Source organism: Erpetoichthys calabaricus, chromosome 10 (assembly GCF_900747795.2).
Source record: "Erpetoichthys calabaricus chromosome 10, fErpCal1.3, whole genome shotgun sequence".
Classification (NCBI taxonomy): Eukaryota; Metazoa; Chordata; class Cladistia; order Polypteriformes; family Polypteridae; genus Erpetoichthys; species Erpetoichthys calabaricus.
Genome location: NC_041403.2, coordinates 165,441,045 through 165,560,685, shown reverse-complemented (window position 1 = coordinate 165,560,685; position 119,641 = coordinate 165,441,045). Strand labels below are relative to the sequence as shown.

Sequence of the window (119,641 nt, the reverse complement as noted above, 5' to 3'; positions counted from 1 at the left end):
CACCACTGTCTCACGCCAGGACAAACCATCGCTCCATTGTGACCTGAGCAAACAAAGAGTCTGAGGGATTTCGAGTGATGAGTTGTCAGTTCAAAAGCCATGTCCAGTCACCCATGTGGGGCTGACACGATCTCCCTGTGGCAGTAACGGGACACACCTAAACTCTCACTGCTGCAGCCACTGGTTTCAGAAGTCACCTCATTAGTACAATGCAGACCACCTGGTTTCAATGGATTAAGTATAAATGCACAACGTGTGCCGAGTCAGTATGGTGGACTAACAAAGACAAAGAACACTGCAAGCAACCTTGTGAAAAGCACAAGTTAAGGAATGGAGACAAGAAAATCCCCAAGTCACTGAATATTCAGTGTATTCAATTATGAAGAAACTGAAAGAGAGCGGCTATCAACAAAAACTGAAGATGAGCGAGTGAGGCCCCCAAGAGTCCTGTGAGAACTCAGAAAGAGTTACAAGCTACAATGACCCAAGACAACTGCTGCTCAGGTGCATCACCAGTCAGAGCTTCATGGGTGGGCAGTAAAGAGAAAAAAAAATTCACATGACATCAGGTACACAGGAGACTGAATTCACCTGACAGAAGCGTTCTGGGGTCTGATTGGAGCTTTTTGACCATCAGACTAAACGATAAGGAACACACCACATTATCTAAAAACGCACCATCCCACCATGAAGCATGGTGGTGGCAGCGTCAGGATGTGGGGATGCTTGTAACACTGGAAAGATTGTGTGTGTGGAAAATCAACTTGGCACAATACAGGGAAAATCCTGGAGGATAAGCTGATGGGAGTCTGCAAGAAACCCGCAACTTGGGAGAAGACCAACAAGACGATGACGCCGAGCATTAAACCAAAGCTACAAAGGAAAGGCTTCCAAACAAGAATCTTAATGTCCCGGAGTGGCTGAATTGAGAATTTGTTTAAAAGCGGCTGTTCACTCCTGATCGGCGCGGCACCGGACACAGCTTGAGCAGTTTGGTAAAGAAGAACGGAGAAAAACCGAGGTGTCCAGATGTGCAAAGTTGATAAAAGAGAGACCTGTGCACACAAACCCAAGGCTGTCTCGACTGCCAAAGGTGCATCTACCAGCTACGGACTTGAATATTTGTCATTAATTTAGTCCACTTTGCAGAGATCTGTTTTCACTTGGACGTTAGAGTCTTTTTCTGTTGATCTGTCAAAAAAAAGCCAAATTAAATCCTCAATGATTTAATGTTGTATGACAATAAAATGTGAAAAACTGCAAGGGGGTGAATACTTTTGTGTTTTTTTATATACCAAATGTGAAAATGATAAAGCAGACCAAACAACTGCCAACTTTTTTTTTTGCTGTCGTTCCTCAAATCTCATTAGCTGCATGTGTCAAAAACAACGGCGTCCATAAGAACAGCTCAGTGACATTCTTTAATAGAGAATGTGTGAATTCAGTCAAATCACGTGACAGACGGCACTCAGCTCTTCTCGCCATCCCTCCACATCACCACACTGTACATAATTGGCAAACAATGCGAGCAATGAATAAAAACAAGGGCATTTGACCAGGCCATCAAGACCACGACCTTGACATTCATTGTGAAATTCTACTTCAGTGATTCCAGTTTAAATTAAAAAAAACATCTACAGTAAAAACACTCGTGTCCACTGCTGAAGACAAAAAGAAATGCCGTCAAGAGAACAAAAAAAAAAAAAGGAACAAAGAATGGGCAAAGCAAAGGCTTTGCGTGTTAAAATGGGGCTGTACTTCAGCACTCACAGGTTCAATGAAATGGTCATTACAAAAAGGTGAAATCCAGGATGAATCCCAGAGGGGATTCTGGAACTCCTTGTCTCCTTCTAATCATTAATGTTAAAGCTGGAGGTCCAGACCTCCCCTCACTTGGTAATGTCCAATCAGAAGTTCTCCAGCAAGTCCAGAATCCTTTTCTGTTCGGTTTCCTTAAATTCTTCACTTTTGCCATCGCCAATGTTCTCAGCATATTCTAAAAAACACAAGTGAGTGGGGAAAGGTTTTGAAAGGAACAGTTTCACAAGTTAAAGATCTGTACCACCGCCCACCTGACTGATACCGCAGATGTTAACTTAATAAAAACTTGACTCTACTCATGTGGACTGAGTGGGGAGGTCAATACCCCACTGAAGGATGATCAGCATTGCATCCTCGAGGCTTGAAAGCCTGGGTCTCTAACAGAGAAACACAAAGCCCCATTTTAGGTTTTTGCTGTGGGCATGTCAGACAATAAAAGATTTACTTGTGCGATTGATGGATTGGCCTAAGTGAGCTGAAGTACATCATAAGGCAGACCCCCAGTGTGGCAGAACTGTGGAAGGTCAACTGAAGCAGCAGGAATCAAGAACCAAGACCCCCCAACCCCCACTCCTAAGAGTTCCCCGATGGAGGGGAGATTACTCGTGCCTCTTACAAATTCATGGGCCTGACCCCACTGATGAATTGCTCATCGGTGATACTTTTCCTTCTGAGCACCAATAAGCAGACATCTCCAATAAGCTCTGTGAACTCGAGAAAATAGTAGCGAAATCTGAAAACTCCCATTCAGGGTTGTGGGGGCTAAGCCCACCCTGGTAGCACTGGCTACAAAGAGTAACAAAGCTCTGCCAGTCCTGGATGATATGGAAGTGCCGTTTCACCCAATCTGCACATCTGAGGATGTAGGAAGAAAACAGGGCATTAAGGGAAAAGCTACACCGACATATAGACCATTCAAATTCCACAACTGGGCACAACAGAGGATGAAGGATCTGTAAAGTGTGTCACCCTGTATTTCCACTCATCTCATCCTCACGCCATTCATTACAGCAACCAAGCAGCACTATGTGCAAGGCAGAAAACAAGCCTGGAAAGGGCACAAGTGCATTGCATGCATAGACCACACACATTTAACCAACGGTGGGTCAAGTTTTAGTTTTTAATCCACTTAACCTGGAAACGTCTTGGGAGGAGAGCAGCCATCAGCCAGGTGAGAAGCAGTTAAGGATGATGGCTGATGGTATCTGAAGAGTTTCTTTTCTACTTGCTGGTAATTAAGCCCAATGCTCACTCAGACAGTTTATCACACTGGGGGTGCCGTGTTTGAACACAACCGAGCCAGTGGTCTCAGTGTAAACGGCTTTGCTATATGTTGTCTACAGCTCTCTTGGGCCATTCTAAACGTTTGCAAGTGAATAATGCTGGAAACCAGTCAAAACCTACTCTGTAAAAGAAACCCTCGATTCTTGCATAATTAACATTGGTGGAAATTACCAGGAAGGCACAAAGAGTAGGCCATCTAGCCTATCTGGCGCATGAGCATTTTCCTTCATTGTATAAAGGATAGATGGACACTAGCAATAGGCACACTCGGAAAACTGGTTTCAGATGACTTGGTTCATCAAAGGCATTCAATGAGATGCTCCCACCCTTGTGCAAGCACAGTGGTCCCCTCATTTTTGGAAGCGGAGGCTCTCATCACTGGCTAGCACCACATCACTCTGACATAGCCAACAAGAAATCTAGACAGGCCCAAGGGCCTGACCAGGCAAGTATAGGGCAATTCAGTGATCTGTCACAATGAAATCAGGTGAGTGTCCAGAAGCACGGGCGGCAATTTAAATTGCTTTGAGGAGACCAGAGGACCAGACTTTCAAACACTGAATGCCAAGCAGCAGAGCAAGCTTCATGCAGCTTTTGTATAAAAAAAAAAAAAAAATAATAAATGCTTCATACCGATTAGCAGCAGTGCCAAGTACAAGGCTGACATACAAAGCTACGGAAAACAAATATCTAAGGCACGAAAAGCTTAGAAACACAAAAGATATGACGGCATACTGATTTTGACTCCATTTATCATAAGTGGGCTTCAAGAGATCTACGAGTCCTGGCAACAAGAGGGACGGAGAGGTGCCTGCAAAACATATGCTAACTCTAATTTACGTATTTCAATGTCTAAATGCCCACTGAATCACTCCCTCATAATTCCGAAAACAAAAAAATGAAACAATCCCCGTGCCCCACTCTCAATATAAAAAAAAAAACAAAACAGCTTCTCTCATCCCCATGGGCTCCTAAGCAACGAGGCAGCTGCTGCAGAGTCACCTTCATCTTCACAGTTCTGCAGTGCAAGGACGACCCTCCAATGTTGTGTTATTTATTTACAGAAGGAGCCGTTCTGCCCGTATGAGAGGGGTTACTTCTGTACATGCCAGCGTCCCATTAGAGACTCAACGCATCAGCACAGCAGAGCCGAGACTTACCTCTCATAATGTGTCGCACTATTTTGACTGAGCCTCCCCTGAGATTTAGGATCTGGTGGACTCTCTGCTGCAGCTAAAAAAAAGACAACAAAGAGTATAACATTTAATAAATAGTCAAGGCCTCAGGGCACATCAGTGCTAAAATTTCTACAGCGTCATTTTTTTTTATTGCCCAAAATCTTCATTCTGCTTCCAACATTTAAATATTTAAAAAGACAGTATGACAGACAGACATATACAGTGCCTTCCCCTTGGAAGTTTTCACATTTTATTGCCTTGCAACATTGAATCGTGGAGAATTCAACTTGATTTTTTTTGACATACAGCACAAAGTCTCTTTAATGTTAATGTGAAAAGAGATCTCTTCAAAGTAGTCTAAATTAATTACATATATAAAACAGAAAATGACTGAGTTTATATTTATAGTTAAATATTCACTCCCTTTAATAAGGCACACCTAAATCTTAATTGGTCAGCTGATTGGTTTTAAAAGTCACACAATCAGTATGATCAATGGAGATCACCTGAGCTTTTCAGTTCACTGTAGTATAATGCCCCTGAATCTGAAAGGTTCAGCTTGTGGTGAGAGTCAGTATGGCGACCTAACCTACACAATGAAGACACAAGAAAACTCCCAGTGACTCCATGAAACTGTGAATGAGAAGCACAAGTCAGGGAATGGAGACAAGGAAATACCCAAATTACTGAATATCCCTTCAAGTCCAATTATTAAAAAATGGAAAAGAGTAGGGCATGACTGTAAATCTGCCCAGGGAAGGCCATTCAGAAAAAATGAAGACGAGTTAGAGGCCACAAACAGACCTCAGAGGACTCTGAATGATGCGTAAGCTACAATAAGTGAGACTGGAGAGACTGTGCAGGCAACTGTGCCTCGGATGCTTCACCAGTTATAACTTTGTGAGGGAAGTGGCAAAGAGAAAGACTCCTCTCCTCCTTCTTTTGGCTGCTCCCATAAGGGGTTGCCACAGCGGATCATCTTCTTCCATATCTTTCTGTCCTCTGCATCTTGTTCTGTTACACCCGTCACCTGTATGTCCTCACTCACCACATCCATAAACCTTCTCTGGGGCCTTCCTTTTTTCCCTCTTCCCTGGAAGCTCTATCCTTAGCATCCTTCTCCCAAAATACTCAGCATCCCTCCTCTGCACATGTCCAAACCAACGTAATCTCCCCTCTCTGACTTTGTCTCCCAACCATCCAACATGAGCGGACCCTCTAATGTCCTCATTTATAATCCTATCCATCCTCATCACACCAAGTGCAGATCTTAGCATCTGTAACTCTGCTACCTCCAGCTCTGTCTCCTGCTTTCCGGTCAGTGCCACCGTCTGCAACCAATATAAAATAGCTGGTCTCACTACCGTCCTGTAGACCTTCCCTTTCACTCTTGCTGATATCTGTGTCACAAATCACTCCTGACACTCCACTTCACCCACTCCACTCTGCCTGCACTCTCTTCTTCACTTCTCTTCCACAATCCCTATTACTCTGTACTGTTGATCCCAAGTACTTAAACTCATCCACCTTCACCAACTCTACTCCTTGCATCCTCACCAGTCCACTGACCTCCCTCTCATTTACACACATGGATTCTTTCTTGTTCCTACTGCCCTTCATTCCTCTCCTCTCTGGAGCATATCGCCATCTCTCCAGGGTCTCCTCAACTAGCTCCCTACTATCGCTACAGATCACAATGTCATCAGCAAACATCACAGTCCAGAGGGACTCCTGTCTAATCTCATCTGTCAACCTGTCCATCACCAATGCAAATAAAGGGCTCAGAGCCGATCCCTGATGTAATCCCACCTCCACCTTGAATGCATCCATCACTCCTAGCGCAGACCTCACCACTGTCGCACTTCCCTCGTACATATCCTGTACAACTCTTACATACTTCTCTGCCACTCCCAACTTCCTCATACAATACCACAACTTCTCTCAAGGCACCCTGTCATATGCTCTCTCCAGGTCCACAAAAAAAAAACAAACAAAAAAAACCCCCGCTACACATGACATCTCAGTTTCCAGAAGATAAACAGGGGACACTGAAGTTATGATTTGACGAGACCAAAATTGAGCTTTTGGCGATTACACTAAATGCCACGTTTGGTATAACCCCAAACACTACACATTACCCAATAACACACCATTCCCACCGGGAAGCAATGTTGCTGGCAGCATCATGCTATGGGGATGCAGCACTTTAGCAGACCATAGAAGGCTTGTGAAGGAGGTGGACAAAATGGATGTAGTGAAGTACAGGAAAACCTGATGAAGTCTTTCTCCCACAAGACAACATAGGAATGTCTTCAAAATGACAATGGTAATGTCATGGACAGGCTGAGTCAATGTCCAGATCCTAATCCATTTGAGAATGTGTGGATGGATTTGAAAAAGGCCCTTCCCTTGTCATCGCCATGCAACCTGAAAAGGGAACGTTTTTTTTCCTATTCAAGGAGATGGAGAGAAAGAGACCTACGCACACAGACTCAAGGCTGACATGGCTAACAAAGGTTCATCTACTAAATATTGACTTGAAGGGAGCAAATATTCATCTGCTCAATTATTTTGTGTTTTATATTTGTAACAAATGTAAATACCTTGGCAGAGAACTGATGTCACTTGGACATTAAATAACCTTTTCTGTTGATCAGTGTCAAAACCGCCAAATTAAATCTACGGGAGATTCAATGTTGTAAAATAATGTGAACATTTCTAAAAGGGATAATACTACGTATATTCACAGACACACACACACGTACATATACAGATATACATAAACACACATATATAGTATACACCTGTATGACAGAAGCAAAGATGGCTTATAAAGGAAACAGTTTACAGACCATAAGTACAATAGGCCTAAGGTCTTTACATTGTTGACCATCTGTAGTACTAGGGTGTTGTACTAGGGTGTAGTTGGCTAGAAACAGTTGCTGTCCTGCACCAGGGCCATGGCATTTTAATCTGAGAGGAGAAACCAAGTTCTACTTTGCCCTCATAATTCTGTAGGTAGTGGAGATGTGCTGTTGCTTGTAGGCCCAGTAGGGTTGAATCCCACACCAAGGTGCTGTCTATTTGCAGTCTGCACTTTCTACCCATGTCTCCCTGGGTTTTAATACATATTCTCCACGTTTCCAACAGCCCAAAGAGGAGATTCTGAAATGGGCCCCAGCAGCCATACCACATGCACGGCAGAAGAAGTCATCCACCTGAAGCCAAGCATGTTCCAGCATTGCTAGACTGTGGATGGGAGACCATCGAAGAAAAGCTTGGGTTGCTGCTGAAAGAGGAGTTAGAGAGAGCAGCATGGGTCGCTAACCCTATGATCTGAATATGGATGCCGATTCCCCATTGTAGTGATGGGAACACTGTGCTGTAAAAATGGCACCGTCCTCCGGATCAGACATAAAATCAAGGTCCTGGTTGTCTGTGGTCATAAAAGATCCATGGGTATCCTTTGTAAAGAGTATTAAATGTCCAGGCTAAACTGCCCACCATAGCCTAGTCATTCAGGCCCCCTACTTATCACCTGTCTGTAATTGTCTCTCTCACCACTTTACCACCTAACAGGTAATGGTGGTGAACGTACTGGTGCAAAAATGACTGCCCTTGCATCATCCAGGGGGTGCTACAAACTACTGGCAGTTTGCTGTGGTTCCCCACTCGCTACTTTGACTAGTGAGAAAAGTGCTATATAAATGTAAAGAATTATTATGATGATGATGGGCTGGCAAATTTTCAACAGTTGGTTCATGATTTTATCCCAATAATGTCAGGAGAGGCTCAGACTGCCCAAGAACCCTGATCTGGGGTGGATTTGAGAATGCTAGTTACTGCTCTGCCATTAAAACCTGATTTATGGAGTGAACTTCCTCACTTTAGTTTGTGTAGTGGATTGTATGTATTAAGAACAAAAGATTCATTAACATAAATGCTGTGGCGCTATGATGCTGATGATGATAGACATGAAGCTCACTCCATCATGTTCATGTTTCCCATCACCACAGGCTCCACAAAGATCAAGCTGCTCGCTGGAATCAAGCAAGTGTTATGGAAATGTTCATCAGCTCAAGTGTCACTTTTTTTACATTACCTGGGGAATATTTGCATTGCTAATTTCCACCATAATGTAACAGATTAGCTGAAGCACAAAGAGTCCAGCATCCAAGCGACGCAGGTAGAACTCGTCCTCCATGACATCACTGATTATTTCTCCCCTACGTACCATGTCCTGGGAAGAAGAAAAAAAAAAATAAAAATAAACTCATTTTGGTCGCACTCTTCTTTTCACCACCTCTGGAAATGTCCACACCCCAAACCAAATCAAATCTCATGGTAAAATTCATATTACTTCTCGTTTTACAAAAAAAATAACAAAACCTAGAAAAAGAGTGGCATGCTAACACCCCCCACCATGTCTCTTATTCAGCCCAACGTCAATTTCATTAGGCACTTTCTGATCTATAAATGTTACTTTTCTCACCAGGGATACCAGTTAATGACAGCATGCAGGTCCACTGGCTGCTGATTGAGTCTCAGGCATTTCTATTTCTGTATTAAATGTCTGTGGAGCTGCAGCAGGCGGTGTGCTGGCTCTTGACAGCATCAGCTCGGTGTACAAACAGGGCTGCCTCCATTATTAGAGGCTACAAGTCTCCAGTTCTGTCAAGAGGCGATGACATGTGCTTTAAATTCAAACCTCAAGGAGGCAGGTCTGCCGTCACCCTGTTAGACTCTCCTCTGGGTGCACTAAGCAGGAATCAAGGAGCAGCTCTGGTTTAATCGAGAAATGCAAGGGAGCAGAACACAAAGATGACCAGCTGGTTTACTGGACCTTTATCAGTGGTTAAAATAGGATGTGCCAGCAGGTGAATATTTTGATGTGTGTCAAAACCGTTTTATGCCCTTTAACCAGGTAGGTTCTTTAGACCCTGCAGGGGCTGGGGAGCAGCGCAGCATATACTTAATATAAATGCCGACCTCGTTTGCAGTCCACAAGTGGGATGGAATTTTTAGGTTCATGCAGGCTGTTTGCCAACTAATTTTAAAGGTGCCATTTATCAGTCACACATTTACAACAGTTGAGGCTAGAGACAAAGAACAAAAGGTCATTTGTTCCACTAAAAAAAGCATTCATGATTTTATTACAAAGTAAATTATTTCTTGGCACCCACAGCAGGCTGAAATGTTGCTCTCTGGTACGACAATGGAATGTTGCCCAGATTAGAAAAACAGTTCAATACAAAATTTTAGGCCTGCCAACCAACAAGCAATCAAATGTCTATTTTATACAGTGCATGTGAAAGGACATTACAAGTAACGCAGAAGGCGCAACAGACTTCAGTTTGACTGGTCCATATCCAGGCTGTAATTCATAAGGTGTCAAGGCACAGAAGACTCTTGGAGAAAGAACTCATGATGTATTTGAATCTAGATTTCTTCATATATAGAGTTTGTTGCAATGCGATTTAATGTTTCTTTTTCAGAAATGCTAGTTTATCTAAAACTATTCAAAGGCCAGATGGGAACATCTGCACTTTTGTTCACCAAAGAATAACAGGCTTAGGTTGTGAGCTGACTAATGTGTGCCATGTTGCGTTGTATGAAAAAAAATCAGCCAGCATCCAAGGAACTGACTGTTTGAAAACCTCTCTGTTTACACACAAAAACTGACAAACTGCAGGCTGAATAGACGGATGAATAAATGGTGCAGCTGTGCGACATATTTGGGTTTGTCTATTCTGCAATTTCTCAGATTATGTGCGGTTTTAAAGAATGTATCAGGCTGGCCAACAAGTACAGTAGCTCATTGCAGTGTGCTGCACCTTTGAATGAAGAGTCAAATAAGAGTAGTGAATACAATAATAAATTCAATATCACGATATAAGAAAACTATATACAGTCAACTGGAAAAAGTACAAGACATGAAATATCTTATTTTTAAGCTATGTGCACATACCAAGATTTGATCTTCATTTACACATTATCTATAGGTAAAGGTGATAAAACAAACATCATGCCACATTTACATTTTATTGTCCATTGTATAACTCAAACTGCAAAATTTCACGTGGGGAAAAAATAAGTGCATCCCTCCATTTAACCCTACCTCAAGGTAGAAACAGGTGCAAATAATCAGATCATCACTAGAGGTGATCTTGTCTAAATATATCTTAGTTAAACCTCAGACGTTTAAGTTTGGTTTGCTCTTTGTTATCGGCATGCCGAGACAGAATGAATACACCCCCTCCACCGAGTCCATTAAAAGGAAGGTTACAGATGCCCATGCGCTTGAAAATTGAAAATCAACCACTCCACTGGCCAGAAAATCATTTACAATGGGATATAAAAAGATTTCAAACAACTGCCAACTTGTTCAGGTCAGGACGCCAACTGCAGAACGCAAGATGCTGAAAGAAGTGTTGAAGAAACCCAGAATTTCATCACGGGGCCTCCAGTTAGTTCTTGCTACTGTTGATGCCAAAGTGTACAAATCTACCATTAGAAAGAATCTGTACATATTATGAGGTGTGCCAAGAGGAAATCTTTGTTGTCCAGAAAGAACATAGGGGCAAGACTAAAGTTTGCTCATGAACACCTAGGCCAGCGGTTCTCAAACTGCGGGGCGCACCCCTGAAGTTAAAAAAATGGGGGAGCGAATGTTGCCATATGTGCCGTAATTTCGCTATTCGTTGGGAAATTTTAAGCTTGTAGCAGTATATCGGCAGCAAAAAATATAGGAATAAATTTTATTAGGGTTTCAAAAAAACGTTAGGGGGGGGGCGCGATTAAAACTTATGAAAACTCGGGTCGCAAATACTTAAAGGTTGAGAAACGCTGACCTAAGCAAAGGCCAGGACTTCTGGAACAACATGCTCTGGACAGAACGAGTGACAATACTATCCGGCCACACCATGAAAACTAAAGACAACATTTGACCAGAAGAGCCTGAAAGCAACTGTAAACCAAGGCGGGAAAAACGCTTTGATGCATATGGACCTGGGTAGCTCACCATCAAAGAATCTACTAGGAATTCTTCACTGGTGATTCAATTATTTGTAGTAAAATGTTTGTGTTGCACCATCTATTGGAATGACAAATGCAATGCATTTTATTCCTACAAGTGTTTGTGAGGCACCATCTGTTGGAATGATAGAGACATTGCAACCAGATGGACATACAGATACACAGACACTTATTCGTTTAATAAGGTGGATATTAAACCATCTGGGATTTTTAAAGATTTATCAGACACAGATTCACATCTCTGATATGCTTAGGAAGAAGACCCAGAAATTCCAGGAACTGGATAACACCACATTAGTAGGTAGGGTGTAGTCCTCCAATAAGCCACTAGGTATCGTATGCCTACTGTCTGGGTAATCAGTCCCTCGAGTGACATGGTGCAGAGCTGACCGAGTACATAGTCTTGCAGTTTATTCTACAATTGTGTATAAGACTGATTTTATTTTTAGTATTTAACAATAGTGTTTATCAATCTTTGAAGGACTTGTTCATAAAGAGTTATTTCCTGTGGACAGAATGTTAACCAGAAACATCATATTGACCTGCTGAGGCTTCTACAGGAAAGCATCAGTGAAAAACATTCAGAGAAATCCATCCATCCATTCATTATCCAACCTGCTACATCCTAACTACAGAGTCACAGGGGTCTGCTGGAGCCAATCCCAGCCAACACAGGGCGCAAGGCAGGAAACAAACCCTGGGCGGGGCGCCTGCCCACCGCAGATTCAGAGAAATGGTGCACCCAAAACTGTTTTGTCCACCATGACAATGTACCAGCACACACTGTCGTCAGTCAAAGAGTTTTTGACCAGAAGCACATTGACAGTTAGGTGAAGAAGGCATGATGCCATCTTCAGACGCCTCAGAGATTTCGGGCTGTCCTGCCAGCTAGTAAAGAACTTCTGCACATCCACCATTAAAAGCATTCTGACTAGTCTGGAAACAGCAGACAGCAGGACCACAAGACTCCAAAGAGAGTCACCTGAACACATCACTGGGTGTGCACTCACTAACCTCTAGGACATCTACACCAAGCAAAGTCGTACCAGGGCAAATAACACAGGAAGCAATACCAGCCTTCCCAACAATGACCTCTTCTCTGTGCTGCAGTCAAGTAAACGCTAATGCTGCCTGAATGAAGTCTAGTTCAGAGTGACTCAGGAGGAGCTTCTGTCCACAGTCCATCTGTAATATGAATAAGGAAAGCGTCTACAACTATGTGCCACCCTAGACAGGAGAGGATCTTGAAGGTTACTAAAAGGGAACTGCTCTAAGTTTGGAGTTTTTGTTTTCAATAATGATGGGAATTTCTGTCCCACCACCTCCTGAACATAAATACTCACAACACAGGTTAACCAGCAATTACTGATGCTACTGAACAATACTTTGCTTAATAATTTTGAATCACACTGCATAACTTAAACAATGTAAGGGTATAAGGCATTATAATAAAAATACTATTTCAAACTTAAGTAAAATATAAACCAACTGATTGGGCAGGCCTCTGCTTACTTAGGCCCACCTGTGCCTACAGTGTGGCCAAAGGATTACGGTTACTGGGTGTGATAACCTCATAAAGCCTGGATGACTATTTAAAGGAGGATGGAGTTAGGCCAGTAACCACAACCTCTGGTGTCTTGACTATATAAATCCCACCACATCTGTAATTACATCATGGACCTACCCGATTCTGCTGAGCCTCAGTAGGGCAAACCATCCTCCTCATTTTGAGACCACCTTCTGCAACAGTAAAGTCAGCTTCTTGGAGTGAATGGATTCTAGCCAAACAAACTACAATTATGTTAGTATTAGACAGAAGTTCAGGAGCATTGTTTGTTATGGGGATGGCAGTGCTTTGCCTTTTGCATACAACACCTTTGTTACTGTTTAACTTATGCATGACTTGTTTGTTTCCACCTGGTGATTTAAAGACATTGAGGAATTTTGGGATTGATAGGTCTTAGTGTTGGCCTTGTTCCCAGTTTTCATTTACTCAGATTTTGCGCATTCTACTAATTGCTGTGTTAAGTGGATGTACGCATAATCAGTAGCGTTTCAGCAGGTGTTTTTTAGATTTCCGCATTTCTTACAATGCTTTGGCTGAAAACTTGAATTTCAGCCAACTGAGGATTTATGAATCAAGCCTTCAAACACTTAGAGAAGGCAAGACTTTGTTCTTTAAAAAAAAAAAAAAAAAAAAAAAAAAAACACACTGTGCGCACAATTAGGTAAATGTTATTCCCCTGGACTAATTTTATTATTGAACAAAAGTGATCCTTTAAGTCAGTTCAGATTGGATTACTTCAAACCAGAACGTAAACAAAGGAAGAGAGACTCGTCTTTCTCAGGGCAAAATAAATATGTACAATTATTAGGCAACTAAATTAAAAATCTACCTCTCCCCCAATGACTTGTTTATTTTCAAGCTTCACAGTAAGTGTAACAAATAAAATGACATAACAAATAACATTTTTGGCCTTTTAAAAAATATTCAATGTACAATACAACCGCCCTTCTTTTTAATAACTGTCATGAGCCTCCCAGCCATCAAGTCTGCCAGTTTCTTTATCTGTTCATGATGAACTTTCCCAGAAGGACAAACCATCACACCCAAAAGATTTTTAAAAAGGTATAATGCCTTCCCTCTCATTTGAGAAGGTCCACCAAGTTCTCAATGGGATTAAAGTCAATTAAGCAAGGGGGCCAGGTCAGTATTCTGTAATCTTTGAGGTCTTTGCTGGTCAGCAAAGCAATGGAGTATTTGGATGCATGTGATGGGGCATTGCAGTGCATTAAGCTCATGGCCTTCTTGAATACTGCAGATTTCTTCCTGTACCACTGCTTGAAGAAAGTATCTTCTAGAAAATGGCAGGAGGTTTTGGAAAAGATTTCTAGTCCATCTTCAACCTGAAAAGGTCCAATTAGATCATCCACAATGACAGCAGCCCATATCGCCTGACCAGAATGGGTGCCCTGTGTCCATCAGTGATCAAGCCATGGGCACATCAAGGGTCACTCTCACTTCATTTATCCATAAAAACATTGAGAGGGGGGAGAAAAAAAAAAAATCTTCAGGTATTTCTTGGCCTGGTCATGATGCTTCAAACTTGGGAATCTTATACAGAGGTGGCCACATTAAAGCCGGTTACCTTAGCCATGTCTGTGAATACTTGATATCTTGTACACTGACTCTCACGGTGGACTGCAGTTCTGGAAAATTGTGATCCTGGAGGTTAATGGGTTGCTGGTCACTTTGCAGTTAATTTGTCCCTTTTCTTTTCTATAAGGTTTTTTGTGACACTGCTCATAATTTGCCACAAAATATTTGTTAGTTTGGTGGTCACGGTCACACTCCTAGTTTCACCATTTCCAGAATGTTGCATCCGTCTGAAAGTCACTTTTCCAATTTTTGACTTTTCAATGTCAGTTAAAATTTCTTTTTCGGCCCATTTTGCCTCAGGTAATGATAGTGCCTAATAATTATGCACACCGTAACATAAGGTGTTAATCACTTTAAGCCACAGTCTCCTGAATTAAAGAATTACAAACCGCCTGAAAATGATTACAGTGAATATGCATTCAAGTTTATATGGTTTAGAGTTGGATAACGTACATTGAAATAATAAGGCGAGGAAACGGACTTGTCTAATAATTGTGCACGCAGAGTAAGACTACCAGTCAGCAGTGATGAGATTCTGATAAAGGAAGAGATGGAAACTTGTCTTGTTGGCATACAAGTATTTGTTATATATTAGTAGGCAAAATCTAAACAAAAAGCTACAATTTTTAAAAATGCATGAACGTGCCTCTTTAAATATACAGCATGCTGCAGAATGAACAACATGTATCGACTAACCCATTATTGAAAAGGCAACATATTTAACCAAAAATGTTTGTGGGAAAACACAAAGCTGGGGGATTTGATTTTTTTTTTTTTTTTTTAAATAGAAAACTAGGGGGCTCCGACCCCTGCTTGCTTCGCTTGCTCACCCACCCCTGGGTTTGGTTTACCGGATATACAATTTAAAGAGATTGTTATTTTCATAGGAATTGTTACATATGCATTATTTTCACTTTTACTATAAAACTTTTGCAAAAACAATACTGCGTGGTTACATCTCTTTCTCACAGGATATATAACGCTGCTCGCGTTGTGAAAGGGGTGCGGCTGAACGCACGCTAAGGAGATGCCATCGGATCATCTGCTGGCGAGCTGCCTGTTCTGCTCGTCTCACTGCCCGACCATTTCAAAGCCTGTACAGCAGCTGTCCTTTTGCCACTTTGTGTCTCCGCCACTCACATTGTGAATGGGGGGGTAGGGGGGGCTGATCACACGCTAAGGAGAAGCGGTTGGATCATCTGCTGGCTTTCTGTTGCTGGCGAGCTGCGTGTTTTGCTTGTTGCTTGTCGTTGTTTTAAGAGCTGGGAGTAAGTTAAAGTGTCTCTCGTGGGACTTCAAATTGTCTTCCGAGAAGATCACGTCTCGTCTCCCTAGTCTCCTTCCAAAGACTTTCTTTTATAATACAGAAAAGTTGTCATTGTTCAAGAGAAGTTTACATATTCTTGAATTTGTCCGAGTACTTCTACTTAAAATCACAGATGTTAAAGTAGTCAATTGGCAACTTCATCTGACCAATTGTGGTAGTGTGTGCTGCAGAGTTGCCAGGCTTTTACAAAATTTTTGGCCAAAGCAAAAGACACTAGTTCAATTCCTGACATAGACAAAGTGACACACCAGAAAGCGGGGGGGGGGGGGGGGGGGCTGGTGGGGGTATGCACCCCTCTCAGAGATTCAAGAGCAATGGATTAGGTGCACACCACTGAGATTTAAGAGTGATAGAATGGGTATATACCATCAAACCGCAGGGGGGTGTGGTGGATCCCCATCCCCCATGGGGATTTCAGAACGATAAAGTACATATAAAGGATGAAAAAACAAATTTGTGTGGATTATGAGGTTTAAAAAAAAATAGCCCAAAATGCACATTTCATTTTCTGTCGCAACCACCAATTTTTAGTTTTTCATGGGCTCAGTCACCTTTTCTTTTTATCGTTGCTATGGTGTTGATAGCAAAGTGACTGACTGCAATGCAACATTGCCACGTTTTGTCTTGATGCTATAAAAGATGGCGACACATAAATAGGTATGTCCAGGTTTTTGAACAATAATCAAAAGCAGCTCATGAATCAAAGTTCTTAGTTACAGAAATTAATTGTACTAATGGCCTTCTTTCCATCAAGTTTTAGTTTGGGCTATTTGTGTTCTCCAGCTTCTATTTAAGGAACAATGGCCCATTTTTGACTATTCCATGCCTAGCTCTGTGTCACCTGCATGTGCATAGGGGCCAGCTGAAGGGCTCCTGTGACTGAAATTCTAGCGCCGGTCCAGGGGTTGGCACTGTGTTCTAGTGCGTTTTTACTTCCTCCCTGTTTAGACCAATGAACGACAACTATAAAACCTCTTATGTCACCTCCGGGGTCACTCCAGCAGGAACCGCCACTTCCTGCAAGGAGGACTGACAACCAGAAGCTCTGCCATCTGTCAGTTCTATCTTGAATTTTCGATTACTGCAGGTTTTTTTCTTTTTGCTTTGCCATTCAATTACACAGGGTTACCCGGCTGGTACCCTAGCTCTTTATTGTTGGCATCTTGTTTCTTACACCTGTTGATACATTCTTATTAAAAAAAAGACTGAGACTCTTTCCCTTTTTCCTTTTCACAGGACGTACCACATTCCAACAGGTCTCGACATGAGAGGTGACTAAGGACTGGATGGTCTCTTTGACCGAGTTCCAGAGAACCTGTATGGAAAGGGGAGAAATTTCCAAAGGAACTACCATGACTGAAACACTCCACTAACCTGGGCTTTATGGCAGAGTGGCCAGATGACACACCTGCTTGGAGTTTGCAAAATAACACCTACATGACTCACAAGACTTTGACAAATAAGATTCTCTGGTCTGATGAAACCATGACTGAACTGTCTGGACTAAATTCTAAGTAAGCCACACACCACTACATCAGCATAATGCCATTCCAACAGTGAAGCATGGTGCTGACAGCAACAGGAACTAGAAGACTAAAAAGGGTTGAGGGTGAGATGAATGGAGCAAAATTGAGAGATAACTTTAATGAAAACCTGCTCAGAGCACTCTGGACCTCAAACTGGGTCAAAGATTCATCTTCTAACTGGACAATGACTGTAAACACAAAGGAAAGATACCAAAGGACAACTCTGGGGAATGTTCGAGTGGCTCTGCCAGAGCTCAGACTTGAGCTTAACCAAACTTCTCTGGAGAGACCCGAGAAAAGCTGTCCACCAACGATCTCCATCCAGCCTGAAAGAGCTCGAAAGGATCTGAAGAAACCATTAGCAGAAGATCCCCAAATCAAGTTGTGCGAGGCTTGTCACATTAGACCCAAGATGATTCCAGGCTGGAATGGTTGCCAAAGGTGGTTCAACAAAGTACTAAGTAAAGGGCCTGAATACTCTGGTCAATGGGATATTTCAGCTATTATTTTTGTTAATTGCAACAGTTCTGTTTTCACTTTGTCATTCTTGGACATTGGGTGTTGCCTGAAGAGGGAAAAAATTAATTCAAATGATTATCACAAAGCTGAAACATAGCAAAATGTGAAAAAAAGCAAAAGAGTCTGAATATTTTAAGGCACTGTATGTGTGTGTGTTCAACTCGCCACAGAACTGAATAGCTATCTGTTAAATACATTTAATTCTACAGGAAGTCAGGCAATAATTTGATGTAAATCTTTATTGATGTACTAAAGTCTTATGTTCACATTCATGCTGGATGCTGAAGTGTACCTTGTACCATCACATTCCCTCCGATAGGATTTTTAAAATGTGTGAAAATGCATTTAAAATGTCTACGCTGTGATAACGGGATTATATCTTCCTTGTGAAAGAGGGGGGAGTCGGTGTGCTACAGCCTGCAGGCCCCAGTCAGTGAATGGATCTCAGGACAGCAAGGGCTGAAACACTAATGGACCTGCTGCATCCACAGCATTGGACGTTTGGTTAAACAAACTCAACAGGACAAACCCGAGTGGAGATTCTGAAAATAAGACTGGGATTAGCCATCTGATAAATGTATTATATATAAAAACTGGACAAGAATATAATCAATAAGATGGTTAAGTTTGCAGAGGATACCAAGCTAGGTGGACTGGCAGATAATCTACAATCCTCTGAATCATTGGAGAGGGACTCGGATAGCACACGGGCTTAGACAGATTACATTTACTGTACTTCCATTAAATTCAAAATATTACAAGCAGAAAGTAGATGTGTTTGATTTGAATACACTATGGGAGGTCTAAAACTTTTGAGAAGGATCTCTTGGTGTTTAGTGGACTCATCACTATCTACTTTTAAAAGCAGTGTGACATGATCATGGCAGCTAATAGGATGTTAGGCTATAAATCACAATGTATGGAGTACAAGTTTATGCTTAAGTTATAGGACACACTAGTGAGGCTCACCTGGAGTACTGTGGATAGTTTTGGTCTCCATATTACTAAAAAAAAAATATATATATATATATATATATATATATATATATATTATATATATATATATATATATGTCACACACGTGTGATTGGGAAACTGCTGAAAGGCCTAAATGATAGTAATTCTACGCCAGACCTAGGGGCAGCGGACTGTGTCTCAGTCTCTTGCAGACCATCCATGGGACATTCCATGTGGTTACGGTGCCACTGATAACATCTCGTCCGGTTCTGCCCTTTAAAACCACCATCTTGCCTAAATACAAACCAGTTCTGTTTTGGACTCTGCTCTATGAACATCTCTGTTCAAATTTAAATCAACTTTTGCAGCCAGGAAACAATATACGGGTGGCTGCCCCAAACCTTTACGACGTTTGTAACTTGTTATTGTGACTATATATAGAAGCACTAGAGAAAGTCCAGAGGAGAGGGACTGAGACATCTAAGCTATGAGGAGAGTGAAGGAGTTATTTAAGCAAATGGACATTACGAGGGGACCTGACAGCAGTGATTAAAATTATGAAAGGAATTAGTACAGTAAATCTAGAGCATTACTTTAGAATAAACTCTGAAACAAGAACACAGGGACAGAGATTTTGAACAAACGTTACAAAGATTTCTTCTCTGTGTTTTATAAAAAAGAACCAAAGACAAATGGAATAAATTGCCAAGGAGTGTCGTGGGGAGTAGGACTTCAGGGACCTTCAAATTGCGACTTGATGTTATTTTGGATAATCAAGGTGAATAAGATGGACTAGTGTGTTGGGCTGAATGGCATATTCTTGTCACAACCTTTCTAATGTTCACCAGCCACTCTCTTAATGCAGTGTATAATAACCTGAATCTCTGAATCTGAGTGATCCAGGCTTTAGTACTACACTAAACCTGGCCTGGCAGCGTACCTGTATCTGCCAGTTTAATTGCATAGGACATTTGTCTTTTTATCATGCTAGTTCTAAAAATAGTATGCCAGCAGATTTACTGCGACGGCTGTATAATTTTTACAGGATTCACACTTGGGTCTCCCACAAGTATTGATTAAATACTGATTTTTTAGATTTGACTAAAAACGGCATCAGGCAAGTTGGTGAGGCTTTTGGTGGTTTTAGTCTACCTACAATGCACAATTATAAAAAAAAATAAATAACTCAACAACAACTAACAACACTGACAACAAATCTGTGGAATTTTCTACACTGATGTGCTCAAGAGAGCCCCACCAAATCAACAAGCTAATTAAAAGGGCAGGCTCAGTTATGGGGGAGAATTAAAACTGAGTGCCATTGTGAACAATGCTGCTCATCTTCACTGTGATACACTAACACTGAGGACTTTCAGCCAACAAATTAAACCAGTAGACGTGCATCAAGCAATACAACTGGGACTCCTTCACACTAAAGGCAATATGCCTGTGTAACGCCTTACTGGAACTGGGACAGCCAAGAAGTTTATTTTTCAGTCATTGTGGTGTATGTTCAGACTATAGCCCATGTGTATTTGTGTGTGCGTGTGTGTGTGTGTATATATATATTTTCTATATATATTATCTACATATTTAAAGAGCTTCTGTAAAAAGCTAAAATTTTCCCCGTAGGACAAATAAAATTCTTTCTCTCCATCTTTCTAAAAATACAGGTTAAGGACTTAGGCTGTATAAGACTATTTTTACTGCAACAGAGAAAACTGCTTTCCTTATAGGTCCGAACAGAATATTTGTGTTGAAGCCTCACTATTTCCTCAACATTAAATAATTAAATTTCCAATGGAGGTTTGCTTGGGAATAAGAAAAAGACCGTGAAGACAGCAAGAAGGATATTAACAGCATGAAGACCAGATTCACATAAGTGCAGATGAGATACATCATCTTATAAATGCCATAAAATCTTGCCTTGGGCTTCCACGATGCCCATGTCAGTCATTTAGTTTGTGAGCATGGCTAAAAAAACTTTCTGCATTTTTACAGCAAATTGCAGAAAGTTTACAAAACAATACGTTAATCTCCGAGAATGACATGCTTACTATCTGCTACCCAAATATTTTAATTAAGAATTTTATTAACAGTGACACTGCCTGCACTGCTCATCATATCTAAACTCCCTTTCAAAAGGCCACAGAACGATCTGTACTCCGAGTCTGGAGCTAAACACACAGATTTGCCCAGCTTGCTCCCTTGTCTATTAACTCAGAACAATGCCATTTTCAGACTAAGCTTCAATTGACCACTCCTTTTAATTTAGAAGGACAATATTTCTGCTTGGACAAAAAGAGGTAACAGTATTATAAGACAGTGTTCTTGGCTCGACATTTTTATGATAATAAAATTAACGAATTCAACCTTTGTGAATCAGTTTGGTATGTATAAGCATGATGTGACACAGCTCATTAAAATAATAAACAAAACACACAAGGGACAAGGAGCCACGACCTTGGAGATGAAGGATTTTTCTTTCTATAATTATTTCCATTAAAGCTCACCTCCAAGTCTGTAGAATATCCAAATATTCACTGGTATTAATAAGTGGTCATGGTTAGCCAGATGCAGTGTTAACAGGGAGGTACTTTAAACACAGCAAGCATCGTCCAAAGGGAGGACATTTTTCTAGTACGTTCCATTACTATGACATCAAGAAATGATGTGCATATTTCCCCAAGACAAGCTTTTATGTTAAATGTGAAATCTATCCTCCAACGCCCCACAGCAATCCAAAAGACTGGAGGCATCCTATCTTACACAGGCATCCTATGGACTCATTCGCTATTTTTATTAGTGTCGTAAATAAGTCAGTCCAAGGACGATTTACATCAGGCATTAAAACCCTGCCACCAGTTCTTGGGGGAATGCAGCATTTCTTTGTGGGATTTTTGTGACATATTGGTAAACCGATGTAACACATGGAAGCTAAGCAACACCTTATTATTACTACTTAACAAAGGCAGTCCTTGAAAGAAAGAAAAAAAAAAAAAAAAACAGCTTTTAAATGTGCCATCTGTTATCCAAAGCAAGTACTCTTGTGAGTGAACAACATCTCCATACACGGAGGCCCTTAAAGCATGCAATTCTACTTGTTGTCAGAGCCGGTTTTTTTTTTTTTTTTTTTTTTTTTTAAATGATTATCAAGGTGATTATGGAAAGCAGAACTGCAAATGCTTTTTTCTCATGACGAAATGGCAAAGTTAAAAACAGAATGACTACAACAACAGTCTAACATCTGGGAAGAATGCCCGCCTCTTACGTGCTTCTCGCCTTCAATCTTCTTGTCAGCCAGCTGCACAGCTTCCAGGTATTTAAAATGCAACTCCATCAGTCTGTCGACCTGCAGGTGAGAGGAAGGCAGAAACAGAGATCAGTGATATGGAAAACAGCCAGGATCAACACCTTACTAAAGAGGGAGCTTCCTAAGAGCATGCAAGCTTGTTAAAATGCTGCTGAAGGAACAAAGAAGGAAAACAAGCCAAACCCCTGGACTTGTGTGGCTAGTAGAGGAAGAAAAGCAGATGGAGGCAGTCAGACACGCACGCACACATGACATGCAATTTCTAGGTTTTAGGTCCCCAGTTATGGACTGGATGTTTGAACCTTGCTAAGTGATGCTAATGTTTTGGGATTCCATGCATACAGAAAAGTTGACTGTTTTTCAAGAACGGTGGCTGTGCAGTGTTGGCTCCAGGATCATCACTGCCACCTCTACCTCTAAAAACTGGAAATGGTCCCTTCAGTGAATTTCCAGGAGTGGTATATAGAAACACCAATCTCAGCTGCTCAAGGTGTATACTTACCTTAGGCTGTCAAGTGCACCTTTGCAACATGACTTGCATCCTGATATGAAATGACATTTACAGAAAAATCACAGTAAAAGTCAAATCCTTAGTCTTAAAATGGAGTGGTTAGTTTTTCCCAACATTTAATAACATTTTCGAGGAGGGTTACTCATTCAAAAAGAATTGTGATGGATCTAGAGCTGCATTTAGTTCAAGGTGGACTCTCCCCCCTGAAAATTCTCTCTCTTATATATAAACATCTACACGTGGAAGTGTGTCTGTCTGCCTTGGACCCCGTGATCATCAGAGGTGACTGTGTGCAGAGGGTGCAGACCTATAAATACCTGGGAGTGCAGCTGGACGATAAATTGGACTGGACTGCCAATACTGATTCTCTGTGCAAGAAAGGACAGAGCCGCCTGTACTTCCTTAGAAGACTGGCATCCTTCAACATCTGCAGTAAGATGCTGCAGATGTTCTATCAGATGGTTGTGGCGAGTGCCCTCTTCTACGCAGTGGTGTGCTGGGGAGGCAGCATTAAGAAGAAGGATGCCTCACGCCTGGACAAACTGGTGAGGAAGGCAGGCTCTATTGTTGGCATAGAGCTGGACGGTTCGACATCCGTAGCAGAGCAACGGGCACTCAGCAGGCTCCTATCAATTATGGAGAATCCACTACATCCATTAAACAGTGTCATCTCCAGACAGAGGAGCAGTTTCAGCGACAGACTGCTGTCACTGTCCTGCTCCACTGACAGACTGAGAAGATCATTCCTCCCCCAAACTATGCGACTCTTCAATTCCACCAGAGGGGGTAAACGTTGAACATTATTCAAGTTATTCTGTTTTTTTACCTGCATTTTTTTTTTTATTACTCTTTAATTTAATATTTTTTTGCTGCTGGAGTATGTGAATTTCCCCCTGGGATTAATAAAGTATCTATCTATCTAAAGTGCGAGCACAGCTCTGTCGCCAAAGTGAAACCGCTGACAAAAGAGAAACTTGCTTAACTGCTAATACACAAGTGAGGCAAGAACATTGGCAAAAAGAAACCGCAGAGAAGAGAGAAACTCGCTTAGCCGTTGATAGACAACGGAGGTGAGCACATTGGCAAAACAAAACCGTAGAGGAAAAAGAAGCTTGCTTAGCCGCTAGTGCACAACCGATGCAGTTGACTGAATGATTGAAGTGCCACAATCCATGGTTTCTAGGAGCACGGGCTTACACAGCTACTGTATATATTTTTTACATTACAAACCCCATGTTATTTTTAGGGATGACCACGATAAATATTTAATACAATGTTTTCATGGATAGGATTAAAAAAAGTTTGTTATCATACAAGCCAATGAAAGGCACTATCTAAATATATACAGGCAGTATGAATTGAAGATCTGCCTCCCCAACTCCTTCATTGGTCAAGACTCCACTCCTCAGTTTAAAAAGTCAGTCCTATGTGACCAGCATTTCCAGTTTGGGATGTGCACTGATCATTTAACAAAATTTTTTTTCAAACAATTGTTGTGAGCAAATGACTGGATAACTAACATGTGGATTTCGCAACATGAGTAACGGGAGTAATAAATGGAGGTTTTTCATATCACCTGACATTATGCAGCACTGGTCACAACTGGCTTGTTTCATATAATAAACTTTATCTTCAGTTTCTATGAAAGCACAAGATTAAACGTTTTTCTTAGCCATCACTATGAAACACATATGGTATAAGTAAGATACTACAAAAATGATCACTTTTTAGGAAGAGTATTCCTTTAAGAAAATGAACCAAAGGCCTCCTAAAGAGAAGTTGTGCATTTTAAGATGGATAAACTCCGAAATAAATGAAAATTTCTGGGTGACAGAGAAGTGACAAACAGTGGTGTGCTTACTATTGCACTATTGTGTGGAGGAGCATTTTTCATCTTCACCAATACAAGATCACGTGAATGCAAAGTATTGCTTTCAGTATGCACATATCATTAGATAAATGTGATGCTTTATGCTGACCATAAGCATAAAGCACCTCACGCATAACCCTCTCCTCTTCCTGGCATAATGCTGCCATTTAAATACAACTCACGGGCCTGCATTATACAAGATCATAAATTGACTTCAAATGCATGTGAAACAAAGTGGACCTTTGGGTGTTGAAATACATCTGAATATTCATACAGCTGAAGCTACTGAACTCAACCATCTTATGGGGCATATTTTTAAGAAATTGTAAAAACAAAAGGCAGAAGACCCAAGTTGGGGTGGGAGTGTTGGCGATGCAGCAGATGATGTATTGTCCCAAAACTAGACTCAAGCTTGCAGCAGGCCCAATATGTCCTCATGAGGATTTATATATTTAGACACCCATCTACAGCCATTCAGCTCTTGTCACAACATTCCCATTAGCACTTCGGGTGGCAAATATTTAACTCAAGCCGCTTGTTCCATCTGGTCGATCTCCTGCTCAGGCTGCACAGTTCAGAAACATGATAAATGACCAGTGCACTGCATGAACGCTTTGCACCAAACAAATATTTAACTGCAAACGTAATGAAAATCATGTAAGAGTAACAGGGGGTCTTGCTGCTACTCACCAGCTTCTATCTGAGGAGCAGACTTTTTAAATGTAGTTGTAAACAGCCATAGGCCATTTGGAGGCTTTTGTCATATGGTACTCAGATCTGTATTCTTGTAGTGGGACTGAACCTGAACATTTTTGGCAGCTGGTAGTTGCAGTCACAAGAGAGACTGCAGTTGTCCGGGAGGACATTGATGAGACGGAGACTGAATCCATACATGAAGTGCTGAATCACCGTTTTCTGTTTACCACAAAATTGATTTCCAATCTCCACCTTGCCTCATCTCATCAGCTCTAAGGGCCATACAACCTTGTTCAGCAACTAAGGGGGCTGACTGACAGCATGACTTTTTCATTAAATACATCGTGTAATAGTGTTTATTTAATACATTGCACTTTAACACTGTGCAATTTGCCTAAGAGGGATGAATAATGTCTTATATACTGTACATGCAAACGTTATCTTTAATAATACACTTAACATGACTTTTATATTGCTTAACATGGTTTTCGTATTTAACTTCAATCAGATAATGTTCAATAAATTTGTGGGATGATCAAAAAGTTTTGAGACACACGCCAAAAACGTTTCAGCACAATCCCTCTGAACAGGATACACTTGTCACAATGTCAGTGAAGCTTTTCTACGCTACTTACATAAAAAGTTCTGTTACATCGATCTTGATGTTTTCACTGACATAGCGTATCCCATGGGGCCATGTCTTCATACTAGGGAGGGTATGCCTTGCCATTGTTTTGCAGGGCAGCCTTTACAAGCTACGCCTTGCAAGTGGGGTATTGTTATGTGGCATAAGATGGATGATTGGCGCTGACGGGTAAACTCTTTTTCAGTAATCTGGTAACACTTTAGTTTAGGTACTGCATAAATGCATCTATTACTTAACTCTTACGTAAGACCTTATCAAAGGCTTCTTTTGGTCTTTATAACAAACATCAGTAGATCGGCTATTCATTTCTGTGCAGTACTGACAGGATGGTAAAATGATTTGTTAATATGAAGGATTCACGGGTTTTATACTAAATATGTAATATCAAGGGAAGTGTGTATTAGTTAAGCCACCTCGGATCATTCCAAAGTGGAGTTTTGTTAATAGGCCACATTGCCGAGATGAAAAAACACTTTACTGATGGTTTGTAAGTGTTATGAAGACCCAAAGAAGGGTAAGTTAAGCTCTTATTACATAAGAGCAAATGAGTAACAGATGCATTTTTGCAGTCCCTAAACTAAAGTGTTACCAGTTATCCAAAACAATGGTAGAACCATGAAACACAAGTTTCTATGAGGTCCCTCCGTGTTCAAATTCAAAACAAAAACCACCATGCCTGGATTTTCACAGCATTCTGACTGAGGAAGCATAAAGCCGAGAGTAGGATGAAGTCATCAAGAGTTAAGAGACCAGATTTTGTTATATGCTTGTGGCACTTCGCACGTTTGTTGCTGGCACTTCAAACCTAAATAGTACAAAATGTTGAAGCACTGCCTTAAGATTGATGCTGTGCCGAGACATTTTAGTTGGAGAAATTTTGGTCTCCTTCTGACATGGGAAACGGCTTTTGAAAGGACAAATGCTCAGCTCACACTTCGTGTGCAAGAGACTGGGATGATGGAGGAAACAGTGCACATCAGGGGCCCACTCAGAACAATCAAACATGGCTGTGCAAAATGGCACCTGCTTCTAGGCAGTATAAAGAACTTATCAAAACTGAAATGACATTAAATTCATATTTCCAAACTTATAATATCAACCCAAGGTTTAACAACACCTGCTGTATAACGCTGTATGTTTGTACGCTCACGACAGGAACTTAAGATATAACAAGCATGACAAACTTTTGAAACAATACGAAGACAAATGGATATAAACAGATCAAATATGATTTTAGAGTACAACTGATTTACCTCATTTATCCAATATTCTAACATACGGATGTCAGTAGAAAACATAAGAAAGTTAATAAATTTAACTTTGCTAATTATAAAGGAACTGGCATAACGAAAAAGCCAGGTTATGAAAAGGGGTTAATGATACAATGGTAAGTCCACCTGTTTCAATTGTGTCCTGCATTTATGAACTTCAGTTCACCAGAGATGCCAACCCTTACATATTCATGCTTCTTACTTACTTTCTTCGTCAGACATTCTAGCCCTGCTGTGGACGGCATGAAGCCTGGACTCTCAAACATATGCCTCAAAGTTAACTATTTTACACTGGCAGCTTGCCTTTCTTCATCGGATATCGTACTGCCCTCTTGTAAATGGTGGACGACATTATTCAGGGCAATAACATGGATGTCTTACAGCTTTATACTGTATGTTGTCACACATGTGCATCTGGGAGACAACCTATGGACTCATTTAATAACTGTTATACTCAGAGCCACAAAGTGGAATTGTTGTCTAATGCTTGCTTTCTTCTCCTCTCTCCAGAAAGGATGATTGACTGCCCACACCCCACCCCATCTTTGATGTCACTTCCAGTTTCTGCCCTCCTGAACCCGCTCCTTCTGGTTTGCCAGCTCCAGTGCCATCTTGGGGCAGTATGAAGATGGCTCACATTCGAACAAGACAGACTCAATTCTATTCAAACGTTTTTTTCTTTGGCCATACGATATACAGGAATCACCACAGTGCCCCAACTCTTTATACCATTTCCCGATTCTTATTTTTTTTTTTTTTTTTTTTATATAAAGACTTCAGCCTTTACACTAAACATCAAAAAAAAAAAAAAAAATAGAAACTTCTATTTCACAAATTTCAGTAAACAAGAGCCAATATGTTTGTTCACACTTTTTAATTACTCCTTGTTCATTATTAATATACATTATTTTAAAACTTAAAAATTATTTTTGGAGTAAACATGTTCAAGTTTGAAAATTCCCTGGACATAGTGGGGTGGGGTGGGGTGGTTAGACATGACCATGCAATGGTGACTGCTACTGCTCCTTCACAGGTAAACAATCCTGGGTTTGAAACTTAGTAAGGGCACTGTCTGTATGAAGTTGGCACATTCTTCCTGTAACTGAATGTCAGTGTGGCACCCTACTACCCTGAAGCAGAAAATCAGTGAATGGATGGTTAGATGGCCTTGTGGTTTCAGGTATCAGATTTTAAAAACACAAGACTGACAATTCATCTTCTATTTCCAACACACTCTGACCTTGTAAAATTCATTACACTTGAGCTTAATGGAACTTTACAAAATCACTTATACTGCAGTACACTTCTGCATTCTGCAAAGAGGGTTGGGTTCAAATACACTATAGAAAGGCATCTTAACCTGCTGAAGCCAGTGGGCACCCGTTCATCACAGGGGCTTGGACTTAATATGTGAATATGGCAATTGGTAAAGCCTGCCGTTAAAGTCTAATTGTACTAACTAGTCAATTCATTATGTCAACTTTGAAAATTTGCCATGAAGTAAGAAATCACAAGTGACAAGACAAGGAAAAATTTAAGGTAAGTCGGTAATGACAAGCTAAGTGGAGCGAGTTATCTTTTGGTGGAGGTATTCCGTGCATCAACAGTTTTCATTTTCTGCTAGTAAATCAAGCAACAACTTCTTGATGTAAGGCAACACGCACATTTTTTTTAACCAGTTTAAACAACGTTAACACCAGAATTTGAGAATGTTAACACTATTTATGTCAAGATCCTGCAAACACCAGTAACACAATCCTTACCCAATGCCCCTTAGTAAGCAACATTCACCAGACATTTTTCTAAAACTCATTCAATAGGGTCACAAATAAATAACTAAATGTAATTTTTGCTTTAAATCAGAGGTGCACTGGACATGATTGATCCCACTCTTGGGCCCAGTGCTTGCCAGCAGTGACTCAACCCTGCTGCAAGTCTAAAATGGATTATGTGGGCACATTAAAGGAATGCTAAACCCAAAATAGTTTGACATTTTTATTACCTGTCACATATCCAGGGTTGTTAGTAGTGATAGCAATGTCAGTCAGTCATTTTCTAACCCAGTTATTCCAGAAAAGGGTCTTTTGGGTGGTGCTGGAGCCTATTCCAGCTAGCATAGAGCAGAATGCAGGGACATACCCTGGACAGGGCGCCAGTACATTGCTGGGTGAACACACACACGGGACAATTTAGTATCACCAATGCACCTCACCTGCACGTCCTTGGACTGTAGGGATCTCATGTTTTTATAGGAAAACAGATAACGTTCCTGACACAACCAGTATTGAATAAACAGCAAACAATATCAAAATATCCATGGGGGGGGGGGGGGGGAAGCCTTTTATTCATCACACATAATCTACATGTCAAGTCGTCCAGTCATATGCTTACATTATCTTAAGCACAAGTATTTTGCCAAAAATATGATTAAAGAAACCACTTCTGGAAAATTCTCACTAACAGTTGGGGAGCAGGCTAAAATGAGAGAGATCTTTTGAAGGGAAGACCCGCCTCCCTCTCACTTATTGGTCAGGAGTCCTGGCAAATCTCAGCTCATTCATTGGCTACCATAGGCACTTCAGATCAAGTTAACATTGCAGAGTGTGCTCGTAGCTGAAAAGAATGCCTTGTATTTGTGTAAAGTCAATTAGAGAAAAAACACAGCAATATGGCATTCTGGCTTAATGACCAATGAAGGATAGGAGGCGGATCTTCAATTAAAAAAACTCGAGCCCATTTAAACACACTACTCAGCCAATCACAAAAGGATTTTCCAGAAGTGCTCATTTAATACTATATTAGGCAAAAGGCAAGTGTTTGGGATGTTGCGAACATACAAGTAGACGTCTGACATGTGGATTACGTGACAAAACGGAGATTGTTTCCAAGGACATTTTGATATCATTTGCCGTTTATTCAATTTTGGTCCTCATTGAGGCCTATTGAGTCAGGAACATTATCAGCTTTACTCTCCATAAAAACACAAGATTAAAACTTTTTCTTAGCCATTAATACAAATGACAAAGGGTAAATAACAGACAACAAAATGAATACTTTTGGATGGAGCGTTCCCTTAAAGGATGCATAAATACAAAAATACAAAGAAGTCAAGTAGGTGCTGATGAGCTAAGGAATTATGCCACAAAGCAAAGTTCAGCACGTTGTCAGCATTAATTATAAATTGCTATTTAATTGCAGGGAGCTCTTCCCATGCACTTTCCATGTCATCCTCATGGATTGCTTACCTTCTCACAGTCATTCTCGGTGAATTTGCTCAGAAGGCGCGTTCTTTGTTGGCCCTTTAGATTGCGCAGCATGGATGCAATAATGGAACATACGTGCTCTGCAAACAAACAAAAGGACATCTGTCTAATCAAAGCAGTTCAGTTTTTTTTTGTTGCTAATAACTAGGAAATTAAAACGAGGCAGCTATTTGAAACCATAAAGCTTTACTTAGGTGGAAAAAAGGGTAAAGATCTCAAGTCAAAATACGTGCTAACAAGTTTCACAGAGGGCTGTAAACAAAGCACAAAAATAGATTTATTTGTGAGCCACGTCCAGCTGGCAGTGTGAAAATTTAAAAGCATGTGATGGCTGTGACTGTAGAGTCAAGAGAGTAGTCAAAACCCACCTTAAAAAAGGCATGAGAAAAAAAAACAAAAAAAAAAACCACACACACACACCCCCACACCACAATGTCAACTGTATATCTGACAAATAACATTCAGAAAAACATGGCCTGGTTGAAGCAGAATCAAGTTCAGAACACAAAAATAATAGGATGGGATATAGTGGGGTCAGGAAAAAAGTAATTGAACCCGTCTCCTCACTGAAATCAACAAGCTGGGATGTTACAAGAGTTGTCAGTGTTCTTCTGTAGTGTTGGGTTGATTTAAATGATCACTCAGACTATCTCCAACATAGATCAGCAGATAATACCACAATTTAGAATTAGTATGTCTCTGTCTTAAGGCCTGCGCTAACCAATTTTGTGGTATCCTCCATTGCCTGTTCCACTGCAGTAGAAAACGTCCTGCACTGTTCAAATTCCATATTAGACAGGCCACTCTTCACCTAATGGATACAGACCTGTGGCCTTTACATCCCACCCACATCATGAAGAGCTTTGAAAGACTGGCCCTAAGCTGTACGAAGGAGTTAGCCTTTTGAAGAATGTCTGGAGTACAAGACACAATTATCAATCTGCTCCATTGTGATGATGATGCTTTTTAATTCCTCCAGTGCCTTCAGTATCATCCCGTCATCTCTCTTAAAGGGGTGAGCTCAGGGATATGCAAGTGAATGAGCCTGCGGTGTCCTGGATAATGAACAACCAATGGGGTAGGACCGTGAGTCTCCGATATAGATATAAACACCACTGTACTACCACAAGAACTATCCTGTCTCCTTTTCTCTTCACTCTGTACACATCAGAGTAGAACACCAGATCGTCACTTGCAGAAATTCCCTGGTAAATTTTTCCACCAATGGGGTGTACTGACAAGACGGAGGAGACAGAAGAATCAAGTGGAGAACTTTGTTTCTTGGTGTAGAAAGAAATGTCTGCAATTTTACATCAGCAAACTGGTTATTGACATTCACCACACCAAAAAGCCTCTACAACCAGTCATCATTCGGGGGTGGATGTGGAGGTGGTGCACTGCTACAAGGTCTTGGGGATCCCCAACAATGACAAGCTTTTTATGGTCTTGTAACAAAGAGATATTACATAAGAAAGGGCAGAGCAGATTTAATGTGGGTGGCAACATCCTTTACATGCTTTGTAACAAGTTAATTAAAAAGTCAGGCTTGATTACTAAACGCACTAGAGGTAGTAGTAGAGGAGAGAATGGAGACAAAACTGATGGCCATTATGAACAATGCTGCACAATCCTCTATCTGACAAACTAACACAGAGTACTTTCATCCAACGAATTATTTAGCAGAAGTACGTCAAGAAACGTTACTGGGGCTCCTTCATACCAATGGTAATACGCCTCGATAATGCCTCACAGTGACTGCGATTGCTCATTTTATCTTTAGCCAAGTTAGGAGTTTTCTTTCTTTTACTTTAAGCTTTTAGTCATTCAGGGGCCTCATGCATAATGCCGTGTGTAGAATTCGCACTATAACATGACGTAAGCACAAAAGCCGAAATGTGCTTACACACAGAAAAATCCAGATGCAGGAATCTGTGCATTCACCAACTTCCGCGTTCTTCTGCTACATAAATCTCACTCGGCATGGAAATAAACGCACATGCACGTACTTGCTGTCCCGCCCCAACGCCTCCCACAATTACGCCTCTTTGAATATGCAAATCAATATGAATAGCCCTTAAGCCCAGTGTTCTGTGAAAAGGCAATTGTAAAAGTATGAGGAAAAAAATAGAAGAATTTCAGCGAATACTAAATGGAGACAAAGAAAAACGTACTATTTGTTGGTTTAAACAGTTACATAAGCAACAAAAGGAAGCTGATCGAGTGACATAGCGTGTCGGAGAAACTCGAAAGCTCAAGTTCACAAAGTCGCACAGTGCACGAAATAAAAAAGTTGTCACATATCAAATCGGCGTGAAAAGGCGACTCGTAGCCCACTGTCCGAGAGTCATATGAAAGCTTATTAGGGTACAGTGGAAAAAAAGGCACACAGTGTGAAAAAAGCATGAAATTTCCACTGTAATCACGTAGTTTATTTTGTCATTAAAGTAGATCAAACTTCACTTTAAAATGGTTTAATTTACTAGTTTCTCAAAACCCATCGTAACTAAAGTAGCACATTAAATGCTTTGTTGTGTATTTGATCTTCTATGTGCCTGAATCACTACGTGCTCTTCCTCCGACAGGACACAGAATCCATTACGTTCGTAATATTACAGCTCTCTGAATATTTAAAATACTGAGAAGTATACGTGATATCATTTTCATGATGATATAAGTTAAAGCATGTTATTAAACATGGGAACACGGTGGTGCAGTGATTGTTCATGTCTTACAGCAAGATGCTTGCTGCGCCATGCGTGACCTTCAGTGAAATGCTTTAGTACAGAAGTACCGTCTTTTTCAAACGTACTAACCCCACAATTCCTGTCCTTACTTTTCTTTCTCCAAATACCCAATCGCCACACAATCAGCTCTGTAATAGACGTTAAGCCATCTGTAAACTTAGAACGCAGATTCTTCAAAACGTTTAAGGAACATCAAAATATCTTTGTAATGTTTAATTATTCTATCCATCTATCCTTCCAGTGTCGTGTCAGCCACAGCATGAAAACAGCGCGAGGCAGGAACAAACCGTGAACGAAGCTCAAGCTCGCTAGCGCTGTGGCACCGTGTAGTTAAAGTTTCATCTGTATAATATAATCAACATATTTTGCTGCATTTCATCTTAAAAATTATATCGTCATCCTATGTAAATAAGCGCTTTATAAAGTGGCTCAAGTTGTGCAATATTATAACTATCATAAGTACAATTACCTCACGGTAACTTGCAAGTACAAACAGTTCTACAAGGAGCACTTGATGGACTGATTGAGTGCGTTTAGAGTTCTTGGGATGAAACTGTTTGTGAACCGCGAGGTCCAAACAGGAAAGGCTGTGAAGCGTTGGTCGGATGAGAGCAGTTCAAATAGCGAATGGCTGAGGCAGCGAGTGCTTGATGCTGTATACCGATAATTCTCTTTCCAGTCGCTGTAGATTTGTGATTCACACTCAGATACAGTGATATAAATACTCCGAGTGGTGCAGTGAGAGTAATACGAAAAAAGATGATCCGCTGTGTCAATCCCTAATGGGAGTAGCTGAAAGAAGAAGAAGAAGAAGAAGGTGCAGTGAGAGTAACAATGCTAAAGCAGTTATGGTATTTAGAATAGTTTGACCATTCTGTGGACCATTATATTGTTACAGGTTAATTATAATCAGATGAATTAAATTTATGAACGATATGCGGTTAATTTCAGTGTATTTGATAAAGCCCCCGTTGTGGATATGGATCTAAGAAAGGGTAACCACACAGTAACAGTAGCACTGCTTTGACGCTGGGTGCCGCCAGTCTGCAAAACCGAGTGGAGAACTTGCGTACGACAGGGTATGAGGTACCGTGGAAAAGTGCGTGGCTTTACGCCAAGTGTAGGTTTTATACATCGCGATTTAAACGTGGAAACGTTCTTACGCAACATTTCTGTGCGTACGCACGGTTTACACCTGAGGCCCCAGGTGTGTATCTGACAGAGTGGGTGATTTTTGACTAAATATTTATTTATTGAGTTTCTATAAAAAAACAAACTTTCCCCCTGGGAACAAATAAAGTACTGTATGTCTATCTATCTCACATCCTACCTAAGGAGCCATTCTGTGTTAGTAGCTGAATTGTCCCATGGAAGAGAAGAGTGAAATTCTTAGTTGCATGTTCAACCAACATGGAATGTGTGACTACTCTGCTTGGTTAATCTCACTCTGTTTTGTGAACACCTACTTTATCCGGTGCACAGACACGTCACTGCCCATCTAGCTCCACGTAGAAGATCCTTGTATTCTGTTTGGTGTGTTGTATTTATGTTATTTTTTGACAGCCATTGTTTGGCAAACCTGCCTGGAAGGGGGTCTCTCTGAATTGCTTTTCCCAAGATTTCTTCCACTTTATTTCCCCTATAAAGTGTTTTTTTTTTGGTCTTCTTAGTTAATTAAGGCTGAAGGGCTGTCAAAAAATCAGGACCTGTTAAAGCCCACTGCTGCACGCCTTGTGTGACTTTGTGTGACTTTGAGCTACACCAGACAGCTATACACTGCACCGGCCAGAGAAGAACAATGAGAAACACCCCAAACGCTCAGTTTCTAAAGTAGTCGCCAAAAAGGTGCATAACTGAGCCTGGCTTTTGTTGACAAATGAAAAAAGGCCCTACAAAAAGATTCTACAGGTTGGTATTCTAAAAAGAAATCAAAGCGACTTCTGTCTACTTTCTGTAGAAATGTTCTTCATCCATCGATTTTCTATCACATTTACATAGTTCATGGTTGTGACAAAAAAAGTTCACAAACATATGTGCAGCAACTAATTTCAGTTAATTTAAAAATCACATTAGTCTCCGATGCTTAAAAACCTTAAAAAGAAAACAAAAAAGTGCTAGCATCCTCACTGATACCAACATCATCAATCTGCCCATTACCCTCATGTTCTTTGTCAGAAATGCCGGCTTTCTTCATTTTCTTGGGTGTTTTCATGAAGAGTGGAAAGATGGTGCGGAGGCCCAGAATGTCTACGAATTTGTGACAGTTGTCTGTGCCTTCTGGGCCGATCATGGCATGGTCCAGCACCTTTAGCGCACTTGTTCGTGACATTTTCTTCTCCCTGCAAAGGAACACAGTAAGAAGTAATTCAATGAAAAAGTTCAGAGATGAAGCCCGGCACCACCAACACAAACAAAAAGCTTTCAAACTGTATGACCTCTGGCTTTAGAATGCAAGTGTGACTGATTGCTCCATCATAATATTGGCACCTGATAATTGCACGCTGGGATTTGCTAAATCCTAAAGATGCCTTACCCAGTCAAAGAAAAAAAAAAAAAAAAAACTGTCAAGTGCTGCATTATTCTCTTTCATGTGCGTTTTTATTACATCTATTTTTAATGGCTGTGCGCCTACTGCTTTGGCAGGCATGTGAGCTCCAAGCTAATGCATTGGGTTACCGCTTTAATCCCCACTTCTGACATCCTGTGTAACCAGGGGCAGGTCAATTAACCTGCCTACACTCGGATTTGAAGCAAACACACAAACAAAAACAAATGCATACCATAGAACAGCTTGGAAAGATCTTAACAAGGAACACAAGATGAAACCATTCTGTCCATCAGATTCGTTTGATCATCGAATTGTCAAGATGTATACTATAGCACCAATGGGTAGGGTAATACAATTATAAGTGTTTGGCAAGTTCTCTCATGATAATTTGTCAGCAAATCTCTTGCAGTAGGTTAAAAGAAAGGTATATATGAAGTAAATTTTCATTTTTTTTTTAAATAACTGTGGTATATATTGATTACCCCCAAAAAGATTGAATTGTTACACCCCCCTCACACTATAGAATTTTTCCAGCAGTTTCAATTGTATCTTGGCAATTCAGAAGAGTTGTACCATGCATCCTCAGCTGCGAGTCGTGTAGTGCAGGGGTCCTCAACTCCGGCCCTGGAGGACCACAATGGCTGCAGGTTTTCATTCTAACCCTTTTCTTAATTAGTGACCTGTTTTTGCTTCTTTTTAATTAATTTTAATTTTTTTTTTTTTTTTTTTATGATTTGTTCCTCTGAATTGCTTCATATCTTTCCTTAAATGGCACCCAAACAGAAATGAAATGTGAAGTGAGTGAGCCAAGATAAGACCAACTAAGTCAGGGCCTCAGACTCCAAACAATCGCTTCATTAGGTGCAGAGAGTCTTGTTGTTCTTTAACACTGTTCTTTAATTCCACGACTACTTGCTGCTCTTGCTGTGCAACAGCAGACATTTCTGAAATTTTTGATTTTCTTGTTTCTAAGAGCACTGGGGACCTGAGCAGATCAGCATTCCTGAGACCTTCATCTTTCTTTATTTTCAGATATTGTATGATGGGTCACAGTCTGCTGGTCATGTTTTGGCTCATTTTGTATCTCATTGTTTGGTAACTAATTAAGGAAAAAAGGAACAACTAAGGGGTTGATTAAAATGAAATCAAAAAAAGTTAAATAGCAGCGAAAAAACGGGTCACTAATTAAGAAAAGAGTTAGAATGAAAACCTGCAGCCACTGTGGTCCTCCGAAACACCCACGTTCCTTATTCTTCATGGCTGCATCATATTAACTGTACTTGCAGGCGAGACCAGAGGGCATGGGAGCATGCCACGACTACCTCGGAGCTCACTAAGATTACGTAAATGAAGTCTACAACTGAAAATGTTGTGTAATGCGACAAGGCCTACCGACATCCTCAGACAACAAAATCGAGCCATTGCAGTTAAGTGTGGCAAGCTCTCCGACCTAAACTCGTTCAGAAGCCAGCCTTAAGTGAAGCTGAATTTAAAAACTGAAAAGAAATTGTGGCTTCAGCAGAAAACTATAACCAATTGGGCACCAGGAGAAATATGAAACCAAAAGTCTTAAAATTTACTGAATAAATCCAATTTGAAAAGGCAGACCTTTCCATTTTCTGAAAACATGCCTTGCACATTTCAGAGATATATTGGGAGGACACCACAAAAATGAATTACTTCCAATTTCATTATACCATACCGGCTGAGTCTTTCCTGAAGCAATCTTATGTGTTTACAGTGACTGGTATGAGAGGAGAATTCAGGTAAACAGCACATCTGAGGAAGGCTGCTGAGGGGTACGGCTAGCAGGAGCAATCCAAAAGTAAAATTGTGTGTCTGTAGCCGTTAAGCACAATGTTGCCTTTCAGATATCTGAGACACGTTAATAAAAAGAAAAAAAAAAAGTGTATATACAGTATCTCACAAAAGTGAGTATACCCCTCACATTTTTGTAAATATTTTATCTTTTCATGGGACAACACTGAAGATATGACACTTTGATACAATGTGAAGTAGTCCGTGAACAGCTTGTATAACAGTGTAAATTTGCTGTCCCCTCAAAATAACTTGACACACAGCCACTGATGTCTAAACCACTGGCAACAAAAGTGAGTACTTAACATACTCAAAAATGTGACTCAACATACAGGAACATTCTCAGCTTCAAGGTGGATGTTGTCAGCAAGTTTTAAGGGGCTTGTTTCCACTTTACAGTCAGTTACATTTGAGGGAAGAACCTAAGGTGCTCAACAAATGACTGGAGATGCATTATATATACATATGTATATACCTATGGACGTGACTGTGTATGCATAATAATAATAATAATAATAATTCATTACATTTATATAGCGCTTTTCTCAGTACTCAAAGCGCTATCCACACAGGGAGGAACCGGGAAGTGAACCCACAATCTTCCAGTGTCTCCTTACTGCAAAGCAGCAGCACTACCACTGCGCCACCTGTGAGGACGGACATACACACACACACACACACACACACACACACACACACACACACACACACACGAGAGTCAGGTCCATAAGTATTTGGACAGTGACAATTTTCATAATTTAGGCCCTGTACACCACCATAACTGATTTGAAACAAAGCAATTACTATGTGATTGCAGTGTACACTTTCAGCTTTAATTTAAGTGGGGGCTTTAACAAAAATGTCACATGAGCCATTTAGAAAAGGCAGACATTTTTATACATGGTCCCCCTATTTTCAAGATTATTTGGACAACTGACTGAGAAGCTACTCCATAGCCAGGTGGTAGCAGTTCCCTCGTTATTTCATTAACTACTGGGCAAGTGTGGAATTTGCATTTGGAAGCTGTCACTGTGAACTCTCAATACAAGGTTTAAAGAGCTGACCATGCAAGTTAAAACAGTCCATCATTAGGCTGAGAAAACACACCACACCCTTAAGAGAGATAACAGAAAACACAAGGAGTGATCAAATCAATCATCTGGTACATTCTTAAAAAGAAGGAATGGACTGGCGAGCTCAGCAACTCCAAAAGGTCTGGACAATCATGGATGATAACTGCACTGGGTGATTGCAGAATTTTGTCATTGGTGAAGAAGAACCCCTTCACAACATTCATCCAAAACAAGAACACTTTCCGGGAGGTCGACCTATCTTTGCCAAAGTGTACAAATCAAGAGAACTTCATGAGAGTACTTATACTATTGCTAGTGGGGTGTGTGTATTATAGGGGAAAACTAAATGAAAATCATATACAGTAAAACAAATTCACATGAACACATTTTTATTAAAATCAAAATAAAGGTTCTAGTGTTTCAGGATTTCAATAAGACGGCTAAATGCAACTGCTGTTGGCTTATCCTCACAGGTACAGTATAGTAACCATCCCAAAAATATTCAAACTGTGCACTGCCAATGCCCAAAAATACGTAAATCAACTGAAAACTCAAGTCAAAATCTCAACACCATTATAATACTTTCTTCTATCCATTCTCAGAAAGTTAAAAGAAAATCTCCAAATGTTATAAGACAAGGCAGCCATGGAGAATGCTTCAGAAAAACTTGTTTCATGCTGACTGGCAAATAGTGTGAAACTACGAGTCTCAGGCACTTGCTGATTCTGTGCAGCTAACACATCACTAATGATGTACAATGCTGATCACTGCCATATCGGTATTAGACGGAGAAACATTCGAGGCGAAACAGATTCAGAGATAATGTCTTTGTGATGGGGATTGTTATATATTTTTTGACAACTTCAGAATCGTCTGGTTATAATCTTGGGCAGGCATAAATGTCTACATTCAGCTCTAATTAATTGAGCCAGTCTGTGTGCAAACTGTACAGTCCCCTGCTTTAATAACATGACTCCTTAGCCTGTTACCATATAAACAAGATCAGAGGACAAGGACTATTTTTTTTATTTCGTCAAACATGCTAAATATGCATTTGTAACACAAAAATTGTGTTCTAAAGATCTATAAATTAAAAACAAAAATTGCTTGCCTGCATTGGTGATTTACATTGTAGTCTATGGGGCACGAAGGAAGACCTTAAATTCTTACCGAACACGTCTATTTCTCAAGCCAAGACAGCTGTTGAACATTATTGACCTGTGTCTCGTGATTACACACATCTTGTAAAATACATCATACATGTCATTTCTGAACCAAATAGAAGACCACTATTATGAGATTCCGCCATTTTAAAAGATGACCAGCTGTGATTGATAGGTCAGAACTTAATCTTAAAATTATCCCCCACCACCCCTCCAGAGAGACCAAAGGGCAGTAAACTGTTCATGCAATGCAGTTGGTTTTGTTTTGATTTACTTCCATATTTACATGAGAATTCACACGAGCAAATGAAAAACTTGTCCTTACCATGAAAAAAATAAACACTTTGTCAGCTGTGCGTCTTTCCTGTCATGTCAAGTCAACTGAAACGACCACAGGTGGACTCCAAACAAGGTGGCGAAATATCTCAATATTGATCAACAGAACAGGAGTCAAATTTCAAGTATTACAGCAAAAGGGTCTAAATACTTGTGTCAATGTGATTTTTCAGTTTAATATACAGTGCATCCGGAAAATATTCACAGCGCAAGTATCTAGATATTGTTTGGCTTTAAACTTTAAGTCAGAGATTTACAGATCGTTTTATTCGTGTTGCCATCAGGGAAAAGTAGCATTTCTTCCCAGTGAAGAGGTGTATCTGCGAGAAATAAAAGATTTGTTGTTTGGTGAAAGTGAAATCCACATACGTGAGTGGCAGAGACGCAAAGTGGCTGGTGCGTAGCGCAGGCCAGGGGGTTGGCGAGCGAAGTGAGCAGGGGGTGAAACCCCCTAGTTTAGAAAGTTATCCAAACCCTCACTTTTATCACATTTTCTTATTTTACAGCCTAATGCTAAAATCGTGTAAATTTATTTTTTTCCCTCCTCAAGAAACACTTCTTGCCCCAGAAAGACCAAGTGAAAAATGGAATATTTCAAATATCTGCAAATACAGTGCATCTGGAAAGTATTCACAGCGCATCACTTTTTCCACATTTTGTTATGTTGCGGCCTTATTCCAAAATGGATTAAAAACTCATTTTTTTCCTTAGAATTCTACACACAACACCCCATAATGACAACATGAAAAAAGTTTACTTGAGGTTTTTGCAAATTTATTAAAAATAAAAAAATTGAGAAAGCACATGTACATAAGTATTCACAGCCTTTGCCATGAAGCTCAAAATTGAGCTCAGGTGCATCCTGTTTCCCCTGATCATCCTTGAGATGTTTCTGCAGCTTCATTGGAGTCCACTGGTGGTAAATTCAGTTGATTGGACATGATTTGGAAAGGCACACACCTGTCTATAGAAGGTCCCACAGTTGACAGTTCATGTCAGAGCACAAACCAAGCATGAAGTCAAAGGAATGGTCTGTAGACCTCTGACAGGATTGTCTCCAGGCACAAATCTGGGGAAGGTTACAGAAAAATTTCTGCTGCTTTGAAGGTCCCAATAAGCACAGTGGCCTCCATCATCCGTAAGTGGAAGAAGTTCGAAACCACCAGGACTCTTTCTAGAGCTGGCCGGCCATCTAAACTGAGCGATCGGGGGAGAAGGGCCTTAGTCAGGGAGGTGACCAAGAACCCGATGGTCACTCTGTCAGAGCTCCTCTGAGGAGAGGGGAGAACCTTCCAGAAGGACAACCATCTCTGCAGCAATCCACCAATCAGGCCTGTATGGTAGAGTGGCCAGAGGGAAGCCACTCCTTAGTAAAAGGCACATGGCAGCCCGCCTGGAGTTTGCCAAAAGGCACCTGAAGGACTCTCAGACCATGAGAAAGAAAATTCTCTGGTCTGATGAGACAAAGATTGAACTCTTTGGTGTGAATGCCAGGCGTCACGTTTGGAGGAAACCGCTCATCACCAGGCCAATACCTACAGTGAAGCATGGTGATGGCAGCATCATGCTGTGGGGATGTTTTCAGCGGCAGGAACTGGGAGACTAGTCAGGATAAAGGGAAAGATGACTGCAGCAATGTACAGAGACATCCTGGATGAAAACCTGCTCCAGAGCACTCTTGACCTCAGACTGGGGCGACGGTTCATCTTTCAGCAGGACAACGACCCTAAGCACACAGCCAAGATATCAAAGGAGTGGCTTCAGGACAACTCTGTGAATGTCCTTGAGTGGCCCAGCCAGAGCCCAGACTTGAATCTGATTGAACATCTCTGGAGAGATCTTAAAATGGCTGTGCACCGACGCATCCCATCCAACCTGATGGAGCTTGAGAGGTGCTGCAAAGAGGAATGGGCGAAACTGGCCAAGGACAGGTCTGCCAAGCTTGTGGCATCATATTCAAAAAGACTTGAGGCTGGAATTGCTTTCAAATGTGCATCAACAAAGTATTGAGCAAAGGCTGTGAATACTTATGGACATGGGATTTCTCAGTTTTTTTTATTTTTAATAAATTTGCAAAAACCTCAAGTAAACTTTTTTCACATTGTCATTATGGGGTGTTGTGTGTAGAATTCTGAGGAAAAAAAAATGAATTTAATCCATTTTGGAATAAGGCTGTAACATAAAATGTGGAAAAAGTGATGTGCTGTGAATACTTTCCAGATGCACTGTATTTGCAGATATTTGTAATATTCCATTTTTCACTTGGTCTTTCTGGGGCAAAAAGTGTTTTTTGAGGAGGGGAAAAAAATAAATTTACACGATTTTAGCATTAGGCTGTAAAATAAGAAAATGTGATAAAAGTGAAAGGGTTTGGATAACTTTCTAAACTAGGGGGTTAAACCCCCTGCTCGCTTCGCTCACTAACCCCCTGGCCTGCGCTACAAGCCAGCCACTTTGCGTTTCTGCCACTCGCGTATGTGGATTTCACTTTCACCAAACAACAAATCTTATTTCTCGCAGATACACCTCTTCATTGGGAAGAAACACTACTTTTCCCTGATGGCAACACGAATAAAACGATCTATAAATCTCTGACTTAAAGTTTAAAGCCAAACAATATCTACATACTTCTCTCATATCACCTCCATCCATATATGATCTCTTTTCGCTGTTCCATTATTTCTCCGAGTAATAATTTCCCTTTGTTAGCGCTAATGCGATCTTTATCAGTTTTTTGAGACTTTCGAATTTTAGTACTTTCATAATCAAACCTGCTCTGCATGTGTATCGTGGCAACATTTTTGAACCTCTTTACGACGTTCTACTTTGGTCTTCTACTGTCTTTTATTTCCGACACCGCTTGGAGCGGAGAGTGCAGGAACTGTGTCTGACAATGGCATTCACAAGAATGAGAAGTGATTGGACCATGGGCGTGGTTGTAAATGCTTGAGTGGAGCGCGGGACTTGTCAAAATCTCTTGGCTAAAAGCCTTGTCTCGTGAGACCTAAAATGATCTCGTGGGAGTTGAAATTATCTCAGAGAAAGTCTTGTCCCAGGATTTCCTTTTATAATAGAGTGAATTTTTAAATACATTTTCTAGTGTAACCTCCCCCATCTGTGATCCTATGTAAAATGTATTCAAGTGTGGGAATCAGACATTTTTATATATCAACACATCCGGTTATTTTTTCCTATTTTACTTAGTAGTCAGTTATCAACTAGCACACTCACCGAGACAGGGCTAGATAAACAACTTGGAAGGTTTAGGCTGCAGTACACACACACAAAAAATGAATAAATTGCAAACTAAAGCTGTCACTCCTTGTAGAGATACATTAAAATGGCTGCGGATTTTCTTTCCTTGACTTGGCTGTTAAGATGCTGGCAGGCTTTGAATGAATTTGAAGTCATACCTCCAGACACAGTGAAAAGATTAAGCCTGGCATAGAGCAAAGACACGCTGGGTGATTAGCAGAAGAAGCGTGCTGCGACACAGTCGTGTTAAAGGCATGCATATGCCATAAAGATGCACGCGAACTTTGAGATACGAATCTCATTCTTTGTCAATAAAATGCTATTTGACGTCAGGTTTTCCAGACTCGGCCATTACCCGATTCAAGTGTCAGTTAACATTAACGATTCACACTTTCCACCCCTTAAGGTCAAGTGGTTGATTTCTGTTCAGCTACAGCTGATTAAACTGTCAACTCTCTAATCCCTGCATGAAAAAAGGGCTCAGCTCCATGAATATTCAACAAAACACCACAAAGAAAATATGTTTCTTTGAAGGAACACAGTGCTGTCTGCTCCAAAGCTGTCTTTCATTCTTGACTCACACTTTTGGCTGCATTAAAAGACCTGGAAAACAAGGAAGCAGAGCAGATCAGTTGCCATGTAATTCAATAGATGAGACGAACGAGGTGGGCCAGTTTCAACATGGACAAGCCTGGAGGAAACGGCAATATTTTATTCATACAATAAATTCATAAAAAGAGACCACAGATATGCAAATGAGGGACATGGATTCTTCCACCCATCTATTTTTGAAACCTGCATAACTCAAGTTTAGAGAGCTAGGAAACGTTCCACACGTGAACACACTCATATCACACCTACACTCACTCGCTCGATTAAAGGAGTTGAACCTTTTCAGTTTAAGCAAACTGAGATTAGTAGGTGACAATATCAAAGGGTTTTAAGAATAGGAAAGAAATTAGTACAGTTGATCCCAGACTGTCTCTTTACAATTTATTTTTATATAGCGCTCTTTACAGAGTTTGACAGATTCTCAGGTAAAATAGTATGGAATATACTACAAGGAGATTCACTTGAAAGAGGCCCCGAATATTCTGTTGCATTAGGATGAAGCAATCCAAACCAAAAAAATACGCTATGCACCTTGACATGTTTGTAATTGAATGCATTACATGCGATGCTGGAAGTGGTTTCCATTTTCTGCCAGACACATTGACACAGCGCTCCATTTTCCTCAAAGTATCGGCAAGCGTCTCGAGGGGGAATAGCAGCAAATTTCACGTTGGATGTTTTCCTTCAAATCTTCCACAGTGCGAGACTTGTTCCAATAGACCTTTCCTTTGTGCAGACCCCAAAGGAATAAGTCTGGTGGTGTCAGATCTGGCGACCGTGGTGGACAAAGCCCCTTTGAAATTGCCCTGGTGCCAAAGTAGGACACCACTTCTGCCATTCTCCTTGCCGATGTGTGACACGTTGCTCCATCTAGCTGGAAGTAACCTTCCATTAACTCACAATCACCCAGTTGATTCTGACATCGCTTAAACGAATTGGTGACCCAATAGGTTTGCATTATGAAGACGTGCTGCTCAATACTGTACATCAGTATCTATCTATCTATCTATCTATCACCTTCCTGATGAGAAGTCAAGTGACTGAGTGAAGGGGTACTGGCGGTAGACACCCAGAAGTTGCAAATGGAGGTTAAACGTCACAATGGCTCACTGGCACCTACCTCACTGCTCCGACGCAGGGGTATCCTGGCTTGTTCGAACCTCCATATACCGAGGAGCACATTGCACACTGTTTCATTCAGATTGCTTTGTCCTAGCGAGAGTTATTACAGAATATTCGGGGCCTCTTGAGTGAATCTCACTGTAAATTACTAAATACAGAATACATACATCAAAATACAAATTTGCAAAAACTCTCCCAACAATATCTGTCTATTAATTGTTGAACTTTAAAATTACCTCAGGCGTGAACACAGATGGAAACTCATTTTAAGGTAGATTTTGCACAAACATCACAAAGTTTTTCTTTATACACAGAACCATAAACATATGAAATAAATTACCAAGAGGTGTAGTTAGGTAGACAGTAAGACTTGAGGGAGTATCAACACTCAACTTGATACTATTTTGGAGAAATTCGGTGGACAGGACTGGCGAGCCTAGGTGAGCTGAACAGACTGCTTGTGTCAATATTTTTCTAATATTATACTGAATGAATCTCGAATATCCAATCATTTTAACACACAAGTCCTTAGCGTGAAAGCATAAGAACATCCATGCAGGCACATTTAGATGATACTAACTATACTCTGACAGTAAGCAGGCCTGAAGCCAAGCCCGGTCTCCTGGAGCTGTGAGGCAGCAATACTAACCCTGGCAGACTCATAGTAGAGGAAGGTCAAATAAACTCGTATGGCTCACTGCTACAATATCACTTGCAGCCAATCCAACACCAACAGCAGGAGAAAAGCACTGCACAAAAGGTTTTGGTTTCACCGTCCTGATGTTAAAGAAGTCTGAACAATGTTAAACTTTCCTAACTACCATCCTTCCCTCTTTTACTAACAACTAGTGAAGTGTGCAAGTTCACAGTGTCCGTGGCAGAAAACAATGCAATACATAAATCAATCAAGCAATGGGAGGCTGGTGTCTGCTCTGCCTCGGCAAGCATGAGATCTTTACCATACTCTCTGACACTGTTCCTTTCAAATTACTGTGATACGGCTCTAAAAGTTAATTAAACAGACAGCCTTGTTGCTGCCTACTATCCAGGAAAATCTACTGATTAAGAACTGCCTAAACTGAAACACTTCAAGGTTAGAATCGCTTTAAGGTGAAAATGGACATGACATTCATTTTCCACTGCTTATTCCAAACTGGGTCATGGAGGCAACAGTCTTAGTAGTGAGGCCAATAAGTCCCTTTCCCCAGTCACACTTGCCAACTCGTACTGTTGGACCACACTTTATTGTTTAGAGTCTTACTTTCAATTTAAGAGGTCCTCAAATGTAAGACACAATTCCCTTTAAAAAGTAGATTTTGAGGAAACAAAAAACCATCACCGGTACTTACAAGAATTACAAGTACAGTTAATATAGTGTTATGTCAACAGTCCTGACCTAATAGGGAGACTTTGATCAGCTTTCTATGGACTATCATGAAAGAGCAGAACTATATGGAGAAGCTGGCCATAAAAGAAACCCATGCAGATCTCGAAGCACAGGGGAGTGGATGCGGCACTTTCTTCAGGCGTTTTGTCAGTGCTTTATTGATGCTAAAATCCTTTGGCCTTTGTTAGTGCCCACTAGCAACGATCAGAAAGGATCCTGGCTTGGATCAGGTCAGGAAGTGGTGGATAGTGTGTCATATTTTGATCACTTTGGCCCCAAGTAATACACTAGGTGTGAGATGGAGCCAGCAGTATGAATGTATAGGCATGGGACTGGAGAAGACCGGTTTCATGCGCAGGTATAAAAAATGTTATTGCATTAAAAATAAATTATACCAGTAACTAAAAGTAAATAATATATATTAAACCAGAGCACACATTCTGTACAGCTTTCTTTGTTTATCCAAAAGCTCTTCACTTTCTTTTCGCATCCCTGTGCAAGCTTTCTTGTTGTATTTGCTTAGTTGCAGAAGGTCAAATTCAGAGCATTTCCAGCATCTCATATTGTTGGCGTTTGGATTTAGTTCTAAATCCCAAAAAGCATCATTTTCAAGACTTTTCATTGTCACACCTCAAATCTCTCTCATTAAAGATGTACCACAATTTTAAACTTGGAAACAAGTGGGAAAAAAAGCATCTTACATTACAATCAATACAGCATTCTTATTCCTGCATGGATATATAATCTGTCGTGTATTGCAAACTCAGACATGGCAAAAAGGGGCGCGAGGTCTCCAAAAAGTAGGCCCAGACCTCCACTGACCTGCCCAGAAAGGTTTTTACCCAGGGTGCCAGTATCCCCAAATACTGCCTGGAGGCTTCAGCCAGTTCAATTCCAAAACAGGAAGTCCAAAAAGTACTTGAAAGATCAGAAAAATACAGAAATGCCTTGCAAGAGAAAGGGTAACCGTATAAGTCTCTGGCTTGTTGAGATGTCATAAAACGAAGTATCTTTAAATGCTAAGAATTTATAGAATAAATAAAAAAAAGGAACAAAAAATGACAGGATTTCGCTAAAAGGCAATCCTAAGTGGTCAAGTCCCAAATATGCAATGCAAATGGCATAATTAACAAACAATCAAGAAAACCAAAAATATATATAAAAAAAATAGTCATAGTAATCTCCAAACAACTATCAATGATCCACTGCTGGACTCATCCCCACCCAAAAGAGAGGCAGAGGTATAACCCAGCAGCAGTGACGTCTGGTTGGCCCTGTGAGTGCAGTCTAACGGGGCTCCACTCACAAAAACAAAGAATTGTGCAACATTTAAAGACAAAGTAAACCAATACTTAGCAATAAACACACCTAACAAGAATTACACAGTAACATGAAGAATAATAACTCAAAAACAACAAAAAAACAGAAAATATACCCAAGCCAGAGAATAACCCCTGGCTGAAACAAAGTTCTGCAGCGTTCAATAGAGATACTAAGTGCTTAAAAGAAGTATCACCATGTATGAAACATTCCTGTTTTAGATGTTTAGGTACCAATGAATATTGTTCCCACGGATTAATAATTAGAAAGAGTGGCAGTTTGGATAGTCGAGATTAAATAATCGACCAATGGCTGGTAACAATTACAAAAAAGTGAATTACTTCTATGAGAATTAGGCAAAGAATTAAAGTTCGTCTACAAACATTTTGTGAATTTCTTGGTGAAGAATTCTCAATAATTCCATAAAAGTGCAAGGATAGACTGTGTGAATGATGACTGAAAATGAGTGGCCATAAATAGCAAGACACAGTGTGTAATGACTGAGCAGACTAATGCATCTGAAATTGATGGGTGTGCTGCGTGGCTGCCCCCCCCCCCCAGCAGGTTCCCTCCCAAGACAAGCTCTTACACTCCATCAGTGCACAAACACTCAGTGCCTGAAAGCTGTGAAGTAGGATTACCTAAGCATGAGGTTCATGAGCTGAAGCCCTTCTCCCTTCAGAAAGCGATCCCTGTTGGCAGCATGCATCAGGCAGGAACAGAGAGAGTCAAAAAGGTTTTCCATCATCTCCTGCTCATCAGGTGTGCTGGGATTGTGCCGCTTAAAAACCTACAAGAAGAGTAGATGCAAGTGATTCTTTTGTGTCTTGTAATTCCAGAGCTGAATATCAACTAGACAGAAGTGAAAGGTCTGCTTGCTCTCCAAATTTTGCATCCATATCTATGCACAGGTTTTTTTTTTAATCCAATATAGAAGTGTAATACTACTTTACTTTTTCTTCAGGAACACATTCATAAAAGATGGTGTTTATGGGGCAAGATCCTTGGGCCACTGAAAACTGCTTTAGCATATTATGGGATATTAAAAACACGTCATTCTTATAAAACTTTATGCTGCAAAAAGAATAGAATCCAGAAATGTCTCTGAAGCTCATGCTATGTATTGGTTATCCAATACTGTAAACCAGGGGTGTCCAGCTACAATCCTGGAGGGCTACAGGTTCTCATTCTTATCCTTTTCTTAATTAGGCACCAGTTTTTGCTGCTAATTAACTTCTTTTGCCTTAATTTTAATTGATTTGTTATTTAAGACTCAGCCCTCGTTTTTTCCCTTAATTAGCAGCCAAACAATAACGAGATACAAAACGAGCCAACATATGACCACCTGACCCGTGTCCATCATTTAATATTTAAAACTAAAGGAAGGTGAAAGTGTCAGTAATGTTAATCTGCTCAGGCCCACAAAACATTTTAACGGTGCTCTGAGGGAAAAAAAAAAAAAAGAAAAAATCAACAGTTATGGAAATGTCTGCTGTGGCAGAATGAGAGAAACAATAAGCCTTGGAATTAAACAACAGGTTTAATTAACAGGAATTGGCTTCTAATTAAGAAACTGGTTGGAGTGAAATCAGTTGGAATTTGAGACCCTGACTTAGCCGGTCATCTGCTGGCTCACTTTCACATCTCATTTCTATTTGGCTGCCATTTGAGGAAAAAAAGCAGCAATTCAAAGAACTGACAATGAAAAACCAATAAAAATGAATGGAAAAGAAGTCCCTTAACAACAGAAATTTGTCACTGATTAAAGGCGGAGTGGTGGCTTGGAGGCGAAGAATCTGTACTAGTATCAGATCTCTGTTGCTACCAAAGGAGATCCTACTCTGCTGAGCCCTTGACCTGCAATTGCTCCTGGGGCGCTGTACAATGGCTGACCCAGGGGGTATGCGAAAACATACATTTTCTTGTACTAGGAATTTGTTCAAGGCAAAACAAAGAACAAAAACAAAAGTGGCAGGAAGGAAAAAACGGCAGCCACTAAAGGCCCTCCAGGATTGGATTTGGAAGCCCCTGCTATAAAACAATCACATGAAAAAGAACAGAAAAGAACAGTGGCTTACTTTACCATCTCAACACCTAAAAATCTAAGACTGGGAATCTAAACATGTATTCCTCTAATTCTTTTTATAGCACAAAAATGATCAGCCATCTTGATGCCAAATGATTAGGCAAGTATTAATAAAATAGAAATTAATATTAAATTTCTTACAAAGCTTAAAACATTGCATCAAAATACAACTGCTGCTCCTCTTTCAAAACCATTTCAAATAACAGCTCTGAACACCTCTCTCAACTCCATGGATGTCCCTTCATTCACTGTACACCCACCTATCAAATGGTACAGCGATGGCCCCGTGTTATCCCCAGGTGGGCTCTAAATTAGATCTCTTCCTACTACAATGACTGCTCTTCAAATAGGCTCACCTCTTCGACTCATTTCCTGCTGCTGCTCCTCTGCTCAGGTGGCCTACACTACCACCTGATGAGGATTTTAAAAACCCACTTGATTGGGAAGTAGGGATTATTTTATAAACTTTTGATGTTGTAGGAAATCTGTAGAAAGATCTCCGATATTCACTTAGAAAGGAATCAGAGAATACTTGCGCTTTTACACTCTAAATTTGAGGAAGGAAAAGGAGGTCAATTGAATTAAGGACATGCAGTGCCTATAATACTGATATAGCCAATACTGATGCTCTGTGCAAGAGATGACAGAGCCGACTATACTTCATTAGAAGGCTGGCGTCCTTCAACCTCTGCAATAAGATGCTGCAGATGTTCTATCAGATGGTTGTGGCGAGTGCCCTCTTCTACGCGGTGGTGTGCTGGGGAGGCAGCACAAAGAAGGATGACGCCTTACGCCTGGACAAACTGGTGAGGAAGGCAGGCTCTATTGTAGGCACAGAGCTGGACAGTTTGACATCTGTGGCAGAGCGACAGGCGCTAAGCAGGCTCCTGTCAATCATGGAGAATACAGTGCATCCACTGAACAGGATCATCTCCAGACAGAGGAGCAGCTTCAGCGACAGACTGCTGTCACCGTCCTGCTCCACTGACAGACTGAGGAGATCGTTCCTCCGCCACACTATGCGACACTTCAATTCCACCCGGGGGGGTAAACGTTAACATTATACAAAGTTAATGTCCGTTTTACCTGCATTTTCAGCAGTCTTTAATATTGTTTTTATCAGTATGCTGCTGCTGCTGGAGTATGTGAATTTCCCTTTGGGATTATTAAAGTATATATCTATAAAAACGTTTTCACCCCCTTGGAGGTTTTCACATTTTGTTGTTATACAGCATTGAATCACAGTGGATTTCATTTGGATTTTATTGTCATTGTTCAATAGAAAAAAAAGGCTCCGTAAAGTCACAGTGTAAACAGATCTCTGGAAAGTGGTCTAAATTAATTACAAGTATAAAACACTAATTGATCTCATTAGCATTGTCCCCCTTTAATATGATGCACCTAAATCATCACTAGTCAGACAATTGATTTTAAAAGACACAGCATTAGTTTATCGGAGATCACCTGTTTGGGGTTTCAATTGATTGCAATATAAATGCACCTGAATGTAGAAGGGACAACTTCTGGTGAGTCAGTATGGTGGACTGACTTACATGATGTAGACAAAAAGAACATTCCAAGCAACTCCATGAAAAGCACAAGGTCAGGGAACGGAGACAAGAAAATTACCAAATCACTGAATATCCAGTGAAATTAAATCATTAAGAAAATGAAAGACTACGGGACAGCTGGAAATATGCCTAGAGCAGGCCATCCACGCAAAAAAGAAGGCTAGCAAGGGAGGCCACCAATACTCCTTTAAGAAATCAGGAGGAGTCAGAAGCTACAATTGGAAAGACTGTGCAGACAAAAACTGTTGCCTGGGTTGCGCCACCAGTTGTAGCTTTATGGTAGAGTGACAAAAAGAAAAAAAAACAGAATCTTGGCCAGACACATGGGGGACTCTGACATCAGCTGGAAAAACATTCTGTGGTCCGATGAGCCCTAAATTGAGCTTCCTCGCCATCAGACTAAATGCCATGTTACTATGTGCATAATCAAAAACATGGCGGTGGTAGTAGCATCAGGATGTGCGGCTGCTTCTCTGCAGCAGGCCCAAGGCAGCATGTGAAGGTAGAGCATGAAATCTTTGAGTAAAAAGCTGACGCCACCTTCAAGAAACATGTCTCTTAGGAGAAGACTGGTTTTCTAGCAAGACAAGCCCAAGCTACATAGTAAATGGATTCAAAACATTGTTGATGGCCTGGAGTGGAGAATCAGAGTCCAGACCTGAATCCAATTGAAAATTTGTGGTTGGACATTAAAATGACAGGACATTCATGATCTCCATTCAGTCTGACAGAGCCGGAGCAGTTTTGCAAAGAAGAATTGGGTCGGGGGGGTTTTGGGAATGGCAGAGCCGATAGAGGGAGAGACCTGTGCACAAAATCTCAAAGCTGTCATGGCTGCTAAAGGTGCATCCGCAAAGTACTGACTGGAAGGTGGTAAATACTGTCAGAACCATTTATTGTGTGCTTTATATTTGAAATTAAGACTGCAAAAGCAGGAACAATCCCTTTACAGGGTGGCACCCAGTGCTTGCTGGGATATGCTCTGTTACAATGCCTTGGATAAGCAGGTTTGGAAAATGGGTGGATGGACATTAAAGACATTTTTCTGGTCAATCAATCAATATCAAAGCCAGATTAAATCCACTGTGATTCCATGCTGCATAATACAACATTTTGTGAAAACTTCTGAGGAGGGAATACTTTTTATAGGCACTGCATCTATTAAATCAAATGGTGAATACTGGTACACTCTTAATATTGGAAAGTTTACTTAAGAGAAAGGAAAAGGTCTTTACTTAAAGTTATTTGTAGTCAACCCTGCAAACATACATCCCAATTCTAATACCATTTTGTCTTATCCCTCCCCACAGCACAGAAGACAGAAAAAACATCAAGACTAAAGTTACCTTATTGGAACAAGTCAGCATTGTGAATTGGGCACTAGTTGCAACCTTGCACTGATCATGATGGAGTAAAGACATGGCTAAATTCAGGCTAAATTACAAATCTGCATTTAATTCATGGGTTTGTTTATTTGGAGGTTAACACCCATATGATAAGGCCCAAACCTCCAGGCTCTGGAAGAGGAGTTCAGGATGACACACCTGCACAAAGACATCAGAACCTGCCTGCTAAAACCGAAGCAAGCAACCAACACCCAGTAGTACAGAAAACTGGATGTGTAGCTACCACAGCATTTCTCTCACGTGCACACAGCTAGACGACGGCTGGGTTTTTTTAAGTTGAAATTGAAACAGCAGCTGGCATTTCAATGAATCGGCTGCATCATTAAGCACTGCACCAGCACTCCTCTCCAGGGTTGGATTTTCTCAACAAGAGGACTCTTGCCACACGGCTCGTTATGTACGTTAACAGCCCATGGCGCATAAGGCATGTTGCAATGGTCTCGATGTCAGTCGATGTTTCAGATGGGAGGATCATTACGTGCAAGTCAAAACTTATCATCAAGCCAACTACTTTGCTTTGTTTTAATTAAAGATGTTGTTTGGAAAATTAAGACCTGCTTCAGAATCAGAGGATGCTTTATCTCACCAAAACCCTTGCTGATTAGAGTTACCTGGGCAAAGGAGTTTTAATCTGAAATCATAAGGTCTCAGAGATACCAGAATCACAATTTTCTCTTCCATAATCTATTTATAACCAACAAGGGAAAAATCAAAGAGCAAAGGAAAATTATGCGATAAACGCAACACATGGAAGCTGACGCAATACAACATGTTCGCAGTAGCTTATGGGTAGTTCAAACACACAAAGTGCAGCGCTCTGCTGTTCAGTTTCATTTTCTCTGTTCAAAGAAATCTCATCATGGTGTGTTGTCCAACAGTGGTCATATCCTGCAGTGGAGTGTCCATATTCATTTGACCTCAGCTTCAAATAGACTAATAGCAGAGCACTGAAATGGTGTGTGTTCAAATTACACACAAGCCATTGTGAACATGTTGTATTACGTCAGCTTCCATTTGTTTCGGTTATCATGTAATTTTCAAATTGCCTTTACCTTCTGATTTACCCACATACTAAGTGACTACAGTTTTAAGTGGTATATGGAGAATGTTCCCACTTTGCTGTTGCTGTTCCCTTTATCCAAATTTGTTCATTTGATTAAGTACAAGTGACACAATGACTAGACGAAAAGGACTATTTTTTTTTTTTTTTTAGAGAAAGATTCAATCTGAATAGCAAACAGAACTTTCTTCCATGAACAGACATGATGATCTACAAGGTTTGCTGCCAAGACACATTCCAGGTCTCCAGCTAAATATAGTAGGGGTTCTTGATCTGCCCAAACCTCAAGCCATTCAACTCAAGGCTATTTAAACAGGCAGTTAAAAAAAAAATAAATAAATCGCACAATTAAATGGAAAAAAATACTTACGGAAAGTTGCTGCAGCAACACATCAATCCCATCAAGTTCTCCAAGCAAATCTCTATTGGCTGGAACAAAGTAGTAAAAATAATTTTTAAAAAGTCAATTTGTAGCAATGGTGTATTAGCACATATGCAACAGTACAATGGCAATGGGGTCAACATTTAAAAAACATTAGTATTGGCTTTCTTACTTTAACTCATTATATAAATATACCCAGGCAACACCAGGTACACTCTGGTCACTTTATTATATAAAAAAACCCCTAATTTTATCAATTAAAAACAATGGTGTAAAAAGGGGAAATAGAAAATTCATGTCAAATGAAGGGTAAAGCAGCTGTGCAAATTCCATATCAACAAGCACACCGACATTTTTAAGTACCCAAATAACCAGGCCCAAACCTCAGACCTAGTAAAATAAAATCGTTATACCCGTCTGCCTTTTGAATTTTGCGGCTTCATTTGATGTTATTTATCCATTTTGCAAGCTAAGGACCTCACTTCAACCCATAGATTTTAGCATGTAGGCCGCCCTGTTCCAACTTATAGTCAATATGGCGTTTTAATTGACAAGTTAGTTTAAATGGTGGGACAAGTAAAAAAAAAAAAAAAAAACATGCATTATTTCAACTGGAATCTTAATAACAATTTCCATGTACAACTAAACCAACTTAAAATCCAGACTGCATGTTTAAAACATGTTCTTGGAAAAGGTGGGTATAATAGGGGGGGAGGCATTAAGTGTTGGGGCAAAGAATGCTAAGTACGAATTAAAATTAAGAAATTTTGCATGCATGTTACTGTCGATACAAAATATCAAATCTAGTTTTGTTGCATCATGGTAGGGTTCTAGGGTGATCCTGTTCTTCCCTTTATATTCTTTATTATGTAGACCTTAATAGAATGCCCTAAATCCCTCACTCTTACCATGCTGTCAGGGTTTACTGTTATTGTAGTTTAATTCTACCTCTTCCTTTTACATTTGTATTCAGAACAAATTAGAAAGATTATAAGAGTATACATTTGTGTATTATAGATAATATGCCCAAAATAAAAGTAAAAAGGAGTGAGACAAAAATTCCATTACTGTTAATCTGGTGTTCAGTTGCTTACTACCAGGTGGCTGTCTATCTTATGTTCTAGTCTAGCTTGGTCCTCTGTAACACAGCATGGCATATGAATGGAGAAAGTGATGGTTTGGCCTCCTCCTCCTCCGTGTAAGGAAAAATTGCAGACAGTTTTTGTTATCTGTCTCCATCTTCTTTGTTGAATCTCCCGGACCATTAGGATAAAGCCAAATCCTCACCTTATGCCAATCCTATTCACCCACAACCCCTGTCCTGCTTCCATTTTAGCCCAGGGTTTCCTCCTGGAGGATGAAGGGGTGTCAGATTCTACCTACCTCTCCCTCCCATTCCAGGCTATACTGGCCTGATAATGGCCTTTTATTTCAGTCCATCTGTATTCCCTCAGGCTAGCCGACTAGTCAGTTTCTCAGATTTTTATCATTACTAGTTTTACCCTGTACTCAATACTAATTCCACCCCCGTTGTTACATATTTTTACCATAACATTATTACACTGTCAGGCTTCACTCAGGATAATGTTACAGGACTAATGTACTTCACTTTGAGTTCAAAGAAACCATGGACTGTTTAGCCACGTGACCACAGTATCTTCCACCTTCTAAAATCCTGGTGTAACGTTATAAATCATCCAATCCTAAAAATGGCCCACATCTAGTCTAAGTACTTGATAAAATCTGACATCCTAAAGAACTTTAATAATAATAATAATTCATTACATTTACATAGCGCTTTTCTCAGTACTCAAAGCGCTATCCACACAGGGAGGAACCAGGAAGCGAACCCACAATCTTCCACAGTGTTTAATTTTAACATATGCCTATATATGCATATGAGGCTAGGGATCTGTGCCAGCAATCGGAAGGTCAACCCCGTAAATGCCAGAAGTGAATCTACTCCATTGAGAAAGGCCCTTAACCTGCAACATCTTGCAGGGTATGACATTAATCTGCATCCAGCACTGCAAGCTGGTCCTCCAACTTACAGGGAAAATGTGCCACTGTTAAAAAACCTCACGCTGGTCCAGTGTGGTGCTGAGGTGTCACCCAATCCAGTGCGTGCTCTCAACCTCCCTCTCTGTTCCCGGTGTGCCTCCTTTGGTCGTGAGTGATTACTTGGTCTTAATGGCAGGGTGCACATTGTGAGACCATATACAACAGAAAGATTTCTTCTAAGCTCATGTAATGAAGACAGGAAGGCTCAATTTCCTAATAAGAGTAACTACAAAAGGGAAACAGTGCACATTAGCTCAGTATGGGGTGCCATAGCAAAGACAGCATACATTTCATTTCAGATATTGTAGTTTTCACTTTAGATAGAACTTGTCCCTAGGGGGAAATTTGACAATACCATAATAGTAATATATAATATTTTTTTTTTTTTTTTTTACTATATATTAATATATATTAATATATATATATATATATATATATATATAATATATAAATTGATCAAAAGTATTTGAAGGTGCTTTATAGTGATATATGCTTTTAAGGTAGTAAAGTAGGGCACTATTCTGTCATACAGTGGGTGGTGCAGAAGGTCAACTGCAATGACTATAACTGTGCATCATTATCTGCATTATTAAGATCTGAGATTTTTTTGTTCAAATCCAGAAATGCAGAAAAAAAAAAAAACAATTTAATAAGGAAATCAAACAACAGAATGCCCTTCTGAGCTACACAACCATACAAGCTATTTAAACAATTCATCCGTTAGAAACAGCAAGAGGTTGAAATTGACAGGGCCTGTCATTTTATGACTGGAAAAAAAAATCCTGCGCCTGTACAGTACTTTCTAGCAATATACTAACAAGCACACATCTATTTATGAGAAGCATATGTGTCCTCCTTTAAAAAAAAGAATCGTAAAGCCTCCAAGTTAAGATAGGCAAAAATGTCTGCTTTGCTCTCATTAAGCTGTCAAAAAGTTGCATTTCCAAAAACATGCAAGTCTACTTACTGTCGTTATTCTGAAGCAAGATGGCAAGAATCTCACTGCAGTAGAGCTTGTTGTCATCAAACGGCATTTTGGCCTGTTTAAAACAAAACAGCATTCGGTTCATTATTATAAAGCACACTTTCACTTGTAAGCCTAGAGTACTGCACACTAATTGCAAATAAAGTTAAAATACGACACACAATGACATGCAAGTAAACATATAAAAGGGTAAATTGAAACACAACCCAAAGACAAAGAAACAAATCACATATACAGTGAAGATTTTTTAATCATTAATCCTACTGTGCGCCAGGCTGTAGGTTCACTAATTTTAGATCTGAACTCATATGATCATTTTAATTACTCTGTGAAAGTGTTCATTATGAAGAATACTATGCACTTTAAAATAATGATCGGTTAAAAAAAACAGTCCTGCACACAAAAAATAGATAAAACAATTTCCCTCAATGCTGATTTCACATTATGCCCCACAGACTAGATTAAAAAAAAAAAAAAAAAAGCCAAGCAGTCTTGTCTATCTTCCCAGCAGGCTCTTTTTAGCAAGTCAATGAAATATAAAGTGCCTAAGAGTAAGAGACATGTACTGGCAGAGCAGAGTCGTCTCCCCCATTACTCTCAAGAGATTAAGAGCATTCAGATGCAGCAGAATGTTGCTGTGTGAGGGATACTTCCACATGCGTGTTACCTTTATTCTTTTGAGCAGCCACTGCATGAGGCCTTGCTGGGCAGCCTCTGTACACATTTCAGGACGGAATTCTGCCATGTTCTCGACGATAGCTGTTAAGAAAGAGAAGATTGTGAGGGTGCAAATTATCAAGAAAAACCAAGAAGTTTCTTCTCCCCTGTCTCAGCTGTGCCTTGCTCAACATGAGTCTCACAGAAAGCTTTGTCCTTTGAAGATTACCAATATTATCTGCAAATATAGCTTCTAAAAGCAATATTGAGTCACGGTATTATTCACACACACTTCTTCCTGCTCAGTACTGTTCTATTTCTATGCAAAAGAAAACTTGACTGACACACACACACACCTCTAAATCAGAAACATTAAGAAAGCAAGGAGAACCAGGATGAGTCCAAGACCAAAAAAATACATGAAGTCAGTAACTTGGTGTAAAAATGACAGGCCACACACTTTTGCTGAAAATTCTCATAACAAGCAACACCTTGGAAAAGCTGATTGATCCCAACGGACACACATCAGGAGTGGCTGGCTGTTCAAACAAGGCTTTTTATTTTGGCATGGAGGATGTCAAGCATGCACGTCTGAAGATGACCATTCCACGTATGTGTTACCATCCTGGGTTGAGAGGGGGCACTGCTACTAACAGTCTGGTCATTTTCTTCTTTCAGTTTTGCGAAACCACCCAGGGAGGGAAAGTGACCCTGCCCCTACCAATCCCAGATCTTCAAAAGAACAACTACCCGGAAGGAGGCGTCATCATCGCAGAGAGGTCCTAACGGAAGCAGCTTGGAGTCAGAAGACCAATCAGCAGAGCTGAAATGCTTAGAAACCATTCCACTACATGACAAGCACACCACCTCATCTGTCAAACACGGTGCTGGGGGTGGTATGGCTTGGTTGTAAATGGCTGCCACAGGTCCTGGCACATTTCTCTCCATTGCCGATGGAACTGCTGATGGCAGTGGCACAAGGAATTCTGAGGGGTGTAGAAACATCTGATCTGCTCAATTTCCAGTAAAGGCCTCCAAACAGTAAGTGTTGTGTTGTGTGACCAAAATGTATGCAAATCCCCTTAAATGAAAGTCAGCACTGTGCACTTTAATCACATCAGAACTGTCTGATTAGTCATTTTAAACTGTGGAGCGGAGGGGGGAAAATCAAAGAAGGGGTCTTTGTCCCAAATATTATGGAGGGGACTGTAGAGTTTAACCGAGTTCAATATGTTTTTTTTTTCTTCAAAAATTAAGAAAAAGAAGTACACCCTTCCAACTTTCACAATAATATTTAACAGAGTATTTGGCAGCCAGAGGTTACTAATCACCTCCCGCCCACCCCATCTTTGTACAGCTTGGCTCTCTGTTGCGAACACCAGCCAAGTCAGTATGCAACCTTGGGGTGGTAAATGATGAGCAGCTATCTTTTTCAGACCACATTTCTACTGTCTCCCGCTCATGCAGGTTTCACGCTTTACAACATCCGCAAGATTAGCCCTTATCTGACAGAGTGTGCAGCACAACTTCTGGTCCAGGCTTTGATCTTGTCTCGTCTGGACTACTGCAACTCGCTTCTGGCAGGAGTACCCGCATGTGGTGCTATCAAACTGCTACAGAAGATCCAGAATGCAGCGGCCCATCTTATATTTAAATCAGCCAAGACGGGCACATGTATCTCCTCTCTTCAGGTCGCTCCATTGGCTCCCTGTAGCAGCACGCATGAAGTTCAAATCCCTGATGCTGGCCGACAGAGTAGTCATTGGGTCAGCAGATGTGTATATGGAGACACTGGCGAAATGCATTACTCCTTCTCACCCACTCAGGTCTGCCAGGGAACAGCATCTGGTGATGCAACCTCTATGGGGCATCGAGTCTCAATCCAGACTCTTTTCCTGTAAAGTTCCTAGTTGGTGGAATGGGGTGCTGCCCACCTCCATACTGCTGACTTCTTCAATGTATTTAAGAAGCGACTAAAGACCCCTATTCTGTGAATGTGTCTCGAATTGTTTTGGGGGGTGGGGGGGCTTTTTGCTCTGCAATACTTTATATTCTTGGTTAATTTGTTTAATTGCTTTAGTGACTGTAATCTATTACTGTAAATGTATGATGAGTTAATACATCTTTTCACTTGTGACAATCAACTTTTGTTACCTGTCGCCATCAAACAGGCCCTCACCTAGCGTTACTCAATTGCTCATCTCTTTTGTAGGTCGCTCGTAATAAAAGCGGCTTCTAAGCAAATAAATGTAAATGTAAGCATAATCAAATGCACAAGCTAATTACCAGAAGGAGTGAATAAGTGTACTGTATAAAACTTTATTGTTCTGCAGTATTCAGGGTTGTGTTCATATCATGCCAAGAAGAATGGACATCAGCCATGACCACCAAGAAGCAATTGTTGCTGTTCAGCCATCTGGGAAGTGTTACAATCTGCAATTCCCCATTCTACAGGGTTACAATTTCTACAAAACGACGTGAGAGACTGCTAGAAACAGTGACTACAAGTTATTGCTGAAAAAGGTGGTCTGACATGTTCCTTAAATTATACAGTGTACTTGCAAAGCCACCCAGCCAAAACCTGACTTCTGAATGCTTGCTTACTTTCGGGGATAAAACAAAAATTAAAATCTGCTTGTGTTACCTGAAATTAGATTCTCTGATCAGAGATGTTAGAGATAACAGCAGAATTGTGATTTAGACCCCTGATTAATAAAGAGAAAAAAAAGAAGAAAAAAAATCACAGAATTTAAGATTGGTGTCCTTTCTCTCCCAAAGACATTATGTATATTGAAAGGGTAAAGGTGTCTGTTAAACAGTAATGGAATTAGAAAGCCTAGCCTGTTAGGAAGGGAGGCAGCCACATGGATGCTGACTGCATGGCTAGACGAGGGCTTAGTAATGATCCTTTCCAGAAAACTATTGATCCAAACTTCTGTAGTGCTGGCTTTAACTTTCACTCCTTTGCTAAGTAATGATATTCATTCATGGCAAAGTGATAACCTTCAATGAAAAATACCGTTATGTCCACATAGCCATGCATCTATCTATATGACCAAACGAATGTTCCACTTTCCAGTTTCTCTTCTCCATAGCAGCAGGTTGGTGGCACTACCAAGCTAATGGAAAGCAGCAGTTTGTTTTGGGTTGGGGGGAGATACAAGTCAAACCGTAATCAAAGACTGGAGAAAAGGCAAGAGGGGTGAGAAGCTGCCAGAGGCCGACGAGTCTAGGCACAGGGATACTTCAACAGGAGGTACAAAAGCAGCAAGCGAGTGTGCCATTTAAAAATCAATTTTGGCTTGAGAGCACAAGGGCACAAATTGGGTGCACAAAGGTAGTCGCCCACTCCACTAGTGCAGATACGCGCACACACATCATAATTGTATTATGTGCTAATATGTGATTTTCCTGCTTTCCAAGAGGCATCCTGCACCATCTCATCAGATAACCACATTAGTGTCAGGCCACAAACTGAGCTGCTGCCAAGAGAATGCAAGCAATCGACAAGAAAGAAAAAACACAGTACCTTCACCGCCAAAGTCCAATCAAAGAGCCAGTGATTAACCACTTTGGAAAGTGCAATTTTATACTTGGAGAGAAAATCAAGATGCACAACGCAGCATTCACAAGGTGCACTGGCAGGCGGTGGCAGCTAAACCTAGGGGGACTGAAGAGCAGTTTACTCTGATTAACACAGAGGCGTCAACAGAATGCTGCAGAGCCAACTTCGATCTGTCAACAGTCGCTTTCTAGTCAATAACCATTATATTTTATAAACATGAAAAGAACTTTAATTTTACAAACAACAGGAGACCATTCAGCCCATCAAGCTCGTTACCTAAAGATATATATTTTTTTAATTTGACATTGCAGTTTCTTTTCATCTCATTTAAAATAATCCTAAATAACGTAACATAATCCAACTCAGGGTCAAAGGGAGCCACAGTCTACCCCAGCAACACTGGATCAGTAACGTCAGTAACATTCCAGTTCATCCAAAGCAGGAAAAACAGCCCCGCACAGGATAGCCGTCCATCACAGGGCCCAACACGCACTGAGCCACTTTTACATTTGAAATTGCCAATCGACCTAAAACGCTTAATTTATGGAGCTAAAAGCAAAACCCATGGAGATGAAAAGAACTTCACATGAAGGAAAAAAAAAAAAAAGAATAGGCACAGGATTCAAACGTAGGGTCCATGAAGCAGCAGCAGCACCTCCTTTGTGCACACAAGTATATCATTTATTTACAAACACATTTTATATATAATCTCTCTCTCTATATTATTATTATATACACATATATACATATTTAAAATCTAGCTATCTATTATAAAACAAAATCTTCAGACGAGACTATTGCCAAGAGATTTTTTTCAAGTCCCACCCTCCACTCCATATTGAACCATGTTCACGGTCCTCTCACCTCTCATTCGAGTGAATGCTTTTGTCAGACACCGTTCCTGCACTCTCAGCTCTTATAAATGTTTACGTTTTCCTCACTTTAAATTCCCAATAAAAGAAGAGACTTATGTCCAAATCCTACTGAATAATTTCATCCCGAAGGGTTATCAACAGAAGAAATGAGTACACAGGCAATTCTAGCACCAAGAAACAAAGTCAAACAAGTTAACACGAAAAATGTCAATCTGTTACACGGTAAATTGATTAAATGTGTATCAACAGACTCCGCTGAAACAGTTGGTGGTGATGGTGCAGAAGATGAAAACATCAATCTACAATATCCCATAGAATATCTACAACCGTTGACACTGTCTGGTCTCCCACCGGTCAAATTACTGTTGAAAGAAGGATGTATCGTAATGTCATTGCGTAATTTATGTATGAGTGATGGGCTATGCAATGGGACAAGATTAAAATCGGTCGAACAATTCTGGCATAGAAAATTTTAACAGGTGACAAGACAGGTAATGTAGTACATCTTCAGGGGATAAACACCAAAGGAGATTGTGATACGCCATTTGTATTAAAACGTTTACAGTTTCCCGTTAGAATAGCTTTTGTTACGACAATTAACAAATCACAGGGACAAAGTTAGTTTATTAGAGAGAAAGAAACTATATTCACTCAAGGGCAGTTATACGTTGCATTTTCACGATGTAACTCCAAACATGGGATCAAAATTCAAAGCGATATTGATGAAAAGTTAATTCCAAATATTGTTTTTACTCAAGTTTTACAGTAAAAGTGTAAAAAGCATTTGCGTGTTAATTTCAAAGCCAAATAGAACAAAATCGTATTACGCAAACAAACACCTCTAACATAATTTTCTTTCAATTTATTATGTTTTACTATTTTTTACTATGGTTAATTACTCACTGTAATGTAAAATAGTTAGATCTATTATGCATATGTAACAATTCCCATGAAAATAATCTGTTTAAATTGTACATCCGCTCCCCCATACACGAGTGGCAGAGCTGCGAAGTGGCCAGCATGTAGCGCCACCCTTGGGGTTGGCTAGCAAAGCGAGCAGGGGGCAGAGCCCCCTAGTGTGTGTGTATATATATATCTAAATATGTGTGTGTAGCTTGCATGTTCTCCCCCGACTCCTTCTCCAGGGTGTGCTAGCTGGGATAGGCTCTAGCCTCCAAACTGATTCCCAACACCCAATTGTCCCGATTCTTTGAGAATTACCATGAACTTTTGACAAATCCAACGGATGTTTCCCCAAAGACCATATGTGAAAATAAAGGTGAATTGTGTTATCATAGGGAAAGGCATCCTACAAAGTCCTCATTTTTCTTTTGTGTTCTGATTTTTCATTTGGATACACTCAGGAAATTGTCTTTTTGCATGACCTTTGGGAGTCGGAGCACAGGCTCAACCATTGTTCTTTCAGTTAGGTGGCTGCCTAATCTGTGGGTATATCTATCACCGATTTTCTTGAAACTTATCCTTGGGCCTTCTTTCTTTGTATGGGTCACTGAATTTACTTTTCAGAGGCATTTACTGTTGAAAGGCAGTCAAGGCCACCACAGACACTTTAAAGAAATGACAGTTACACATCTGAGTGAAGCCACAAAGTGGCAGCGGTCGGTTCATCACATAAAAAAGAGTGAGACTGAATACCAAACTATATAATCCAAGTCATTTCAATTTGATTTTAGCACCAGAATATACTTCAGCCTGTTTTTAGGTTTCAATTTAACAATGTTCAGTTTCTTCAAAAGTGTAGTTTAAACACCGACATTGCTGTACAGACAAATTCTGCAGCTCCAGGTTGAACAACTGCAACCAGTAAGTTAATATCTTATGCACATGAGCTTAACAAAATGTACACAATGAAAAATATATTAATTCAGAAGTAAGGAATGAGGCACAATTATAAAATAGTACATTTATAAAAACATTGAATATTAATAATTCTTTACATTTATATAGCGCTTTTCTTACTACTTGGAGCGCTCTCCACACAGGGAGGACCCGGGAAGCGAACCCTGCGAGTCAGCAACACTACCACTGCGCCACTGTACCGCTATATTCTTGCAATAACCTAAGAAAGATTGCTTACCCAATACATACAGGAAATTTGCAAATTAAAAATATTTTTTGAGAATTACTTAATTTGTATAGGATACCTGCAATGCCATCCCATGCGGTTTAACCCTTGAAACCACACAACTTGTGTGGAGGGACCTGAAGATGTCAGTTTACAAACACTTCCCACATAATCTAACGGAGCTGGAGAGAATCTGCCAGGAAGAACTGGATAAACTGCCCAAATCCAGGTATATAAAGCTCATAGAGGCCACCCAAGAAGATCTGAAACTGAAATTGCTGTCAAAGGGGTTTCTATAAAGTACCGAATCAGAGGCTGAAATACTTGTAAGGAAGAGGAGATTTCAGTTTTTGATTTTTAATAAAATGTGCAGCATGGTGGCGCAGTGGGTAGTGCTGCTGCCTCGCAGTTAGGAGACCTGGGTTCGCTTCCTGGATCCTCCCTGTGTGGAGTTTGCATGTTCTCCCCGTGTCTGCGTGGGTTTCCTCCCATAGTCCAAAGACCTGCAGGTTACGTGCATTGGCAATCCTAAATTGTCCCTAGTGTGTGCTTGGGGTGTGTGTGTGTGTGTGTGTGCCCTGTGGTGGGCTGGCGCCCTGCCCGGGGTTTGTTTCCTGCCTTGCATCCTGTGCTGTTTGGGATTGGCTCCAGCAGACCCCCCGTGACCATTTAGTTAGGATATAGCGGGTTGGATAATGGATGGATTTTTAATAAATCTTAACTTTTCCCTAAACTTGTTTTCACTTGGTCATTACTATTGCTATTGATTATAGTTTGATGGGCAAAAAAGGCAAATGTAACTATTTAAAATTAAACTTCTAACACAATAACATACATCCACCTACCCTCCCCTCCTTATTTGCTATATATTGCCTTGGATTCCTAGAATTCTAATAATTTTCCTCTGATGATGACGATTCCTGGTAGGAGTCGAAAGCTTAGGAATAAAAAACTATTTTAAAATATTTGATTCATTTTCTCCATTCGTGGATTTCTAGCTACAAATATGCAAACTGTATCACAGACCTTTGCTTCCATATATATACAGACACACCTTTGTTGCATACTGTATTTGTAATCATTGTATAGTGTGCTGGGCTTAGCGAGAATAAACTGAATTGAATAAAGTGGTCAGACACAATACTTTGTCACAACTATTGCCACTAACAAATGTTAATGTAAAGTTTTACCCAAGTGCTCGGGCAGTGTGTTATGACACTTTCCAGACTAGGATATCTTCTTGCCTTGCCCTTAACTATGGCATCAGTTAATTCATACATTATCACATTCTTTAAACAAAAAATAAAATTTAAGAGTTATGTGGTTTATAGCCTGGATAGAAGGGGTAATATCCACACGTCACTATGCCATGAGGCTAGCTCATGGGCGGGCACCAGGTTGTTTGGTGTTCGATGGGTCTAAGCTAGACAGTCACAGGAAACAACAACACACAAGCCCCTATTGTTTTTGCCCTTTGCTATGTCAGTGTTAACTTTTGCTATTAACAAATGTAGGTGGGGGTGTGTGTTTATAAGTGGGGGAGTGTTGGTATCATCTCTGTTGCAATTCGCTTTTCCTGGGCACTTGTGTGTCAGACAAGTCAGCAGCAGATAATCAAATGAATGCATTTAGATTTTTTTCTAAATTAACGAGACTGGGGGTAGAAGAAAAAAAAATCCCCTTACGCTGCATAACTGCTTCAAGGTTGTGTGAAGCAGACAGGCATCTGTGCAAGCCCGCCTGCTGTGTGTCAAAATCAGTTGGCTGTAATTGCAGTACTTTGCAGCTCCAGACACAGAAGATATACAGTTGTCCCTCCACAGCTCTGTACAGAGAACTGCTGTCTAGATATCTTGCCCAAAAAAAATTAATCTGTCGATTCATTATATCATTTCTATAAAAGGTTACAGCAAATACATTTATACATTGAACAAAATTAATTGTAATTGATTTATTTTACTAAGTCTTGTCCATTTTCACTCTTAGCTGAGGTCCCTGCAGTGTATCAGAGTGTTGCCACCAATGACAGATCCACTGGGAGACCTCCATGGTATCCGGCATGACATAATTAATTTGCACTTTAATACAGTATGTGGGGCCAATGGTGAGGGTGCGCACACCGGGACACCCAAGAGAGGAAATCTGGGACTGGAATGTTAGACATAATAAGAAATTTAGTAACATAAGCGAACATTCTCAAACCCACTCAATCCAATTCATGGTACTGGAGAGCTGCAGCTTGTCCTAGCACCATCGAGCACAAGAACCATGACAGAGACACCAATAAATCACGGGGCATCACTAACGCACGCAAGGGGTCAATTTGGAATCACACACTGATCTAACCAACGTGTCCAGGCATACACAGAGGACCCCCATAAAGACACATACAAAGAGGAAGAATGTTATTTAAGTCAAAAGAATAAACTGAAATGGATTTTATTTAATGCACATGCTCTTAACTACCGTGTAAGTGATCTTTAGAGAGTATTAGATCCAATTTTTGGCTTTACCGAGTGATTAGTTAAAAGGTTAAGATTCGTTTGATCTTTCCTAGTCTGCTTAGGCTTGTGACCCATTACAAGACTTCTAGTTGGAGGGGATGCCAAACTTAAAGACTGCCGTTGTTGATTTTGTCACAAGAAAATGTCAGATTACAGGAGTAAATATCACAAGCGATGACAAACTAGACGATTCTGTGAGAACTACGCAGCGTAATTTCACTTTTCCCAAACATTTTTCTGAAAGCCAATAACATGCTGTCTGACAGACCCAGTGTTGCACAAATACAGCAAGTTCGGCTGAAATCTGTGTTCTCCCCCATTATTCTCCAATTGTACATATAACATGAAACAGACAGACAAGGCTGTCTTCTGTTTGCAAGGCCTAAAACACCCACAACAAATTCAAATGGGTTTCATTTTCTTTTAAGCTCATTTGCCAACCAGTATGCGCTCAGCCAGAAGTAAAACGCATATAACGCGGAGACAAGGAATAAGGAACGCTGGAGTTTTTGGACCTGACAAACAGAAGAGAAGCTTATCTGTCTGACTTCTTGTGTTGCATGCACCACAACAGCAGGTGGGGGGAAAAGGGCAGAGATTACAGCTAAACTTGTCATACCAGTAAAGCCTTCACACAATGACCAGCTCCATCACGCCTGTCAGAAATATTCTATGACTTCTAATCATTTAATCTGACATCCCCTGGTGACGAGATCAGCAAATGAAGTCATCAAGTCCGACATCCCCACTAACGAGAAATCATATAGAACGATGGCACTTTTACAGAGATGAGGTTTGGCTTGTGACATCGAATTACTGGTGTAAGCATTCTCTGCTTTAATGTCAGAAAAACCAAACAGCTGTTCATAGGTGCCTTGACAGCAAGAGGCCGACCATAACGTCACCTATACAGAGAGCATCAGCAACTTTACATTTATTGGAATTGCCTGACTGATGCTGCACCAACTCCTTGACCTCGGGGGTTGAGAGGTATAAGCAAAAAACTTTTCCATCCACATTCTGCAACCTCTTTAGGATGAAAGCAGCAGACCTCACAACCAGGTATGGCAACTGCTCAGATGCACAGCACAATGCACTACAGAGGATGATGAAGCCAGCACAGAATACTGGAACACCACTTCCCTGTGTTCAAGACATAATAATACTACTACTACATTTTATTTATATAGAACACTAGCTGAAATACTTAGCGTTGCCCAAGAGGAAAATAAAGCGTTTTAATTGTTTGAGGGGGGGGAAACCTTATAATTAATAAATAAATAAATAAAAATAAATAAATAAATAAAAATAAACATACATACATACATACATACATACATCTCGGTTCACGACCATAATTCGTTCCAAGACTCTGGTTGTAACCCGATTTGGTCGTGAATCGAACTTATTTCCCCCATAGGATTGTATGTAAATACAATTAATCCGTTCCAGACCATACGAACTGTATGTAAATTATATATTTTTTTTTTTAAGTTTTTAAGCACAAATATAGTTAATCAAACCATAGAATACACAGCGGAATAGTAAACTAAATGTAAAAACATTGAACAACACTGAGAAAACCTTGAACAACAGAGAAAACTAACACTGCAATAGTTCGCACTATAGCGCTACCAACCGCTGGCTAAAAACACTTTTTTTAAAATAAGTTTTAAGCACAGGGGAAAAAAATGAACATTTGAAAAAATCCTTAATTTAATAAACCACCAAGAAAAGTAACATTGCAACAATGCACACTACGAACCGATTGCTGTAAACAGAAGTGAAAACAAAATCAAGCCCAGTGAATTCTTTAACTGCCTTCTCTACCTTGTGTCCAGCCCTCTCTCTCTGTCGCGCGCGCTGTGCGTGTGTCTGTCTCTCTCTCTCTCTCTCTCTCTCTCGCTGCCTGTGTGTGTCGCACTCTCGTGCTCTCTCTTGCTGCACAGGGAGAGGCTGAACACGTACAAACCGAAAGGGAAACTGGCTTGTTCGTATACCGAGTGTGTGGTCGTGAACAGATGCAAAAGTTTGGCGAACGTTTTGGTCGTAAACCGATTTGTACGTGTTCCGAGACGTTCGTGAACCGAGGTTCCACTGTATGTATATATCTATATATTATTATACACACACACACACACACACTGTACCAAACAAAAGGCAGACATGTTTTATGAAAAGAGTTAGCCGTCCTGCCGGTCCCTTTCCTCCCCATTAGAACTAGCTCTATTAGATTCAAGAACATAATGACTGTTTAAACTGAAAACTGCACAAGTGTGCCAAATGTGTATTTAGTGTATACTGTGTGATGCATTAATGTCCAATGATGTAATTATTGTCTATTTTTATGTTCAATTACTGTCACTACAATAATAATCATTTATATAGCACCTTATCATACATTTACATGCAACTCAAAGTGCTTTCCACAGATTAAACCAACAAAAATATATACCACAGTTACTTGGATATTATCATTAATTAATATTACAGTCATTTCTAATACAAGTATATGAAACAGAAAATCAATCTGGACATTATTAAACAGAATGTAAGCAGTAAAGTGCAAAACACACCTTCACTCTTAGCAGTTTGTGGGAGACACACACACAAGAATTTTATGTTACTAAAGAGACAAATCAACGCATTTGAAATTTAAGATGATTTCTTTCTTTATTCAATATGTCAAACTCTGTGAGGAGCAAATGACTGATGGAATTAAAGGGAGAAGAATTGATTTGTTTAATGCTGCTGAAAGCAAGAAGAGGGAGTGAAAAAGGATAACGAAAAGCAAAATCGATTCATCAAGAAAACGTGATGCTGAAAAAAAATAAAACTGAGGCTGAAAACCTGAGATGGTGTGGTGTGCTACGTGCCAACACCAACACAAGCCACTGCAACAGCTCAGCCTAAAAGACAGATATCCGTACAAGAGAAACCTAAAAGGTCAGATGCCTCTACCTACAGAACTCCATAACTCATCACCTAAAGGCCTGGGTTTATGATACAGAATGCAGCTACCAATACTCATCTGATTTTTTTCACTCCTGTCACATTTACACATACAGTGGATTCAAAAAGTATTCAGACCCCTTCACTTTCTGCACATGCTTTAAATGGATAAATTTGCCATTTTTGCCCATCAATCTACACTCAGTAATGACAAAGTGAAAACATGTTTTCATAAAGGTTTGCAAGTTTATTAAAAAACAAAAAAAATCCCTTATTGTGCTGAATATTTAATACAAACCTTCAAAACTATAATAAAGTGTGAAGAAAATGAAGGGGCCTGAATATTTTCTCAGCATACTGAATAACATGTAGTATTAAAAAGAAAATAATAAAAAAGTACGCAAAAAAAACTCCATCTACATGGCAACCTCAAGAATTAAAGGCAATTACTCTAAGCCGGGGAGCCTTTAGCCACTGAGGTACCAAACACTGCAATTCCTTACTGTAGTCAGCATTTAAACTTTAAACAAATAAATTATTTTGAGCAAAATCATTGATTCAGCTGGAGTCTGTTTAGTTTTTCAGATGGTATAATAGAGTTTCTCACAAGCATGGATGTTTGGACTGCTACAATGGTAGGAGAACCTTACTAGTCTCACATCGGTCCAAACCGTAGCTCGTGATCCTCTCAGGTTTACCAATGCTTGGTACATCCTGCTTCATAGTGATTAAGAGAAGGCAATACCCAAGGGTTATATTAGCCTAATATTAGCTTACATTAACTTTGACACCACCTGCTTAAAGTCCCACAGGACCTCAAGGATCATGAGGCCCTTGTATCACAATGTCTGCCCTTACTGTATCAAGATCAAGCCTGTAGCCGACATTCTGGTGGTGGGGTGGGAATGTGAATATAGCGGTTCAGACACCAACTTGTTAAAAAAAGTGTGACATGTATATCCACCAAAGTCAAACTCCTCAAAACCAGGACTGTCCCTAGAGCTGGTCAAACTGGCAATCACAGGAAAAGGGCCAGGATTTAAAAAAAAAAAAAAAAAAAAAAAGACGAGCCTGATGGTCGCTCCGGCTGAGCTCCACAGAACCTGTATGGAGATGGGAGAAACATCCAGAAGGGCAACAACCACCACAACACTCAACTAATCTGGGTTTTATGACAGTGTGGCCAGATGGAAGCCTCTCCTCAGTAAAAGATCCATGGAAACCTGCTTGGAGTTAGCAGAAAAAATGAACCTAAAGAACTCTCAGAGTGTCAAAGAAGAGTCTCTGGTCTGAAGACACCAAGACTGGCATCATGTCTGGAGGAAACTGGGCATAGCTCGTCACCTGTGCAATGCCATTCTAAAAGGTGAAGCATAGTGGTGTCAACATCAAGCCATGGGGGTGATTTTCAGCAGCAGAGACTCAGGAGACTAGACAGGGATTGAGAAAGCTGAACAGAGCAAAGTACAGATACATCCTTCATGAAAGCTTTCTCCAAAGCGCTCTGGACTTCAGACAGGACAATGACCTTACACAAAGCAAAGACAACACAGAAATGGTGCAGGAACAACTTTAGGAATGTCCTGGAATGGCCCAGGCTTGTACCCAATCATATCTCTGGAGAGACCTGAAAATAGTTGTCCACCAACAGTCTCCATCCAACATGGCAGTGCCTGAAGGAATCTACAGGGAAGAATGGTAGAAAAATCCCCAAATTCTGGTGTGTGAAAGGTTGTGGTGTCAGACCCAAGATGATTCCAGGCGGTAATCGCTACCAAAAGTGTTTTAACCATCTCCTGAGTAAAAGGTTTGAATATTGTGTCAATGTGCTACTTCAGTTATTTTTTAATAAAGGTGCATACATTTCTAAAATCCTGTTTTGTCTTTGTCACCCTGCAGTATTGAGTGTTGCTCGATTTGGGGAAAAATATGCATAAATGATTCCAGTACAAGTCAGCGACAAAATAAAACTGAAAAAATAAAAAATGAAGAGGTCCAAATACTTTCAGAATCCACTGCATGATGGTGTTGTTGCTGCTGCTCCAAGTCAGTGGGTATCTCATAGTTCATCCCTAATATCGGACCACTTCCCAGGAAATTCAACTTAAGCAATATTTTTTGTAAGACAAAAATAAATTTAGTTTAGTTGAAATGAAAAAACTCAACCCAATGTACAGTTTGATGGAGGGGGACACACAAAATATGCAGTGGTGTGAAGGGTAGTCTATGGGCACCAAGTATGCGAGACGGGCACACAGCACTGATGTATAAAGTGTCAATTTAGATATCGGAGAGGAAATTATTTTTAAAAAAAGTAGGGCAGTTCTGCTACTTACGTGACATGCTGAGTCCATACAAAGTGCGAGCATAGCAGTGATAGGCACGCCAAGAGGTGCATTCAAGAAATTCTGGGAGTTGTCCCCCATTCCAAGTGTCTCTTTTTAGCATTGAAGGGTACATTTCATGAAAGCTGTGCAAGATTAGTATTCTCTATGGGAGTGAGACATGGTTTATGAAGTAAAACAGATTAGTGTGTGGAGTGTCATGGAATGAGAGGAAGATGAATGCAAAATTAAGAGAAAGACTGAGTGGAGGCAACAGGTTTTGTTCCGAGGAACAGAATAAGGTATACTGGGCATGTGAAATGAAAGGGTGTGAATGGGTGCAGTGGTACACCACGATGTAGGAGATAAGGTCCAAAGAAGACATGGGTGAAGGTTTTCTCAGATTATATGAAAATAATGGTTTTCACCACAAACTGATGCCTGTGATGTTGGCGAGTGGTACTGGCAAGCCTGGGAAATGGCCCTCAAAATGGTGGTGGGTGGACAGGAAACTTGTTGTATAATTGTATTGGTACAATCTTCTACGGCGTCAGGAAAGGCATCCAGCTGGAAAAATTGCGCTGAAACCTATAAAACATCCACTCCACGTAGAAGTCGGCAAAGAATACGATGATTGTTACAATCTCCTGGGTGAACAAAGCACATCACAATGTGCTGCTCTGTCCCTAAGGGTACCAAAATGGATTAGGTCTTTCTGATTTTATCCTATTGATTAATTTGCTCAGTAGCTTCCCAGGGACCCGATCTGAACAAAGCAACAAATGCCATTTCCCTGCAGCAAGAATCAACTGGGAAAACTACATCAGAAAAAAAAAAAGTTACTGAGATGCTTCGCTGGCAGCCATGGAACCAAGTATCTCTGGCAGAATTCAGATACGTGGTGTGGGCACCTATTAGCAAACATTCTGATTACTGCCATCCAATGGAGGGGCATTTCATTCAGGGCTGGTTTCTGCCTTGCACTTGATAGAATACGGGCACGGATAATGAAAGGCCTTCAGTAAAATTGACGGGCCAGTGGTAGGCTGCATGGCAGTCCCGGTCAAAACTTGGATATCTTATTGGGCATAAAGTGACTCACTATGAGTAGAACAATGATTAAACTTTATATGCATTTTAAAGCAAATCAAACAATACGAGGGTAGTAACGTACCTGATACACCGCACAAGCTAGCAAAAATTAGCACTTGAATATCCCTCAAAAAGGTGTTTTTGTACTTAATGTCATTTTAACATTTTGTAATTACTATATTATTATTAAATGATCACACAAGTAAAAATAAGTTCTTGTATATAAAAGTTGTCCTGTCCAACTTGTTTCACAAGCACAGTGATATTTAATGTATATTGCCGGCTCTGCCTTTATCCACAGTATATAGAAATGGGAATCCGCCTGCTTCTGCAGACAGACAAGCCTTTAAACAGTCGGGGTCTCCATTCAAAATTAAAAAGCCACACACAGATCCCAAATTGGGCCACCACACGGAGTACCTGTCCCACATCTTGCCCTGCCTCGGAGCACTCCGGGATTGATGTCAGAAGTCGCACAGAGACCATGCAAAGCAAAACAGTAGATGATGAGATGCTCTATTACATGCAGGTGTCTGGCCTCAAGTAGGAGGTTGCCTTGTGCCAGATGGTGTTGAAACAGATGCTGAATCAAGTCTGAATAGCAACAGCATTTCCAGGCAATACATGGCTTCAGCATCAAATAAAACCTCACAAATAAGCAAAGACTCCACTATGAAGAGATTAAGATGCTTGCATATGTGCTTCCTCTGCAAGAATTCACTATGATCCTTGCACAGCATGTGCCATCTTCATAAATACTAATAACCCACTTTGTACTCCATGAACTTTCTACCCTGCGAGATACAGAGTTCAAGATCCACACCTGCCCACTAGTCCAATACAGCTTGATTTTATTTAATTTTCTTTTTAATGTTTAAAAACTGCACTCCATTTTAAAATAAGAGGTGTCTGAACTTTTTAAAAACGAACCCCATGAAGGCTCCCACCCAGCAAAAATGTGCAAGGGACCTCCAAGGTTAAACGTTTAGGGATACAGTTTTGCTCCAACAATCCAGAGTGTGCTCTATCAGTCCTACAGTAAATGTAATCTTCCAGGAGAAGATTTCACATTTACTGATGTGAACTCATCCTACTTAAAACAGTATCTTAAATTTTCACAGCTACTTAAGTGTGGATTTAAACTGCTGGAAAGAGTGTGATTTTTAGAAATCGTAGTCAAGCAACTACTCACGCTGCCTGATAGAGTCGTTAATCACGTATGTACTCAAATTGTACAAGAAAATTCAGTCCAACTTACATGCAATGACATAGGTGCTCAGAATGTGGGTGTATAATATGGCCACAGGTAGTGATAAAAGTGCTATATAAAAAATTAAGGAAAAATAATGTAGCAGCTACACACACTATGTGGCCTCATTTAAGGATCACTACCGCATGGAATACAACTACAGTACTGTGCAAAAGTTTTAGGCAGGTGTGAAAAAATGCTGTAAACAAAGAATGCTGTCAAAAATGGAAGGGTTAATCATTTATTTTCAATCAATCAACAAAATGCAGTGAATGCAGAGAAATCTAAATCAAATCAATATTTGGTGTGACCACCCTTTGCCTTCAAAACAGCATCAATTCTTCTGGGTACACTTGCAGTTTTTGAAGGAACTCAGCTGGTAGGTTGTTCCAAACATCTTGGAGGACTAACCACAGATCTTCAGTGGACGTAGGCTTCCTCACATCCTTCGGTCTCTTCATGTAATCCCAGACACACTCGATGATGTTGAGGTCAAGGCTCTGTAGGGGCCACACCATCACTTCCAGGACTTCTTGTGTTTTTCTTTACGCTGAAGATAGTTCTTAATGACTTTGGCTGTATGTTTAGGGTCGTTGTCCTGCTGCAAAATAAATTTGGGGCCAATCATACGCCTCCGTGATGGTATTGCATGATGGATAAGTATCTGCCTGTATTTCTCAGCATTGAGAACACCATTAATCCTGACCAAATCTCCACCTCCATTTGCAGAAATGCAGCCCCAAACGTTCAAGAAACCTCCACCATGCTTCACTGTTGCCTGCAGACACTCATTATTGTACCGCTCTCCAGCCCTTCGACGAACAAACTGCCTTCTGCTACAGCCAAATATTTCAAATTTTGACTCATCAGTGCAGAGCACCTGCTGCCATTTTTCTGCACGCCAGTTCCTATGTTTTCGTGCATACTTGAGTCGCTTGGCCTTGTTTCCACATCGGAGGTATGGCTTTTTGGCTGCAACTCTTCCATGAAGACCACTTCTGGCCAGACTTCTCCGGACAGTAGATGGGTGTACCTGGGTCCCACTGGTTTGTCAGTTCTGAGCTGATGGCACTGCTGGACATCTTCAGATTTCGAAGTGTAATAAGCTTGATGTGTCTTTCATCTGCTGCACTAAGTTTCCTTGGCTGACCACTGCGTCTATGATCCTCAACGTTGCCCGTTTCTTTGTGCTTCTTCAAAACAGCTTGAACAGCACATCTTGAAACCTCAGTCTGCTTTGAAATCTTTGTCTGGGAGAGACCTTGCTGATGCAGTAGAACTACCTTGCGTCTTGTTGCTGTGCTCAATCTTGCCATGACATGAAACTGTCTTCCACAACCTCACCTTGGTAGCAGAGTTTGGCTGTTCCTCACCCAGTTTTAAGCCTCCTACACAGCGGTTTCTGTTTCAGTTAATGACTGTGTTTCAACCTACGTGTGACATTGATGATCATTAGCACCTGCTTGGTATAATTGGTTGATCATACACCTGACTAGAATCCTACAAAATCCCTGACTTTGTGCAAGTGGACCTATAAGAATTGATGCTGGTTTGAAGGCAAAAGGTAGTAACACCAAATATTGATTTGATTTAGATTTTTCTTTTGTTCGCTCACTTTGCATTTTGTAAATTGATATCATTATATTTCTGAAAGCATTCTTTGTTTACAGCATTTTTTCACACCTGCCTAAAACATTTGCACAGTACTGTACATGACAGATGAATGTAGCCAAGCTGATTGGAGGATCACAAATACAACTGGGTTCAGCAGCAAGGATGACACAAACACACACACACCCCATTAAGCTGGCATTTTCCTTTCAACATCTAACATTTTATACTTAAGTGTAAAAAGTGAAAAATAGCACTGCCCAGCCCAGCTCAGCTCTGGCCTACTCACCTAGGGTGTTGTAGACTCCCCCTGCCTCCTCCTTCACCTGCTCGTCCAGCCGCTCCATGTTCTGTACAAGTAACGCTACAACCTGGCCTTCCAACTGGTAAACAGAAAATTGAATTGAATTCAACAAGATGCCATGATGCTGGGGCTAAACTGAGTAACAAAGCAATTGTATAAGAAATGCACTTTAGGTCAGCTCACTTTCCAGTGCAGGGCACAAAAAAGGCAACATGATTTCAGTCTATAGATTTGGGGATTTTCAATTTCAGTTTAACGCTATTCTTTTTGCCTGTTGCATGGTACTGTGCACTTCATAGATCTAAATGGTATGCTGTTATACAAAGACTACATCACAGACAGGTCTGATATTAGTAGTTACCAACTGACACACTTTGTCATTTCAGCACGGCTATAATACATTTCTTCAGTAACTTACATACCACCCATGTACGTAAAAAGGTGCCAGTGACTACCAAGAAAAGCCACAATTTTATTGATTTAACCCTCACCACTTACTCATTAAATGGCGGTCAGAAAATCACTTCACTAATAAAGTATCCATCCATACTAACAATTAAACATTTGCACCATTTTCTAAATGACTTTGAAATGGTCCTCACTACCGACAGGCACTATAAACATTACAGCACAGACATGTACTTACCAGTGCATCGATCAACACTTCAGCTCCTTCCTCACTCTCATGGAGCGTATCAATGTCTGTCAACTCCTGTAACAAATCCACTACTGCAATGGCAACATGTAACAGATTAAGGAAAAATGCCAGACACACAAATGACCAGAAATATAAAAATGGATGAATCACTATTCACATTTCATACGTGTAGCATCAAGACTGGTGAAGCAGGCATTCTGTCGAAAAGCTGCAGTCCAAACACCTAGAAGAGCCTGGCTACTTTTTCATACTCTGCAGAGGCCATGTTCACAGAAAGTATGCAACTCACTGCGGTTTTTTTAAATCAATTCAGAAGTATAAATGTGTGTTACCATTCACAAGCAAGAATAACAAACTCTATGCAAAAGTTTGGACACCCTTGGCCAAATTACATATTTTGTTAACATTCAAAGTAATAAAATGCAACTTTGACAGCAAACAAACTAAAACCATGGCATTTTTATAAAAATGTTAACCTCCCTGGTTCCCTTTAACTGCCATTTCAGACGGAGGGAACTGCTTACATCTCTTTTTATAACCATCCCCTGCTTTGTAGACATCAGTTAGTTGCTTAGAAGATCCCAATGCTGTTGGGTGCTGCACAATGTCAAAGAGTCAAAAAGTCTATTAGGCTTTGGATTTGGTATCAGTTGACAATCTCTATATATAATCTTCATTTGGATCTTGATCTTTGTTTGTCCGCGAATGAATTAGAAGAAGAAGCACTAGATGGCAGTAGAGAGACAGGTAAAACATAGGCATTGCATTAAGAATCTCCTCCAGGGTTATACTGTACTACCGAAGACTGTAGTACTCCAGTCACACCTCAAAACACAGACATTCAAACTAAACAAATTGTTGTGCTTTAAATTAACTAATCTTTATATATAATCTTCATTTGAATTTTGATCTTTGTTCATCCACGAATTCCACGCATGCATAGACCACCTTCCAGTTTAGTACGTTGTTGTTACTCACGGATGTCAACAATGTGCCGGAATAACGAAAGGGGTGGTGGACAGTGTTACGCTGGTTAGCTCCTGAGGCCTGGTTAGAGAATGAGATTGCCGAAGATAAAAGGTACGTGCCTATGTAACATATGAATGAAAGAAAGACAGTGGGTAAAATGAATGACAATGTAACAGCACATTCCGGAAATTATTATTGTTACATTGTAGCCAGCGAGTGCTGCGCGTCTCACAGTTGTACCGAGGCTTGCTCACATGTCAGTGAAGTGATCCCTATTTATGCTTTAAAGGGCCTGGATACCTGTGTGTCCCCCTTTTATAACCATTGCTCCGTGTATATTGCCTTACTCTTTGGATTGCCACAAAGCAACCTGTGAGATTGGAGAAAGGTTGAGAAGAGATTGTGAGAGGAAACGACAGCGTCGTGAAAACGAGACGGACTGTGAACGGAGAGAAGCAGAAATGCTCCTACACCACCACATAATTACTATTTGGACAGTGATTCCGAGTAGGCCGTTCCTATCGAATCAATGTCCAAGGGTTTTCTTTTGGAATTTTGTTTCCCTTATAAAAAATCATAATGCTGTGCGACGAAGGGCCCAGTTCACGACTGGCAGCCGCGTTTAAACAGGGAGCCCTTCACAGACAACTTTAACACGTGCAACGTTGTTGAGCGCACATGGCTAGTTCCTAATAATTCTTGACCAGACCAACACCTAATGTCCTAACAGCTTCCGAAACCTTTACAGTGGAAAGGCAGTGTGATGTCATGGGCAACTTCTGTCTCTTGGGACATTGATCTTCATAACCGAAAATAAACTAGGGTGAATCATGGTATAGCAACACTCTTTGGTGCAAAATGAGTTTCAATAAAACAGTAGTATCCAAAAAGAGGGGTGCATTTCTAAAATCTTCATAAACTAATTGTCCTTAAAATACTGATGGTAAGGAAGGTAGAAATGAAAAATTAAATTCATAATTAATACACAAAATCAAAACCAGGTATAAAACCAAAGTCAGAATTGGCTCCTCCCATCTTGTCTCCATTGCTTGTATCTCTCTCTTGCTTACTCACTTCCTAGTATCCCTTGCCCACCAATAAGGTCTTCTCAGCAGGACTGAGAGACAGTCAAAACACCTTTGGTACCTGTTGGGACACAATATCCCCGGTTCGCTCTTTCTACCATCTCTGTCAATCTCTGCCAGACCCCTAGGTCTGAACTGCTCGGCAGGGTTGATCTGCCCCTGGAGTGCTGCTCCCCTCACTCTGCCACAGGGCTTTTCCAACCATTCTCCATTGCACTGGGCCCAACCTCGCAATCCTGCTCTTTTTTTCCTTGGTTTTCTCTCAATTCCTTTTTCTTGACCTACTCAGACCTTTTCACATCCCCATGAGGTTAGGTGGTTCCTTAACAATCCACAGAACATTGAGACATGGTTGCAAATGTGAATGACTAATAAGCTAATTACCCCTTTAAGTACTCCATGACCACACATCTCTATCACACACCCCACTCTCGCACATCTGAATCGCAGTATTCTTTAAAATATGCTGTACCTGCAGCGGTCTGTTCATGCCAAGGGTCCCAGACACACTTCAATACAAGCAGCTCAGACTTGTGCAAATGTCACATTTATTCTTTTTGCACATCTTTTCACATCAAATAAATCATAACTACAAATTAACACTGTCATAAAAATGCCACCGTTTTAGTTTGTTTGCTGTCAAAATTGTATTTCAGATGTTAAGATACGCATGTAAATTTGGCCCTGGCTGTCCAAACCTTTGCATGGAACAATTTGCTATACAGGTTTGTAAATCTTATGCAAATTGTAGCCTAAATGCAAATTTATACTTCTGTGTCAAGCCTACACCTTGAACTATGGAATAACCTAACATGCAACTCCTCAAAAATGTAACTGTGTGCCACATCGGTGTAGACCCCACAAAGACCCCTACGACTCTAGTTGGCCAGTTTGGTACTTACATACTTCCTGAAGCCCAATTCCATTCATCTTCTACTATTCAGAAGTCATCATAGGACAGATCGAGGAAAGACTCATCGAAGAAGTTCGAAAATAAACACGTTTGTATGATACCTCATCACAACACTATAAAGACAATCAGGTGGCGGCCACTTCGTGGCACGAAATATCAGCCCAACATCATCATGGAAGTTGGAGAACATATGAAAATGTGAAAAAAAATGCAAGGGATAAATTGGCCAAGTGTTCAGGCATGTGCTTGCTGCACAGAAGTACATACTGCATTCGACTGTGTTGGCTTGACATAGAAGTATAAATCAGCCTTTACTAATGTTTAAAAAGCAGCAACGCACTGCATTGGACAACCCCTCTCACCAAATGCACGCCTCCTTGAGGAACCATCAGAGTACACACAGCAAAAGACTCATTGCCCCCAAATGCAGAAGTGAACGCCACAGGAGATCTTTTCTACCTGTGGCAATAAGACTTTATAACTCCTCTACGTTCTGTAGGTGATCTTTTTCAGCCTTTATGGCGGTATGTTATTCCCACCCTGTCATCACAAGTAGCTAGCTCATTTTACTCAGGCACAAGTACTAAGTCACTTTTCATAACCTACACTAATAATCTGTACTTAATAATAATCTGTTATATTTTTGTAAATTTGCACAATTGTCATATGCCGTCGTATTTTTGTACATTTGCACAACTGTCATATTTTTGTATATTTGCACAATTACTATTTTTCTCTTTTTAAATCTTCATTGTACTATCTATTTCTCTTGTTGCACTGAACATGCCAATGACATAAGAATTTCCCTCGGGATGAATAAAGTTCTTATCTTACCTTCTTTGAACATGGCTGCTGTGGATCATTAAAAAAAAGAGCCTTGTGTTTTGCTGGGTTTGGCCAGGTGTGTACAAACTTTTGCAGGGAACTATATTTCCTGTGGGAGGCAGTGTATAATATACTGCGAGTACAGGTGAACATAACATACTGTGAGTACAGGTGAACATCTATGGCTGCCAAACAGTAGCATCCCTTTAACATTTAAAAGCCAAATTGAAATTGGACCACTTTAAAGTCAAAATGAAAACAGATCTTTGTAAAGAGCCTTGCTCAGTCTCAGAAAAAGCCAAATGAAACTCAGTCATTCAGTGTTGTAGGACAATAAAATGTGAAAGCATCCAAAGGGCTAAATACTTTTTCTAGGCACTGCAGGTAGCTTAGATAGTGAGCATTGGTTCTCGGCAAAAAGCCAGCCTTCTGCAAGCTCTCTTGTCCAAAGCAGACATCCATCATGCTCATCTACAGCATGTGCTTATTAGTCAGGGTCTGGTGAATATCAGAAACGTATGCATGAAGAAGGCTTTATCAACAGTCCACTTTTAGATCTGCTCCACCATGGTAAGCCCTGGGAGGTACTTTAACCCAGTACTAAATGCGGCTAATCAAAGATGGGTTTTGTCAAATAAATGCCACAGGAAGCATTTCGATTTAAAACCCCCGGAGCTGCTGCCCTTGGAAAGACCTATGGCACACAGCAGCTGGAAACTCAGAGGCAGGTAGGGAGGTGTTGCCTTATACCTCACTCCGCTAATCATAACTATCCATCATAAGCACTTGAGAAACTCAGTTGCCGTGGCAACAAGTGAATCATAAGCTGTCTGCTGCTGTGCTGTAACGGAAACGGCGCCTTCTCCCAGTCACTTCCCCACCTGCCCATTCAATACAAATGTCCTTAACTGGAGACAAAGCAAAGAGGCCTAGGCTGCCTATAAACTATAAAGACCCCCAAGTGCATAGAAAGGAAAGAAGGACCACTATGGGGCGGGGGAGGCGGGGGGGATAATCACACCACAAAAAGGATATCTGTATTCTCGTGACTTAGCAATCCAAGCAAGGAATGAACAGCATTGAGCTCCACCAGAAGATGGTAAAGGTCAGGCATGGTGGCAATTACATGAATCTCCTGGATGATGTCATTCAGATCAAGCTCAGACTCCATGAACCTGAGGAGAAAGGAAAAAGGAAACCTATAAATTTGAACCAAAGTGCTTTGCTGCCATAAGGGCAACACTTTGCACTTTCATGCTCAATCAAATACAAACCGAGATATTTAAAAATGAGGATGAAATGGACACAAACTGCACTGCCATAAACTATACCAAAGATCCAAGGAGATCACATACACGGATAAAATTGCTCTTTGAAGCACTTGAGTCAAAAGGGTCCAATACAGCGTGCAAGTTCCATATCCCAAACAAACATCCAATGGGCAAAGATGCAGGTCCACACTTGTCTTCATGGATGATAGAACTGCTGACAGCACAATGAATTCTGAGGTGTGCATAAACATCTCATCTGTTCAGGCTCCTGTAAAGACCTTCAAACTCTTTGGACGTTGCTTCATATAACAACAAGATAATGACCCAAATATACTGCTAAGGCAACACAGGAGTTTTTCAAAGCAAAAAAAAAAAAAAATTTGCCAAACCAGTCTCCTGATTTTAATCCAAAATGAGCAGACCTCCTACATACAGGATAGAAAATGTATGGGGACGAGCCCCCCGAAACAAGCAGGAGCTGAAGATGGCTGCATTAGAGGCTTGGCAGAGCATCACCAGAGAAGATCATTGGCACCTGGTAAGGTCTATGAATCGCAGACTTCTAGCTGCTGTTGCATGAAAAAGGATACGTGACAAAGTGGTAAACATGACACCAGCTTTAACAAACCTGCCATTGCTGTCTCCAAACATTGTGATGCCCTGAAATGAGGGAATCTCATATAAAAAGTGACTGAAATGTATGCAAATAACCTTAAAAATAAAAGTCTGCAATGTGCACTTTACATCACGTCAGAATTGTTTGATTAGTCATTTTAAACTGGAGATTAGGGGTAAATCAAGGATAATGCGTCTTTGTCCCAAACACTATGGAGGGTACTGTAGGCAGCATACGTTGTCTTGTAGAGTCCAAATCCCTGTATCTTATGTCACAATAACAAGAAAGATTAGATGAAAACTTTTGTTCCCTCTCAAAATTAAACAATTTCATGAAAACCTGTGCCTCAGTGATAAAGCTCAAACAAGGTTTCCTCCAAACATTTTTCTTTCAGATCTTTTTTTACTTCTATTTGGGTTTCCATGACACGTATTGTGTTCAAAACGGTCTCTGCCTTGCTGGTATCTGTTCCTGCCAGTCAGTAAATATGGTGGTTTCTCTGTCTGTACTACACTTCTTTTATACAAGACAAATCTTGATTCATTACCATTAAAATGTACATATATTATGATCTGTAAACACATTGCTTTAAGATTTACATCACTTGTAATGGTTCCATATTATGTATTCACATATACGTGCTTTTCCTGGTCTGTAACAGTCTGCATTGCAGGTGTTTATTTTGTTACATTCGCAAGCATAGTAACTTATATTTTGCATTTAGCGCTCTTAAGTTTTGTGAATCCTCCTTCTGTTACAGTATAGACAGGTACTTTACAGTTTTTTTTTCCTCCTGGCACCCACCCTGTAAAGGGGCCCTTGAAACGGCTCTGTTCCCATCAAAATATCACTGCCCTCCTCTGAATTTCAACTACAAAGCAAAGCTTTACTGTCAGTCTCCAAGAACAGCGAAGCACCATCTCCCTATTAAAATCTGGCATTATAAAAATCAGATTTTTATTTCTTTAATTGATATTTTACTACCCTATTACTAACCTCTGCTCACAGAGTCATATGGCTATGTATTTGATATCCTCCAATAATCTCACCAGGATAATGTATTCATAAACGTTAAGGTAAAATGAATGAGCTACACATTGAAAGCCCACTATTGCAGGGGTTCCCAACCTTTTTCACCCTGTGGCAGCTTTTCAAGTTAATTTACCCACAGCCTGTTTTGTTCAATAACTTAAGTTTACACTTCTACCGTAATAAAGCGATCAACAAATGGTAACTTTTAAGATACTGTTTTTAACACTCAAGTTCAAATAATAATAAAAGCACATAATCCTATTTCACAAAACAGGCCTATTTCAAATTTTCTTCTCATCTCCAGATTTCCTGAGCAAATTTACCCCATTGGGAACCTTTGCATTGTTGTATTTAGAAAGTTTTATTCACCTGTAAAAATACCACCAAATGAAAATAAAATGGCCAGTAATGCAGTTTACCCCATAACTGGCTTACATAAAATTATGAATGCTGCCATTTTTATTTCCTCCTTTGGTAATTCAATACAGAGCAGATATGCTGTGAGATGGTCAGGGGTCCACTGACAACGTACGAGTATTTTTAGGGAGTAAGGTAAGTAGACCAAAGAGTGTTTTGCAATTTGGCCAGTTATCTCCTTCCTTCTGCTCCTTGTTCCTTTGCTCAGTGTGTTAGCAGACAGCAAACATTCTAAGGACCCATGATTTGGGGGGGGTTTGAGGTGGGAGGGCAAGTTGAAGGTACTAGATGTGCCTGAATGGTCTCTTCATATGCTGTAATGTGTTTTACCTTTAAAATGGCGTACTGCCTGAAGTTGCATTTCAGGGTAAAACCAAACCATTTCCAAAGAGATCAAGAGCTAAACTCTTCTTTTTTTCTGATAGCCGTTCCAGGCAGCATGGGCAGAGTCATCATTGTTCCAATTAGAGCGAACATTGGAGATTTGTGGATTTCATTCAGGAGAACTTCTGGAAAATCAAAATGACTGCACTTCGAGATATTGACTTCTGCATTTAGTGTTTTTCTTAAGTATCTCATAAAATTGAAAATTCAATACATTTCTCAGGCCTAGTCTAAAGAGCACACATTCACCCCTTAAGTTATACCTGTACATGGTCAATAGATGCTAGCCAGGGTCCCACATGCTTCAGCAGACATGTGCAAATACCAACAAAGGAATACATGTTAAAGTTTGTGTTAAAGTGGCTACTACACAGTTAGCACATGTGTATATCTGGTAGTGTGCAGTACGCCAAGACATATCTACTTTGACACAGAAAACTTTTAAGTTGCACAAATAGTTTTTGGATGGTTACACTCATTCTTAAAGCAAAGTCAAAATGAGGCAATAATTGTTCATAGACATGAAAGCATTAAATGGCCTGTAAACTGGGCCTATGTCCACACTATGTTCCTAATTTAAAACAGCATTTTTAAACTGTCCTTACTAGTGTTTTCACCTCGCCTACACTTAAATGACTGAAAATGCATATGATGTAGAGGTTTGTCAGTACTGGGACTGCACACATCAATGGAAAAAATCCTTGAAGGGACGGCAATTCTGCCGGCCACAAGATTGAACACAGAACTGTAGTGACCAATAAATGATTGGTCTTGTGTGCATGTAAGCAGCATTCAAAGTGCACAAATGATAATTTAAACACATACAGGTAAGCAACCCTACACGTGCTGCAGAAAGCGACTCTTATGTCCATTATATTAGAATATGGTTTTTGTTCATGAATAGTAACCAGAGAATAAGAGTTTGTAATGAGCAGGATTCTATCAGGAATGGGCTACGTAATCAGTAGGCACAAATCAGAGAACGTTTGGAGTGTGTTTTCAAAAGTATGCGGCTTCATCCATCCACATTGTAATGTTGAGCCAGCGTTTTCAAAAGGAACACGAATCTGGAGAGAATTTTCAAAAATTTTCCGCTTTCAGGGGTTAAAAACGCTGGGGTAATATGGACAAAAGGCAACTACTGAAACTCATGCCTGCATTTTAAACAAAAATGTAGACGTGTGGACAGAAGCCTGGGCCCCCAGATGTAAAAGATGGGGTTGAAGGAGGACCCTTAATCCTACTAAAAAAAATTCTCCTGCCAAACCTCAAACCAGCTCCACCAATTCCTAATCCAGTTCCTAGCAGTACACAAAGACCTAAAAAAAAAAGGTTTTGTCCACAACATTTTAAGAGAAGTTTAGCAGTTCTGTAGTTAAGTTTTCCATTGGAAGCTGACACAAAAGAAAAAAAGAAGCACAATGCAAATCTCCAATAAGCATTTTGTACTAAAAAAAGTGGACGCTTAAAAGTTATGACTGCTCAAGCCCATCTGTAATAAAAGCAAACGGATACTTCAAGGTGGCCATAAACAAACATCAGACCATTTTGACATTTTTAAATAAAAACTCTTTCCATCTTGTGTGTTTACTGGTGGAATGGTCCCCCAGTGTAATGAGCTGACAGCAGTGAAATCAGTAACACTTGCTGGAGGAGAAGAATGATCAGTCAGCAAAGAAACAAAAACTTTCTGGCCACTATTTCTGGAAACAACAAACTGACAAATGAAGTGGTTGTCTTTGCCCCAAGGGTGTGCTCAAAATTCCAAAAATTAAACTAGCACCTGTGGAGTGCTGTGTCTAAACATAACAAAATGCCAAAAATAATGTGATACACATTCTGTCAGTTGTGATCATACAAGTTGTTGTCTATACTCTTAAAATGCTGCCAAGATTAGGCAGAGAGTTACCCTCCCAGGACACCACCTCCTTTTTACGTACTTTTCAGGATTGTCAGGAAACTTAATGCGTAGTTCCTGGTTTTTATACGATCTCTTCTCAAATGTCAAAATCATCTTCTTGATAGAACTTTCATCCAGTGGCTCTCCCTGTTACAAAGCAGAAACAAGCAATTGAATTAAACACACAGAAAAGACGACCTTAATTTCTAGACACTTCTACATAACTTTGTTCAAGTTCATATTCCAGTGCCCAACTCCTCATTGTTGTAAACCAACAAAAAATGCCAGTAACACCGACTTAAATAACCAGTAGAGTGTGGTGTGCTGTAAGACAAACGAGCGTGTAAGATGGGGAGATGAACAGGAAAGGCACCGTTAGTTAGCACAAACATCGTGAATAGTGCCTTTGTGGGAGTGACGTGAGTTTTAAGCTATTAAAAAGGCAACTAAAGCAATCTAGAGTGAATGTTAACAAAAATTAGTTAAGAGTGATGCAGGATAACCATAAAAATGCATAAGACGATAGAAGGTGAAGGAAACAAGTGCAAGGAACTCAGACTGATAATAAAGTTGAGGCCGAAAATTGACACACACCTTCTGAATGCTCTTTTTGACCTCTTGCTGTTGTGCCTGGTATTCCTCAGAGTAATTAATCTAGAACAGTGACCGTATCAGTTGTTCCATTTTAATAATGTCCTTATTTGCCTATTTTGTTTTTTTTTTTATATTTGTATTGATTTTATTTAAAGCAAATAACATTCCATACAATAAAGTCAAACTAAACAAACCAAAATGCTGCTCCCACCCAAGAGAAAGAGGAGAGCCAACAACCAGAGCAAATCATTAAAAGCAGCAAGGAAGGAAAAGTATCCTTATCCCCAATATAGATGCTTATTCTAAATTGTTATCGATTAGAACCTGCTATACTGTACAAAAGTTTTGAACAGATCCTGTAAGTGAGAAAGTGACGGTTTCCAATTTCAAATAGTATAAAACATCAGTTGCCAACCGACTTAAAACAGGTGGGTGGGATTCTTCCAACTTAGCAATGTATGTCTACGTGCTAGTAGTGAGGTAAAGATAATTACAGTTTGTTAGTCCTTCTCAATTTTAGGCCCATCTGGGATTTTGGCTGATTTATTACCATTTTTTTTTTTTGCTTTATTGGTTTTCGGAATATCTTTATTTTGAGATTGAATCAGAAGGCCTCTGAAGTGACACCAGCTTTCATTTATAGTTGCCAAGATTATATTTCTTATTACTTATACACATTGTGTTTTCTAGAGATACTTCATCTCCATAAAGTCTGCGATCCACAAATTACAACTCTTTGCATTGGTAAACATGTGTGTGAATTTGAACATGCTGTGATCACTGTTGCTTAAAAGTATCAATAACTTCTGTTTTTAACACTTTGTCTTTATTGTTTGATAAGAGGAGATCTAGACAGGCGTTACCACATGTTGGGCTTTAGACAAAGTGGGCGAGGAAACTCATTTGTCATCAGCACCATTGTAGTTTCCTCTTTTGTATTCCCAATGTTTGGAAAATTTCAATAGCCCACAATCACATCATCCTCTTTCTTGAACAAAATGGTTTTATTTGATTAAATAATATGCCATTATCTAAAACATCAGAATCTGGCAGCATGTTGCAAACTCCAATAACCAAACCTCTGGCTTTCTTCATTACTATCCCAATTAAGAAGCCACCTCCATGCTTTGTATTTGGGATAATGCGCCTTGGCTAGCTCCATATATAGCAGTGATCATGATGGCCGAACAATTCCATTTTTTTCTTAATCTAACAACAGATTACTCCTCCAAAACGCCAGGGGCCTCATGCATAACGCCGTGCATAGAATTCGCACTATAACATGACGCAAGCACAAAAGCCGAAATGTGTTTACACACAGAAAAATCCAGATGCAGGAATCTGTGCGTACGCAAACTTCCATGATCTTCCGCTACATAAATCCCGATCAGCGTAAAAAGTAACGCTCGTGCACGCGCCTCCTGTCCCACCCCAACTCCTCCCAGAATTACGCCTCTATGAATATGCAAATCAATAATAGCCCTTAAGCTCAGCCTTCTGTGAAAAAACAATGGGAAAAGCATGGGGGAAAATTTAAGAATTTCAGCGAATACCAAGTGGAGGCAAGGAAAAACTTACTATTTGTTGGTTTAAACAGTTATATAAACAACAAAAGGAAGTTGATCGAGTGACAGAGTGTTGGAGAAACTCGAAAGCTCAAGTTCACAAAGTTGCACAGTGCCCAAAATAAAAAAGTTGTCACATATCCAAGTCGCCGTGAAAAGACGAGTCGTAGCCCACTGTCTGAGTGTCATATGAAAGCTTATTAGGGTACAGAGAAAAAAATAGGCACACAGTGGGGGGAAAAAAAAGCAGGAAATGTCAACTTTAATCTCGAAATTTCCACTTTTATCACATAGTTTATTTTGTCATTAAAGTAGAACATCATACACTTCATCTTAAAAATCGGTTAATTTATTAGTTTCTCAAATCCCATCGTAACTAAAGTAACACGTTAAATGCTTTGTTTTGTATTTGATCTTCTTTGTGCTCCGTGTGTGAATCACTACGTGCTTCTTAAACGGGCTTTCTCCTCCTCCAACAGGACACAGAATCCATTACATTCGTGATATAACAGCTGTCTGAATAATTAAAATACTGAGATGTATACGCGATATCTTTTTCATGATGATAGGAATGAAAGCAAGTTATTAAACCTGGGAACACGGAGGCGGTACTGTCTCTTTCAAACGTACTAACCTCTAATTCCTGTCCTTTTTTTTTATCCAATACCCAATCGCCACACAATCAGCTCTGTAATAGACGGTAAGCCATCTGTAAGCTCAGAACGCTGATTCTTCAAAACTTTTAAGGAACATTGAAATATCTTTGTAGTACGTGTTTAATTATTCTACCCATCCAGCATACAGCAATCAATCAGGATCAATCTGAACTAGCTAGCGCTGCGGCACCGTGTCCTCACATGTTTAACTTCATTTAAATAATCTGTATTGTTAATAATTAGTTTTATCTGTATAATATAATCAACATATTTTGCTGCATTTCATCTTAAAAAGGATATCGATATCATATGTAAATACGCGCTTTATAAAGTGGCGCAGGTTGTGCAATATTATAACTGCAATGCAAGTTTGCAATGAGGTAATTGTACTTAAAGTACAAACAGTTCTACAAGGAGCACTTGATGGGCTGATTGACTGTGTTTAAAGTTCTTGGGATGAAACTGTTTCTGAACCGCGAGGTGATATAAATACTCCGAGTGGTGCAGTGAGAGTAATGTGGAAAAAGATGATCCGTGGCAACCCTTAAAAGGGACCAGCTGAAAGAAGAAAAAGAAGGTGCAGTGACAGTAACAATGCTAAAGCAGTTATGGTATTTGGAATACTATGGCTATTCCCTGGACCATTATATTGATACTGGTTAATTACAATCAGATGCATTACACTAACAATCAATATCCGGTTAATTTCAGTGTATTTATAAAGCCGCGTCAGGGATTTTGATCTGAAAAAGAAAGGGTAACCACACAAACAGTAGCACTGCTTTGACGCTGGGTGCTGCCAGTCTGCAAATCCAGGTGGAGAACTTGCGTACACCAGGGTATGAGGTACCATGGAAAAGTGCGTGGCTTTACGCCAAGTTTAGGTTTTATACATCACAATTTGAACGTAGAAACGTTCTTACGCAACATTTCTGTGCATAAGCACAGTTTATACATGAGGTCTTTCGCCCGATTATCACCTACAAACTCTAGTCTGACCTTTTTTTGTTTTCTGTCATGCAGTTCACGGCGATGAAGAACTCACTTAATGGTGGATGAAGATACTGCAGTACCTGATGCTTCCAACTCCTACACCAGTTCCTGTTGTCTTAGGGGTTCGGATGGAGCTTTCACAACAAAGCTCATTCACCCCTGGGAGTTCATTTGTGCCTCATTCCTGAACACTGCACAGTCTGCGTGGTCGCTAGATACAAATATTTGCATTGAATTGTTTTATATAAGCTTGTGGTCCCTTCCATTGTTTGAAAATTGCACTTAAGGAGGAATTGGTCTTGTGGAGGTCTACAATATTTTTTTCGAGGTCTTGACTAAACTGCTAGGATTTTCCTCATAGGCAACAAGGCACTAGACTAAATGAAGGCCTTTAAATACAGCTACAGGAGCACTCCCAAATAACTCAAGACAGGCTTCTTCTAAAAGTCTTTACATCAATTTCTGGAATCTTCCAAGATGTTTAAACAGACATTCAGCTGTATGTAGGTAAAAACTTTGACCTGCTGAAAATCTAATTTAGGAAATAAAAGCTAAAATCAATCCCTCTCTTAACTATTATTACAATTTTGCCACTTATGGGGAAAAAGTAGATACCCTTACCTAGGTGTATGGAAGCTTCTGGCCTCAGTTCTATTTTATTTATTTTTTTAATAACCCTGGCTGTATTTTCACATACTACTGGGCTCTTGACTTTGCTGACAATGCTGTGATCTTCGCAGAGTCAATGGGGGCTCTGAGTGAGGAGTCCGAGTATCTGGGCTTGCGAGTGTCCTGATAAAAAACAAAGATCCAGGCCGTTAATGACCTCTTGGGCACGGCCATCAGCAGCGTGTGTCTGAGAGAGAGTGTTAACCTCGTTGAAAGGTTTACTTACCTCGGCAGTAATATTCATGTGTCTGGTGACTTCCTATGAAGTCAGTAGATGGCTTGGGAAAGCATGGGGGTGGGGGGGTGGGGGGGGTCATGAGGTCGCTGGAAAGGGGAGTGTGGCACTCCAGATATCTGCAAAAGGACGAAGGTCCAAGTCTTTAGAGTCCTGGTGCTTCCTGTCTTGCTATATGGTTGCGGGACATGGACACTCTCCAGTGATCGGAGACAAAGACTGGACTCCTTCAGTACTGTGCGTCTTCAGAGAATCCTTGGGTACCGCTGGTTTGACTTTGTGTTGCTCATGGCGTCCTGAATGAGGCACATTACCTGCATTGTGAGGGAGCCATCAGTTATGGCGCGATTCCCCGAGGGTCATTGTTGAGGATCCAAGCAGCTACACCAGGCCCAGGGGACGGCCATATATCACTTGGCAAATAGATGGCCATTTGTGGAGGGTGGGACTGGACCGCGTGTCTGCCTGGGGAGTTGTTGAGTGGTTGTTGCAGCAACACGCTGTACCAGTCCTTGCTCCCAAACCTGACCTATGACTTTACGGGTCAGGTTGAAAAGGAAGACTAAACCACACACAGCCTTGAGGTTGACCAAAGGAGCCAAAGCTTCAGATAATGTATCTCATGAATGTGGACCAGCACTAAAGATCAAACTTTGCCATTTTCTTACGCTTTCCAACACCTTGCCAGAAGGCTTCTGAAGTCTAACGGTTACTCCTCACCAATCCTTTCAAATTTCACTCACTTCCTGAAAAGTGAGCTCAGAAAGTTAAATATTAAAATGTAGGCAGCTGCCTCTTACCTCGCGCTCTTCGTCATTGTCCATGAGCTTCTCATAAGCCTTTTTGTCTCCTCCAGAATCATCTTTGTTTTGTTCAGTCCTGTCTATATGCCTACTTAAATCTCGAACTCCAGGTAAACGATGTCTTCCTCTGGGCTCGTCTTCCACATCCTCCTCTCGGGGTCGCTTGGCTCCTCTGTCGGGCTGTGGGGAAAGAAGGAATGTATTAAATTAAAAACAACCAGGAGTGGTATCCCCTAGACTTTCTGGTACACTCAGATATCCATCCTCATATTTGTGGAGTAAACTGTAAGACAACGATTATATTTTTATACTAGCCATCCCCTGCAGCTCCGCCCACATAGTAATGAAGCAGGACAGTGAGGAGGGCCCCGTCCAGCTCCCTACTCCTAACGTCACACTTCCCCTTCCCATCGGCCCACAGCTTCTATCTCAGATTAGCGTGAATATATCACTCCTGCAAGTGAACTATGATACTTAACGCGATAAGAGAAGTCGCAAAATCAACTGGAATGTTCAAGAAAATTATAGAAAAAAAAACCCTGATTTAAATCCGTTAAGTAGTTCCCTCGTTCGCTAGCTAAGCAGAGGTAAGGAACACGACCGGAGGCTAGTGCATGAGTGAGGAGGGCCTCAGCCCGCTGCATCTCTTGGAATTGCACAAACAAATCAGTACCTCAAGCAAACTATGATTATTAGTGCAATGAGAGAAGTCGCAAAATCAACCAGAATGTTCAAGCAAATTCTAGGAAAAAACCCGATCTAAATCCGTTAAGTAGTTTTTTTATATATCTATAGAGATAGATCTATCTATATATCTCTATCCATCTATAGAGAGAGATTATGTATATTAAAAGAACCAACAACAACAAATCAAATAAATATATTGAATAATTATTATAAAAGTTTAATAAATCAGACTGTGCAGCTGCACGAATTAAAGGTAAAGCACCACTTCCAATTAGCAGAAATAGGCCAAATGTTTACAGAAATATACGTTTTGTACCGGATACCTGTATGCAAAATGTGGTTGTCCTCAGTGAAAATGTACTCAAGTTATCATGTTTACACAAACCCATACACAGACACACACAATTTCAAAAATGTTATTTTCGGACGTTTTAGTTGAGATTCATCAAAATCTCAAAACGGAATTATTGGAGGATTCCAGTATTTTCCCTGTACTTCATATAGGAGAAAGTAAAAAAAAAAAAAGGGAAGTTAACCAAAGGAACTTGTATTGGCCTTTTACTGTTTAGTGCATTTCACTGTCCAGAGACGAACCTTTTCATTTTAAGCAAACTGAGATTAAGACGTGGCATGATGGAAGGGTTTAAAATTACAAAGGAAATTAGTATGGTGGATCCCTTTCTATTAATTTAAAATAAGTTTCCAACTACATCCCCATGTTCATTTTAGTAGAATTGAAGGACAAAATTTGAATAAATGTTACAAAGTTTTTCTTCACACAAAGAAACAGACACATGGCATAAATTACTAAGGAGTGGGGTGGAAAGTAAGACTTTAGGGACCTTTAAATCTCAACTTGATTTTATTTCAGACAATTTAAGGGACTAGGATGGACCACCTCATTGGGATGAGTGGTCACAATTGTTCTAAAAGTTTTTAATCAGGCACTTTATGCTTCCAATCTGTACTTTATAATTAAGTGGATAACCGCAGTTCAACAGTAGATGATAAGCAACTTCTGAAAGTCTCCAGGTATTATAGCTTTTCTTACTAGCCGTGGTGCCAGAAGGTGGCATTTAGCTCACAAAAAGTAATAATTTCACTGAACTATACACAGGACAACAATGACTCTATAAATATACACTCAAGGTTCTCTTATAGAATATAAAAGCCCAGTGATAATGAGCATTGAAAATGCAAGGCACAGAATAACACTAAAGCATCCAAAAAACATCACAATGGTGGGTGACGCTGGAGAAATAAGGCAACTGGGAGTGTTGGAGAATTGATAATGGAAGCCACTGAATGACACTAAGCATCAGAAACCTCACTATGGTGGGTCAGACTGGTGAAAACGGGCGACCGGGAGTGTAACATGTTCTTCTTCACAAGTAAAACAGAGGTGGAGTGCTACAACAAAGCAACAAGGACTAAAGGAGATCCGTGTCGGGGAATTAAATAGAAATCGAGCCTCTAAATGAGCTACAAAAAAACGCCATCATAGAGTCCCTTTTTGTACTTGCATAATGTCACAACACGACCAGAAATGGATTTAAATGATTTGATTTAAGCCTGGACCTCATGTGCCACTGCATCAGCAGCTACTAGTTAATTCTTTAGGCACCTTAAGTATTCCAGCAGAAGCGACAGGAATATGCAAACGGTAAACATGTCCTTGAAATTTGCAGCCTCTTGCGGATCGGTCCCAATTACACACCAGCTAACCAGGCCATTAACATCGCCCCCATTAACCATCTGTCAGCCATTAAGAGCTCTCATCCTTAAACCCCTGTCACATCCAAGTCAGTTGCGTCGGATTGTGCTACTGAATACATAAGGTGACATTAAATTCTATGTGGCACTCATCTGGCCAACAACTGCAATCAGCTACTTTCAGATCAATACTAGAGGGAATGTTAAAGCAGCAGCAATTCATGACATTTTATCCTCGACTTAGCTTTAGCAAGTGAGTGAATGACAGATGCCCAAGGAATAAGGATCTTTTTGAGCTACAGATTAGGAGGAGTGACAAGAATTAGCTATGGAAAAAACAGAGCGCCGTTATAGACGCAATTTAATTGTCTGTCCCCTAGTTGCTCCAAGAGACAACCCTATTTTTAGCTTTTAATAACAAATTATTTCCTCTACATCAGATCTTCAGGGGCTGGTAGCACACTTCTGTACGGTTAATACCACTAGAGATTAAAACAGAGCACCAAGCAAGAACTTCATTCACTACAAATTAAAGCACAATCACTGACTGAAACCCATAATGCAGCACTGTAGCTAAAATTCTACAGCAGAAAGAAACTGAAACCTGAACCGGCCTGGCGGCCACAACCTTAAGACCTGCAATCTAGGACTGCATTGTGATCCGTGCTTGAGACGCTCAGATTCTTGGACAGGTCACTGAAATAAAGGGTGAGCCAAAATGTACCAAGTACCACATCTCTCAAGGTCATTGTGCGAGGTAGAGGGAATCAAGTGGGTCAGGGTGGAGGGGGGTTCCTTTGATAGGCAATCCCTGGTACTATTCAGTCGGTCCAGTGTGCACCGTGTTTTCACTGTCGAAGCGTTCTTCAAAAACGAGTCCATCGCCACTACGCAACACGCCTTCCGAACGCACTTCAGCATTCCTCCCAACGGTGACATCTCAAATCGGAAAACAATTCTTCAGTGAGTGGCTAAATTTAGACAGACGGGTACAACGTTGATACAGAAAATCTCCAGGCCGTCCTCGAATGCCTGAAAACATCCAAGCTGAAGGGCTTTCATTTTGCAGTCTCCTAGACGTTCAGCCATTGCCATTTTCAACACACCCCCCCATTAGGACCTTAAGTTCCATCCATCCACAAATGATGGGAGTGCAGGAACTCGTTGAGAGAGACTGGCAGAGCTGTAGAGGGTTGTGCACCAACATTCTGCAAACCGTTCATCAGGATGCCATCGTCATGTGCAGCGGCGAGGCACATTTCCATTTAAATGGTTGCATAAACAAAACCTTCGCTGTTGGGCTGAAACAAACACTTGTGAACTTCAGAGACCCCTGCACAGTGAACACGTGTTAGTTTGGTGCATTGTTGTGGAATTTGCCATTGTAGGCCCTTACTTTTTTTGAGGAGGGGGAAGCAACAGTCACCGTTACTTCAGAACGTTACGTTGAAATGCTAGAGAAATGGAAGAAATGGAGGTAGTGGATGCCTGGTTTCAAGAGGATGCCGTTTCAACAGCTCAAATGGTGCAGAGATCCATCAAGTTTCATGGGAGATGTTTCCGGGGAAGCTGATCTCCCTGTGCGGCCTTCACGTTCGTCTGATCTCGCTCCGTGTGATTTCTTCTTGGGGGCTATTATCTCAAGTCGAAGGTATCCACACACCAACCTCAAAACCTTGAAGCCCTCAAGGATGCCATTCGCCATGAAATCCCCTATATTCCCCATGAAATGGAAGAACGAGTCACATGAACGTTCGGAAATAGTCTCAAAGAAGTTTATCGTTAATGATGGCCACCACCTTAAAGACATCTTTTTAAACAAAGTGAAAAAAAATCTATTTTGTATACCATTTCTTGTGTCATAATGAAATTTATTTTACCTTGTAGGGTTTTTGTAGAATGTTTGAAACGTGGTACTTCTTTTTGGCTCATCCTGTATAAAGACGCCTGTATTTTCTCTAGTCATGGCTGTTACCATTTATTCTTATACTGCCATATCTACAGTAAAATTGCACAGGCATCATTCTAAGATCAGGGTGTAGTCCCCCTTCCTCCATTATGTGTGTGTAGCAGAGGCCACAATGCACAAAACATGTGAAGCGGCAGTCTACACTACAGCAACCCACATTTGTATTTACTGACAAACATCTACAGGGAGGCAAAAGTCAGGGCATGAGGCGGACACAAGCACTTTGCTGACTGCAATTATTTGCTCAGTGGGTACCAAATTGGAACAGCCCCCTCTAATACTCCGTATATTATTTGTAGGGCTGGCTTTTGACAACACTGTAAGCAAGACTTACGTTGACAGTATTTGCTCAATCGAGACCTGGCAGCAGTATTCGGTACAAGCAGGTCATGCGTCCACTGCGCATTGGCGTACGTCTCCCACAAACTTGTGACGGCAGTACAACACCAACAGCAGATGACAAAGTACAGCCACCGCTAAAGATTATTTTGTGAACGATTCAGCAATTGTCTATGACAGATGACTTGATTAACCTAACAAACGCCATCTGAATAATGCAAGCTGGCTTTAGTGTTGGGCAAGTACTAAAATGTGGAGTCTAGTATCAATATCAGCTTTCGGAGCCAAATAACATGACTCCTAAACACTGGTGTGTACTCTGGCCTCCCTGACGTGACACACCAATTCCCGACTGTGTCGAAGCAATGTGACTGATGGATGCCCCTTGAAGTCCCAATGGTGTTGTGGCGGATGGGTGGGGACCCTGGAAGAGGAGGGAGGGAGAGAGAGACACACACACACACACACACAATACCTCCCCGACCCACGAGAGGGGGTTACGAAGGATTGAGAAAAAAGCTGACATTTACTTCCAGTAACCAAAATCCAGACATGCTGGTACCGTACCATTGTAAAAATGTAAATGTGGGTATTTCTGTACTTTCTCAGTATCAGTACACCACACAAGCCTAGAAGGCATATGAATGTTTGCTGAATTTGAATTTCACAGAATAAATTTTATATCTGGACTTTCACAAATCAGAAACAGAAAAAGTCAGAAAGTGTATGCATGGCGTAACATTATCACACGTTGAGGGATTTCATGAAATACTTTGACATTTATAGCATTTTACATTTTTTAGGGAAATTAAGGAGTCATAATTTATCACTTTTTGTTAATTTTTGTAACAATGAGGTACACTTTAAAATAAAAGTGATCACAAAATACAATTACATGCATGAGTTGACTACATCAAATACATGGCTTTGCAGTATTGCGTAGCTACAAACATGGCCCAAATAGTGGCTATGGAGTTGGCACACACCTCCTGGGACTCCCGACTCACAGTCCGTGGTGTTACGTTGATAATTTACTGTGTTGAGTAGCCTCCTTAGCGCTTCATTTTTTGGCTTGAAAAATGATATTTTTATTAAATATCTTTCTACTGTAAAGCATGCAAAACACTAAAAGTTCAAAGGCAGAAATGTACAAAGTATAACAATGACACAAATAATATGAATAGCAAACTGCACATGTGCAAGTGATGTGAGCGTCACCGCAATCCCATTCAATTCCACTGCCTCACCTCTGCTGCTGAGAGGCGTTTCTTACGAGACGCCATTATGAGGCGAGGAGATGTGGCTACACCACTGCCCGGGTAACATTTAGGCGTGACTTTTACACAGGACATGCCTACAGTGTTGTCCAAGTAACACACTGCACTAGCGCTGTTGGCACTTTTACAGCCCAAATAACCCTCGGGTCTTATGCGAGATGTGTCTGTACCACTGCCCGAGTGATACTCGAGACTAACTCTTAACATTGTTTTTATCGGCCGAGTGACACTCAGTTCTAACGCTAAGGAAAGCGCACAACATACGAGATACAAGGCACTTCATCACTGCCAATGGGAATCATCAGGCATCCTTTTAGCACCTTAACCTGTTCAAGTTTGGGTTTCAAAGGTGGTAGTCATGCTGCTGTGGCTTTTTATATTAAAGAAGTTACAAACATTGGGTAGCATTAAACAAAACGCAAACCATACTGTGAAAGATGCCCGGATACAGCCAGATGTCCAAAACACACGCTTTTTATTTTGTTTCCTCTGTACACGCACAGTGCACCAACCACCACAATAAACTCAGTCCTTTCTGTTCTTCTCTCTATTGCCGCCTCTGCTCCACTCCTCGCAAGCTCCGCCCTCTTCCACCCGACTACGGCTCCCCGAGTGGAGTGAGGCGGCCTCCTTAATACTGCACCCGTAAGTGCGCCAGCTGCTTCCTGATTAACATCCGGCAACACTTCCGGGTGTGGCGGAAGTGCTGCATGCCAAGGCTCCGGAGCTGTCCGGGTGCCCTCTGGTGGTGGCCATGGACCCCAACAGGGTTGAGTCTCCAAGCTCCCAATCCATGGTCCTGATGTAATCCAGAGGGGCTGCCCTCTTGCGCCCCAGGAAAGATATTGCCCCTCTCCCGGTCCTTCCCTTCTCCAGGCGTCCCGGTGGGGCCAGGTCCCAGGTCGTCTGCCACAATGCAAAATTTAAAAAGCATTTTTAACAAAAGACTAAGAGAAAAAAAATAAAGGGGGAATCAATTTTTTTTTTCCCCACTAGCAAAAAGTTTCTGCTTAGAGGATTGCCAGCCAGGATCCAGAGCGGTTTCGTTGTGCGGTGGGTGCGGCAATGCGCTGTACTCCCCAACTTGACTGGAGTCACATCAGTACATGTGAAACTGGAAAATATAACACGTCATATTACAATTTACATTTAGTCCGAGATGACATGCACTCTGCAGCAGGTTTCATTCAAGCACCTCTCTGTATTTGGCCAAACTCATCCTTCCCTCGATTCTGACCAGTCTCCCTGTCCCTGCCGCTGAGAAGCACCTCCATAGCACCATCATTCTTCACTGCACGGACAGCATTAGGCAGGTCATGAGCAGTGCCCCAGACACGGTGCTTTGACAAATGTCCAGAGTTCAGTTTTTGTCTCCACAGACCAGGGAATTCTTGTCCTTATGCTCCTACAGTATTTTAAATGCCTTTTACTCAAGACTGGTTAGATGAATAGCTCCTGAGATGCTCATCCTTCCAACAGGTTCTCCCATCTTAGCAGAGGACTTCTGAAGCTCAGTTAGAGAGCCCATTGGGTTCTTGGTCATGTCCCTGACCGAGGTCCTTCTCCCCCACCAGTTATGCCTAATGGCCAGCTCCAGGAAGCATCCTTATGGTTCCAAACGTTTTCCACTTCACATTTTTGAGGCCATTGGGCTGCAGTCGAACGAAGAAGAAATAATGTTGGGAATACTCAACGTTTTAGATCCCCTTACCCTGATAAATGCCTCAACACAATTTGATTGTGGAGGTCTACAGAGTTCCTTGAACTTCACCAGCTTGGTTTATGTCCTGCCATGCAGTGTGAATTGTATGACCTTCTATACACAGGGACACGCGTCTTTCTAAATAACGTCCACCAATCAAATTCTAGACACATCTCAAGCACAATTTGGAGTACCACAACAAAAGGATAGATTTCAGTTTTTTGATTTTTTTAGCCAGCACGGTGGCGCAGTGGGTAGCGCTGCTGCCTCGCAGTTGGGAGATCTGGGGACCTGGGTTTGCTTCCCGGGTCCTCCCTGCGTGGAGTTTGCATGTTCTCCCCGTGTCTACGTGGGTTTCCCCCGGGCGCTCCGGTTTTCTCCCACAGTCCAAAGACATGCAGGTTAGGTGGATTGGCGATTCTAAATTGGCCCTAGTGTGTGTGCGTCCTGCGGTGGGTTGGCACCCTGCCCGGGATTGGTTCCTGCCTTGTGCCCTGTGTTGGCTGGGATTGGCTCCAGCAGACCCCCGTGACCCTGTGTTTGGATTCAGCGGGTTGGAAAATGGATGGATGGATGGATTTTTTAGCCAATTTACAGACACTTCCTATCCAATCTAACGGAGCCTGAGAGGTTCTGCCAGGAAGAATGGGTAAACTGCCCAGGTGTGCAAAGCTTGTACAGAGCTTTCACAAGAAGACTCAACCCTATATGAAAGGTCTGAATACTTCTAGGATCAAGAGATTTCAGTCTCTGCAAACCTTTCTGAAAACAACAACAGGTAGTCACGTTGTCTTTATGGGTTATTGAAAATAAACTGATAGGCAGTGATGGCCACTTGATCCATGTAAAGTGAAATCTACAACTCAATAAAGTATGCAGAAAGTGAAGGGGTCTGAATATTTTCTGAATCCACTGCAGACCCACTCTAACTCATTCTGTACAATTCAGCGAGCTGGGAGGGGTCCAGAGTCTTCCACAGCAGCACCGAGCACAAAACAGGAAAGAACCCTGAATGAGATGTCAGTCATCCGCAGGGCCCACTCACAAAGATGCGCGCTCATGCTGGGGCCAATTAAATGTCATTAATGAACCCAACCTGGAGGACTCTGGTGACGTGGGAGGAGTTTGAAGAACCCGACATCCCAATGTAACATTTAAAATTTCTTTGGCAAATCAAATTGGCTATGGAACAAGCCAAGACTGTCTAAACTGGAGTGAGGCGGTCTTCAAGGGCTTTGGATCATCATAAACATCACAACTCCAGCTGAAAGGAGTCGGCTTTGTTTTTTAAATGAAGAGGTTTAACCTGTCCCTGAACCAACCGTAGGAATTGGGCGGTGAATGAATTGGTGCGGCGGTTCGCTTCTGTGCGTCGGCCTTGCTATGAACAATTCAGCTTAGCATCCACAAGTCACACAGAAAGAGTAATATTGCACATTTCTTTCGATCATATCACAAGAAACCTTGATTTGTCACACTGGCATTCAACTAATTCTTTTCAAAGCGTTCATTATTCATAGCTACTGGGGCCTAAAAGGGAAACAAAAGACATTCATGCAATTGAGAAATTACATTTAGCCTGTTGACGAGCATGTGGAGGGTTCTAATGCAGCAATAAAAAAAAAATGATGCAAAGGCCCAGGTCGCGTTTTACATTTGGCAAATTATGGGCCTGTTTTTACCTGAAAAGCAAACCAAAGCATCATTTGCTCCCCACTTAAGTTTCTCTAAACTTGAAAGAACCCGACATTTTCTTTGACTAGCCGTTTGTTATGGGGGGGGTAAACGTTAACATTATTCAAAGTTTTTGTCAGTTTTTACCTGCATTTTTATTACTCTTTAATTTAATATTGTTTTTTGTATCAGTATGCTGCTGCAGTATGTGAATTTCCCCTTGGGATTAATAAAGTATCTATCTATATTCTACTTCAAAAAGGCAACTTAATCTTCTGAGCCCGAGTATCATTTTTATGCCGTTTCCATAATCTTTTCTTATAGCGTCTTCCTCGTATAAAGGGCAAAGCACAACACACTCTGTAGGGGAATGGACCCTTACTAGACTTCACTACTCTTGGGGGTCTGATGAAGTTCCTGCCCCAATCCGCTAAGTCTCTTTATTCACTTGTGTAGGTGTGTTCAGGCCTGCCTGCTCATTTGTGTCAGTTTAGCAAATGTTACGGCAAGGTGGGCTTTAGCCACAAGGTCACGGTGTCCACGGGACTGGGGGCTTCTCTTCCCCCCCACCCCAAACTAGAGCAGTCAGTTATTATATAAAACAAACATATCGGGGTGGCACACTGGTAATGCTGCTGTCAGGCAATAAACAGACCAGGGTTAACATCCAGGGTCCTGCCCGTGTGGAGTTTGCATGTTCTCTCCGTGTCTGTGTGGCTTTCCTCCCATAGACCTGAGGTTTAGATGGAATGGTGATATTAAATTGGCCCTAGTGTGTGGTTGGGTGTGGGGGGTGTGTGCGCATTTGCCCTGCGATGGACTGGCACCCTGCCTTGAGCCCCATGAAGGCAGGGATAGGCTCCAGCAGCCCCCTGCGACACTGTTCAAGACAAAGCAGGTTTGAAAATGACTCAGACAAACATATAGTCTTAATTCTTTTCTTTTAAATTCACTTAAGTTTAATTTAAGAAAACTAACATATTTAAAACAAAGTTAGCTTTAAATCTTAATTCACAAAGTGGACCAGCTTTTTTATTTTTTCATATTTCAGTTCAGAAGGTAATCTAATCACAGTTTTGTCAAGAGATAATCCACACTGTGTGACTTTCTGTCATGGGGCAGGTCAGATTTGCTGATCTCGTCACTGCATCACGTCATATTACCAAACTGACAATCACAGCCCACGTCACATTTAGTGAACGAATGCCAATCTCCCAGTGCGGCTGCACTTGACCCTTTTCTGACAGCCAATAGCGTGGTCCTGGACAGAGTTGAGCTTTACAAAGGGTTAACAGCGGAGAGAGTTCAGCAGCGATCTCTGCCCTTTATAATTTTTTAGAATTTCACATCTGGCTTTCAAAAGCATATTAGTCCTGTACAACAAAGTCAAAAAAAGAATTACACTACTGGAAAGAGTGCCTTTGAATTAGTAAATGCTATTAAGTTGGTACCTTGAACCAAACAGTAGTCACAAAGATATCAAATGAGTTCATCAAGAACACGGGGATGCATTTGGAAACGTTAAAGGAAAATGTCACTCAAAGATGAAAACGTTTTTCTCCTCACAGACCATGGAATACAGCTCCATCCATAATGTTTGGGACAAAAACAACTTTTTCCTTAATTTACATGTCGGCTTCACAGTTTAAAATTACAACCAATGAAACAGTGTACAGTTGTGGCCAAACGTTTTCAGAATGACACAAATATGAATTTTCACAAAGTTGGCTGGCTCAGTTTTTGTGATGGCAATTTGCACCGACTCCAGAATGTCATGAAGAGGAATCAGATGAATTGCAATTAAATGCAAAGTCCCCCCCCACCCCGCCATGAAAATGAACTTCATTCCAACAAACCACTGCATGTCAGCCCTGCCAACGTCATTTCAGGGATCCTCTCGTTAACGCAGGTGAGTGCCGACAAGGACAAGACTTTAGATCACTCTGTCATGCTGACTGAGAGTTAGAATAGAGAGGTGAAAAAGGATCAGGGTGTCCAAGAAAGTCCAGCAACTGCCAGGAGCGTCTTGTAAAGTTGATTCAGCTGCGGGCACCACCAGGGCAGAGCTGGCTCTCGAATGCTGGCAGGCAGGAGTGAGATGAAGACTTTTGGAGGATAATAATAATAATAATAATTCATTACATTTATATAGCGCTTTTCTCAGTACTCATGGCCTGGTGGGGGCCAAGAAGGGCAGCAAAGAAGCCAAGAAAAACATCAGGGACAGACAGATTCTGGAAATGGACTGCTGAGGACTACTGGGGTCAAGTCATTTTCTCTGGTGAATCCCCTTTGATTGTTTGGGGCATACTGTATTGAGGATTTGTTCTGTTCTCTTGTATTGCCCCCATTCTTTTTGACACCCACTACACAACCAAACTACCTGGAAAGGGGTCGCTCTCTGAACTGCCTTTCCTGAGGTTTCATCCATTTTTTCCCTACATGTTTTTTTTGGGAGTTTTTTCTTGTCTTCTTAGAGAGTCAAGGCTGGGGAGTTGTCAAGAGGCAGGGCCTGTTTAAGCCCATTGCAGCACTTCTTGTGTGATTTTGGGCTATACAAAAAATAAACTATATTGTATCCGGAAAAAACTGAAGAAAAGGTGAGCAGTGCTACCATCAGTCCTGTGTCATGCCAACAGTAAAGCATGTCGGACAAGGCAGTGGGCTCACTCACAATTTGGCCTAAGAACACAGCCACGAATAAAGAATGGGACCAAAACATCCTCTGAGAGCAACTTCTACCAAACATCCAAGGACAGTTTGGTGACCAGCAATGCACTTTCCAACATGGAGCGCCAGGCCATTAGGCAAAAAGTGACTTTAGTGGCTTGGGGGAACAAAACATTGAAAATTTGGGGTCCATGACCAGAAAACTCCCCAGACCTTAATCCCATTGAGAACTTGTGGTCAAGAGGTGGGTGGACAAACAAAAACCCACCAATTCTGACACACTTCAAGCACTGGTTATGCAAAGAATGGGCTGCCATTAGTCAGGATTTGGCCCAGAAGTTGATTGACAGCCTGGCCAGGGCAAATTGCAGGGGTCTTGAAAAAGAAAGAAGGGCCGACACTACAAATATTGACTGCGCATTAACTTCATGTCATTGCCAATAAAAGCCTTTGAAACGTCTGAACTGCTTGTCATTCTACTTCAGTATACTAGAGAAACATCTGACAAAAAGATCTGAAAACACTGAATCAGCATACTTTATGAAAACCAAACCACTTGGGTCATTCTCCAAACTTTTGGCCACGACTGTAGATGTGACTGAAGTGCACATTGCAGACTTTCGTTTGAAGGGTCTTTGAATCCATTTCAGTCACACCATGTAGAAATGACAACCCACTCTCTACAAATGGGGAGACTGTGTAGAAAAAAAGTGTTGTGATTTCTAGGTTTAACTTCCCCCACGAGCTCCTCCATTATAACAGTCATTTACATCTACAAGTTTTGAAAGGGAAACTCTTGCCCTCTGAAATCATTTAAATCACTTTAAACAGCGATGCCCGACAACCCCTTCAACTCCCTCCCACAGCTCTCGTTCTTCAGAATCTTTTACATACACAATCGCATCAACTTTAAAGGGGGAACCCTGATCAATGAAGAGGCTTCCAAACCAAAAGTACCAGAGGTTACTTTTTTCCACTTCAAGTACTAATAAAAAGAAAAAAACAACCTCAAAAGTAGTAAACACATTCAAGTGATTGCATGGGCTGCCAAAATGTGCAGCCTGTAAACGTTATTGCTGTTTGTACAAGGGGGAGTCAAGCTAAAGTGAGAAAATGGAATGAACCTTCACAAAACTGATGGGGTCATTTCTCAATGTCATCTCCACCCTTCCAAATGCACTTGCGCCACCTGCTTGGCAGTGCCAGGATTCCAGCAGAATAAAAAGCTTTTGTCTGGTTGTTGCCACCACCTGTGCACCAGAGATATTGTCGAACACTACATGCCAGGGGGTCCTACAGTCACTAGTGCAAACTACTGCAACTTGCTGGAGACCAACGTGACGCCTGCTACTCAATCCAAGCAGCAGGGAATGCAGCAAGACAACGTCCTACACACTGCCAAGAACACCAAGGATTGTATGGAGAACCTGAATTATGAGGTATTGCCACTTGCACCTTATTCACCAGATTTGGCACTGTGTGATTTCCACCCTTTTTGGACTGCTAAAAAAGCATCTGGGTGGTCGTCGATTTAAGAACAGATGACGACGTGAAGAAAACGGTGCACGACTGGTGGTGAGGACAAGACAAAACCTTTTATTCTGCTGGAATCCAGGCAAGTGCATTGAGAAGGGTGGAGACTCCACGGAGTTTCAGTTTTGTGCAGGGTCGCTCCATTTTCTAACTTTAGCTCGACTCCCCCAACATAAGTAAAACACGATTCAGTGTTAGTAAATTGTCTGCCAATGGATGGAAGGCGGGGGGGGGGTACATGCTTGAACATTCAATTGACCACAATCAAAGAGAAACACTTATGTGAACATGTAAACAAGTGAAAAATCAAACTCAAACAATCTTCCTACCGATTACCTTCTTCAATTCAAAAGAATACACTTTCTTGTAAAACTGTGTTTTGCAATGAATTCCAACAAAACTTGGGTCAGAAAGAAAATCAAGAACTGGTTGGTCAAACCACCTACAACTGAACACCAACAAAACCAAGGAGCTGGTGGTGGATTTTAGGAGGACCAGGCCCCTCATGGACCCCGTGATCATCAGAGGTGACTGTGTGCAGAGGGTGCAGTCTAGGGGTGGGCGGTATGACCAAAATTCTATATCACGGTATTTTTCTAAGTTATCCCTGTTTCACGGTATTAGACGGTATTTTTTTCCCCCATGCATGAGTGGATGTTAACCACATTTTCCACTGCAATTACTGGCTAAGAATAACCTATTCCACTGTCAAAGAGTATTGTACATTGTACAAAAAAAAAACATTTTAATGTGCACACAAGTATTAATACAGTTTTGCATTGCCCTATAAATTGATAGTTTTCAAGGGGGTGGCACTAATGGAGAAGGTATCACATTGCATGACAGATGCAGTCAAAATATAGAACCTTTTTATTGAACAAATTTTGCAAAAACAAACTATAATTTTGACAACATATTTTCAACCATACAAAGAGGCATTTAGACTTAGTAAAATATCCAGAAGTGCTTGTCAAAAATTGTATTGCACCGAATATGTCTTAAAAAAGGAATAAATAGTAAATATTTTTTGTTAACCAACTACACCTTCTGTTAATGTTAACAATCTCTGCCCACTGACACGTTAAAGTGACTTTTTAAACAACTTTATCATCATTAAACTGCATAATACAGTAATCCCTCCTCCATCGCGGGGGTTGCGTTCCAGAGCCACCCGCGAAATAAGAAAATCCGCGAAGTAGAAATCATATGTTTATATGGTTATTTTTATATTGTCATGCTTGGGTCACAGATTTGCGCAGACACACAGGAGGTTGTAGAGAGACAGGAACGTTATTCAAACACTGCAAACAAACATTTGTCTCTTTTTCAAAAGTTTAAACTGTGCTCCATGACAAGACAGAGATGACAGTTCTGTCTCACAATTAAAAGAATGCAAACATATCTTCTTCTTCAAAGGAAACAGAGAGGAAGCAAACAAATCAATAGGGCTGTTTGGCTTTTAAGTATGCGAAGCACCGCAGGTACAAAGCTGTTGAAGGCGGCAGCTCACCTCACACCCCCTCCGTCAGGAGTAGAGAGAGAGAGAGAGAGAGCCAGAGAAAAACAAAGTCAAAAATCAATACGTGCCCTTTGAGCTTTTAAGTATGCGAAGCACCGTGCAGCATGTCGCTTCACTAAGCAGCTGCACACAGAAAGTAGCAACGTGAAGATAATCTTTCAGCATTTTTAGATGAGCGTCCGTATCGTCTAGGTGTGCGAACAGCCCCCCTGCTCACACCCCCTACGTCAGGATCACAGATAGTCAGCGCAAGAGAGAGACAGAGAAAAGTAAGCCGGGTAGCTTCTCAGCCATCTGCCAATAGCGTCCCTTGTATGAAATCAACTGGGCAAACCAACTGAGGAAGCATGTACCAGAAATGAAAAGACCCATTGTCCTCAGAAATCCGCAAACCAGCAAAAAATCTGCGATATATATTTAAATATGCTTACATATAAAATCCGCGATAGAGTGAAGCCGCGAAAGGCGAAGCGCGATATAGTGAGGGATCACTGTATTTAAACTAATAGATAATAACAATAAAATATAGTATTATTACTGATAGTTGCACTATTACTTCAAGACTTCAAGCCCAGGTGCATTACACAGTATTCACCAAATTAAAATAAAATACAACAAGTGCAACTTGGTGATGACATCTTTACCAGCTGAACCATTATTTAGGCAAACTGCATTAATATGGACCTTGCTTCAAGCTAAGCTATACTGGGAAGAAAAAAACAAACTATATGTCGAGAACAAAGTCGACATTTCCACTTTATTCTCATAGTTTACTTCACAATTAAAGTAGAATGTCATAAACTAAACTTCTTCCTAAAATCAATGTTTAATCAATTACTTAATTTACCCCGTCATAAATTAATGCAGCACATTAAATGCTTTGTGTTACATTCCTGACCCAGTGGTTAATCACTACGCTTCTTAAGCGATCACCATACAGAATCCATTCACTTCATGATATTCCTGCTTTCTGAAAATTTAGAATGCTAAGATAAATACTTGATATCATTTTCATGATGAAATGCATTAAAGCAGGTATTACACATGCACGGTAGTGAGGCGGTAGTGCTGCTCCCTCGCAGTAAGGGGTCCCCAGGTGTATGTTCAGTGTAAAGAACTTTATGGCAGGTGTGACGAGGCTCCAAAAAACTGGATGTATGAATAGCTATCGCACAGGTTTAACTTAAATATTGTGTAAATGTTGGGTTTGTGATCTGCTGATCGGAGACACGAACACAGAATTCAATGCATGTTCTTCTGAGCGGGCTCTCTTTATTGCATGCATGCTGTCTCTGACGTAGGCTACCAAAACCCCAGTTCCTATCCTTCCTTTTTCTTTCACCACATAACCAATCACCACACGATAAACGTCTTTGTGAAATTAAAACTAGTTATAAACTTAGCCCACGGAGTGTTCAGAACTTGAAAAATATCTTCGTTATACATGTTTAATTATGCCATCCATTCAGAGTCGCGCCCATCTCTGAACGAATCACTTAACACAAAGCATTTAATGTGCTATATAACTTATGACGGGGTTTGAGAAAATCTAGTAAATTAAATATTCATTTTATGATGAAGTTTAGTTTACGATGTTCTACTTTAATGACAAATTACGAGAGTAAAGTCAAAAGAATATATTCTCGTCATAAGCGTCAAGATTAAAGTGGAAATACCGAGAATAAAGTCAAAATGTCGTCACACTATTACACAGTACCCAGGTACATTACACTGTATTGAAAACAAATAAAACAAGTACAACTTGGCTTGCAGTATTATCCAGTAGTATAGAAACAGTATTTACACATCTGACCTTTTAAAACTAAAGCATCTCCAGGCGACAGATGTGACTGCTTTTTTTCGGCTCTGTCCATTTTCACCGCGCGGCATACCTATGCTACCGCCCACTATTTGGTGGTGTAGCAGTGAAAAAGAGCCCTAGTGCAACAAATCTGTGTTTAGCGGTGTAGCAGTGAAAAAGGTCCCCACTTGAACAGTTTCCCGCTGCGCCACGTTCCGAACATCGTTTAGGCAATTTAAACCGGTGTTGAGGTATAAGAAAAATCCATATTATAAAAAAAAAAAAAAAATAAACGGTTTTCGGTATGAACCGGTATACCGCCCAGCACTAGTGCAGTCCTATAAATACCTGGGAGTGCAGCTGGATGATAAACTGGACTGGACTGCCAATACTGATGGTCTGTGCAAGAAAGGACAGAGCCGACTATACTTCCTTAGTAGGCTGGCGTCCTTCAACATCTGCAATAAGATGCTGCAGATGTTCTATCAAGCGGTTGTGGCGAGCGCCCTCTTCTACGTGGTGGTGTGCTGGGGAGGCAGCATAAAGAAGGGGGACGCCTTACACCTGGACAAACTGGTGAGGAAGGCAGGCTCTATTGTAGGCCAGTTTGACATCTGTGGCGGAGCGACGGGTGCTGAGCAGGCTCCTGTCAATCATAGAGAATCCACTGCATCCACTGAACAGGATCATCTCCAGACAGAGGAGCAGCTTCAGCGACAGACTGCTGTCAATGTCCTGCTCCACTGACAGACTGAGAAGATCGTTCCTCGCCCACACTATGCGACTCTTCAATTCCACCCGATGGGGTAAACGTTAACATTATACAAAGTTATTGTCTGTTATACCTGCATTTTTATCACTTTTTAATTTAATATTGTTTTTATCATCATGCTGCTGCTGCAGTAGTATGTGAATTTCCCCTTGGGATTAATAAAGTATCTACAGTTAGGTCCATAAATATTTGGACAGAGACAACTTTTTTCTCATTTTGGTTCTGTACATTACCACAATGAATTTTAAATGAAACAACTCAGATGCAGTTGAAGTGCAGACTTTCAGCTTTAATTCAGTGGGGTGAACAAAACGATTGCATTCATTTCAGGGGCTCAAAAGTAATTGGACAATTGACTCAAAGGCTATTTCATGGGCAGGTGTGGGCAAGTTCGTCATTATGTCATTATCAATTAAGCAGATAAAAGGCCTGGAGTTGATTTGAGGTGTGGTGCTTGCATGTGGAAGATTTTGCTGTGAACAGACAACATGCGGCCAAAGGAGCTCTCCATGCAGGTGAAAGAAGCCATCCTTAAGCTGCAAAAACAGAAAAAACCCATCCGAGAAATTGCTACAATATTACGAGTAGCAAAATCTACAGTTTGGTACATCCTGAGAAAGAAAGCAAGCACTGGTGAACTCAGCAACACAAAAAGACCTGGACGTCCACGGAAGACAACAGTGGTGGATGATCTCAGAATCATTTCCATAGTGAAGAGAAACCCCTTCACAACAGCCACACCAAGTGAACAACACTCTCCAGGGGGGAGGCGTATCGATATCCAAGTCTACCATAAAGAGAAGACTGCATGAAAGTAAATCCAGAGGGTACACTGCAAGGTACAAGCCACTCATAAGCCTCAAGAATAGAAACGCTAGATTGGACTTTGCTAAAGAACATCTAAAAAAGCCAGCACAGTTCTGGAAAAACATTCTTTGGACAGATGAAGCCAAGACCAACCTCTACCAGAATGATGGCAAGAAAAAAGTATGGAGAAGGCGTGGACCAGCTCATTACCCAAAGCATACCACATCGTCTATAAAACACTGTGGAGGGAGGCAGTGTGATGGCTTGGGCGTGCATGGCTGCCAGTGGCACTGGGACACTCGTGTTTATTGATGATGTGACACAGGACAGAAGCAGCCGAATGAATTCTGAGGTGTTCAGAGACATACTGTCTGCTCAAATCCAGCTAAATGCAGTCAAATTAATTCATGATACAGATGGACAATGACCCAAAACATACAGCCAAAGCAACCCAGGAGTTTATTAAAGCAAAGAAGTGGAAAATTTTTGAATGGCCAAGTCAGTCACCTGATCTTAACCCAACTGAGCAGGCATTTCACTTGTTGAAGACTAAACTTCAGACAGAAAGGCCCACAAACAAACAGCAACTGAAAGCCGCTGCAGTAAAGGCCTGGCAGAGCATTAAAAAGGAGGAAACCCAACATCTGGTGATGTCCATGAGCTCAAGACTTCAGGCTGTCATTGCCAGCAAAGGGTTTTCAACCAAGTATTAGAAATGAACATTTCCAGTTATTTCATTTATCCAATTACTTTTGAGCCCCTGAAATGAAGGGATTGTATTCAAAAAACACTTTAGTTGCCTCACATTTTTATGCAATTGTTTTGTTCACCCCACTGAATTAAAGCTGAAAGTCTGCACTTCAACTGCATCGGAGTTGTTTCATTTAAAATTCATTGTGGTAATGTACAGAACCAAATTGAGAAAAAAGTGGTCTGTCCAAATATTTATGGACCTAACTATCTGTTTACTGCAGGAATGGTTTAACTTCTGGGCAATTGTGTCGAGGATGTTGAAGAGTAAGGAGCTCCAGTGACCTAATAATATCAATAATTACTTACTGTTTGAGCAGACACCTTTATCCAAGGCGACTTACAACATTAGAACAATCGAGACAAGGACAGGCCATTCATCCCAACAAAGCTCGCCAGTCCTATCCTCTTAAATTGTCAACAGAGCACATTTAAAACAACCTCGGTAATGCTGTGGCTAAAGTGCTTCACAATAAAGTGTACAATAAATATAAATAAAATACAGGAAAAACAATATAAACCTGCATGAAAAAACAAACAAGAGAATGAGGAAGGAGCCATCAGTATCACTAAAGGTTTCAGAAAGACAGAAGAGAAATGCGTCTTCAATCTCATTTTAAACATTTCACTGGAGGGTGACTCCTTAATTTAATTAGGTAATGATGAGGTGCTGAAGCAGCAAAAGCCTCAAGTATAAGGGACAACAAGAGACAACTGACCAGTAGATCTAAGCTCTCTGGAAAGCTGGTGTATAACACCCAATTCAGATAAGTAGGAGCATATCCATGTATTGACTTAAAAATCAGCAGCAAAATTTTAAAATCAATTCTGAACCTAACAGGCAGCCAGCCAATGTAAAGAAGCTAAAATTAAAGATACAGAATCAAACTTTCTTGCCCTGACCAAAAAACAGGCAGCAGCATTCTGGACCAACTGCAACCTGCGTATCAGGGATTTGCTGGAGTTGCAGTAATCAACCTAAAGAAAAGATAAAAAGCAGGAGTGACTTTCTCAAATTCTTCCAAAGCAACATCAGGTCGAGTTTTGAAAGTCCCTAAAGTCCTGCAGTCTACCACACTACTGAGCCACTTACTCCCCGTGTCTTACATTCCCTGTGTGAAGGAAAAACTTCCTAGTGGTCGAGCAAAATATTCCCTTATTGAAATTGTCCCTCGGTTCTTGAAGAACACATTTTAAAGTTCCAGGAGGGATTCTCTTCATAATTTTAAACACTTCAATCAAGTCTCTTAATCTTCTTTTGCTTAATTTGGAGAGGATCAGCTCTTTTAATCTTTCTTCACAACTCATCCCCTGTAGTCCAGGACTCAGCCCTGTTGCTCTTCTCTGGACTTTTTCCCAGCATTGCTTTGTCCTTTTTGTAGTGTGGAGACAAGAGTTGCACACAAGACTCCAGATGAGGCCTCACCAGTGTGCTATAAAGTTGCAGCAACTGATGACAATTCTTTTGTTTTTCCAACTGAAGTGACTTTGTCATGACCACACAGTCCAAGGGCTTGACCACTAGACCACACTGCCTGCCAATGATATTTTAGCCCTGCGTAAAAAACACTACAAATACCGTAAACAGAAAAGTACTTCATTACATGGTGCTTCTGATACATCCGATTACCTGGCGACACTACAACGGAGGCCCACCATCTTATGTAATTTTCCACGGCGAAGATGTGGGAGTGGTGCAGAGCTAGAAGTACCTAAGGATTCACCTAAACAGCAAATTGGACTGGTCTGACAACAAGAAGAAGGGCACGAGCCCACAGGACGTCTTAAGAAGACTCGGGTCTTTTGATATATGCAGCAATCTGCTGGAAATATTCCACCAGTGCATTATTCTACACTGTGGTCTCCTGGAGAAGCAACTTGAGTTCCACAGACACACAATGCCTGAACAAACATAATAGGAAAGCCTGCTGTGTCACTGGGCTAAAACTGCACATGCCAGAAGCTGATGTTGAAAAAGAAGATGGTGGCAAAATGGAAAAACCCCTCCAGGAGACGTCCTATTGGAGCACTTTTATTCACAGGCTCATCCCACCCATGATGTGCTAAGAGGTAATTATACAATTTATTTGTAGGCGCCTTTCTAAACACTCAAGGACACCAAACAATACATAAAACACAATATAAACAAAACTAAAATGCAAAAATTAAAATCTGACAGAGCAATTGTAATCAAAGAGAAAAAGCAGTCTTAAACAAATGAAAGACCCTCTGGCGGTCTTTTCTGTTCAACTAAACTAAATGCTTATACCCTTTAAATTCATTTTTCAATTTCTATACATTTACCTATCTAGCCATTGATTGTATTATTTGTCCTGCGAGTCTGTATCCTTGGTTTTTGTTTTTTTTTTTTTTTTTTTTTAAGGTTTGGCTGCTGTACCCATCTACATTTCCAAATGGGATTAAGAACGTTTCTTTAATCCTAAATCCCACCACCTCACAGAAACCACCAAAATGAGCTACTATAAATTAAAAATACTTACACGTTAATCAAAACTTGTACAGCTTGTGTGATAAACCCACCAAAATACAGCACATCAGGGTGATGAGTGTTGGCCCTGGAGGGCTGCAGTGGCTACAGGTTTTTGTTTTAACCCAGTTGCTTAATTAGAAAGCCATCCTTGCCAATAAAAGCTCGTTTAATATCATGGATGCTTAGCTTTTTTTAACTGTGCCATGTCAAATCATTCTTAAATCGTTTAGTTTTCCTCCTCTCTAATGAATAATCCAAATGACTTGAAACTAAAAATGGACAAGTAACTTTCAGTTCTTCATTTTGTCTTCAGTTTCCTTCGGAGTACTTTAATAAACCAAATAATGCATGACGAATACACACAGGTGAAATAGAAACAGGCTATGTGAAGAACTGGTGGTCTTTTAGCATCTTATTGCTAATATGGAGCAATTTAAAAAAATCGTGAATGCAGCCGTTTAAGACTAAATAAGTAGTTTGGGGTTCAAAATCTTAACAAGTAAGGCAACTAAATGAAGTATAAAACCATCACTTGAGCAATAAGTGCTTCATCGGCAATAAATGATTTCTCCTGGGGCAACTGGGTTGGAACAAAAACCAAGACCGACGTTGCTCAGCCCCACTATATAACCTTAAATAGAAAAATTAATTTAAAAGAAGTTAATTAGCAGCTGGTCACTAATTAAGAAAACCGATAGAATGAACACCTGTAGCTACTGTGGCCCTCCAGGATTCGCTTAACGTGCTGCGGTGTCGAGTCTGACATCAAATCGCCACTTCCGACCGCACACGTGAATGGGAAGCTGGTGTACTATCGCCGATATAAATACAGCACAAAGAGTTTAGTAACGAATTTAAAGCGATTCACCTTTCGGCTAAAACACCTCAGCAAGTCGTAAAACCCCACTACAGACCGACAACGCAAAGGTGCTCTTTTAATTGCTACTGTAGACCAGCGGATTACCAAACCCGGGATCCCAGGTAACTGACGCCAAGACTCCAAACACTCCCTCGAGTCACAGAAAAGCTCCGAAAGCAACCCATACAAAAGTCTTACCTGATAGTTGAGCAATTCCCCCACATCCATTGTAAGAAGGATAAAACCTGGCGTCGATTAAACCTTCAACACGAAAGCATAAGCACAATCCCGCCGGCCACTCAAACAAATCAGCTGTCTGCCACGCTACCGTAAACGAAGCGGCCTCCTGTCGCAAAATTCCTTTCACGCGCAGGGGAATCGGCCACGTGGTTAAATTCAACCAATCCATTCCTTTACGTCTGACCTGACGTTACGTTCAGCGGTCAAAGGGCTCACTGGCGTTGTGCTTCTTGTGTTTGATGAGATAGAGGAAAGAGTCGATGTAATAGATAAGAAGTATTGAATATAATCGTTTTAACATTAAATGTAAAAATTAACAGCTTCAAAGACAATATAACTATTTTTAAATGAAGAGAACAAAGAAGAAGTGCAGCGCAATGGGTGGCATTAAACATGTTTAAATGCCTAACGTATTACATTTATATGCTTAGCAGGCGCATTTATCCAAAGCGACTTCCAAAAAGAGGTCAACATTATCGAGTAAACATCAGTCTCGGGGACTTTTTGGGAACAAATGTGACAGCTCACGGTGAACAAAATATAAACAAGTTACAGGCCCTAGATTACAAAGCCTAACTGCTTAGACAGAAATTAACTAAATGAAAGTCATCAAACGCTTCTTAAACACATTGTGGTAAGTCCGTATTTCGTATGGAGGTGGGCAGCTCATTCCACCAGCTAGGGGCTACATATGAAAGGGGCCTGGACTAAGATTTGATGTCACACAGATGTGGCATCACCAGATGCTGCTCATCTGCAGACCTGATTGGGCAAGAAGGAGCGTTGGACTTAACAGGACAATGAAGACACATAAGAGGTCAGGTTGGTGTAAAAGAGCATTGTGCTTTTATTCTCCAAAAATAACAACGTTCAACCACCAATAAATAAAGTCCCGTGCTGGCTCTAAATAAAGAATATTTAATAAAAACGGTGTTCATGCTGGAGGTGAAAAATCTCAAAAATAATCCATCCAAAAAATAATGGAGGTTGAAATTGCAGGCAGGATCTGTCTTCTAAAACCAATACAAGCTCGGTACTTATTTCTAAAACTGACGTCACCTCTGCTCACCCTTTGAGGTCTCCTCGGCTCAAGCACAAGCCGGGCTTGGGGCACCATGGCCACCTCATTCAATCTGGGACACCCTAAGCCCTGCCACCATCTCCTGGTCTTCAGCTGGGGACCCCACAAGCCCTGCTCCACACTCCCGTCACCGTCACATGGCTTGGAGCGGGTAGTTTGCTTCTGCTCCTTGGGCGCTCAGCTGGAGCAGCCTTGCCCTGTTTGCCCGCTCATTCTGGACCACTTGCCTCATCTCCTCTGTGCCAGCTCAGCCAGGTTCCTCTCCCTCCATTGTTTTCCTTTCATCACCTTTCCCATCATTGCTCCTTTTCTACCTTGTGGGCACCGGTACTCCGCCTCACAATCCGCAGAATGTCCATGGGGAACAGCTGAGCCCGTTGCGCCTGCACGTAACAAGCAATCATCTCGCTGCCCCCCCCTGCTGAACAACACCCTCCATGGTCACACATTGGAATGCCACACGTCCAACAAGCCTGAGCTTCATCTCACTGATTGTAATTTAAACAAAACCGCGTACCGCCATGGACCCCTCGCTCGTCTTATCACAGTAGGAGATGCCCAAGATGTGACACAAAGACGTTGGGCCTCAGGGTGATCTTTCTTGTGATGGCCCATGTTTCAATGGTAGAAACTATCAAGAAATTCAAACTTCTTACATCCATAAACCTAATATGGAAAACAAAAAAAGAACAACTGGAAGGAGGACAATGAATATAAATTTGAAAGCACATCCTGACAGTAAGCGCCTGAAGTGTGGCAGTCGCTTGTTGTTTCTCACCTTTCTGCACAGCCATGGCTTATTTGTTTTTCTTAATTGCCTGTGCCAGTTTATTCTGTTAGAACAACACACACCCACTCAGGAATCGGCACGCCGTGCGCTTTTGTCTCCTCAGAAGTCCTCCGGTGCTTCCATGTGGGAGCAGCTGCCTTTCAGAACCTGAGACGGCAGCCGTGGAATTTCATTTTTGGTGTCTTTGACATAAGGACGTTTGCATTTAGCTGATGCTTTTACCTAAAAAAGGAATCCATGCCCATGTTCTGCTCGTGAGAGTCCTCGGCTGGTGACGGGTTCCTGTGATGCTCCATGGGAATGAAACCCTGGGCATGATCTTCAACTCTGGGCATCTAGTAGCTCATGACCAGGGACCAGTGGCAAACAGAGCGAAACATTTTGAATTACAATCATAATCTCTCTATTATATAAAGAAATCCTGGGATGAGATAAGACTTCTTTCAAGAGATTTTTTCAAGTCCCACGAGATAAGACTTTGGCCATGAGATTTGTTCAAGTCCCGCCCTCCTCTCAACCATAGAAAACCACACTCACGGTCCTCTCACCTCTCACTCATGTGAATGCTTTTGACAGACACACTTCCTGCCCTCTCAGCTCTTATAAATTTTAACAATTTCCTCACTTTAAGTTCCCAATAAAAGAAGACGTACTATGTCCAAATCTTATTGAAGAATTTCATCACGAAGGGTTATCAACAGAAGAAATGAGTACACAGGGAATCCTAGCACCGAGAAACGATGAAGTCGAACAAATTAATGCCAAAAATGTCGATCGGTTACATGACAAATTGGTTAAATGGGTATCAATAGACTATGCCAGGGGTGGGCATCATTTGGATGATATCCTTGGAAAGGAAAAAAAAATCTATGATATAAGAACCTCACATTGCAGAGTAACAAGCTGCAAGATTAAATAAGGTGTGAGATTGGCAAGGATTGGATTCTAATTAAGCAACTGGGTTGGAATGAAAACCTGTAGCCACTGCGGCTCTCCGGGACCGACACTTCCCACCCCCGGACTCTTCTGAGCCAGTTGGTGGTGATGGTGCGGAAGATGAAAGCATCAACTTACAATATCACAAAGAATATCTACAACCGTTAACACCGTCGGGTCTTCCACTGTATGAATTACTGTAGAAAGAAGGATGTATCCAAGGAAGGTAATGGAGTCCATCTTTAGGGGATAACATTAGACACCAAAGGAGATCTTGATATGCCATTCGTATTAAAACATTAACAGTTTCCCATCAGAATAGCAAAGACAATTAACAAATCTCAAAGTGAGGAATAGAAAACGTTATTAACTGTAATGATTATAAGCATCCATCCATCCATTATCCAACCTGCTATATCCTAACTACAGGGTCATGGGGGGTCTGCTTGAGCCAATCCCAGCCAACACAGGGCGCAAGGCAGGAAACAAACCCCGGGCAGGGTGCCAGCCCACCGCAGATGATTGTAAGTATTTAACTCACAAATACCAATGACTGCATTTTGTATTAATCATGCTGCAGAGAGCTATATGATTTTTTACTTCTATATGATTTGATCTTCATTTAGGTAGAAAAGGAATTAAGTTTATGCACAGAATATAAGACTGGCTTGCATTCTTTTATGAGAAAATGCTGACCTCTTGATACTAACAGAACACCCTGTGATATTATAAATCAATGTGATAGTTTCTGAATTCCTGCTTAAACTTATTTAAGCCTATTTCTTAAAACTGTGAGTGCTCTGATGATCTCTTTATCTGAAAGAAGCAATGTACACATTCCAATTCAGGGAGTAGTAAGCTATTATAATTTATGTGTAACCTCACAATGAACTGCCATGTATATATTTTTTTTGTTTAATACATGAAGAAGGTATATAGAGGGAGGCCCCACATTAGGCTGCAGGCTACAGGCAGGCTGACGTTCTGTAGCCTTCTCTCACCAAGAATAAAGAACTTGATTTTTATTTATATTGGTGTCTGTTTCCTTGTCGTTCCCGAATATTCGGCATCCACAAGAGCCAAACATTTGAAAAAGTAGGTCTATTTAATGGAGAGAAAGAAATTAAATTCAATCACAGGCAGTTATACGCTGCTTTATCACGATGAAAGTCCAAACACAGAATCAAAATTCAATGCGATATTGATGAACATTTCAAAAAATTGTTTAAACTGAAGTTTTACAGTGAAAATTTAAAACGTATTTGCGTGTTAATTTCAAAGCCAAACAGAACGAAAACGTATAACGCAATGAATAGCTCTAACGCAACATGAAACATAATTTACTTTCAAATTGTTACGTTTTACTATTTTTTAATATGGTTAATTACTCACTGTAATGTAATATTGTTAGTTTTTTTATGCATATGCAATTAGCTCAGGCCCCGGGGTTGGTGAGCAAAGCCCCCTAGTGAATTAAAAATTAGAGTCAGAAAAAAGGGAGTGTTTAGTTACAAAAAAGAATAAAAAAAAATACAAAAAAAAAATCAGTGATGGATCATCATTTACTGTATGTATATACCAGTAACGCCGGACTGCTATAATGATAACGTGCAGTGAATACACTCAACTTGCGCATTCCTTTCTCTGTACGTTTATCATTCGTTTGCTCAGAGGTTGATGCGCTTGCTCCTTCCTGAGCAGCTCTTCTTCTCTCCACCCTAACGGCCCGCTGCTTCTCTTCTTTCGTCGGCATCTTTTCGTGTCAAAACTGATAAAGTCAGTGCTTGCATTGCGATTACTTTGTACATTTTCTTTAATATTTCACTTAAGCTGGCACTTAAGTCTTCAATCTGCCTCAAGAATGATTTAAGATATGAAGAGGTAGGGGAAGTGACGGTGAAGGTGGTAGGGATGAGAACGG

The 119,641-nt window shown here is 40.8% G+C and overlaps 1 protein-coding gene across 1 annotated transcript; it reads right to left on the bottom strand.

The window, feature by feature from the left end:
- Positions 1 to 1,210: 1,210 nt before the first annotated feature.
- Positions 1,211 to 115,034, bottom strand: ctnnbl1 (catenin, beta like 1). The gene is made up of 16 exons (XM_028812399.2): positions 114,872 to 115,034; positions 92,108 to 92,290; positions 86,636 to 86,742; positions 82,011 to 82,150; positions 77,172 to 77,269; positions 76,511 to 76,604; positions 57,974 to 58,065; positions 57,289 to 57,361; positions 54,249 to 54,307; positions 48,397 to 48,545; positions 35,279 to 35,460; positions 30,360 to 30,457; positions 22,079 to 22,159; positions 8,386 to 8,523; positions 4,266 to 4,338; positions 1,211 to 1,996 (listed from the first exon to the last, which is right to left on the bottom strand). Exons 1-16 carry the CDS (start codon positions 114,899 to 114,901, stop codon positions 1,908 to 1,910), a joined length of 1,686 nt encoding a protein of 561 aa, XP_028668232.1. The 5' UTR covers positions 114,902 to 115,034; the 3' UTR covers positions 1,211 to 1,907.
- Positions 115,035 to 119,641: the final 4,607 nt, after the last annotated feature.

Bases quoted from the DNA above. Each gene is read 5' to 3' on its own strand.
- ctnnbl1 (XM_028812399.2), bottom strand. From the start codon at position 114,901: ATGGATGTGGGGGAATTGCTCAACTATCAG. The intron at 92,291-114,871 runs GTAAGACTTTTG...CTTTCCCCACAG, and splicing joins GGGAATTGCTCAACTATCAG to CCCGACAGAGGAGCCAAGCG. The intron at 76,605-77,171 runs GTAAGTACATGT...TCTGTTTACCAG, and splicing joins AAGTGTTGATCGATGCACTG to TTGGAAGGCCAGGTTGTAGC.